We start from the raw sequence: 144,179 nt of genomic DNA, 5'->3' as shown, positions 1-144,179 counted from the left end.
TAACATTTACCTTTCCCTTGGACAGGAATTGTAAAAGCCTCTTCAAAAATGTGGATTCCCACTGCCTGTCAAATACTGGTGTGTTCAAAGGTGGGAAAGCAGCTGTGTTTTTGCAGAATTAAAAGGATGATCAGTTTGAAAGGCTGCCTATCATTTTAAAAGACCAAATCAAACTAGGTATTGGCATATTGTTTCTGATGACAAATCACTTTCTAGTTTTAAATATAGGTTGTAATTCTAAAAGTGGAAACAGTAAGTTTGGATTTTTTCATAAATGCCAGATGCAGAGTGTCTGTGTTAGTAACTTAAGATAATATAATGACATGGAGTAGTTTAATTTCTAAGTCGGGCTGTGGCTTGGCAAGCAGGTCCAAGGGATCTTTGTTTTAGACCAAGAGATCTCCAATGAGCTTTGGGCTCTCTCTTTGCAAATGAACTTGCAAAAGTTGAGTAAAATATTATATGAGAACTTTGTGCTGGAGATTTATATTATGAAAAACATTTGTAAGTTTGGTTATTCAGCTGAACATAGCTGAAATGCATTGTCATGGGACTTAGTATTATTTAATATTGTTTGGTATATTCTCCTGTCATCCCCTTTGGAAAATTCAAATACTAAATGGGGGGGGAAAAAAAAAAAAGAGAAACAAACAAACAACCCAAGCCTGGCTGAAAATATAAGAAAACAGGCAATGTTGTGTGATATAAGTGTATTTCATCTTTTCAGACAGGTTAGGCCTGCTTTGACATGCAAAAAAACAAGTAAGGTCTTAATAAATTAGGCCAAAGATGGGGATGCGAGATGACCATGAAACTTGAACATCTTCAGAAGCTCAGAAGAAATGTTCCATTCATGAGTTCAGACTGAGGTTTGAAGGTAAGAGATGCAAGTGAGATCTGACACACAGAAATGCATCTCGTCTGTGCTAGTTTCATTTAAGCTTTCAGGCAGCTCTGTCTTGTCCCAGAATAATGATGATTGCATAATAAGCATTTCAAACAGCAGATATGGACCTTGTTACATGAGCATGAAGGGACTTGCTAGGATCTCCCATCTCAGCATATCAAAGAAGATGTCCACAAACATGGGTTTTGCATAGAAACACAGAACATAGAAAGGACCATTTCAGTCATCAAGTACAGACAAGCATGGAAGAGATTTTAAAATCACATAGATCCATAAGATCTCTACTTCAGCTGTCCCTGCATACCACATGCCAAAGAGAAATTTCTATCACCATAAAATAAATGGATGCCCTTCAGTATAACAGATAAAAAATGAGGTTGACCTGCAGGAAGGCAGCATGAGAGCTCAACAATGTTGCCACTATAGGCTGCTGCAGAACCAATAAAACCACATTTGCTCAGCAACCCATGTGTTTAGGAAGGTTCAAGAAAAGTCATCTTGGAAGACACAGGTTCTGTCCCTAACTCCAGAATAAATGTTGAAGAATTCTTAAATACAGAAAACTGTTAAGGCAGGAAGCTTCAGCATCTCTTCTGATGAAAACTCCTCAAATACACATGTCCTTGTATGTCTACCCATAGTATGCGAGGGAACGTGCTAAAAATATCATAGCCAAAGGCAATTGATTGCAAATCTTCTGAAATTACTAGCAGCAATTATGTAATTGTTTTTTTGCCAATAACTATGTGCATGCATTACATCTTAAGAAGACCTAAAAAACAGAAACTACTCATGTTCACCTACCTGCTTCAAACTAATGCCCTTGGAAGACTCTCCTTAAACAACTTTGAAGTTACTTCTGAATCATTCCGGGAAGTGCATATAGAATGCGAGGTATTGGGTGAAATTATTCATCCCTTAACTATTTGGAAGTTCCCCTTTGCCACAGCGTGCTCATACTTTCTAAATTGTTAGTTGTGGTCATTGTGAGATGAGTCCGCCAAACATCACTGATGCATGTGAAGAGAGATACGCATTTTTCACACTAATCTCATGATATTCAGGAGTAATGAGTGACATAGAGAGCTGGTTCAGAAAGTTCAGTTTCAGTTTAAACTGGCCTCTGAAGTTGAGTGTTCCTTAATGTGTAAGTTCCTCCCTTTTAAGTTTTCAAAATATGCATGTAGCATAAAAATAAAATTACTAATATGATACACAACATTTAGTGTGAGAAAACCATTAACAAATACTTTAATAATGCACATCTGTATCCAAATCTCAGTAAGAAGACCTTATTATAACAGTAATCCACTCTGTAATACATTCCCCTAGTGCTAAAAGCAAGCTGGATGGAAATCATCTCAGAGGTGTGTCTGAGAGTAACTTGCTTTGAGCATGAGATACTAAGTTTTATGACAGACTGAGCTTCATTTATATCTAGTCCATAGAAGTTCTCCACAATTATGGCATTACTACCCTTACTGCCCCGAAAACAGATGCGAGATTCCAAAGCTTCACTTCTTAGATATTCCCTGTAGTCTTCCTTCTCCTTCAGATCTAATGACAATATGAAACAATCTATTTCTCTTTGAAAAAAGAATAAATAAAAAATAGTCTGCAAGTGACACTGTTGGCTGCAGGCACTAAGGAAATTCTGTGCATTTGCCCAAGACCCTCCTACTATCCTAGTCAGATTAGGGTTCTGCTGTGTAAACCTCTACTGTACGAAATGCCTCCTGTCTCACAGGCCATAAGCCAGAAACCAGAAAAGCCTTTAGTGATCTAAGATAGGCTTTAGCTGCGTAAATACAAATTGCAGTTCTCAGAAATGTCACTCAGCTGTTGCCTAAATCTGGAAAGTGTTCAAGTTTTCATCATTACACTGACTTAAACCTCATCTTATGGTCATTCCCAAAATGACTGGGAAGCTCTGACAGTACCACACAGGATTTTCTGTCTCTTGTGCGAGCCCCACTGAGTCTCACAGTCCAGATCTTTTGTCTTCTGATTGGCTCAATGCAATCTGCATTGTGAGAGCACATCTTCCAGATGGGGTCCTGCAGAAGGCTTGGCCATCGCATTGTGCCCAAATTTCTCAGATGATGGACAGGTACACCACTGCTCCTGCTGCTTATGGAAGATCTATTTTCATTCTCTTCCCTAGTGGAGAGGATTCCAAACTATCTACCCTTCCTTTCCTGCCACCTGCCACAGTAAGAGAGGGACTCCTCTATCGACTTTTTTTTCCTGTTGTTGATCCACTTGCTATTGAATTGTCAAAGTAAACTGGGGACAGATAGTGACTGCGAGTGTGTCCATCTGTCATACTAAGACTCTAGTCCCTTCTGTACTGACATCAGATATACTATCAAGTGACCATTTAATGTAAAATACAACTAAGTAGAAAGAGTAAGGCAGACGGTCTGCTCTAAATTCCTGCTGGCACATTTGCAAGGTATGAATAACTTAAAGGAATTTGATTACAGTGACCTATATTCAGAGTGTTCATTCAGTTACATTGGTCCAAAATTGCACTGCAGGATGTCTGATTGGTGCCATACATTGCCTTCCAGCACACCAGTCAATGAGGCAGTCAGTGAGGTATAGCACTTCCAAGCTGCTCCTTCTTGGGATTTTTCCAAGTAAGAGAGAATGAGGGAAAGAGAGACAGAGAGAAAGAAAAAGGGAGGGAGGGAGGGAGGGAGGGAGGGAGGGAGGGAGGAAGGAAGGAAGGAAGGAAGGAAGGAAGGAAGGAAGGAAGGAAGGAAGGAAGGAAGGAAGGAAGGAAGGAAGGAAGGAAGGAATCTTTTTTCCATATTTTGCAATGCCACTCATCACTAGTTTGTGAAAATATCAGTTAGATCTCAGTTACACCCTCAGAATATTACTGTGATATTGGACAGGCTACCAGACTTAGTACTGTGCTTGTAGCACAGGTATGTTGTATCCTTGGACTGTCTTCCCTAATGACTTTCACTTTTTAATAGAGCTGATTATATGTTTAGTTAAAAACTAGTCCTAGTTTAATGGCCAATGATTCCTGTCTTTCATTAGGAGTCCATGCATTGTGAGGGGGTGGGAATGTGCTTGGTTTTGCTGAACTCAGTTCACTCTCTCCTTTTCTCAAAAGTGAGCTTTTGTTGCAGGATTCCCTGCTTTGGTTACTTTTTTCTTTTGCTTTCTTTAAGGGCCCTGTTTTTTCTTACTTCAGCCAAAACAAAGAGAAAAATATTGCAAAAGATAAAAATCTTTAGTGGAGTTACAGTTCCAGAAATTTACAGACCTGTTTCTCATCCAAGATGTTTAGGCAAGTTTGATTAAGCTTTGAAATGAAACATAAAGCTCTACTAGACTCCTATGCCAAGCCATTACCATTGTCAATATTATCCGTATTGCACTAACACACCAGAGAAGTTCACTCTGACTTTACACCAGCTAATCATCCCTGTGCTTCTGCTGGCCTGCCTTCGTTAAGGCTTTCACACCACATGGCTTGCCCACCTGCAGAAAATGGTCACCAAACACTCTCCAAGATCTGTATAGATCCCCAATAACATGTACATTTGCCTAGAGGTCTCCCAGCCACTTGTGCTCCCATTCCATCATTCCTTGGAGTGTACCTCTGGAATTATTCCTTTATTCCCAGAATATATCAAAGTAATATAAGCCTAGGATGTACTATACTTTTTGAGGAATTGCTGCAGTCCAAGAAAAATCTAGAAATAAATGCTGTCATTCCTATTCGTTGCCTTGTCCTGTCTAGTTATTTCACTCCTCTCTTGTAGAGAGACCTCTGACAGATTTGGTGGGGGAAGGCAGGGAGAGGTGATTAAGATCTCCCTTCACTAAGGTTAAAAAAAAACCACCACCAAAAAACACATCCACATGAAAAGTCGCTTCATTACAGGTTTCTCTGGGGAACAATCCAGACCCTCATTCTAAATGAATTATAGTTTCTAAGATACCTCAGTGTTTTCAATGGCGATTCCAAGTAATTAGAAGAAATATACGGCATGTAAGTAAAGCTAATAATTTTATCAGGTGCTTTGTTGAAAAATGAGGCTGTGTGATTTTTCCCTCTAGGCTTTAGTAAAAGGAAAAATACAAGAAAAATTAAGGATCTTTTTCCTGTTTGAATCCCGTTCAACTTTATTTTCACTGAACATGACTGAAGAGGGAAGAGAGCCATGGGGGCTCTAGAAAACCCAGTCTTATCAGCTCAACTAGTACACTGAAATACTTGGCTTTTGAGTGAAAAATTATTATGCTAAAAATGGTTGTTAAAGAAAGGAAATCTCATATGTCTATCAATTTCCACCATTTTTAGCTAAGACAGCGATTACGCTAAAATTTGTTATCTTCATTGTTCAGTTGTCAGCAGCCTTTGTTGGATCTTACGCTTTTCACAAATTTTTGTTTCTGTTTGTAGGAATATATAGGAAATCAAAATTCTAGGCATTGTATATATTATATTATGTTATGTTATGTTATGTTATGTTATGTTATCTTATGTTATGTTACGTTACGTTATGTTATGTATTAATATAATAATATATAATATAGTAATATTTTTAAATCATATGGAAAGGTAGACAAGTCAAATAATTTTCTAGAACTTATTTCTTTCTAGATCTTAATGATACTACATAATTCAGCTGAGGAAGTCATTATAAATAAGCCCTAAACACAGTATACTTACTAAGTTTAATTTTTTATAAATTCATATTTTCTCTCAAAATGAAATCGAATGATCTCTCTTCTTTCAACTCAGCAGATGAAAATAATCTCTTTAGGGTCCTACTGAGAAAGAACTTCACAAATACTTCATTAAGTATATTTATATAAAGCTTCACTACCAGCACCTCTGCATCTACAAAGTGGCATCTTTCCACAGCTCAGTTTAGGGATTTTATTTTCCCTTTATCCAACAGTGGTATCCTCAAAACTAATGAATGTTTCAGTCAGAACTCCCACAGTTCCTTAAGAATACCACAAGGATTTTATTGCTAATTGTAGAAATAGATAACATGTGTCTTCACTTCAGCAGCCTTTATTTATTTTTATGGACATTTTTCATCAACTTTCAGACATTTTCTGTTTGAAACTCTACATAATTTAATGTTCTCCATCTGGAATGTTAATACTCAGCATGAAGAAAAGGAAGTCAAAGGGGGACAAAAAAAAAAAGAGTAACAACATTTCTTTGACTCCCGTGTCAGTAGCACCAATTAGCTACATGACTTTTCCATCTGCTTTCAATAAAGAATAGGTGAACAGCTGCATCCTACAGGAAGACATCCTCATGCAGCCAACAGAAACTGTCAAGCACCTGGTCATTTCCTGTCACTAGCCCCACTAGTGCTGTAGGTATCAAATCACACAGGTTTTGTCTGCTAACTTTGAACAAACTCTGCTAAAAGAATTGCTGCTATTCCACTTTGTCGTAGTGAAATCTCTTTGCCTACTAATTTAAGTGTTTTGGGTTTATATTTTAGTTTATGTGTATTGGATTGAATAGCAAAATGCCATATGTGTGGAAATTTGTAGGCCTCACAGTCTCCTAAACAATAAGTACACCAGAGTAATGCTGCAAGTTAAAGAGAAATCAATTATTTTCTTTGGCACAGTCTAACTCTGCTGTTAATTGCTAATGTATATCGTGTTGGGTGGTTGCATCTAATCTATTTATTTGCTTAAAGGAATACATACCACTTCATCCTTACTGTTCACAGTATGTAATGCAAACTTTCTCATTCTTCAAATTTAAAAGGAGATCATATTTTCTACCCTTCTCCTCACCACCACCTCACCCCCGAAACAAGGAAAAAAAAAAGTATAGATATTATGGGGATAGATTACCTCTAAATGTCTGGCTAGCTGACTTATACAACTGGAATTACTGATGTTTTCAGATATATTTCATGAAGCACAAAGTTTTTTCAAGATATCTGGACCTTTTGCTGCTGTCTCCTGCTGAAAATGTTAAGAGAATACCTTTCTTCTTGTTCATTGTTGAAGCAATCTGCTTACTCACACAGTATTGTTCAGGTCTCTGGCTGAATAAATGGAAGGCTTATAAAGAGGTAAGACCATCTGTAGTGTTAGGCAGAGTGTGCAAATGCTTTCTGGAACTGTTAGGGGAATTAGGAGATTTCTAATCTTTTTAGAATCAAGGATTATGAACCCTGTAATTTTGACCTTGCTTGTGAAATAACCAATTTTAAAAGAAATAGATCATTTTGAAAATAACAATAGGTGTCAGAACTTAAACTTACATTCAACATCTTCACAAACAGCAATTGAAAGTCACACATTTGTATATAGTTTGGGGCATGACACATGTGTATTTATATCCTTTCAGCGCTCATCTCTTGTCAGGAGTTTTGTCTGACTGTAAAAACTGCCTTATGGACTGCCTGCCTTGCTAAATTTGCCGATACCATGGCTGTGGTCTATAGAGCTGTGAATGCGAGACCGTCCTCTTCATATTACTCTGCTTTTTAAGACCTACATTCCTTCTAATTCCAAATGGTCCAATAAATTGTCTTTCTCCTCAGTTTCCACAGCAATCAACTTTAAAAGCAACTGTTGCAACAGAGGTTTTGTATTGTACATGCATGCATGCACTTCAAGAATGCCTAGAAATAGGGAGGATGCTTGAGCAAGCCTGCCCCTGTGCTCTGTGAAGGCTTCCATTGCAAAGACTTGTTCTGTGTTGTCTTGCCTGGTCCTCAGCACACACATGCTCAAGAGAACAGCTAACAGGGAAGCAAACATCCATATGGGGGCCTGGGCAGACTCTGGGGGACAGTTTCATATGAGTTATGCTGGCATAGCTACATCTCTGCAACCTAATATTTCTGTCAGGTCAGCTCACACTGGGATGTTTGGCACAGCAACAGCAGCCTCTTTGTATTATTTGACTGGGAAAGACAGGTTTTCTGCCACAAATGCATCGTTGTACCTCATTTCCACACAAACATTTGTGAATTTCCTGCATTTTTAGCAGAGGGAACTGAAATACAGGAGTTAGAGCTATAACCACCAAGTGTCTTAGCTAACTGCAGGTGTTCATCCCATGAAACCCACAGTGTAAGTTTACAGCATTTCATGACACTTCGTAAGTTCTGGGTGAGCTGTTTCGTCTCTCTCCTGTGTTCACACCTGTCCCCACAGTGCCTGTCCCTCATTTCTTCCTTTCACAGTTGACAGCCAAGCCGTTTCTTTGTATTAGACGAAGGAGGGATAAAAAAAGTCATTTGGACTCTTTGATTTATGAGGTTGTAAGTAAAACTGAATAAGAAACTTGGAATGGAAAATGTGTGTGATTGTTATTCAGCAAACCAAGGTTGTGATGGTGATTATTAAAATTCAGAGCTCACAAGACCCCTCAGAGATAAAAGAGAGTTAATTTATGAGTTCTTTTATGGTATGCTTTTCTAGTCCTCAGAATAACTAAACATCTATATCTATGAAAAAGCAGTGACTTTTTAATATCAGTTAATATCTCTACCTTTTAAAGATATCTGAAGCTCAAACTGGTTTTCTTAAGATATATTTAGATCCTTTAGATTATGCTTGTTCATGAAGAAGATAATATAAATAACTGATTTTTGGATCCTGAATCATTAGGTTATTATGTTGTGAGGGATTTTTTTAAGCACAATGTAGAAGTATATGGTTTATGAGTATCTTCTGTCTTCATAATCCATTCTGTAGAGGATGTTTCTCCATTCTGTTTTTCTCTTCCAAGCAATTGCCCCTGACAATAAGTCTATCCTAACGAAATAACACTTTAGATCTGAGAACTGAAGATCATAATAGGAGATTCTGTAATTAATTTTCAAAGATAAGATAAAATGCCCATAAATAAAAGATTAAGCTGCAGCAGATATTCTTCTTAATTATTAGAGCTATTTGTGGAGGTTTATTCTTGACTCCTATTCAACATCTTCTACGTTTGCTTTAGCTGTATATAGGCTCCTTTTCAAAAGATTTATAATAGGTGTGCTGTTGTCTATAAAACCAGCTTCAGATATTCAGCTTTTGAAAATCTTCACCTGTTCAGTAAATTCCCAGCTCTGGCTTACCCTCCATAAACACTTCCCAAGCACCTAGACATTATTAATCTCCCATAACAGTGTACCTCTCTTTTTAAGACTCTTTCATGGTGACAAAATCTCTGATGAGGGCTCCTAGTACATCAAGCTTTATCCTTATCACCACTGCTATAACAGTACTGTTCTACAACACACAAACACATTGGCTTTTGAGAATTGTTTTAGATTGCACAAAGTATCCATTAGACAGTCACATAGAGTATGTCATATATCTACATTGGATAGCAAGAAAGGATTGGCCATCATGGCAGAAGTAGCACATTTTTTTGGATGCGGGTCTGTCCCACTGAATCATTTGTGGTTTTTTTACTCACTGGATGAACCAAATGCTGCAAAGCAGAGAATATGTCAGATAAAAATGGTGAAAAATTATTCAGTTCAAAACTTAAACAGATACAGCTGTATTATCCTGTATTGCTTTATTCAGAAAGCAGAAGGATTGTGAACCTGTTGAGGTAAATCTATTTTTATTTCTTTTGATTTACAAGTCTACCCATTTTGCAGCCCTTAAGCTTGGCACATTTTGTCATGTAATAAAGGGTCATAAGCTGAAGAATCAATCAGTGTATGAAACCAAATAGAAGACAATGATCTTTTAATTCCATAATAGCCACTATATATAAATATATACACAAACGTATAGCATCCATCACAAATTGCTTTGGGGTTTCCCATCAAGTGTAGGGTTCTGCTGAGCTAGGTGCTGTACTAATAGGGAAATATTTAATGCCTTTCATATTAAACAGAATGCCTTTCATTTAATCCCCACAGTTACTGCCAGGCTAAGGCTAGAAGCAGCGATAACAGACCATCAGAGAAAGGTAGATAAGAGGTGCTGCAATGGAAGATTGTGTATTTGCACAGCCAGAGATGTACCATACACTACCTGCTGGTATAGCTATGCAACGTTTTTCCTGTTTGGTCACCATGAGGCACGAAAGAGAGAGAGAGAGAGAGAGAGAGAGAGAGAAAAGGTGAGCACAAGGAGGAGAGGGCAAAGAAGTGAGAATAAGAGGGAAAGGAGGGAGAAAAGGAGGAGGCAATGGTTGTTCGAAGTGCAGGACAAGCAGTGGTGAGCAGGGGAAAGCAACTTATTAGCAGCAGTAAGCTATGAAGACCTCCACTGGGGAGAGAGAAAGAGCAGCTTGAAGGCATTGGTGTGAAAACCATTGGCTGTGGTGTCACTTTTGATGTGGTTCTGTCTCTAGCTGCTACTGTCTCTAGCAGCTAGCACTGCTCACATCTATCACTCCCACAAGCCTGAAAGAGAAGGCAGGCTTTTCAGTACCATCAGGTAAAAATATAGTCAGAGAGCCAGGGGACTGAGGAGAGGGAAGGAAATTCTTGCTTGTGATGACCTGTCAAGCCTGTCCCACTAGCAACCGCGTCGTTTAAATCACCAGAGCAACAGCTTGAGCTCCTCCAATCACCCCAGCAGTTCTGTGCTGTGCTGTGCTGTGTAGAGTGTTATGGTCTCTCAGGTACACAAGTTTGTGACAGAAATTGTCAACATCAGTGAAAGTGCATGATGTTGAATGGGAACATTTGTGCTAGTTCTGTGAGTAAAGATACTGTAAAAGATACTGGAGTATCTGTAAAGATACTGGAGTATTTTTACTCCAGTAAAAATACTGGAGACTTCACAGCTTTATCCCAAAGATTTCTTAAGGAAGAAGCTGAAAAGATGGTGCTCAGTGACTAATTTCAGACAGCGTAAACAAAGAGAAAGGGAAAAGATATTCAGTGGATGTCAAACACATTCATGTCAGTCAACCAGCAATACTTTTCTGTTTATTCTAGATTATTTTCCTTGCTGTTTAAGTCTTCATAGATTTTTTTCCAGTTTCAGTGATACAATTATTGTACATGCAGTATCACTGCAATAAGTGAATTCCTTATCTATTGTCAAAGTAAGGTATACCTTGCTCACTATGTGTAAATGACAAAGACTAAAAAGAAGTCAAGTTAATTAAAAAGAGATGAGAATATGAATTGATTGTTTCCCATAGTTGCAATTTTTTCTTATAACCCGTTATGCTCTTTCTTGATGCACTCATGAAAAATAATGCTCCTACTTGAATCAGTCTTCCAAACTCTTTTCAAGTCTACTGTGCACTCCAGCCTTTAACGACATGCACTTAAACAAAATGCACTGGTCCAGTGGATTTACTGCGAGCCCCTTAAGAGATTCTGGTCAGCAAACTCACTTGAAAGCCTGACAATCTAGCTTTTTTTTTTTTAAGTTGAAGAGAGGCTAATTTAAAATCACTGGAGAAATCAAATGTAGGAAATTAAAGCAGCAAATCAACAAGGAAAGGTGAACAGAATTAAATGGCCAGTAATTTAACTGGTATCATTTCCTCTGATCATGGATACGTTGTGTGAACTCCACCCCCCTTTCTGCCAATACTTCTTTAGGATCGCTAGGGGTGCAATAGCTACTTAATACACATATTATGAGTAAAAATAATCTTAAAATATTTTTCCATAAATGCCTCCGTTTAAATTCATACCCCTGTAGTGAAATAACTAAGTAAAAGCTCTATGTCTAAACTGGATTCCATGTAGCATGATTTCTAATGGGATCACTTAACAGGAATTAGGCAATAATGGAACTATATCTGGATATATTTTTCCTTTTGAAACCAGTTACAAGCCCATTTATTTAAGCCATAACCCTGGCTTAGTGGTTCTGAAACTAGTTACAAATTTGCTAAATCATTTTGACTTTAAAAAAAAAAAAAGAAAGCAATCTTCAAAGTAGGCTTCAGAAAATCAAGGAAGAGATATTGATATCGATGCTAGCTATGCCCGTTTTCATCTCCTGGGCTAGTGATATGTGTGCACACCCAAGATCAGCTCCCTCAATCCCCTGATGGGGATTTCAGCTACATCTCTTGCAGCACATTGCCTCTATCAACATGCCAAAGTTTATTCGAGGATGATCAATCTCCTCATTCAAATCTTTGTCAGCATCACTGCTGTCTCAGTGTGATGGCTTTTCAGATCAGTCACATGAAGTGGAATAGTGTCATAAACAAGGTTGGGAGTAATTCCGCCTTGCACGCCTGGTAGCACGGCAAGAGCAGCACTCCCTTGGCACCTCTGAGCTCCAAGTTTTCTCAGACAGAGGAAAGCATTGAACCCAAGCCTTGGCCAAGCCATTGAACCGACCAGTCCCCAGACTACCAGACAGATGAAGCTGCCACTGCAACTACATCGATGCTGATGTATCACTACTAAAAACGCTCCCAATGAAAGGAGACTCTGCTCGACTTGAAGCAGAACATGTGAAGTTTTCCTCTCTTCACCCCTCAGCCTCCTGGCCTGCTTACCCAGGCTGTAACCTGCACTGTGTTAACCTTTGGATACACAGTCATGTATGAGTGTGGTTAATCACTTGGTCTTTCAAAAACTCCATCACCCAGTGCCCACCCCGCTTCTCTGAGGTCAGTTTTCTGCAGCTCACCTGGATTATCACCCTCTTTGATCTGCCAGAGGAGCTGTTTGTGTGATTCTCTCTTTAACACATTTCAATCTGGATGTGTCAGGCTAGCAAAACCCTACCACTTGAATTGTTTAAGTCAGGTAAAACACTGTTTAAAGCAGCACATGAGGGCCTTTCACACCTATTCTCCCTGAAAATATTTCACAGCCAAAACAGACCTTGAAGTAAGCAGGAGAAATGTAGAACTGTGGTGATTTTGTGAGTGACTAAAAATAGTACCACATGGGAACTTATTTTTTTCCCCCATGTCTAGTAAAATGAGAGAAAAGTAATCATAAATATTCTGTCCTGTTTTACACAGGACTAGATCTTAGCCCTGAGCTATAGTCATAAACTGTAAAACCACATACAGAGGTTTTCATAAGATGCAAAACAAAACCCCTCAAACGTATTTTAGGTCTTTGCTTTTGCTTGTAGGTTATTTTTTTTCTGCCTCTGTGCTCTCTACTGAATCCCATGGAAAAAATAACCTTACATTTTATCTTCTTTGCAGAAAACAGTGATCTCTTAATTTTCAAATTTTACAGGAAAACAGGCTTTCATACACTTTTTGAACTCTGCTTTTTCAACATCTCAGCCCTGAGATATGCACATGAAATGATCTTCAAGATGCTATCTCATTCTGCTCCCAGCCTCAGTGAAATCCTGCCCCACTGAACTCAAAGGTATTTTAAGCTAGGTTGCTGTAGCATTGGACTCCTTACCTAATTCCATGGACAGCCTAGAGAAATCTAGCAACATATGCTTTGCTTTGAATCTAATGGATGAAAAGTGATTGCAGGCAGACTCACATCTCTGGCTTCCCAAGGCTGCTGCAGCTCTATTTATTAATTCTGCAGTGGGTATTTTATAGGCGCCATGCAATGATGCTGAAGGTTACAACAGTAAAGCAGCAAAAAAGATGAGGACTACAAAGTCATTGGCAGTTTATTTTAATTCAGCTCGAACGAGCAACTTCTGCTTTTATCATGCTTTGTATTTGGCAAAGGTTAGAGTTTATCTGAGTTTCACAAGCTGCCAAAATGCTGAGTAGATCCTGCCATTGTCTCAGTGAGCACTGAATTGCATATTAATTGAAGATCTAAGGCTCTATGTTAAACAATAGAAGTGTAACCAAACATTGCAGACCTGGGACATGAATGTCTCTGGAGGTAGATGGGACTGTTTGATTTAACAAGAACCTTTAAATGTTTCCTACATAAATGTTGGTAAATCATTTGAAACTTTGGCAGTGTTTTGCTACTAGCTGCAGTTAAAGATTATTTTCTGGAGGTCAGTCCAGCCTGTCCAGCCTGCTTAACTTGTGGTCATATCCAAATGACCTGTGTTAGGAACAGCCCCATCATCCCAGCTCCTAGGGCTGCTTGAGACAACACACAAAACGGAGATTAAACACTTCACCTCTTGCAAGGCCTATTGATCATGCACACAGGCATGTTCTTACCCTACTGCTTCCAAATAAAAGGAGAAATGAGATGAGGAACATGAGAGGAGTTGCCTACCTCATCCTTCCAGGAGGTGTATGAGTGTTGCAAGGGCAGAAAACTGCAGCCAAGAGAGGAGACCTAAACCAGAAGTGTGACATTTGTGCGCTGCTTGAATAAACAGGTGAATTCAGTCACACTGTAATGCATTAAGGATTTCTATCAGTCACAGATAAGAAGCCATCTCTCAGATGTCATTTAACATATGCATATACATAAACTAGAAGGAGGCAGAGAGAACTGAGCATTTATCCAATATGAGATACTACTAATATAATATATATTACTAAAGGTGGAAATCAGGAATAATGCCAAGGAATTTAATGGATTCAAATCCATATAAAAACAGATCTGCTAATGACTACAATGTATTTGAGTTGCAGAAATTGTTCTAAGTTGTTTATCTGAATATGTTTATTCTTTTATAGAAATTTGCATTGGATCTGTGTCCAGCTTTGCTGCTCAGTCCTTCTTTTGGAGTGGTCATGATCTAAAACACAGAATTCCAGCATGTAGCAGTTTAAATATTTAGGTATGGTCCCCCTCTTGCATGATTTGTTTGTGCAGGTAAACACTGTGAAATAAATCCCAGCTTCTATAATGTAGAAGTAACTGGCAATAGTCAGTATCATTGTGGCTAGTTAAGTCCCTTGCTTTAGAAGTAGAGTAACAAATACAGTTAACAGTATGGTATGTTAATTGCATACTAGATATCTACATCCCTTTCTGGATCTGACTCTACCTGACTGCCCCATGTATATCATGTGCCATTCACATAGGATATTTTGCCAAGCAAATTCTTACACATAATTTTTCTCATTATATTTGTAATGCAAAAGGTAAATAGTGTGAAGATGTAGAAGACCTGCAAATATGTGATTAATGATAACATATGTAGTTTCAATACACCTTCTTTTAATGGTGAATTGAGTATAATCTTCAGCATGCAATGGTATAATTTTACATGTAGTCCAAAATCTAGGAATCAGACATTCAAGCAAGGAGTAGCTTAAAGTACTAAGTATTTGCCATAATTTTAGACTCTCAATGCTGTAAACTGCAGCCAGGAAAAATTGCATCCCTGGGCTGGATATCATCCAGAGAAGATCTTGAGGGTCCTACAACTTCTTACAGACTCACCATAGCAACTTCCATCTCTGCTTTGTTCATACAGCTGACCGCTTTCCTTCTGCTCCATAGTTTAGGAATGCACTCATAGATACTTCCAGTAAATACAGAGGGCAACTGACTTTTAAGATTGCAAAGAAAGGATTGTGAACTAAAAGATGATACGGCTCTATTTCCATATTCAGTACACACACTTTAAGTAACAGAGGTTTCTTGAGTTTCTTTTATTTCTTTTCTCATGGGCATATAACTGATGCATTATAAAAACTTTGTCCTACAGCTACTGGAGCCAGAACAAAGAGGTCATGGTTTTGGAAAGTCATTTATTACCAAGTGCCTCCTCTGTATAGTTAAACACACATAAAACCTGTGATTCTAAGAGGTAGCAATAAAAAAAAACAGCAGCAAGATAAGGGAGGTAGGTTCAGTGAGATAAGATCTGATCTATATAAAAAACTCTACATCTTTCTCCTATCAGTGTAGCAAAATTATTTTGACTGTTGTCTATATTTCACTTAATTCTTCCAAATGTTGTTTTACTTCATATTTACTATTTACACACACTAGCATTTGACATGATATATGTTATAAATAAATAATATTTAATGCTGTTGTCAGAATGTTAAGTTCTATAAACAAGAAAGTGTGTGCAAGAACATCATCTCTCAAGGAAGAAGTTATAATATAAAACTAAGTTTCTAAGGTAAATGATACTATTTGTGATTTACCCACATGCTCAGTGGTGACTAACAATCCCCACCCTGCTTCAAGGTCTAACAATAAAAGAATGCTTCCTAGGTTGTTCTTCCAAGACGAATTGCATCTTCAAAGGAAAGCGTAGCTCCACTCACAAAATGGGTCATGACCACGGGCTGTCAGTTGGAAGGAAACGTAGCAAGCAAGAAGCATGGAAAAATAGAAAGTAAATTTACTGAATCACCTTCATGACATACAAAGAAGAACCTCCACCTGTTCTCATTACCTCTGAAGAATTTGATAGCCTTGCTTTTCTAACACTGGATACAGAAGCTTCAGTAACAAAAATTAAAACAAACAAACAAACGAAGAGAAATAGCCATGCAAAGATTACAGAAAGTTTTTTCAGAGGGTGTTATGCACAGTGCAAAGTCAACTGGAACATATAATAAAATCTCTTACAAAGCTTCACCTATATATTGCCACATACAATACAAATAAGGAATAGACTGTATTTAATCTTCATTGTTTTTTTAATTTCCTCATTCACCACTGAATTAATTCAGTCCTGATCTTCCAGTCAGATAACTTATGGGCAATTAGTTTTGTACCAGAGCCCTGTCTTCAACTCATCTGTCATGGTTTAACCCCAGCCAGCAACTAAGCCCTACCCAGCTGCTCACTCACTTTTCCCCAGTGGGATGGGGGAAAGAACTGTAAAGGTAAAAGTAAAGCAAATCCTGGGTTGAGATAAAGACAGTTTCATACATGAAGCAAAAGCCGTGTGCACAAGCAAAGTAAAACAAGGAATTCATTCACTCCTTCCCACGGGCAGGCAGGTGTTCAGCATCTCCAGGAAAGCAGGGCTCCATCAAGCCCAACGGTGACTTGGGAAGAGAAACACTGTAACTCAGAACATCACCCCCTTCCTTCTTCTTCCCCCAGTGTTATATGCTGAGCATGACATCATATGGTGTGGGATATTCCTCTGGCCAGTTGGGGTCAGCTGTCCCAGCCATGTCCCCTCTCAACTTCTTGCCCACCCCCAGCCCACTTGCTGGTGGGATGGGGTGAAGAGCAGAAAAGGCTTCACTCTGTGCGTGCACTGCTCAGCAGTAATTAAAACATTCCTGTATTGTCGACACTATTTCCCGTAAAAATCCAAACCAGAGCCCTATACAAGCTACTATGAAGAAAATTATCTCTATCCCAGCCAAAACCAGCACATCATCCAAAACAAGTGAATTGTTTAGCCAGTTCAGAGACAATGGTTACACAGGAGCCCCACTCATACAAAGCTGCATCCAATATGTCACTTGTTCTTCAGAAACCGTCATCTTCTTTCTTTTTGTTTGCATGCAAACACACTAAAAGCACCTCCCACTCTTGTGTACAGCCAGTGTTGCTGGGGCTTTTCAAAGAGGTGGCCACCCTTACTTAATTACCTGTGCAGTTATAGAAGTTGAGCTAATAAGGCTAATTGAGTCTCCCATGTCACACTGTAAAATCATCTGTAGCAGGGATCAGTCCGCTGCTCTAAATAACTGATGCATGTTGCCTGTCTTCTAACAACTGCTGGGCAGAGAAAATGCAGCAGTCACAGAGCTTTAAAATTCCTCATTTATTGCCAGTTGCCACACAGTACTGTTTTCAGTGCTTCCCTGCCCAACTTATACCCATGGGCACAGGGCATTCACTATAGAGTGTGATAATAATATTGTATTTTAGGTTTGTAACACCCATCATTGGTCTGGCAGCACAGTGCAGTTTTCTCATCCTAAATCTAGAAGGCTGAGAAGTTAGTGCAAAATTAAATATGGATCTACAGGACTCCCCCAGGTTTTTTTTGCAGCCACATATGCAGTACTGGAATATCCAGCTTGCTTGTTCCATTGTATTACCTCCCAAAGAAGCTCTGTAAAGGGACATTTCTTTTACTGCTGAATGCCCTGTATTTTCTCTCTTCACTAATCATGCATACTGTGCGATGTAGAGTTTGAACTGCTAAGCATAGTGTGATTCACTTTCTTATGTGAAAAAAAGGCAGGACTGTTGCACTTCACATCAAAATCAGTGAGTTTGTAACTGCTGGGACTTTTAATGATTGATGAGAGCTTTGGCATAGTTTCTGTTTGGAAAAGAGGGCTTTGAACTGGTGGATGAAATACGAAGAGGAGAGACTTACATAATGGGCCCATCTCTCCTAATCTCCTCACCAAAGAATACACAAGTAAGAAAAACAAGGAGTCCCTTGTAACCCTTGCAGTGACGAGCACCTCATTTAATGTATTCAGTTACTTATTAGTAGGCCAATATAAATCTAGCACAACAGTGTGCAAAGTCAGCAGGGGGTCTGAATCCTGATGTTATTTTTCCCACCGCTGAATAAATGATCCCGACTTCAGAAGCTCATCCTCATTAGTATGTATGAAATGAGTGGAATAAGCACTGGGAGATTTATATTGTTCTGTATTCAATTAATAAGAGATGGTGCCGATTTCTGGAGGAAAGAGGCAGAGTCCATATATTCCTGTGCACCTTTCATTGTTATTAGTGATATAAATCTATCACAGCATGGAGACCTTAAAAAGTGCCCTCATCATTTTCTAATCCTACTGACATTCATTAACTAGACATTTTAGTGACCTGCATATTATAATCTGCCACCATCATTAAGGTCACTGTAGAGTTTTCATTATAAGCCCTCTACTTAAAAGGTTTTATAACTCTGCTGGAAAAATTAAGGATAACCAGGGAGTACTTTTTGCAGTAGTCTTGTCTATTTTTAAATTCTGGACAGGCCAAATGAAAAAAGAACATAAACTCCATTTAAAAACAAACAAACAAACAAACAAAAAATCTGTCTGCTGGTGTCAGACACTGCTTTGAAAGCAACAAGTTCAGGTAAAGTCAGTGTGAAACCAGATCCAAAGAGGAAGGACTGGGATACTAATTTCATTAGCATGAAGCAGACTCTGGGAAAAGGTGGCTTGTATATATCTTATCTGACAAAGATCATGCCAAAATCTGGATTTGGACTTGAAGATCAGTGTCTAACCACATGGAGGTCAGCTACAGTTTTGCCATGGCCTCCAGTTACACCAAGAATTGAACCAGACTTTCCAGTTGAATGCCTGTTTTATTTTATTTTATTTATTTTACAGTTTTGGTCTTCTGAATTTTCTGTTTTCACAGAGTTGAGAGGCATGGTTATGAACTGGTTAATGTTGCAGATCTTGCATCTCGGGTGATGTTCTGGTCCCATGAAAGTCATTGAAAAAACTCCCAAAGAATTCTGTAAGTCCACTTCTTTACACCAAGTACTTTAGCCCACAGGGGCTTTGTTGACAGTTGGCTGAACACGAGCCAGCAGTGCCCAGGTGGCCAAGAAGGCCAACAGCATCCTGGCTTGTATCAGGAATAGTGTGGCCAGCAGGAGCAGGGAGGTGATCGTGCCCCTGTACTCAGCACTGGCGAGGCCACACCTTGAATACTATGTACAGGTTTGGGCCCCTCAGGACAAGAAGGACATCGAGGTGCTGGAGCGTGTCCAGAGAAGGGCAACAAAGCTGGTGAAGAGTCTAGAGAACAAGTCTTATGAGAAGAGGTTGAGGGAACTAGAGTTGTTTAATCTGGAGGAGGCTCTACAACTACCTGAAAGGAGGTTGTAGCGAGGTGGGGGTCAGGCTTTTCTCCCTAGTAACAAGCGATAGGACGAGAGGAAACGGCCTCAAGCTGCGCCAGGGGAGGTTTAGGTAGGACATTAGAAAAAAATTCTTCACCGAAAGGGTTGTCAGGCATGGGAACAGGCTGCCCAGGGAGTCTCCATCCCTGGAGGTGTTTAAAAGAAGGGTAGGCGTGGTGCTTGAGGATATGGTTTAGTGGTGGACTTGGCAGTGATAGGTTAGCAGTTGGACTCGATGATCTTAAGGGTCTTTTCCAACTTTAACGATTCTGTGATCCTATGATTAAACATAGCTCATTTATAAACCTACTTTGGTTTTTCTTCAACTGAACACCCAAATTAAAGATTTCAATAGAATACAGGCCCAATCAAAAACTGAATGCTCTTAAATCAAGTTTTACTTGTCTTTGACATAGGATGTAAGTAGATATTAAAATGCACATATGCTTTCTGCTGATTTTCTGTGAACACTGATGCATATTACATACAGAGCTGAATGTATAATCCAAGAAACATCCAGAGGAAGTCCCTGCCAAAAGTGAGGAATAATGTTGTCTTCAGGACAGCCCAAATAAACAGCTAGTCACCAAGAATACTGCTATAAATTATACCCTTGGCAATAATAAGTGAATTTATTTTTCAGCTAGTGAGAGTTTCATCACTGATGGCACATAAATGAGGGCGCCTGTGGTTTATTTCATGCAAGCTGATGTTTTCCTCCACATTTCTTCTTCTTTATACATAGTCTTGCCACTTCTGCACCTATGAAATATCCTTCTTTATCTACTAATCTTCCACACATGTAATGGTAAGTATACGCTAATCCACTGCACTTGGTATGATGGTTTAAGGAAAGGACAATGGTTTGACTCAGAAATCAAATATGTGTCTCCAAGCAATGAAAACCTTTCTTTCACGGTGAGTCAAACAGGTTTCTCATAGCAGTTTCTGCGTGGTCTCTTGCCCTTTCTGTTGGATCAGTGGCAAAGCTTTCCAATGGCTTTCATTGACTTCCTCTCAATTTTGCTGCACTAGTATCAGGCACAGCAAAGTGACTGAAACGCACTTAGTCAGGACTGGAATGTCTAGGCTGTAACTTACCTGGGACAGTCACACCCAGGAGCATGGGCTAGCTAATGATTACCAGGAATGAGCAAACACAGGAAGTCTCCACTCCCCTTCCCTCATTCCCAGGTAATAGTGCAGGCTTCATTAGCAAATGCTTTTCAGCTCTAATAATCACCAGGAAACTCCAGACTGCAACCAGCCTGGAGGGAGGGACGGGTTATACGAAACAGTAATGCTGTTGCCATCATCATTCTCAGATGGGCCTGAGGCAATCACCTTTGCATACATTAAGAAACATCTAAGTCCATAGCTACCTGTGCTAGCTTCAGTGGAACTTCTTGTGGAGTAAACCCCTTTCAAATACAGGTCACATTGGCACAGTACAGGTAGTCATCTGGAAAAATCTAGACTACTGAAATTGCTCCACAGCATTCTTATTACTTTTCCTGGCCTAATGCAATACAGGGAAAACTGAAAGAGAGCCCTTTCTGTGCCAGTTAATAGAACTAGTGCTAGAAACACCAGCTTTCCTCTTAGGAAAATGGTTATGTACAGGCAGACAAAGGAAAATATCCATTTCAGCTCTCTTTCCTGAATAACACCTTTGCTAGATAAAGTGTACTCAGAAATCACTGAAAAGACCCCATCAGCTCCCCACTTCCAATCCCCAACCATATCCTGTAAAAGCCACACTGTGCTACAAACTGACAACCCACGTCCTCCCTTGGAGAGGAACCATTTTCTGCAATTCCCCATGAGACAGCAGGGATAGTAACTTCCCCTTGGTGAGTGCATGGAAAGCACGAAGAGAGATGTGTTTCCACCTGCCTCCTCTTTTTGCCTTGCTCACAGGTGTGAGCCAAGAGGAGCCAAACTCCAGCCAGCCCACCTGGGGATGAAAGCCACCAGTTCCAGACTGATCCACCATCCAACCCATATCCCGGAGCACTGTTATTTCCTGGTTATCCTGTGTCACTTTTCCCACACAGAATTAAGTCCAAATAGCCCATCAGGCTGTGTGGGGAGGTGACTGACACTGAAGAAAACTGCTTTGCCAAAAGCAGGACATGCTTTTTTCTTCCTAAATACTTTTTTTTTGTCTTTCAACACATTTTCAGTCACTTTTCTGTATCTTAGCAGGCCATAATGTGTTTGACATTATCCTTTAGTACGTAAAAACATTCATATTGTTTAAAAGCAAGTATAAACCTAGAGCAACTCAGCCTCTCATTTCTTGTTTTTTTTTTTAATCCAGTAATCTTGCAAGATCGCAGGATAAAACCTGACAAAAAGATCATTTTCCATCAGCTGCTCATTTGCCAAGATTTAACCAATCCCATTTTTCCTATATTGCCTTACCATATCTCACTAATAATTTGCTTCACATAGGGACTGACTATTTGCTCTCCTCTCTCTTTAGTCCTCTTTCTTCCTTTCTGCTTCCCCCATCACTTCTCTCTCGTCCCTCCCTCCTCTCCCCCACTGCACACTCTGCTTCACAAATTTTCTCAGCTGGAGCCTTCTCCTCATCTATTCCATTTTGTCCTGGCTGCTCTTTTCCCTTCTGTTCTTCTCCCTTTTTTTTTGTTTTTGTTTGTTTTGGTTTTATATTTTGTCTGTCAGTAGCAGACCCTTTTTTTCTTCCTACTGCCATCAATTTCAGGGTTTAAAAAAAAAAGTCAGCTGGGTGAGATTTAATGTTCTGAATTAAAGTGTGTGTGTGTTGGGGAGGAGGATGGAATAAAGCCTCTTTCTTTCAGACACTGAAACCATTAAAGGTTTCTCTTTGGTAATATTGTATTGCCTGGCAATTCCACTTACTGAGTGTTCCTAAGGGCTCAGTTCAGCTGAAGGGACACTGAAAGCAATGATTTTGACTTATTAAACTAACCACTTCTTATTATTTAAAATTGGATTTCCTCTCAGATTGATGCTGTAATTGTATTTAAAACACTTCTATTATAATATTGACTTCGTTCAGTGCTGTCTTTTCAATTATGATAATTTTACACTTAGTTCCCCCATCTAGATCTGAAATGTTCATTGCTTTTTGGGATCCACTGCAATGGTTCACTTTGGACCATATTTATCCACTGCAAGAACACAGGCAAAGCCACTATAAATTTCTTTTCTCACTGTTTTCCTTAAGCTCTTGATCAAGCCCCTGATTTTACAGGGTCCTGATGAGAACAGAGGATTTAACTGAAGAAAACTGTATGAATTTGACTTAACTTTCCAATCAAAATATATTTTTACATGTTTTCAGAGAGTCCCTCTACACTTCTTCACTTGCTGTCCAAACAACTCAGTAGTTAGTGTCAAACCTTAATCATATAAAGAGAAATAGCATCTGAGAGACATATTTTACTCTGTTCATTTCCTCACTGTACTCAACAAGGATGCAACATCTAAGCTCAATGCTGGAAAAGCTACGGGGGGAATTTCTGAAATAGTGAACTAAAAATGTAGAGCACAATACCTGTAACCACCATGAAGTAACTGAGGAGCAAGGGAAAGAAACCCTGAAAACTCTCCTCAGATGCTCTCTCTACAGTTCCTGATAAACGTTCCTCTCAGAAACTCTAACTAGAAGAGATTAATGTGAGATCATCAACATCCAATGTACAAAGAAAGTAAGCTTCCCTTTATGGAAAATCCAATAGAATTCAATAGCAAATAATTTTTCTAGTGACTTAAATAACTGCCTATGGAATACAACAGATCAGTTATATTTCTGTTGTGGAGCTCTATAGGCTAGTTAAAAATTACCATACACTCTCTTCCTGGTGATACTTTACAAAACAGATCATCAGCAGGTGAAATCAGTATGGATGCACTAACATCAATACAATTATGTTAACTTACACCAGAGAAGGATCTGGCCCATGTGTGTTTCGAGTAATTTGACAATGAATCTCTGCATATTTATGTTGGTTTAACACACTTTCCCATATTCATCCATGCTCTGTTGTTCTGTTTTTTTAACAGGGAACCACTCCCTTCACCATATGGCCCAGCCACTATCCACAGTATTCTCTGCTTATTTCACCATCATGTAACACTCTCCTCTTCTGGGAACTCGATGACACAGTGACATGTGAATGTTGCTCACAGCACAACATGAATTTCTGCTGATTTTTCTGGCACAGTACAGCAGGGGCTGACCGGGGCAGCCTCCTGCATAAAACATCTGCTCCGCAGCCTTGTTTGCCTTCCAAAATCCTCCATAGTTATAAAGACCAACCTGCACAGAATTGGCACAGAAAGACTCCCTTTGGGTTCCCAGGCAGAGGCAAATCCTTCAGTGGAGTCCACGGTATTTCTAGTGAATATTTCAAACTACTTTCCTGAAATTTTGAATATTTTGGGTGCCCCTGCTTAGCACACCCCACATCAGCCTATGGTCATCTGGGTATCCATTAGGAAGATGTGTGAACAAAGTGATTAATAAAAGCAAAAACAAACTAAAAACACCTGAGGAGTAACAACGCCATGCACTAGTACAGGTTTGGGGTTGACCTGCTAGAAAGCAGCTCTGCTGAGAAGGACGCGGCCGTGCTGGTGGACAGCAAGCTGACCACGAGCCAGCACTGTGCCCATGTGGCAAGAAGGACAATGGTATCCTGAGCTGCATTAAAAGGAGTGTGGCCAGCAGGTCGAGAGAGGTTATCCTCCCCCTCTGTTCTGCCCTAGTGAGGCCACATTTGGAGTGCTGTGTCCAGTTTTGGCCCCCCAGGTTTAAGCAGGATGCAGAACTGCTTGAGGAAGTCCAGCGGAGAGCTACCAAGATGGTCAGGGGACAGGAGCATCTCCCTTATGAGGAAAGGCTGAGACATTTTGGTTTGTTCAGCCTGGAGAAGACAAGACTGAGGGGGCATTTCATCAATACTTATAAATAATTAATAAATTAATTAAATAACTTAATAAATAATAACTTAACATCATAAACAATAATGTCAAGAGGATGGGGCCAGACTCTTTTCAGTGATGCCCAATGACAGGACAAGGGACAATGGGCACAAGTTGAAACACAGGAAGTTCCACCTCAACATGAGAAAAAACTCCTTTCCTGTGGGGGTGCCAGAGCAGGGGCACAGGCTGCCCAGAGAGGCTGTGGAGTCTCCTTCCCTGCAGACATTCAAAACCCGCCTGGAGGCGTTCCTGTGCCCCCTGCTCTGGGTGTGCCTGCTCAAGCAGGGGGGTTGGACGAGATGATCTCTAGAGGTCCCTTCCAACCCCTGCCATTCTGTGTTTCTGTGATTCTGTGAAACCTATGTATGCCATCCAGTAACCTAAAAGTGCCGCATTTCTAGTAAGTTCCTTAGTTACAGAAGGAATTTTGCAGGGATTCACCAACCATTAAAATCACATCCATGGAGGAAAGTCATGGCCTACCTGTTCTTAATCTAGTCCCATTTTACATGTTTACAGTGGTCTGTAAAATGTCTAGTGCTCATAATTTTAAAGTATGAGCCTGACTGCAGGAGTTAACTGGGCAAAAGACCTGTTGCCATTTTATGTTAAAAGACTGAGAATTGGGTCTGTGTTGGTTTTTATGAGTCTTCTTTTCTTTAGCTGCAGCATGCCCAGGAACAGCTATGTGCTGATTAAAAACCTGCCTACTTTCAACTACATTTTTGGAATACAGCTGAGTTTGGTAATTCCTCTGAAGCGATTAAAAGAAAGATCTTATTTTTCTCTGTGTAGGAGTAATTACTTTGCCAGACATTCAGTAATGCTGTCTTGACAAAAATCATATTTACAGTTTGATGAGCCTTCACTGTTGCTGTAAGATTAAAGAAATCAACACTTCTTTACATTAAGATGTCCCTGCACTCAACATTGTTTTTATTTGTGGTGAGATATATTCCCATAGGTAAAAGGTGTCTCCTCTGATGCCAGAGTGGGAGAGGGGTAAAAAGGAGTTACAACCCCTCCTAAAGATTACCAGCTTCGAGTGCCTCCTGGACATCAAAACCATCTTGTACCTTCCTTGGGGCAAAACCCCTAGTGTTTCTCAGACAGCTGTCAAAATCCTCAGCTCCACCACTCTTGTGTATTGTTTCAATGTAAAACTCTGCTGCCTTTTGAACCTTTGAAACTGGGGCAAGAATGAACTGAACTGAAACTAACAATAACAACTGATACAGAAATCGGGGAACGTTGCACAGGTTATTCTGACGTGGGAAGATGAGTAGGGATGTGCTCAATGACAAGGTGCCATTGCACCCCTGAAGTATCCCAGCTCCTCAGAACCGTATCTAATGGGATGCTGCTCCTACAATCACATGGCTCTGGAAAGCCAGTAGAGTAGAAAATATTTACGTATACAGTGTAGGGTTCAGCATGCCAAGTGGCATTGCACTTCACACAACCCAATTGGAAAGTGTCAGCTGCTGCCAGTAAAGGAGGCCCAAGTGCCCTTCTCCCCCCACACGGGCAAAGTGTCCCATGAACTTCAAGTCAACATATTTTGTATGCCATTAGGAAGGAGTGGTAGAGGTAACATTTTCATACAAACTGAAGTAAAAGATTTGGTAAAGACCTACTGGGTCTGGAGTGAGTTGGAGAACTTCTCTGTAGCTTGTGTGAATTGTTCAGGTAAGGCTTTTAAAATGCACATGGAGAACTCACCAAGAATTCCTGACTGGAAAGCCCACTGCACTCTACCTCTGCAGCTGTCAAAAAGCAGCCAGTGAAAAAACACATCTTTTCCTGTCACTAAGGGTAATAATTCCCTTCCCCAAGCCAGTGTGAGTAGCCCACAGTTGTTAACTAGTCTAGGCAAAACAAATATGGTTGTGTCTCTGTTTTCAGAAAATCTGACAGCACGGAAAATTGAGATTGATATTAAAGTTCCACGAAAACAGTCTAAAAAACTCGGTGGGAGAGAAAAGGAGAATAGTTTACTGGATTGGGTACAGAGAGAGAAAGGGAATAGGGAGTCAGGTAGAAGAGAGTGTTTTTTTAAGCCATGAAGACACGTCTGATTTTATAGATCGATTCTAGTAAGTTAAGAGCAGAAGAAACAGTAAGGGAATGAAGGACAAAAGAGCTGACTTTCGCTCTGGGAGAAGGCTAAACGAAAAAGGGCTACAATGAGTGATTTAAGTGAAGGAATTAGGCAGTGCAGGCTTGGAAATTAAAGATAGGGTAAGTGGATGAATGGAAAACACTTTTCTAAAAGAACCTCAATATAAAGCTTCCAGCAACTGATGCCTTAGCTAGTACCAGTGTGTGGAAAATAGGATTTTTTTCAGTGCTTTCTGCTTCTTGCAGAACTTTCATAATATGAAAATCTGGCCTGTACTTTTCAAACCCCTAAATGTTAGGGGGAAAAATGTTCTCTGTCAGAGATCTTTTGATTAATGAAGAAGTGCAAGTGTAAAATAAACCATTCAGTATTGCGGAAGTATTTGTGAAATATCTGAGGCACGGAACAAAGGCCCAATCTAGATCTGCTTACAGTTCAAACCCACAACAAAGTCAGTGGAAGTTTCGAACACCTCAGAATGTATGCAGTGATTGAGCATAATGTAACGACTGAATGTCAGCCTTTGGTACTGTTAAATGGGTATTTCCCACAAATCCTGACTGCGTTCAGTTTCTGTGCTCATTTCCTGACAGAGGAAGAAGTGCCATGAGACGATCGGGGGCCTCTGTGGAAATGGAGCTAGAGATCTTGGCAAAGCAAGGTACATTCATCTGGTTTACCCCCCTGACACACACTTGGGTACCCAGAAATTATTTGTACCAGTTCAGTTTCTCTAATTGCTTTCAGATCTAGGGTAAGTTTGTTTCACTAAAATTTATCTGTCCCCAGCAATTATTCTGTTTGGTGCAGAACTTGCTTCTGGTTTAGATTTTCAGGGAAAGAAAGAAAATATATATTAAGTCTCAGTTCCTTTGGTTAGAAAATTATCCTAAGTATACATTCAGTTTAAACTGTCTGAAAGGAAAGAAGAAACTTTTCCTTGATACAGATGAATGTTTTCCCTTGTAGTTTAACAACTAGAAATTGAATGAATGTGTAATTTTAGATCCCAAATCAAATACCGAACCAAAACCAATTTCTCTGAATCCTTTCATTACCTGAAAATAAAAGGCAGCAAAACAGCTGTCATAAACAAGTAATTATTTTAATTTTAATGCCACACTTCATGGCCTGACAGCAAATCCCCTGGTTGCAGTCTGCCCCTTCACTTATTTGGTTTGGGAGGAAAAAAAAAAAAAGTATAAATCATGTTAAAGCAATTGCACATGTAAATGAATCCTCTGGAAACTAGATACCTTCACACTGAAATAACTAGAGGCTCTCCTTGCAGCGTTACTCCGGCGAGATCTAGAGGATGGGAATAACTGCTAAAACTCTTGCGGAATTGCATGCTGCCGCCAAAGCAACGTGCATGGGGATTTCCAGCTCCCCGGCCTTCGGCTGTTTTGTCGGGTTTATACCGTGCTCCGCTCCCGCGGCTTGTCCGGCCGAACCCCCGGCGCTCCGAGAGGTCAGCGGGCGCGGGGGGCGCCCCACTGGCGATCGGGTGGGACCCCAGGGCGGCCGCGCCCGCCGGCAGGGGCTGAGCTCCGGGGTCCCGTGAGCCCGGCGCCCCCGCAGCAACCCCCGCTCCCGGGGCCGCGGCGGCAGCGGGGCTGGGGTGGGGCGCGGGAGCCGGGTCGGGCGGCTCAGCCCCCGTGGGCAGCGGATGCGGAGCGGCCCCCGGCGCGGCCCCCGCATCGCCCCGCCGCGCCGGGGCCGGGGTATTACCGGCCACGGGGCCGGGTAGAGGGGGATTAATATATTAGCGCCGGTTGCTCCTTCCCTGCCTGGGCCCGCTCCGAGAGAGGGATTAGGGCAGCAAGCAACCACCGAATCGGGATTTGGGCGGAGGGAAGGGGGAAAGGAAGACAACCGGATGGCCGAGAGCTGCGCCAGCCGCCCGCCACAGCCCCAGTCCCCGCTGCCCCCGGGGACGCCCCCGGGGATGTGCCCGGTCTGTACGGCCCAAGCCCTGCCGCGCGCCTTCTGCCAGGCGGCGGTGTGCGGGGCCCCCCCCGCCTCGGGCTCCGCAGCGGTCCCTGCTGCCGCGCCCGCAGCCTCCGGGGAGGCGCGCATCCCCCCGGGGCCGACGGCGGCTGCTCGGCACCGGCGGCTGCCCCGGCTCCTCAGTCCGCTCTGGGGCTTTGCGACTCCCCGCCGCCTCCCCCGCGCCCCCAGGGCGCGGACCGGCTGTGACGGCTGGAGGCGGCCGTGGCGGCAGCAGCTCCGGGGGGCCGGGGCGGCGCATCCCCTCCGCTTGCACCTGCTCGGCATTAAGCCCGGTAAAGCTCAGCACCGGGCAGGCGCCGTCAGCAGGGAGCACCGGAACGAGAAGCTGCGCCCCCTCCCGCAAGGACGCGCGGCGCCCCGAGACCCCACCCCTCCCCGCCAGCACCGCCCCCCCCGGAGGCACCGCCCGGCGGGGCGGGGCAGGGCAGGGCAGGGCGGGGCAAGGGGCGGTGCCCGAGGCGCGGCTGCCCGCCCGCCCGCCGCCGTCCAGTCCGGGCTTTGTCTCCGCCTTCCTCCGCCGGCGGAGCCGCGTCCCAGGGGCAGGGAGGCTGGCGGCGGGCGCCCAGGGGAGGCAGGCAGCGGCAGGCAGCGGCAGGCAGCGGCTCCCCAGTCCTCGCCGCGCACAGTCCAATGCCCGGCAGCTCGGGGCGAGGAGCGACTGCGGTTTCCTGCTGTGGCACGGCGAGTGCCTCCAGCCTAGGAGTTTTCCTGAAGCAGCCGTCACACCGGGAGCACTTTTGGTAGAGAGGGAGCAGGAGGAGACCCCGAAATGACTTACCTCCCGAGGCGCGACTGAAGGGGACTTAACTGGAGTGGAACCGTAGTGGAATTTGAGTCTGGAGAGGAGTTGCTTACGCTTTTTTTATTATTATTATTATTATTATTATTATTATTATTTTTCCTTCTTCGCCCTGTTCCCTCCCCTCTTTTCGCCCATCATTGGAAATGAACAAATTGCATTTGCGATTCAGAAAGTAGAAATATTAAATATTCCATCCCCCGGGAAGCACACATGTAGTAATGACAAAGGATTGCAAAGGAGAGAGTGGCTCCAGTTTCCCAGAGAGATCCCCTTAAATGGATTACTAAATGGGACACTACATCAGCTAGTTCTGTCCTCTAGCTGCCTAGATACATGCACCGAAAAGGTACAGTACTCCCCCGTCCGTATCCCTATCTGATGTTTTGGGGTCGTTCGGAAAGGAAGGCTCCCGGGTCGCCCCGGCAGGCTCGGGAGGAGCGAGGATGGTGTGTCGTTTAAGGCTGGCTGCTGCTTTCTGTCTCGACAGCGTTTGCAGCGCCTCGGAAGAGGAGGAGAGCCGCCTGCAAGTGCACACGCAGGGCTTGCTGTTGCCACTTTCCAGGCATCTCGTGGCTTCGCCTTTCTTTTCTTTTTTCTTCTTTTTCTTCCCCGCACCCGCCTCAACTGCCTAACGTGTTAGCCTTCCTCCCGAGCCCCTTGGCACGGCTTGCATGCGCGGCGCTCGGGCTCACCTACCCCTCCGCACCCCCGAGCCCTGTTCGCAGCGGGCCGGCGGCAGGGGGTCGCGCCCGCCGCGGCGCCGGGGGCCGCCGCCCGCTCACCCCGGGGCCGCTGGGCATCGTGTGGGGCTGGGTCGCGGGGGTGTCTTTGTTACAGGGACAATGTGGGCGCTCCGTGCAGAGGCGTAACCCTGCGGTCTCCGCTCTTCCATGCAGGGTAGTTGCGATGCGGTTGTTTTTTTTTTTTATTTATTTTTTTCCAAGGCTGGGGTTGCGTTTTGGGGGAAGGGGCCAGGAACCCAGGAAACTTCTTCCGCCTCACAGCCGCTGCCTCGGGCTTTGTTCGCGATGGTGGGCTGGGGCCGCCGGTTCCCCTCCCCGCGGGCAGCAGCGGCTTTCCCTCCGCCTCCCCTGCTCGGCGGAGCGGGGTCCCGCTGCCGTCCCGCAGCCCCCTGGGAGAAGGGCGGCTCTCGGGCAGGGCAGCTCCCCGCCCCCTTCTGCCGGGCGCCGTCAGCCTGTGCCCTGCGGGCTGGTGGCTCCAGCAGCCGCTTCGCCGCGGCCGGTGAGCGCAGGCAGGCGGGCCGGCCCCGCCGCCGAGCCTGGGGGAGACCGGACCCCTCAGGGCGGCCCGGCGGGCGGGAGGGGAGGCGGGGGGCATGTCGGCGCAGCCCAGCTCCTCTCCTTCCTCCCGCGCCCTCGCCCTGCCGCTCCTTCAGCCCCTCTCCTCCCCCCGGCCCAGGGGGGGAAAAAGGAAAGTTTTTCTAAGGGGCAATAACAGGGCCGGCCGGCACAAAGGAGTTCTTGTTCGGGCAGCCTTCCCAGAGTGGCTGCGGGGAGCGCCGGGGCCGGGAAGGGGGTGCTTTCCCGCCGCTGATGCCGAGTTGTGGAGGGATGCCGCGTAGGGGACAGGATGCTGAGGAGGGGAGGGATTTCCCCCTGAAGACGTACGCACCCGTCCCTGCGGGCAGGGAAGGCTCCCAGCTGAGGGCGAGGTGCTTTAGGAGCCGCGGCCGCCGCTCCGCACGAGCGGAATCCCGGACGCCCCCGGGCTGAGCTCCTCCGGCGGGGCCGAGGGGCGGCGGGGCTCGGGCAGACCCCGGGGCCGGCTGGGGGCCAGCGCCGCCCCGCGCTTCGAAAAGTTTGGGTCTCCTTCATCTATCACGCGTGGATAAAGTACCTGCTTCTTGCTAGGGCTCGGTTGTCCCACCGCCCCTTCCTTCCTTTTCTCCTTCCTTCCTTCCTTCCTCCTTCCTTCCTGCCCGCCCGAGGGAGGCGTTTCCCGGGGGTGGCTCCGGCCGGCGGGCGGGGGACGCGGGGCTGGAGTCCGGTCAGTCGCAGCGGAGATGCCCTTCTGCCCGCCGCCGCTGTCCTGCCCGGCTCTTCCCAGGGTGAGTCGCAAGATGGTAATTGCTGGGGTTTTCCTTGGGCAGTCGGCTCTTTCTCCATCCTTGACCGCTTGTTCAGCGGGAAATTTGTTCTACCGTGCCTCTCCGGAGCTAATTGCTGCTTTTAGAAGTTTGCAAACATGCGCGTTTGTGCGGCGCGGATATCCAGCTGCTGTAGGCAGAAAATTATTTCACTAATAGAACGGCAGAAATAAAGGCTTTAGTTAGCTCTGTGATAAATTGTAAAAGGCGCCGATTCCTGACTCTGCAAGGTGGATGCTTGATCTTCCAAAGGGGCACACACGGCTTGCAGGTGTTGTAAATAATGAAGAGCTAAATCCCCACAACCATTTTCTCTCACGGGGCTGCATGCGGTTGCTTGTTATTTCACATAGATTCTGCTAACTTTTGTGTAGTGTCGTCCAGCAACGATATTAATTATTACGCTGACCTCAAAGACAGTAGCTAGAGGCGTGATTTTCCCACATTCTTTGCAAAAATTTGTTCAGCGACTGCTTTTGGTTTGCATTCGTTTAATCTAAGTGTCATCCAGCGAGCCATTCTCATGCAAGTAATCTTTACTTGGCGGGTAAATCCTTTGGCCTCAACGTGAGAAAGTCCGGCAGAGACAGACTCTTAATCACAGAACTCGTGGATATTTTGAGGAGGCTGTGCCATTTATCTCAGAGAAGTTTATGCAGCTGTTATCATGTTCCGTTGCGATTTGTTGTCATCTTGCTCTGGTTAACTTCTGGGTGTTTTGTGTTTTGGTGTTTTTTTTTTTTTTTTTTTTCTGTAATGAGATGAATCTATTGTATTGTGAGGAAATTTGGGTCTGCTCCAGCAAACCCCTTTCTTCATGGAATTGCCTCATACGTGGTTGAAAGCAAATACTAGCTTCAGTAAGATTGGGAAGGTTTGTCACTCTTAAGAAAAAGAAAAAAGTACAGTTGCCAAGGTGTTTTACTGTCTAGGGTGTAATTTTATCCGAAAGGAACCCATTTTTAATATGGTATATTCTCATGAGGTATAAGACAAAGAGAATATATACTAACACTCTTTAAAGCCAAACAATTTCCTATGCATAGAAATGTTGATCTCTGTTCTCCACTGCTCTCTGCTGCAGAAAACCTCTGGCTTTCATGGAAGTTTTGTTCAGGAGCAGAACGCCCAGATGAAGTTTCTGTCTGAATGCTAAATGCATTTTAAAATATTAAGTAATACCATAAAGTATATTTGCAACATTTGCTTTTCATGTAGTAGGAATCAAATAGTCGAAGCATGGGTGAATATTTTCAGAGAAGATGAATCATATGGTCCCAGATGTTCTATGTATTCTCAATTAGTCTACATTGAATCTGTATCTTCTTACCTAATGGCAAAACCGACCTTATCAACTGAACTGATACTACTTGAACCAAAAAATAATTAGGCACAAAATCTGTGAGTTATCACGACTAGCTAACATCTCAAGCTACTTGAAGATAAAAGTGAATATTAGCCATAGTTCCCCCTTAATGTTTGTAAATAGAGGATCAAAGTTATTGGAGTTTAAGACTGAAGAAGGAGGTAGGTCCGGTAAGGATAAGGACTTGCCTTCATTGTATTTTTGAAAAGAAAAAAAAAAAAGGAAAGAGAAAAGGAGAGGGATCAAATTAATGACCTGTGATAAATCCAGACTAGAACTGTTTGCATTAAAAAGGAAGTAGGTGATTGTGAACTTGCTTGTGCATGTTTTGTGAAGGGAAGGGGAAATTTGTCATCTTGTTTTGAAGAGCCATACATAAATACACATGAAAGGAGTTCACATGGTTTACAGCAGGGGAGACATAAAATGTTTTAGGATTAAATTGACCTGAGCTAATACATGCCTCGCATCCAACTTGTTTGCAAGAACACATTGTTATACTACCCAAACAAATGTTTTGTGTATAGTACCTGATGCCCATACACTATAGCGGAGTGCTGAAAACAAACAACTGGGTAAATGCTGAAAAACAACATTTGACTCTATTAGATTTAGCATATGTTAGACAAAAGTTGAACTGTACTAAAACAGAAGTTTTCGCTATTCTAATTTGATCCAGGTGCCGCAGTATTTTACCTCCTACTCTTAATTTACTGAGGAGGTAAATCTTTAGCTCTTCTCCTTCCCAGTCTCTTTCACCCAAGTAAGTTTTGCTCACCCAGCAAAGCCTTGCTTGCCTGAGTACTTTTCTGAGAGTAAAGGCAGTTGTTGAAATATTACTCAAATGGGGACTTTTTTTCATGTTCAGGCCCCGATCTGAAAATACTTTTCTCTGTTGGAAATCAGTACTTGGTGAGGATCTGAAGCTATGGTGCGAGTATATTTGCTCTGGACCAGCTTTCAGCATTAAGTCAGACCTAGGTCTCTGTGTTACGGAGCAAGTCGCAAATTGTGACAAGCTTTTGTCTTGATGGGGCAACAGAAAAATAACAGGAATAAGCAATGCTTTTTTTGCTGGTGACCTTTTGAGCATTTTATGCTCATTAATTCTGTGTATCGGGATTACTCTGAGGTGGGTGAGGCATACACAGAGACCATTTTGGCAATAAGATGCGGATAGTAGTGGCATGGAGGCAGCTGCTGATCAACAGCATACTGCAGCCATGAGCGTGTTCAAAGGCAGAAACAAGCAACTGGGGGAAAGCCTGGGCCTAAGCCTGACACCTCTCTATAGGAATGTTTTTATTTTTGGCCTGTCGCACCAGTCTCTTGAGTGAGGAACAGCTTAGATATGCGTAGGGTCAGTGAAGGCAGAACTTCTTCAGTTCAAGTGCAAACCTGGCAGACCAGAGTTTGCATGTCTTAATTTTCTTTATATGCTGAATTGTGAAACAACTAAACTGTTACCTATGGCCATAGAAATAATGGAATGTTCACGTTTATACAGTGTTAAGGGATCTTTAATTGTCCGTGGTGAACAATGCTTTGGTTTTGGGTCTTGACTGCAACATGGCAAGTATGGCAGCCCAGCTCCAAGGCACTGCTTTAGGATTTAAAGGGAAGAGTGCCACCTACTGTGTTGTAATGATACATATTGCATGTCCCGTGTGTCCTCTGGAGTTCCCGAGCTGCTCGTTTGCTTATCCTATTTTAGCACCTGGAAGGTGTGAAAGGATTCAAAATTAAATGTGGTATGGGAACTGAGAGAGAAAAAAAACTGAAGAGGTATGCACCTACAACGTCAGGGTATTCTGGAAGTCTTAAGAGGGGTTCATTGAAAGGCAGGCATAGAGCCATTTGCAGTTTTTGTTACTTCAGACTTATAAAGGCTTCTAACAGTTAATAATGGGGCCCCTGGAAATAGGGAAGGGGTTGAGAGAGCTATGCCTCTCCCCATAAAATAATCATATTCTCAGCTTTCATGCACCAGATGAACATAAATGGGGCTGCCAAAGTTATACCCTCTAAAATCTAAAGTTTATCTCCAGCTATAGCTTAATAAAAAAAAGGAAGTAAGTATCACTTTTTTTAAAAAAAAAAAAAGCTTTCAAAAACAGAAGAGGAAAACGAGAAGAACCCGACATGAATTATCTCATAATTCACTGCAAAACCTCTTTGAGTCTTTCCCAGTATAGAACTGTAGTTATTTATCAGCCAAAAGGAGGGGTCTACTATGCTCCATATGAGCACAGAGTCATTTTTTGTATGAAAGGAATTTTTCCCCAAGCCCCAAAGTGTTTCTTTAGTGGCTGAAATAGAGATGTAAAATGAAGTAGATAAACCAGCTATTAACAGAGCTGCCAGTTGCTGTATCTCTACAGTGAAGACATATGGTAATTCACTACATTCAGTGATGACCTTTCCTTTAAAAGTATTGTTAATAATAGGCATTTCTATATAAAGTATTTATGCTAGATACTTGAAATTCGCATATCGTGGACTATCCCATGCCATTTTTTGGTGTTTTTTTTTAGCTACTGACAAAACTGCTACCGAGGAACTTTCTGCAAATATATGGTTTTACAACATTCATGCAATGCTGAAATTAAAGCGTTTTGGGGGGCAGTTGCGCCGCATTGCAGCACATTGTGTGACATGGCAGCATGTGTGCTGTCCTTGGTATGGGGAGCCGTTGACTCCTTCTCTCTCACCCTCCCCAGGTAAAGCCGTGCCTTGACTGCACAATAATACCCTTTGGGTGATACAGACAAAAAAATTATACCTATGCTTTTATGATCTTTGTAGCCAGTTGTCTTTAGTGAAAACTTAATATTTGTGAAAGTGAAAAGAAAGAAATAATATTTTTATTATGCCCTTTCATTTTAGTCTGAGACCATCTAGTGGATGAGGATTATAATACTAATATTTTTGGTGGAGATAATAGCAGAAGTTTGATTATGCACTTAAAAAAAAAATATTCCTAACCCTCATCAATTTTGTAATGACCCTGACAGACTCACAGGGCCTTCTAGTAATGAAAACGTATAGAGTATACAACAGATTTGGTCAGGTGTTCCAGTTCATCAGATGGGAAACATCATTCTTATATGAATCCCCAACACAACAGGAAAAACTGTGTCCAAATATATTCCTGACTGCAGCAAACATTATTTTTACTTTCTTACCTCTGCCTGCTCGTCTTCATTCAGATGTTCTATCTATTGAGTATTCCTATGTATAGCTTTGATAGTCAGGTGGGAAATTTGCTATCTTGGTTCCTTCACCATTGTTCATGAACATTTATCCATTACTTGCACTAGATACAGCTGTTGATTGAAATGTTAATGAGAATTTGAACAGTTTATAGTTCTATAGAATATTTAGTTTGAGCAGAAAAAAATGCCTGTTTTGTTGATGCCTTTCAAAATCTACTTTTTATTGGTAGATTGAGATGGATTCTATGCTAATTCCTCCTGCATTCCTGAATTATGGCCTAGCTAGGCACTGTCGCTGGGATCTTCATCTATTAATCATGGAAGCTGCTTTCTTATTCGGTTGCCATAGTTTCAGTGCCTCAGATAGTGTTGGGGTGCCTTGGGAAAGGGTTGAGATATACTTGGACTTGCAAGCCTAGCAGTTATTTTGGCAGTAGTAGAGCTCTGAAGGAACACAGAACAACATCCAACATTATTCAGAGTTGGATTAAAAGAGGAAACTTCTGGATATGTCTCTCTGGACCTTGTTATGTGAACATCCAGCTGATATTTACTCCCAAGATTTGCTTTTTGTTTGTCTTGCTGCTGAAATTGTACACTTCAGAGACTGATGGCTACCTTTACCCATTGCAAGGGCAAGAAAGGCTTTTCATTAGTTCTGCTGATAAATGGTTGGGTAAATTAGGGCATTTAGGGTTTCCTAAGCAATCCAGGTAATTTGCTTTACATTCTCTTTTAACCTAGCAACATAAAACATGACATCATGTTTGAGACTGAGTTAATGTTTATTGTTACCTTAAATTTAATAAAATGACAATAAATACCCTTTTGTTAGCAGCAGAGCAGCTTGAATTATGAAGTAGAAAAGGGGAAGTAAACTTTTTTTCAGACAGCACTAGTCCTCTTTCAGAACTGTGTTGGCATTGGCTATAGTTTTTTAATGTTTCAATATCTGTTCACAAATTCAGGATTAAAACATGCATACTTTCAGAAATGCAGAGCTGAGTAGTCAGAAATAGCTTTTTGACAAAGGAGAAAAATGGTAAAGTAGCAAATAGGTCTAACAGGAAGGTAGCTGGAAAACTGACTTGTCAATGTAGTTATGTGTAATATAAAATAATGCACAAACGTCTTTCACTAAGCAAATCATGGTCTCCTTTTTCCTTTCCCAGTGAGAAAAAAATTTCATCACTTCTGTGAGAGCAGAAGTAAGCCACATGTTTTAGTGGATATTTAAATCCCTTTTCTTTTGCACTTTACATTACAGTGTCTCCAGAATTAAGTGATTTCCCTCCAGTTCTAATAAAGCAATTTGGTTCTTGCACAGATAAGCTTGATACGTATCTTCTGTTCACAGAAAAAAAGGCCTTGAATATTCACATCAAGCAAAGAATCATGTTAAAAGCTGTGCAGTTTAGATTAAAGAATTCAGTATAATTGGAACTAATCTGGAAAATTAGTCACTTTTATACTTTCAGATGGTTACCTTGCATTCAAAGATGAGTTTTAAAGCTTCAGCTTGGGCCTTTACTACCCAATCTTTTCAATTTTTCAAGTGGGATTGACAAGCAGATTGAGAGCATGTGCCTGTTATTTGTAATCCACCCTCGGGAGCCCTACCAACTGAACAAATTAATGTCCAAAAATTTCACATGCATTTTAAAGATGACAAAGCTCTGTTTGCTGGTAGATGCACAGAAAATCTGCACTGTAATTTTATAATCTCACACAGTGTGGAAGTTTCTGGTTTATAGTTTGGCTTTTGCGCACTCAATTCTACGCACATAAATTACATGAAATTAATCCCAGCCTTTTTCCTGTCAAACTCACAGTGTGCATGTGTCTAGAAGATTGACAGTCTGATAGAAAAAAAAAAATAATTTGCCCTGGTCATTTTGTAGTTCCCTTTGGAAGGGAGCTGGCAATTACATGAGAAAATTGTTACAGTGGAAAAGTTTTTTCAGTCAAAAGCTGTAGAGGTACAAATTCAGATGTCTTTTTCTTTTCAGAATTTATTGTACTTCATTTATTTTCAGGTTAGGTATAGAATCGCTCTGTATAGAAACTAATTTAAGCAGTTCTGTAAGGTATGTTTATACTTTCTTTAACAATGATTTTTTACTGCTTATTATTTATTTTTTAAGCTCTAAGACACAGAGAGGTGAGTGATAAATGATTGTATAGTCACTACAGAGGCCGAGTCTTGTTCCTATTTGAGAGTAAAGATGACTTCACTTTCCTAAGTAAAGTAAGTAGGGGAAGTAGAAATCTACTGAACACCTCAGCAAGAAGTCCTTACTCAATTTATAGTTCAATATAATTCTTTCAGTTTATTTATGGTTGGTCACAAGAGTTCTGCACCCCGACGTAGCTGAATTTTAGCATCAAATGTACTAATATCATCAAGGAAAGTAAAGAATAATTTCTGGGAAAATAATTATTATATTTGTGTCCTTATATCAATGTTAGGGATTTTGCTTTGCAAGTCTTGCATATGTTGAGTAGCTTCTTACTGCCTGAGTGTTCCTGGAAGGCTAAAACTTGGCTGGGGCTGCATGCTTGAAAGCTGTCCCCCATTCAGCTGTACAGCTGCCTGGTCCCTACGGCTGGTACCCGCAGGTGGGCAGAGCGCACCCATGCCCGCTGGCCCTTCAGGGCGGGCAGATGGGGGGGTGCGATGGGAGGGCGGCCAGAGCCCTGGCCCCCCTCCACCTGGGTGTGTGTGGGAAATGCTGCAGTTGCAATTGGCACAGGCCAGGAGGATACTACTGCATCCTGTCCCAAAACGTCAGAGTAAGGAAAAAGAGGAGGTGAGATGGCTTTGTGCCGCCTGGAGCTGCTTTTCTGCTGCTTGTCCTGCATGCAGAGTACAGCCTGGTGTCTGTCACCTGATGGCAACGTAGAGGTTGAGTCCCATGGGATTATCTTTGAATAGTACTTAACTCCATGAACATGGCTAAATGCAGCCTGATATTTGATTCAAAATGCCTTTTTTACTATATAGAGAGGATCACAGGCTGCTGAACCTCAGGTCATAGTCTTTATAGTGCTGGCTTCTCATCACAGCTCTCTAATGAAAGAAGGGCATCATGCATTAAAATCAACTTTTGAATTTAGTTTTCTGTATGAACAGAATTTAGTACTATGTGTATAAACTTCTAATAGCATTCAATGCATTCTGCTTCTGAATAATTTGTACTTATTAATTACAAATATTCAGCTTTTGCAATTACAACTTACTGATCCTAACCATGTTAATCAGAAATTACTACAGTTAAATTAATTTTTTAAATTTGCTGTAATCTGTTGTAGGAAGGTGGTTATATAATGTATTTTTTTAAGAACTGTGTCCATGCAGTAAGACTTTCTTTGACAGAAACACAATGTGCAGAACTTTTTTTCATTCTTGGAGAGAAATTAAAGTCTTTTCAGGTTTTGTGAAGAAGATGATGAAATGTTTCTAGTGATTCTTTAGGATGCTTTTTCCTCACCCCTTCTCCCCTTCCACCCCCCACCCCCCCGATAAAATTGTCCTTGATTTTGAATAGGAATTTGTTTTTCTTCTAAAAGAAATTAAGAACTGAATCCTTGAAGAGCTGTTGTGGGAAGAGGAAAGATTTTTGCATGAGCTACTACACTTTTTCATTATTATCTGCAAGGTGTTTCCTTTTAATTCTGTTGTAGGGAAGTTCAGCATGTTCAGATACACTGATTAATTCCGTCACGAGACGCGTATATTGTAGGGTGGTGTTGTCTTTTTGCTTTATCCTGTTCTAAGCATAAGACCTAGAGATACTGCCAGAACACTTCCTTTCCCAAGATAAAAAAAAAAAAGATCCTGTTCTTGTTCAACACTATGTATAGTCCAAAAGGCAACTTTAGCCAACCTGGAGCTAATAGCCTGAAGGTGTGAGATGAAGGCTTGTGACTGGCTGACTGAGAGAATAATGCAGTTCTGATTTGTCAGAACATTTTTCTTAGAGTACTACATGCATGTGTTAAAGTATCAGAGAAAAACTTTGAAAATAAAAGACAAAGTGTGGAATAGAGTAAGTTCTCTGGCACATAAATTACAATTCCTTTTTGGTGCACCCTTTACATTTGTGACCAACTGTGTTCACCTGTGTTTATTGCATAAACTCTCTTGTGTAGCTGAAATCCTGGAGGTACCATCATTGCAAAAAATAAACCTAAGTAGCACCCAACTCAAGTGTTGTTTACGTGAGAGAGTCAGTTCAGCCAGGCCTGTTCTGGTAATGTGTTGTTTCAGCTAAATGCTGATGATGTACTGCAGAAGGGTGGAAAATGTAGACTGTATAATGACTGCTAATGTCAGAGGAGGGGTCTCTAAGAACGCTTGCATTGATTTACCTTGAATAGCAAATCAGTACTTTAGACTTTTTTTTTGGCCATAAATGGTCAGTAATCTGTTTCAGTCTGAAACAGATGAAAGAATTCATTGTTGTCACAGTCAAAGAACTAAAAGAACTTCTCAAAACCTGGAGCACCTGCATGGATGCTTGTACCACTGTTTTTGAAGGACTAATCCTGAGCTCCTCCTTTGTGCCAGGCTCCCAAGATCCAAATATCTGCATTCCCAGGTGTAAATTTTATTCAAACAAATCACCTTACCTTACATGAATATGTCATCAGAACCAATTATATTGCTTACATAGATAACTGCAGAGGAGCTGGGCTGAGGCACAAAAATATTGGTTAGCAGGATCTAACTTTTGATCTGTTAACATCAAACAGAAAAATGAGGGCACAGTTTTGCTTCAAACTGCATGTCTATATTTATTTCACCAGGCATGGGATTTGTCTAGAAAAGCTAACCTTGGACTCATGTCACCAATATGAATAAATCTTGCTGACTTCAGTAGGTGTTGTTAATTACTAAAATACAAAATTCTTGGAGGAGATTAACTCATGAGTAAATGAATACCAAAACCATCAAGAAGGCATTGTACTGGAATAGCATCTGTACACTGAATTGATATTTTAGCCCCAAAGAGTCTAGTACTGGAAATTTTTCAACAGTAAACCAGCAGAGAACATGTTAGTAGGGGGGCTGGAGTGCTACTTCGCAGCTGCGCTGCCTACTTCTAGACAACCATCGTATGACAGCCTGCTGTAACAACTACCCGCACTTAAAAACAGGGTTGCATAAGAATGAACACAACACATTTACCAAAATACATTTCTGGGGGGAGGGCCTTAAAGTTTTACATGGATGGAACTTACTGAGAGAATCCATCGCATTTTCATTACATTGCTTGTCAAAGCCTGGAAGAGGGCAAGTAACTTTTCTTACCATTACGTAGCCGCCTTAGAAACTGCTACAGATATCAAGAGAGAAAGTCTTTTCACCTTTTGGCATAGTCTCTAAATGCTGGGTACAGATATAACTAATTTTATACTGTCTAGAGGCACAGAAGAGGAGCTTGGTCACATTTTTGTGCTGAAAGTGCGAAATGCACGTTTTTCAAACTTTTCCAACAGCCTGTTCAACTGGGCTGTTTACACTGAGAAACCTAATAGGAAATGTTCTGTGCTTTTTCCTTTGCATGTAGCCTGCCCTCTTGTGTTTCCAAATCTCAGTGCAGACGTTTCAGGCGTCCAGATGATAACTACCGTAGTGGAAAATATGGAAGAAAAACAGGAAATGATGGACACAAGCCATGCTCTGATTTTGTGCGTGGTGTGTTGTCTTGCTGTTTGCAGTATAAGAAGCAATATAGTTTTCAGCTTTCTTACACAGAGACAGAGGCATTAGAAAGTGGGTTAGCCAAACTGATGTGCAGGAAAGATCTAGGAGTGGATTCGCAGCAACGGGTAAAGGCCATAATGCATATGATTAAAGTGAGACATGCTGCCTACACAAGGAATCGCGAACAAGATTCTTTCACAGTTTTTATGTCTCAGCCATGCTTTTACAGAAAATAAATTCATGTTTAGTTTCAGTGGTTGCACAATTTTGCTCAGCCCTACAGGATAGATAAGACAATTAAACTATACAAGTGCAACTGGCTGAACACAAAATAATGCAATTTGCACTGAGCAGAAACTGTGGCTGTGCATATTAGCAAAATGGTGTCGCAGGTTAACATTCGCTTGGTCTCTCTTGAGCTCCAGTACTCTTACTGCTTAGTTCTTTAATAGTCACAGTGAAGGGAGGCTAAAAGCACAGATTAAGTTAAGGCAAATTAGTTGGGTATTTTAGAGGGAAGAGAAGATAGAAAGAGATTCCATGGCCTTTAAACAATATTTTTTTTTCTCCTGTTCAAACAAGAGAGTAGAAATTGCTTCAAGCAATTAAATAGTTTCTGGCAGTAGTCCTAGCACTTCCTCTTGCTTGTGTGAAGTATGTTTTCTGTAGCTCAAAAGAGTATTTAAATACTGTCTTATGTTTAAAGAACATCCAGAATTCAGAATTCTGTAAAGTTTTTGTAAGATGCAGAAAAATAGACCTCAGCAGCTGTATGTTGTCACAGTGTTTAAAAGAATAAAGAGTAATTCAAGTCATTCTTTATTTTAAAAGTGACTTAAAAATCAGCTAGAAATTGCTTTGACCCACAAATCTAAGGCCATTTTAATTTTCAATTTTTCATTCAATTTTTTTAACTTCTTGAGAAATAGTGCGCATTGGGATTTGGATTTTGCCTCAGATCAGTCCCATGTGAACTCAGTGCTTATTTTAAACCGTTTCGTTTGTGTCTTGCTTGAGACACTGCATCTGTCAGCCTTCATTTTCTTAACAATAGTCATGTTATGGATCTGGAACAGGTAAAATGCAGATTCTGGAATTGGTTCTGTTAGCCATTCAAGACAGACTCAGGCCCAAGTGCTCAAGTCTTAACAAAAAGAATTTGCCAGGGTTACAATGTTTCGGGTTTTTTTCTTTGTGGTTTCTTTTTCAGTTTGGTTTTTTTTGGTTTTGTCTTCTGTTTCTTGGGGTTTTTGGTTTTTTTAACTTCAAAGCAAGATACCCACAGAGAGTTTTACCTGTTTTGGTGCAATTTGGCCCCCACTCCTGCTGATCTCTGGAGATCCACACATGTTGAGAAATCATCAGAAGGGCACAGCTGGCTGATCAAGATGCCTATGCTCACATGCTGACCTTGGGCTTCTTGACTTCTCCTGTGTCTTTAAATTTGTGCCTCCCCCAGATCCCTTTTACCAGGGTACAGTGGACCCCCGTCTGGGGAAGACCTTTCTGAAAGGTGGTGTGTTTGTATTTGCATTTGCATCCTCTGACTGCGGTATGGACAGATTCCTGTTTCTGACCCCAGTTCACACCTTTGCCCTCTGCTCAGTCCACACCTCAGCTCAGATCTGCAAGCCTGCAGGTGGTTTTAGGCAAAGCTTTGGGTAGAAAGGTGCTGTCAAGCAGCTGTCATTGTGTGTAGAAGAAAGGTGGTGTGTTCACAAAGCAAGGACCCAGTTCTTCAGTCTCGTGATCAGGACTCACTTTTTTAAAAAAAGTGAGTTGTGTGTGTTTAAAATGTGTCTTGGCTAAAATATAGAGAGACTTAGAACAGAAATAACACAAATGCATACTTAAATAAATCAGGCATGCCAAAATAATTATGGAAGACTCCAAGCTTTCTCTTTCCAGGTACATCATGAAGGTGATGCACTGGAAATGTATTGGTGACACATAGAAATTAATCTGCAAATAAAGATGTTGCCCAATTGCTTCACTCACACGTGTCAGCTGCTGGTAAACCAGACTTTTCAGACCAGGCATTTGTTTATTTAGAATTCTACTCTGTGCAAGCTAGTTAACTTCAGGTTTGGAGAAGTTAAGACTGGAAGCCTCCAGTCCTTAGTACAAACCACAGACTCTGTAGGTATCTGTCTCGAGCCCATCTCAATACTCACTGAATAGCTTGGAAAACAGGGAGGTTGTACATTGGAGAGCGTTGGATTTTCAGTGTGACCTACACATGGTGTGAAGAGATGAAGACTGTGTTGTAGCACCAAGTCATCTTGTTGAGAGTGGTGTCTCAGCAGCCCTAGTGCTGTAGACACACTGCCAGCTCCAGCTCAAGTATTGCTGATTCAGACAAGGAAAGGTGTTTTCTGCAACTCTGTGGTGAAATCAGTTAAGAAGAAACAGAGGTGCCACTGAGTGACAAAGCAGCTCATACTAACCACACAGATTATCTTTTAAGAAATAGGTGGGATAATCCATAAAATATTATGTAATGCTCTCGTGGTGGAACCTGTGATCTCCTAGGAACATATGCGGTATTTCCATTGACATCAACAGGAGTGAAACAAGGACACTGACTTTGGCCACGGGCTTGGCTTGGAAAACACTAAGACATCCTAAAGTCACTGCTGTCATTTTCTGCTTTCAACTCCACTGCAACCTTACAGTGTGAGACATAAAAAGATTAAACATTTTTCTGGAACCTGCAAGACTAAATGGAAAATTAAGATGTCTGCCATAACTGCAGGAAAAAATCCTTACTTTTTATCAGTTTAAATAAAACCCTCTTCTTGAACTGAGTACTTCATACCTAATGCATACTTTTAATGTTAACTCAGCAAAGATTGGAAGCTGTGTTGTCCTGCTGAAGGTTTCATTGGAGGAGAATAAGTAATAGACAATTTATCTACTTCAATATTTGTGGTGTCTTTGAAGCGTTAATAATATTTGGAAAAGTTTGTATGTCGGGTTAATGCCTGCTCTGTGAGCTTGTGAGAGAGATTGCAAGAAAGCTATGAATAATTTACAGGTTGTTGGGTTTGGTTTTTTGGTTGGTTTTTTTTTCCCCCCATAGCAAAACCACAAAGATGGTCCAGGTTGAGGTATCACTTTATCTTGACCACATTTTTTTTGACCGAAGCTTCTCTCAAAATATTTTAATGAAGATGTTTCTGATAGGTGTTCCCCAGTTAGTTAAGTCGAAGTTAAAATTATGGAGGCATATTAGTGCTTTTGGTATGTGTAATCTATCAAAAACATTATCTTTGGAAAGATAACATCAAGACTGAGTGTGTCAATAAGAAACCTATAAACCTTGAAATCATGAGTGGATGCAGCTGTGGTATCATACTGCTCTTGCTGGACCACCACTGCCCCCACAAGTGGTGGGACAAACGCAGATCTGCAGAGTAACTTTTGAGGAGAAAATGGTTATAGGGAGCAAGACAAATAGCTGTATGGTTGATACTGAGGGGTGGATGGTTTCTAGAAACAGAGGGATTAGGAGAATAGTAGGTATATATATCCATACTGGTACAGAGGGAAAGCCAAAGCACTGAGGTATAGGAGGGGAGGGCAGGGTGGAAGTGCTGTATTTCATTGCTCTCTCTACCTTATGAACTGGCAGTATGTTATGGGACAATTCCTTTGTGATGAGCTGTCACCATCTAAAGTATATAGGAAGCTTGGAGTGGAAAAAACAGATGGCACAGAGGAGATGCAAGTGACTTCGTTTGTGTCTCTGCCTGATTTCTTTACTGTTCTTACAGAATTTGGTAGGTGGGGGAGGAAAGAAGCCCAGTTGGGATTCTCCTCCTTACCCCTGGGAAACTTCACAAGATTCCTTTGACTTCTCTCACAGGCTATTGGTAGAGAAAAAGGTTTTCCATCACTGCCGAGTGTCTCGAGTGATTGACATGGAAAGGCATTTTTTTTTTCTGTGGGGAGGAGAGATGGACACATAGCAGTGCAGAGAAAAGAGGCACAGAAAAGAAGTACAGTAAGCAATTTTGCTGTAATAAATCTTGGGCCAAGAGGTGGAAGGAGGCTTTACAGCCTGTGTATTTTGTGGGTAGCTGCTCATGGGCTATATGATCATCTTGCCAGGCCAACGGTGAGTTGATGTATTTGCAGCCATGAGGGATGGGCATTGGCATTACCCCGTGCAGCTGGCTGGTCAGCTGTCTGAAACAAGTTCATGCCTCTTGGCCATTTTCCACTGAACTAGCAAAATTTCCTTTAAAGAAAAATCCCTGTACTGGGCACTGTTTAGGAAAATTGTTGGTAGCCTCAGTGGGGAAGCAAAAGCCTAGCTCAACACAGAAGTTAAAATCCCTAAAAGTTAGATTTTGATATATTATATCTTTTTAAAAAAAATGGCAGCCTGTGTTTTTGAAGATGGGGGTTTTGTGGGTGGGAAAGGGAAAGGGAGAAGCTGGTGGCTCTGGAGGCAGGAGGCCCCCATGTCTCTGCTGGACCCAAAACTCTTGGTGAGATGAGCAGGACTTGTCTTTGTGCAGGCAACAAGTATAGAGCTGGTCTTTGTAGTAGAGGAAGAATAACATCGGCACAAGAATCATAATTTTAAGGTGTGATTGTCACACTGTGGTTGTAATTACTGATGTGCCAGGAAGCGTGTGAAGTTCAAAGCTTCTTTTCCAGCTCCAGACCTGGATGTTGCAGAGGGAAAACCTGCCGAGCCGACTGCTCTGGACTGAGCCAGGAGTATGGCGTGCCAGGCCAATGGGTAGTACGAGGAGGCAGGGCAGCATGTGCGGCGGCTCTGCTTGCGTCGTGATGAACGTGAGCAATCTGGTGTTTGTCACAGGTCTTAAAACTAAAACCAAGTGTAAATAAAGAACTCTGCTGCAAGCAAGCAGGATTTTTATAGTGGTTTCCAGGAATGAAATCAAACCTAAACTGCTAGGGAAATATTCTCTGCCATAGTCAAAATTTGTGTACAGAACTTTTCAAATAAATGCTATGTAAAAATGATTTAATTCTGCTGTGATTATGAACTTTTTGCAAACATGCTGTTTCACGTTAGTCTCTTAAATAAATTTGATTAGTAACAGCTGTGGCTCCTCAAGCCCCCCCCCCAAGAAATCATCAAATTGTTGTGAATGGATTTTGTTTGTACTTTAAGCTAAAATGTGCTTGACAACAACCCAGCAATAATTAGGTGGACACGCTCCTGCTTGGAGAGGCTGCCATGAACTGCCTTTAGTTCAAACAGCCTTTTTAGTTCCTGGAACACTTCGTGACTATTAGTTGCTGCGTGCTGAACAAATATTAAAATCTAAGTAAGTATAAATGGTGCTGCTCAGTGGCAGCCTGTTTGAACCCAGAAGCAGGCTGCTGTGACTGCATTGTGAATTACCACCCCCCACTCTGCGCAGACTAGACACAGATGCTAACCCCCTCCCACACACACATATTGTATATGTTTGCTGATGGTAGTGTTTGTTTACCACCCATGTCTGTGTTGGTTTGTTTACAGTGCAGTGCTCTGGGGGACAAGACAGCGTTCAGATGCTGAGGACATGGGCTGTGTTTCCCACCCGCTCCTCCCTCATGCAGAAAATATACCAGCTTAACTGAGCAAGGATGTGCTTTGCTGGTCGCCTCTGTGCTGTTGAATCCATTGTTTGGCTTCCCCCCAAATATGCCAAATTTCAGTTTATGGCACAGTGTGCTGCGGAGTTTCACCTTCATTAGGAGGACAGACTTCCCCGTCCCTAGTTCTGCTATACACTGCTCTTGCTGCCAGGGCTGGCGGCTTTCTGCATGTGTGACTGCAACCTACTTCTTCACAGTCCTTGATGTGAGCAAGGGCTGCAGGCATACTCTTTTATACAGCTCCGCTAATGAGCTTGTCTGCTAATTAAATAGAAAGACGAAGTTGGCAATGTCTTTGATATTTATTCTCAGCGTGGCCCTTTTGACTTGTTTAGAGTTTCAGGGTGGTCTTGAGGGAAGAGATTTGGTAAGCAATTGCTGAGTTTGTATTATGCTTTATCAACATTGAAATAAAGTTTGTAAAATATCGTTTTGTTCCATCTAAGCCAGATAATGCGATATAATTAAAAAAAGGTAAAGCTTAACCCAGGTCAAACTTACAATTTAGAAGCAAAAAACGCCATGTCGGAAAGTCCTTTTGAAATTTATTAACGTTTTTTGTATATGCCACACATGTTCAGTGACATCCATGATGAATGACAGTCAGAGGTTAAATAGAATTTATTACACACTTTTGACCACCTTACTTGCACTGTGCTTCCTAATTCTGGCTCAAGATTACTTTAACCATTTCAGCCTTCTTGAACAGATTCAGGCAGCTGCCATTTTCTTAAAGGGCAAAAAAAGACCAAACCTGAAACCCAGCCCAGGATAGGAAGGTTGCCTTTTTACCCAGAAAATGAAGAGTGTCCTATCTAGAAGTACATTTGGCAAGGGTAAAACACATTTTTTCGGCTGAGGTAGGAAATATATTTAAAGCTGAGATGCTCTGATCTGGTAGGGTGAGAGGCAGATGGCTGGACCCCCAGGTGATTTTTATCTGCTCACTCACTGCTCCCTATGAAGCATCAGTGCTCTGCAGAATGGAGAGCAGGAGATTTCCATACCTCCAAGGAAAAACACGCTACTTGCCTCCTAGTTGTGTGACTTACATAGGTATCAGAGTGTAAAGCATTAATGTGCCTAAAAAACCACAGACCGGGTCATTCAGAGGTTTATAATTTTTAATTAGTTACTGTTTTTTCTTTCCTTCCCCTCTCTATCCACCTCTGCAGATAGATGCTAGGCAGCTAAAGCACTGAAGTTGGATATTCACAAAAACATGCGAAAATGGTACAAATCCATAAGACAGTTTAAATATGTGCAATGCTACAAGCATTCAGTAATGCTTCTTCTGCTCATGGCTCTTCTCTGGAGGTTTGTTCATGATTGATGCTAAAGATGGGATGCCAGAGTAGATCTACTTCTGGTCATAATGGCCGGTGTGTCCGTTCCGATATTCTGATGGTGTGGAAAGTTTCAGACACATGCCTTGCTCTGCTGTTCACCAAAGGAGTTACTGGTGGACATTTGTATGCAGATTGAAAAAAATTAGTGTTACGACTCCAGCTCTTTGCTGGGGTTAGGTCAACAAAATAATAAAGGAAAGGTTGAGGTAACTATATGCCACCTTCATGACATGGTAATTTTTACAAACTTTCCATACAGCAGAATGATTTGTGACTTCCCACAGTCCCTTCATAGTGCTAATTTCAAGCCCAAGAATTAAAGGAATGCGGGTCTACTGGTATCAAGTAATAGCTGAGAAAATAGATTTCTTCATAACCTTTTGGCAATCTTAGTAAGTGTTGTTGAATGTGTGGCAACCATCAGGCTAGATGCTAATTTCAGCTGCACTCATTAAATGGGAAGAAGTGCTGCTTAAGTTTGTCTTCTGTATAAGAAAATTGCAGGTTCAGAAATTGCATTAGGAACAGATTGTATGAAAAGATTATGAAAACCTGCAGACATTAAAATTTGTGTTCAGGTGAAAGGTGTTGAAGGATAGATGTATGTTACACAGGATGATCTTTCCAATTGGTTCTTGGTAGTTCATTAATATTCAGTATGTATGAGAACTGATACAGATATTGTAAAGTAAAATGGAAATATGGGTAAATAATTTTTCTTTGTACAATTATGTAGAAGAGGAATGTGAGTTAATTATCAGAGACCTATTTACAGACCATACATGGGAGTGCTGGACTGGCAGGGAAAGCACTGTAGGTAGAGTTATTTTCATTATGATCCCTTCAGTGATCATGACTTGGTGCTAACCACTAAATATGTTGTCTAGTTTTTTCAAAATAGAAAAAAATATATTTTTTATATAGGGACATGAAGACGTGTAATATTAATTGCCTGCTGTATTTTTAGTGGAAATTCTAAGGAATGCTCAGTTTTATTATTTTGTTTATTAATAAAGGGTAATGCTTAAGGGAATGTTCTACTGAAGATGCATTTGATAATTTTTCCTCTTTTACAAATAAAGAGATTTTAATGTTTTATTTTCTCCAGGGGTTTGCTCTTAAAGTTTAGCATTGCATTTGTGGAGGCTTAAGGGAGATGTCACAACTTTCAGAACTGCTGAATATTCAAGGCTTCCTGGTGCAGTCGGTGGCACTGGAAGGTCCAGCGTACTTTCAAAGGGCAGGCCACAGATCTGTACTTTTTGCTTACAAGAATAGGCAGCACAGGTCTTTTTTTAACCAGATCTGGCAGCTTCTCTTGATGCAAAATCCCTGTGGACCGCTGGCATTAGGTAGAATCAGCCCATCTGGTGCAGCCATCCTAGCCTGCTCTGCCCCTAGCCTGGGTCTGCTGGGGCGGGCTGAGCTCTGCCTGAGGGCCAGAACAAGCTCACCTCTGTCTGCAAGAAGCGGTACTCAAAAAGCTCATTTTTATTGGTGGTTTGAACTCCTTAACCTGGGTCTGACAAGTGGCAATAAAATACATCTTTGAGTCTTCTGTAACACTCATAGGAGAGGGCTGTTTTTCTAGAGTCTCTGCAAATCTGAAGAGACACAATGTTGCCAAGCTCCACTAATCAGGCCTTCAGAAGGATGAAATAGGGAAGCTTGCAACACATACTGAGGGACCAAAGAGTTCTCTTACTCCTGGAAATATGTTTAATGTCGTGATTCCAGAAGCCAGAGCATCAAAGAAAATACCCAATGTTATATGGCCTTGTGATAAAAATTGTAGGAGTTAGCAACACTGGCACATAGGAAAACTTCTCTTCAGAGGTGTAAACGTGCATTACATTAGCTGGCAAGTGGTCTTCTGGTGATTCTTAAGCTATCTTCAAAAAGGTGTATGTTTTTGTCAGCTGCCACTTAAAACAAAAGATGACTTGATGAATAAAGAAACAAAGAGTTTATAAACTTTAATGTTACTGTTCATTCATTGTCAGGTATGTCAGAGTAAACAAGGAGACATTCCCTGTGAGCAGACATCATGTGAAACTAACTGTGTGCTTTCAGACTACAGGCCTGTTTAGTGATGGGTTTCTTGCAAATCAGTCATTGGATTTAAGTCCTGTTTTAGACAGCATTATTCATAGACTATGGGACTGGAAAGCAAAGTAAGAGTAGAGTCCTCCTGTAGTTATTAAAGCAGATGGTTGAAAAATGCACAGACATCTGCATCTGCTTTGCATATTTAAATGCAAAATAAAAAAAGTATCTCAAGTTCTGTGGGTCTTTTAGTCAGCAAGTGTGTATTTCTGAGCGGAACATCAGAATAACTTTAAAAATTCAGGAGTGCTAGAGCAGCATGAGAAGGAAATTGGGAAGAGCATGACCTATGGGAAATAGTTTTTTACAGCTTATGAAGAACATGGACAGCAGTGACATTGCAGTTTGGTTCTTGAACCACATTCATATGTTCTTTCATACAAGAAATTTAGGCTGTCATCAGCAATCAGACTGTCACTGGGAAAAGAATATCGTCTGCAGTGAACCCTTTTTTTTTAAAAAAAAGAACAGATTTCAGAACTTGTATATGATTGTCAGTCCTATTGTACTTGAAGGTAGGAACCAAAGCTATTGAATCAGGGCTGACGGAGAAAAAAAAAAGTGAAGGTCTCTCTGAATAGGCTGAGGGTAGTTCCGTAGTCACCAGCACATCTAGCGATGACCCTATTAAGAAAAAATCTGCTAAAGAGCTGGGAATGGGTCCAGTAAATTTGCTGCAAGTACATTCACTGTCTGGTGAATGGGTTTGCGGCAGCTCTGTGCCCATACCAGCTAGGTGCTCTTTGAGAACGAACTGACAAGGAACAGCATTTTTAACCCCCTGTATGTAGGCAATGGAGTGTAGAACAGGCAGAACATCACCATGGCTCAACATGCAGAGGTTTACCAGTTGGCACTTGGTGATTTTGTGCAGGAGCCCTGTAGCTTTGTCAGCACAGGGCTCTGCCAGGGTGAATAAACTCTGCTTTTCACGGTCTTGTAATAAACTCACTCCCTTGTTTGATGTAGGCATACTGTTCTTTTACCTTATCAATATCTATGAAGCTCACACAAAGTAATACTTACTGTTCCTATGAAATATTTTGGGAAAGGAACTCATTTACTTGAGTATTTCTGTACAGGAAGCAAAAAGGAGTATAAAAACTGTAAACAGGTATATTTTCTGATGATGTTCACAGATCAGATGTTAAGGATATTAAGATTTTGCACCCACTTTCAAAAACAGGATATAGGCTCCAGGTAAAGTAGGTACATTAAATTGATGCTTAGTGGTACCTCTTTTCCTTACAGGAAGACCAGATATTTGATAATTACGTGTCATGAAACAAAACGTACTTCTTTACTTCATGTAGAAACCGTATTTGCATCCAGCCATTGTAGCGTATGAACACTTTTGAAATAAAGTCAGTTAGTGGGAATAAATTTCCTACTGGAATTCACAGTAGTTAGAAGGTATTATTCAACCCAGTCTCTCATAGCTAATTTGCAGCTCATTGAAACTCATTGCTTTAGAGAAGTAACAGTACTGTAATTTTCAGGGTTTGAAAGGAGAGTGGGGAAGCTGTAGACCCTCACTGCAGACTCTGTAGAAGAAAGTTCCCATTGCCTTTAATAGCTTCTAAGATCCCCGAGAGTGGCAGAAACCTGCAGGAATCGTGCACGTGGCACGATGAGCCCTTAGAACAGCCCTGTTATGAAAGCCTGATTTCGGGATGTGCTGGGGAGAGATGTGTGAAAACCGTGTCACAGCCAGGGGCCGGCTGTGCTATTCCTGGAGATCGGTGGGACACAAAGACACGTTGTTCACAGCTTCTTTCCCTTCTTTATGTCCTACACAGTGGTGGTTTGAGAAGCAATAGTTAAGGACATAAGCTGCCAGCTCTGTGCCAACATCAGAGAACCCCCTTTCTGAAAAAGTCTTGTTGCAGCTTAGCTGTAGAGGTCTGTGTCCAGTTTACCCTCAGAGCCAGGATGGCAGCATGGATGGTCTGAACCAAAAAAACTTCTCCTATGAGCTGGCCAAAAAAGTGCTGTTCATGCTTGCAGTTCAAAAGCAGAAATAGTTCTTTATCGTGAAACAAGAAAGGATAAGGAAGTATTTCTTAGCTTTGTTTTCTTTTCAACCCCCTTTAATTTTAGAACGCATCTTTTCTTTTTGTTACTCATCGCACATAAAACATACTAAACTGCCAGGCTTAATCTGCAGACTAATTACAGTAGACCTCAGCATTTCTGCGTGCCTTATGGAGTACAACACCTGGACTCCACAGGTCTGAATTCTCTGCTGACAGGGCCGAAGCCATCTTCTACTGGGGTGAACAGAGCTACTCCACCTGAGGCAGTTGTTTGTACTAGCTTTATCCTTAACAGAGAATTCAACAACAGTTTCTTGAGAAAAGGTACTTTCATTTTATTTGTTCAGTGAGCTCTTGTAGTTTATAGTAAAAAAGGATCTCAGAAAACTTCTGTCTAAAAGAAGCAAGGGAAACAAACACCTTGTGTGTGCAGATGTCATATGGGTAGCTGGAAAGGAATAAGGGGAACTTGCAGACCACTGCTGGCAGGATTGAGGTGGGAAGTGAGTTCATGTGTGAAGGAACAGTCTGATGTATGTCAAAGTCCTGCAGTCTTACTGCCTCAGCTAAATTTTTAAATAACAGGAACAAGGGAGGTGAAATACCCTGTGCTCTTACTTGAAATGCCTTTGCTGCTTTCATTATTTCCTGTAGTAATGCACAGGATATCCAGCTGATTAGCCACAGCAGGCTATGTGATGTTCACAACATCTACAGGAACCTTCTAGGATGTAATCTCTTGCTGAACCTGTAGGATAAACTTTTACAACTTACCAGCAATGCCAAATATTACTCCTACATGTAACGGTTTTGGAGAACCTGAGTACAGATGAGGATGTCAAGGATCTGGTCAGCTAGGGTAAAGTTTTACCATTTTTTTGCCAAGCAAACTTTTTCACGTCTCTTCTTTTCTCTGTGTCTTTTAATCTTTTTATATCTTCTTTTTTGTATGTCACCATGTCCTTAGTCTCCAGGACATAGATAGGTAAGACTCATTATTTACAACTATGCTTTAATTAAAGGGCATTGATTCCTGTATGATTGATCTTATTCTGAGGTGGCCTTAGCTCAGCTTAACTCTGCATGCTTTGGAAGGTTAGTATGTTTTAAGAATTAACTTCGAATTCCCATCTTTCTTCAACTGTCTTGACTTTCCTCAGGATCCCAGTATTGACAAGCTCCTAATCTTGACTGCAATTCAACCAAATCTTGCGTCCTCTGAAGGATTCATATTTCAAGCCTTTCTCCTTTCTTCTTTGCAGCTGCCTTTCTCTCTACATCTTGAGTGCAGTGGTGCCTGCTCCTCCATATTCTTCTTTCTTTTGCTTCATTTCTGACTCTTTACCTCTTTTTTGTTTGCCTTTGTCTTCCAGTATGTGACAACATCTCAGGAGGTCTGATCTTCAGGCTCTTTGATGCGTTAGACCATCAGTCTTTGAGGAAGACCTGAATCATCTGAGATATAGGAGATCCCTGAGAAGCAGATAACTTTGTATTTGCTGATCCCCATGTTATTTTTATAAACATACTTTCTCTATAAAGAGTGAGCTTGTCATAGAGATGAAGCATTATTTACGCAAATGTGAATAAATGTGGGTGGGGTTCAGGATTTGAGCTGGAGTTCCAGTTGCAGCTGGTTCTTAATTTTTCCCTGGACAGAAACAACTACAGCTAACTCAACCAAAAATTTAATGCTGTATTGAAGGAAAAGACTTGTGTTCATTTTTCGGTATCATTGAAAATACTTTGACCAATAGCAACTTGCTAATATGAACAGAATCATCACTAGCAAAGCTGTTTTGGTAGTTAAATAATTTTTAATAGTGCATATTCTTGCACCAACAGAAAGTGTTAGCTATAGTGGGTGCTTGGGAATGAGCATCAGAGGAACCAGTCATCTGCAGGTCCATCTACATGATTAGCTGCAAAACTTGTACCTTTTTAAGCTTTTGTTTAGGTTATTAGGCAAAATAGGCAGAAATATCCACCAACATATCCCCATCTTAAAAGGATGGGTGCTTTCCTTTTCTTCATCTTCGTAATAAAAAATGTGTGCTTTCCTGTTGGCGTTAGAGTGAGTGTGAGCCTCACAGTGAGAGACGAATACTTGCTCTTGCGAGGTCAGTGGAAAAAATTCTCACAAACTGTCATTTTGTTCCAGGTTCTTGCCAGACTGCTCTGAACATGTGTGGATTTATCCAGGGATGAAACAGCTGGGGTGCCCTTCATTACTCGTTGTCAGAGTGGTCTGCGCTGTCAGCCCTCTGAACTGGTAGCAGTCAGAGCTGCCTCTGGTGTAGGTCTACCTCTTCTTGCTCGCATCTGGATCAAGGCTGCTTTCTCTCTTCTTCTGAAAGCTGGAATTCAGAAGAAGTACTAGTACACACATGGGGTGTGTCTGTCTAAGAGTTGTATATACTGCTTCCTGGTTTGGAAAGTCTGTAGTAGTTTAAGCATCTTTATATTAACCCTGGTGCGTACATAGCTTGCAGTTTGTTCTATTGATTCTAATAATGGATATAGGTGAAAGTAGAGATGGAGGTAACCCTTCGATTGAAAATAGATTCTTGAAAGGGAAAGAGGAATGGAGGATGAGAAAAATGGGAAGTCAGATCACCTTTCATGCTCCCAATTCAGCTTGCAAGTGGATCCCAGACACAGTCCATCTGGAATCCCTAGTGATGGGGGTTGTTTCAGTACATTAACAAGGAGTGTATCCAAGATACAGTTGCACAGGTCTGGCCAGAAAAAAATAACGAGCACACCCTCTGGTACTCTTTAAAGTTGAGCCAGTTGCAGCTGGCACTTATTCAAATCTGTCATCACTTTCACTGCCTTTGAAAGAATGTTTTGTTAAAAGGTGAAGGCATATGCTTTTCCCCTTGTTTCATCTGCACAACTTTTTATAATCTTCAAGTAAATAGAAATGCCACTTAGGCGCAAACAGGTCTCTAGTCACAATGCTGGGATTTATGGAAACTCAGATTTATTAGCTTGTTTTAATATGTTGATTATGCATCACAAGCAGAGTCAACAAATGGGAGTGCATAAAGTCTTGAGGGAGCCTTGTAACTGGATAACTGAAGTTTTTAAGAAGCAAAGAATGGAGTTCAAAACCTTTCAGAAAAAAAAGTGAAATTAGACTATTCTTAAAGTTCCTCGACGTGGGAAATGCCATGACCTTCATGTGTGCAATTCTTGAAAAAATAATTCTTTATACTTGAACTTATGTATTCTTCTTAGTCATTTGTAAACCAGGCTTTCCAGTTCATTAGGCAAAGAGAAAAAAAGCAAATGAATTGGAGTGTGAGGGCGATAGACAATGCGCATTGTATTATTTATTATTTCATGGGTAAAGGCCCCCAAAGCCGGCTTAGCAAAACACCATGTTATTAAGCACAGCAAAGCCTAAAAATATACGCTTTCTAATGAGAACCATGGAGGTTAGCTGTCCATTGAATTCTAGTAAAAAGCATGTTGTACCTCATTTCACTCTCACAGCAGAGGAAGTCGGGAATTATACCACTGAAGCCAATACCATTGTTGAGTATGAATCAACCTGGTGGCAGTTAGGTAAGAATCTTTTATTTCAGTGGGAACCTAACGTGGAATTTTCCTGCAGAGCAGAATTTAAACAGCAAGAATTCCTGTGTAGTTTTCACTACTGCTAGCATGGCATTCTTTGCAAGGACTAGGAGGATGCATATTTTTCGGTAAATTGAAGCTTAAAGTACTCTGTTTTGTTCTGCTGAAAGAAGCACGGTGCTGGTGAGCAAATGTCCTTGAGGGCTGAGGTTGTCCTCAGAGTCTCTGAGCATTAAGAAGTGCTGTCTGTAGTCCTCCAGCATAGGGTCTGCTGTGCATTTTTGAATGCTCTTTTTGTGATTAAAGGGATTTTATGAAATCTGGCAGAGTGAAATAACTCACTGAAGTAAGGGAGCACTAATTTAGTAATGGGGGTCACAGAAAGCAAAAAACATGTGAACAAGGGCATGATACAGCTATGCAGGAGAATTCCCGTGTGGATAAATCAATCTTCTTTAAGGCTTACAGAACTTAGAGAACTTTTTCCTGTCCTAGATACCCAGCCACGTGTAAGATAGTAGCAAGTGTGCTACAATTACTACAGTGTTTGAACCTGTAATGACAATAACATGTTAAGTACTGGCAGACAAAAGTTATATGGGTGGACTATATTTGTCAGTATATAATAATTAACCCATTCCTTGTCCATGGCAATCCCGTTTTTGGCAGTTACTTCAACTATATTTTTAGTGCGCCGTCTTGTATGATTTATTCATTCAGAACATCATGACTTTCAAATGAAATCTCTCTGCAGTTGTTCTTTGTCTTCTCAAAATGGACACCTTGTTTTTATAAGACTGATAAATGGAAGGACTCCACTGCCTGGTTTCACTTCGAACAAGTTCAGGATCTTTAGACTACACTAATTCCAGTTAAGTAGTAATTTGCTTCAGCAAGGCCAGCATGTAATTCAAGCTTTCCTTTACTGCTGGGCTTTTTCTCACTGCACCCTGCACCTGTCCCCCACCCCCAAATCAGTGCAAGCGTTCACAGGGATATTCAGCCTTCAGCCCATATGGCACAAAACCAACTGTTGACCTTCAAATGCTGTCATCTTTTAGAGAGCTCTATGAAGAGCTTTTGCAGCAGAGATGAGAGAACTGAATTTTTATGTTACTGACGGTGTAGCTTATTTTAATTCACGTAGTTTACGCTAAAAACTCTGACACTGACTCAACTTTGCTGGTGGAAATTTATTTGCAAAGAGTTTTTGGCCTCAATTTAGAGATGGAGCAATAAACTGTTGCCCAAGGGCTAAGAGAGATTAAAATTAAGCAGGGAAAAGGGAGAATTGTGCCAGCTAGGAAAAGGGAGAATTTCCAGGGAACAATAACATTACCGTACACTTGCCTGGCATCCTTTATTTGATTATCTCGAAGGGCATTACAAGAATTAATGGAGCCTCATAACTTCCTTGTGAGGCAGGCACCGCTTTACAATACTGATTTGCAGATGAATAGACAAAGGTCTTGTGCAATCCTGGGACTCTCAGTGAACTCATAAATATTCTCAAGAGAAGACTGGGAAAGGGTGGTAAAGATGAGCTAACGTACCATGGACTGGTATCTACCAGTGAACCACCCATACAGTGCTCAAGCTTAATTTGGCATGGCTGCCTGGCATCCCTCTCCTGGAGAAAACTGGCTTTGAATGTTAAGAGGAGGATGTTAAAGAGCCCCCTCCTCCAACAAGAACAAGTTTGGAGACCTGGTATTTCAGCTGGCTACTAACTTGCCAGTTCGAACAGCCACTCTAGTCCTGCTCTGCCTTTCTCTCCTCATAATTAATTTTGTTTCTCTTCTTGTTTCTCCAGTGCAATTCAAATGAGTTCGAAGTGGCTTAACTGTCTCTGCTAACACGGGGTTTGACTTAGCAGTCTAAAACGAATTTCCCACCTCTCATTTATTTGGCTATAATTAATTCTTTGGGGAGAAAAGATTGGGAACTGTGAAAAATCATACACTTCCCAACCTTTATAAAGTAAGCTGCAAGACCACCAATAGGTGACAGCTTTATATCTCCTGTGTGTGCCCCTACTGGGGAGCACAACTAGTGAGACGAAAATGCACCACTTACACCTCATCATGAAGAGCAGGCTTGAGTCGCACTGTGACTAGGTGCTTGATCCCTGCATGCCAAAATACATACCTTCTAATTGACATGAAAGCAGCTTCTGGCTTGGTATTTAGGATGTAACACAGCTCCTAGCACAGGCTTCATTTCCAGAATAAAGCATGTTCTTTTCTACCGTGCATGTTAATGCATTGTCCTTCTTCCTTCTCCTAATAGCCCGTGAGATTTGAACTTGGAGTCAGCAAAGTAGAGGCTTTGTGAAGCACAAAAGAACACCAGGTTTTTATCACACCATGCCTGTATAAAGAGCTGTTGAACCATTCAGTTGCTGCTTGTATTGTGCAGCTGTTATTCTCTGCTGAGAACATCTTGCTGTCGACACTGAAGTAGTACCTGCAGGAAACATTGGCATACTGAGCTTTTCAGGAGGAACCCAGCTTGGGGATTTGCCAGATCCCTGCATGGGGAGCCAACGTATTTTCTCCCTCTGTGCCTTTCCTGCTCCAAAATCCTTGTGAATAAGTAACAAATTTTTGTCCACCTGCCAGCGTCTGTTCCAGGATTTTTGCATGATGATAGCTTCCTGATGTGATGAAGGTCCATGATTTTGTCTTCCAAACCCACCTCTCCAGAGCTGACAGTGGGGCTGTGATGGGCAATGGCAGCACTGTGCTGCCTGGGTCCCTGGTAGGGGGGATGCAGCTTTCGCGCACAACAGCCCTTTCTTTGCTGGACTGATGGTCAGTATCTGGTCAGCCTCATCTATTTAAAGTCAGCCAAGCAGGGATCCCAGTGCTGGTGGAGAGGGTGCTTTGTTTGCTTATGAGTTAACAGGAAATTCAACAGTTTCCAATTAAGCACAAACAACTGTTTGAGGACAGGGTGAAGGAAGTGTCTGAAATCCACAGAAGGAGGGGGTGTCAGAGATAAGCTCAGCCTCATTCAGCTTGCAGGGCTAAATTTGGCTCTGTGCAACTGGGGGTACAATTTCCACTGTAGTTCAGGGCTGAAATTCTTCTGAGCCATTAATGCAAATGGCTATATTTTTAGCTTGGCATCCTATAGAAACAAGACTTGTGTAATTGTATTGTCTGTGTATACGCAGTTGTCAGCTCCCAGTAACTTGTGAGGTTTTGGGTTTACTTAGCCCATGCTGCAAGATAGAGTTTTCCGAAGTCCCTCCTAAAACCAGGCAAGCAGGTGAAAGAATATGGCTTTAGAGAGACAGAGGGCATTCAGGGAGCTCTGTCCTTTTAAAGGCGACAGCGTCAGGACACAAATTCCTAACAACCAGGCTTCACTGGTTCCAGTGCTTGTTTAGTAGTAACGTTTCCATATAAATAAACAGAACGTTCCTGCTGTAGGGTTGTGTGAGCCTGAATTTGGTATGTTGCATTTCACAGTGCCTGACACATCCTATAACATAAACTAGCAGACTAGCTAGTACAGAATATTAATTTTGTAAGGTCTGACTTGCTGGCTACACTCCCATTGACTTCATTAAATTAAATGGCAGTTTTGTCTGCCTACGTTTTCCAGGATCCAGACCCATAGTTCGCATATTTTTAACAGTTTTAAAGTATAACAGTGCACAGCTCCTGATCTTTGCCATATGGGATACTAACCTTGTGTGCCTTGTGCAGGAGATGTAACCCCATTAAAATGAGACAGTATTAGAAAAAAAATGCATGGAAAAATGCATGGAAATCAATGAATGACTGTATGCAAGCAGCAGCAATGTGTTGGATAACAGGATGGCAGGCCGCGAAGTGATATACCAATGTCAAACATCTATTGTATGTGCTCCGGACTTAAATGTTCTAATCTTAAATATTTGTGCTTTGTTTGTTGCTTTTTCATTTTTTGGTTGTTTTTGAGAGGAAGAATGCTGAAGGCACATCATCTGTATTTCTGACTGGATCCTTTAAATCCAGGGGGAATCTTTCTTCTGACTCTACTGAGAGCTAAACTGACTCCTCATTTTAAAAATTAACTCAGTCTTTCTTTCACTTTGGAGTAGTGTAGAAAACACTTCAAACCCTTGAAAGTACAATTTCAGGCTGTAAAACGGAGCACTGTAGATCGCCGTCTCATGTGGAATTGATTTGATGTCTGGAACTGCCAAATTCCAGTCTGATACAAATTGCAACAGCTGAATTACAATTTTTAAATCAACCCTGAAGATGAAGGATTTATAATGGTTTCATGGGAAGGATGTTTATCTTTGCAGCTGTATGAAAACAGAGGTCTGTTCCATTTCGATTTATCTACCCAGGTCCCATAAGGCAAGTTAGGTGCATGTAGTGTTGGGCTTTCTGTAGATATCCTTGCTCCCTCTTATTTTTTGCAGGTTCCCTTCCTACTGACTGTGCTTCTTGTGCTTCTCCCCCAGCTCTGACCTTCCCATCTTGCTCTTCTTCCGTTCTACCTTGAGGCTTAGAATTCTTTTCCTTTCCTTGTGGGCCATTTGTCAGTCCTCTTTGATGCAGCTGCTGACTGAGGTGTATGATAGTGCTCTGCAGGAAGACATTTTCCTGTGCTTTTCTAAGAAGTCCCTGTGCTGTAGGCAACAGACAATTACTATATAAATCGAGCCACACATGGATACACACAGGGAGCTGGGCCCAGAGTCCAAATCCTTCATCTCTGAAATGTAAGGACAGTTCTCATGCACAGGCAAAACTCCCTTGGCTCAGTAAGTCTCCAGGTTTTTTCAGTTTGGATCTCACAAGAGTGGTATTGTTTGGAGGACCACCTGCCTTCCCACCCATGATCTAAAGCTGCTTTCCCTTTCTTTAAGATTGAAATGCATCTCTGAGACAACTACAGTGACTGCTGACATGGAAGAGTGCATTTAAGAAAGTATTTAGTGTATTTTAACATATTTAGATGGCGCGTGACCAGAGAGGTGCTGACAGAAGTGATGGGGAATTGTATTTTCATCCAGTAGTGAACCATGAGACAGAAACTGTGAACCTGTGTTCAGATGTAGTCATAGTATTGGGACCTGCAGTCTTACTGTAAGGGAGCTGCTGGGAGGACAGCATCATTGCCTCCTTTAATACATGGCATCAGTTGATATGCACAAGACTTCCTTGCGTCCTTCCCTCTCCTTGAATTATTTCTGTAAGATTAAAAAGTTGATGAGGTAGTAAAGGAAGAAAATAACACACCCCCATGAGACCCAATTTCAAAGCACACACTCCAAATGAAAATGAGTGTGATACACAACGGTAACTTTAACAATGTGTTTTCTTACTCTTTCAGTTCCTTCCATCCAGCTGATGTCCTTCTCTTAGTTCCATTTTCTTATGAATCTCCTCTGAATCTTTTCCCTTTCTTCTTTTGCTTGTAATTGCCTTCCTTCACTTCTGAAGATTCCTTTATACATATCTGCATCTGTCCTTCTGCCTCACAGTCTTTTTGCAGCTGTATTAATTTTGAAATGTCCTTCTCATCTTTGTATTTTTTGCTCCATCTCCCACTCGCTGATCATTTCTCTTGCTCCATGCCCAGATGCCACAACAGCTCTCTCTCACTTGCTGGCTTCATCTGTTTGAACCTCCATTACCCCGTTTTTACAGTCTTTGTTCTCTGCTTCGTTGTGCCTGTACTCAGGTCTGCTCCCTTTTGCCCCACTTTAACCTTGCTTTTCCACATTTCTATTCCAGGTTCTTCCATCCACTGTGTGTAAATATAACTACCTTCAGCCACTTCTGTTCTTTAGTGTGGGAAATTTTTGTAGGAATCTGAGAGTAGGATTTCATCTCAAGTATAAAATACATTTTGGAGGTTGTGGTGGTGATTCATGCCTCTTTCTCTCGTTGGGCCCACTCCTTGTGTTCACCTAGGAGTCCTAACAAATCCCTGGCACTGCAGGACATTGGACATTGGTTCTTCCGTTGATGGATGTTACTGGATCAGTATTGCCTGGAGAGCATCATAGTATGAGAACAGATTAAGGCAGCAGCCACACAGCAGTGGTGTGTGGAGAGATGCAGCCAGCGTCAGCAAAAGGGTTGTTGGAACTTGTAACACTGCGTCATCTTTCTGCATCGTTACATATGCTCTGGTATATTCATACCTCTTCTGTGTCAGTCTTCACAGTAGTTTCCACAAGGCCTAAAACACAGTCCATGTAGGAGCACTGCTTGAATTGCATCTTTCGCTGTACCTACCACTTGATGCTATAGTGGCTTGTACAAATGCCTTAATACCTGCTTCTGCAACTGCTCCACATAGTGAAGTAAATGGGATTTCTACATGAAGAATGAATGCCAAACTCCACTACGTTAGAGTATAAAAGCTTCCCAGGAGTAGGGGGCGCATCACTCTGTCTGTACAGTGCCGAGCACACAGCTGGTGCTCAATAAATAATATATGTATAGGCTTGGTAAGGATTGACTGTTCATCTAGTGCAGCTGAGGTGAAACATCTTCTTGTAATAAGAGGCAATGTATTATCACTTTTACTGGTCTATTTTATAGTTTAGGCTATAAATGATGAAAGTATATTAGCCAGCTAGTTTAGGGGAGACTCATTTACACCGCCTTCACACAACATGTCCCATGTTTCAGATGACAGGAAGGATAGCTAGTTCTCTACCACCGAATGCATACTGATTAAACTGTCTGGGCACCAGCAGTAGGCAGCCATCGAACAGATCGTTATTAAGATGGCTATAATTACAGAGTCAAAGCAGCCCCTTGCAGGGCACTGATAATCTGCTTTGACAACTGGGGGCATAAAGGCATCTCTCCTTTATATGTTGAGTCCCAAGCTGTGCGAAGGAGCTGCAGATTTTTATGTTATGTCAGTTGTGTCTTAGGCTGTTAACTGCTTCTGTCTGCTGTTTGGAAGCTGGCCTGTTTTCCTGGCCAGGGGGATCTGAGATGGAAATAAGTGCTGAGCAAAGGACTGTTTAAAAATAAAAGTATAGCTATGACACCTCCACAAAAGCTCTCATGGTATTGCTTTAGTCATTAGCTGAGTGGATACTTGAGCTTAATCAGTATCAAAGCAACATACACAAAGTCATCTATTTCATTAAGCTAATTTGCATGACTCAGCTTACCAAGAATCAAATTTTCATGTATTGTCCATCTTGCTGTCAGCAAAATAAGGGGAGGGGGAGGATTAAATGGTAAGCAATGCAAGACTGAGATGTGGTGGTGTTTATTCTTTTTTTCAGAGATACCTGCTAGTCTCTCAGGAGCCTTCATTGCTTTTGGATACCAAAGATACAGACTAGTAAGGTTTATAAAGTTTATTTTTTAGTAACATCTGCTTAAAAATCAAACTTACAGGGCTTTATTCAGTGCCAGATCTTCAAAGCAGTGCGTAGTTAGGCTTTTAGCGGCCGCTGTGGTTGAAGAGGAAGGTAAGTTTTGGTTTGGGAGAAGGCGATGAGAGGATTAGAAGAGTTAGTGAAAATAGACCTTCAGCCTTCACTGGTCCCCAAGCGACATCGATGAAAGAGTTTTGTGTGTCGCTTCACACAACACTGCAGTCCCAAGGGAATTGCTGCTGCTGTTCATATCATACCAGATCTGGCTGTGGGTTTAAGAGAAAGCTGTAATGTGCTGACATGGCTCTTCTTGTTCTTCTGTTTTGCCCCTGGTGCTCATGACACTGTCCTCCTTCAATACTGAATTTTTGTCTTTCTTTCCTTCTTTCTTTAAAAAAGAAAGATATTTAACATGCTTCCTTTTCATTGCTGCTAGAATTGAAACTTAACGACTTGAGTGAAACCATATTCTTTTCATTCTATCATCTGGTAACTGTTTACATGTTAAACCTTCAATTTGTCCAAGACATTGTGACTGAGGTTTGCTTTTAAGTGTGAATTTGTTGTGATGATTAGATTACTTTGGTTAAGCCCAGCTGTTGGCGTCTAATAATTAAACATAATTTAACTTGATTGATTAGACAGAATGAAGGAAAACTTTCATAAGACAACTGAAAAAATGTGGAGCATATTTTCTCTCATTATTGAACCAAGACTGAGTGGTGAATTCTGCAGTCTGTTCCCAGATCCTGCCGAGGGTTTTTTGAACGTCAGTGTTCCTAAAGTCTCCTGTTTAGGAAAAAGGTTTTATAAGAATTCTTTTGTTATTTGGGTAACTTGTTAGGTATAGCTAGAAGAAAATGTAGCTCTGACTGACCAGTTGGTAACAATGGAAAAACTAAACAAATGTATGAGTTGAATATTCCTAGTGAGACAAATCATCATGCTTGTGCTCCTTAAATTGCGAAACTGTGCTCCAAAGCCATGTCCCTGCTAAAACAGAACTGCAAGCAATAGCTCATCTGTCTTGAGGAATGCACCCCGTGTGTGTGTGTGCGAGCGGTTCAATTTTTAAGGTCTTGGTGCTGGACTGGAGGGCAGCAATGGAGTGTATTTGTTCTAGCCCAAAACATTGATCTGAGTAGTTTGGGATGTTGGAAGTCAGTTATTACAGAGGCTGCTATGCTATAGAAATGCTGTCAACATTTTTACAGCTTGGTAAATGAAATGTTCGCTTAAGGAAAGAAAAGGGCCAAAGAAGACTTGTGTGTTTGAATTGAGAACTGCAGGTGGGAACAGTTTTTCTTGTACCTGTAAAAACTGAAAAAAAAGCCTTTATCCACATATGTATGTGTTGTCTATGTGGACTCTAAACTTTTCAGGACAAGGCCTTTTTTTAAAAAAAAATTGCACAACACCTAGTGTTCTTGGGATAAAATACAAGTTTAGGAAAAAATAACCAAAAGGAGCTCCAGTGCAGTAGTATCTTCTGCTGGTGAAGGTCCCGGGTTTTTTTTCTTTATGTTGGCAGTGCTACTTTAATCCCCAGCAGGATTTTGCTGTAGGAGTTGTAGCCCAAACTTTATAATTGTGCCAGTGACAGACAGAAACAAAGTTATAGTCTTCTAGTTCATAGTTGGGTCCAGCCAGCAATAGAAGTAATAGTGTGGACAGGACTGCTTAGTGCACTACTTTGTTCAGCTGATGCAGGACATTGATTGACTGTAGATAATGTGCAGCTGCTTTGTGACAAAGCAGTAATCAGTAATCAAATTGCTATTGTAGGAAACCATCAATTAATCTATTGTATAGCTTCGCAAAGTCAAAAAGAAAAGGCTATAAGAGGGAGGGAAAGGTTGAAGACTGCTTGCTGCTGAACAAGTTCAAAGGAGAGGTTTCTTAACCTTGTATTAAAACTGCTACCTCTGAAGTTGTATCTGGTTTTGCTAATTAGAGCTGCTTTATTTCAGGCCTGTCATAAGAAGGAGCGTACCTTTTTCTGTGTTTACATTAGAAATACCTTGAAAGTAGCATATTGGAAATTAAAGGTTTTTATATATTTTGTCTGTGTTGATTCATGCAGTACAATTAATCCTACCTGAGAGAGACGTAGGCAGGAGGACCATATGGAGGATATGTGGCTTAGTACTTTTGTCCTAATGTGTTTGGTCTTGTGCATTGCTAAGAATACACAGCAAGAGAAGAGGCTGAAGTGGAAGTTGTTATGAAAAGATTTCTGTCCCTATTTGCATTTCCAGTCAGGCAAAATTCTTCTGGATGATGGTGTCCTGCTCCTGGGGGACACACAGCAGGGGTGACCTGCTTCATCCTTGGCAGAGGAAAATGGTTATCTTGGCTTGGTGAGTCAAGGAAAAAGAGGGTGTCTAGCTCTATCAACTGAGATGGAGCACGGCATTTGATCTATCTCTATGATAGAAAAAGAAGGAACATGCCTGGTGAGCTCCAGGAGGAAGCAGTTCCACTCCATCTTCTTCATTGTCCAACCCCTGTGAGAAAGCTACCACATCTCTGTCCTGGTTTCTCTGCATAACACCTGCCTTCAGCACTTACCAGCATTCAGCTAAGAGAAGTAATGTCACAAGGCAGCTTTACTAAAATGTACATTAAGAGGTATATGCCAAGTTTACTCATCCTTTGATCATCAAGAGCTGGTTTTTTTATTTATGTGAAGCACTAGTGATCTTCTTAAAGCTGTCCAAAAAAGGAGGGAAGATACCATCTGTCCCCACGAGCTTGCAGCAGAAATAACGTTCTCAGCTTCTGGGGAACGTAAGGGTGTGTGTGAGTAAAGGGAGTAATCTGTTCTGGTGTAAGGAAAGCCAAATCTGTTCTTGTGTGAGGAAAGCCAAGTCCTTTTACGAGAGAGAGTCCCTGTATGTAAGCACCGAGAAGGGAGGAGATTGTGGGGAGGTCCTTAGGATTCAGAAAGGAATTGTACAAGCATTTCTCACAGCCTGTACCAAGGAGGCATCAGAGTTTTCAGTCTCACAAACCAATTCTGTTCTTTATAAAAACACTTTATTGTAGCGCATTGCCAGTTTGCAACTTCGCCTTGCTAGTCATAGGTTTGTGTTGCATGTTGGCTGCGTGATCCTCCATGCAGACCCTAGACAGGTTGTTCATACTGTCCCAGGCAGTAAGTAATTCTTTTGGGACAGCAGGGAAAGAAAATACAGTAATTTGCTGAGGGGAAAGAAGTTGGTTTCTAGCTGTAAATTAAGGAGGGGAGTTGTGGTAGGCACAGGTATTCAATGAGTTAATCGTAAATTATCAAAGAATTTCCACTTTTTTCCCTGTTTTTTAAATATGTAAGAATATACTCAATATTCAATTTATATTTTTTTTAATAAAAATGTTCTTCAGCATGTTCCAAGAGTGCCATTTGTTCTGTGACTGGACATGTTTCTGACTCCACGTGCAATAAGCATAGCTTGCTGGTAGGTGAACTAAATAAAGGTCTTTCTCCTTTCTGGAAGTTTTGTGAGAGTGTGGAGAAGCTCTGGGCTGCTTGTCCCACTGAGGTACCTCTATGGCTGGTGTCTAGGAAAAGCTATTGCTGACAACCGTGAGGTAAAGCATATGCCAGGTAACAGGGTCCCTCAGAGCTTCCAGAAAAGATTTTGTAGGTTAAGTGCTTTCTTTCAGAGTTATATCTTTCCATCAGAAGAGGGGAAGTCCCTGAAGGGATGTCCTTTGGATCTCCTTTTTGCTGCAAGTCATTGAGAGAGATCTTCCAGAAAGCTTTTTCACTGAGCCAGGTGTTCATCCTGTTGTTCAGGGTAGCAGAAATTGCCAATGTATATAGTCATTGCAAAATTGACATTTTCACGAGCACAGGTTGAATATTGCGTCATGCATATGCAAAGAATAGTCTCTTACTTAAAGCCAATGCAATGACATTTATCACAGAAGAATAAAACCCATAAGATTATGCTTTGAATTGCTCACAGGCAAATTTTAACAAGAAGAAATACAGTGTGGAAAATGACCAAAAACATCTAATTTGCTTATTCTAAGAAAACAAGAATTCAAACCAAAAGAAAAATTTTTTCTTTTAAAAGATTAAGTATAACCTCAAATTTCACAGGAAATTTGTATGTGGTATTTCCATTTTCTCACATTAGATGAGAGACTTTCCCGAAAAGCCATATAAAGTTAGAATTTAACTGAGTCTTTACGTAAGGATGTGTACTTTTATGAGGATGAAAGTATTAATAATATACAGTTCTTTATAAGTGGAAGGTTTATAAACAGGTAAAGCTACATCACCCATTAGCCAATGCAGATGGTATGAGCTGCAGAGCAGCCACAGTTTTTTCTGAAGTCAGGTGGGAATCAATACTCCACAATCTAGCAGATGTCAGTGTCAGCATTTCCACTGGCATAAATGAAAGCAAGCCAATGCCCTTTAGTTGTAACTGCTAACTGTGTGACTGTGCTTCAGGCTGGAGAGTCACTGCTCTGTGGTGCAAGGAAGCATGATCTGTGAGCCATCATTCATACATGTAGGCAAGGCTTGACAAGGGGTTGCCAGACTGGAGTCCACTTGAGAAGTCACACCTTGATGCCAACCCGGACCTCTTCAAGCTTTTCTAGTGAGTTCAGCATGGTCTGTGCATACAGCCTTCAATTGCATTAAAAAGTAATTTGATTTTCTGGTCTAATGTCTTTTGTGCTTTTTTTCTCTTCTATCTGCTGGCACGAATTTGGGTCTTGGCTGTAGATCAGCTCCTGGCAGCTGATCAGCTGAATGTCCACGTTATTGAGGGCAACCCAAAGTTAGAGGAAACTCTCTTTGCAGCATTTGATATAAATCACATAAGCAGCAGAGCTGCAGAGCAAGAAATAACAACAGTAGTTTGCCAGCTATGCTGTTTCCTTCTCTTTCCTGCACAGGAATTTTTCTTCTTTCAGGCAGGCTAGGAAAGATTCATTTGGGTTCAAACACACCTGGCAGACTTGTTATAAACCCGTAACTGTGTGTGCCTACTCATCAAGCAATCTTGCTGAATTCACATACATGCACTCAGCTAATGAACCATTACTTTTCCTGCATCCCCCGCCTTTAAGGAATTAAATTGCAGTGGGTGGGGAAGAAGAGGAGGTTTGGAAATAGGTCTTTGGTTGTCTGAGAAAGCCTTAGTGTTTTGGTTAGAGCCAAACTTTCTTCAGTGAACCCCAGGGCGAGAGTCTTACCATCCTGGTGATGGTGGATGTTATTTCATTGCTGGGATGATGCCTGCGTTCTGTCTCTTGCATGCTGTGTGGTTTTTTTCAGCTCTGCAAAATTAGCTGGAATTTTAGTAATGATGTTTTTGGCATCAGTCATTAGCTGTGTGCTGATGCCGTGAAAACGACTTTTCTTCCCGTGTATTTCATTATTTGCAGTTGGAACCTGAATGCAGCCAATCATTCCTAAAATAGCAGTAGGAAGCGCAAGCAATATAGAAACGTCTTTGTCTTGCTGCGGGGTTTTGGGCTGCATAACTGAGCCTGCCCTAGCACAAGACCTGGAAACAGGCTGCTCTCTCATCTGGGTGACAGTCTGGATTGTCCTTTGCAAAAACCCTGTGCGTGGTATCGAGAAGGCAGAGGATATATCCTGCAGAAGAAGAGAGCAACTTTGCCTTGCTCTACCAATGAGCCGGAGAACAGATTAGAGGCTTTTCCTATCCGCAAGGAAGCTCATCCATCATGCCCCATTCAGGCAGTCATACTCAGTGGGCTTGTTCTCTCTTGCTACACTGAACCTTTTTCTCCACAGCTTTTCCAAAGAAGTAGAGCACATAATAACAGAGCTATTGCTTTTGTAACTTGTACTACAGGCATTTGTCAATGCTGCTTTGACTTCCTTTTCTATGCTGCTCTAATTCCCTCATGCTGTGCAAAGAAGCAGGTGTGAACAGATGTGTAAGGATGCTTGTATTCTTCAGTATGTGGGTGAATGTGTGTCAGGGGAAGAGAGTACTGTATTTATGTGGTGCAGGGCCCCATCTCTCCTAACTGTAATCTTTTTTTTTACTTTTTCTGACCCATGCCACCTCGATTTTAAGTTTGCCCTTGAAATCACATCAGATAGTTCGTGTTTCCTCTCAGTAACAGACCCCCAGTAATTAGAATGATCTTGCACTGTTCTATTAATCACAGGAACTGTGATTTTTATATTCAGATGTTAATTGATGATATCTGCATATAGCATTTTCCCTTAAAATAAATTGAATTACAGTAATTAACCTTATGTCCAGGTTAAAAGAGAGGATCATTTATCTCAGCAGTATCCTGGAAGTAGGTTTTTTCTTAAGTATCTGTTGGCTGCTTGCTTTGCTTTCTGTTTTCTTCATAACCCTGAAGTGGTGGAATGAAAAGAGTGAAAAATGTGTCTTGTTGGCACATTGAGGTGATCCCTTTACTCAAAGGCATTCCTGAGGATAGGGTACTTTCTTGTATTAACTTGTCCATAAAGCTGTTTGGATTATATATGATGTAAAATTTGGGAATTTGTGGGGCATGAATCTAAGCAGAGCAAAGCTCAGAGTCTGCCACTTGCAGCTAGCAATTACTAGCAGACTGCAGGAACTGGATTATTGCAAGCATCATGCTCATCTCAGAGGAAAAGCAAACTACATAGATTTTCTGTCTCAGAGTCAGATTTATGCTACTCCTTTAAGGTTTCAAAAAATATTAGCAAAAAATATTGAGCAACAAAGAGGAATCATGAAAGACAGACGTCTATGAAATTTCTCTGAAGTTTTAATAAAAAACCTTTCCTTTTAAATCTGGGTGAATGCCCATGACTATATGGGCACATGTGAATGGATGGATGTCTGAGGGAGAGAGATGTCAGAGGTAGTGCTGAGAGGCAACGTTCCCAGTTAATTTGATTGTTTTCTTAGCACACAGAGTCTTCTGGCTTTTTTGCCCTACCTGCTGGTACTCATCCACCAGCATTTTTAAAACTTCCTTCAGCAATTATATTTGGTTTGCGGACGTTTTTCATTTTTGCAGTAATCTGTTCTGTACTCTTCTGCAAGGTGAAGAGAAACCTGAGAAACTGATTTCATAAACAAATTAAGGGATAAAACTACAAAATACATATTAAGTACTCTTTGCTTACCTACATTTTTTTAACTGACAGGGACAAACATAACTTACCCTGATGAGTTTTCCTGATTTCCAGAGGGAAAAGCCTTGCCCTTTTTTCCGCCTGTAGGAGTCAGTTTGCCTGACCACAATGTGTCTGCATGTCATTGTGCTGAGCAGCCTTCCCCAGAATACGATGCTGAGGTTTGCCCTGAATTTTCCTGCTGCCATGACTAGATCATTGCAGAATGGAACAAGTGGTGAGCTCTCCAGAGGTGGCTGTCAGGGTAAAGGATTTTCAAGTAGTATGGCACCCACAGCTGGAGTAATTAATAATGTAAATGGTAATGTCTGTTCTTAGCATTTGCAGTGTTACAGAAGATTTCATTCACGTTTTGAGGGTAGGGCTTGATATCGTATCAAGCCACTTCGTGCCAAAGTTGATTGGTGCCTTTTGAAAAAAATACTCTGACAAAACTTGCTGTTTCACTCAAAGCAGATGAAACCCAGTTAATGAGTCAGTTTTTGCTTAAATGGATTTAGGGCCAGAACTGGCCAAATTACGTGAAAGCTAAGCAGTGTGCTCTGATTACTTATCAGCTGACTTAACTGTGAGGATTTGCATTTCTCTACTGTTTTATTATCTTAAAAAATGGACACTTATATTACAAATAACTGGGACAGGTTTCCCAGAGAATATAGCAGGGATTCATGCATTAAATGCACAAACGTTTCTTGCATTAACAAAAAGCAAAGGGGAATTGTGATTATATTGAGCTTTAAACACAGTGGTATGTTCTATGGGATCCTAACTTTTACTTCCGAGTTAACCTATGCCCTCATATATCGATCTGATCTGTTACACAGACATAAGAGCACTGGAAATGAAGTTTTTCTTCCTGGTTAGAGGGTGAAGAAGGACTGCAATCCATTTAAGTATGTACCAGCAGTGAAAGGAAGCAAATGCTAAGTATCTGAGGGAATCTGACCTGAAGAGTTGCCTGAATTATAGAGATTGTTTTAGGATTACTGCCTGATCCTAATGTTATGTTTACAACAGGCATGTGGCAGCTGAGACAATGTCTGCAGGGCTGTGTCAAACTTCTAATCAGTGACAATTGTCAATATTATTGTGAAAACATATCAGGCTTCAGGTTTCACCTTTGTTATCTAAAATGAGAGAAAAACAAAGGGAGGCCACATTTCTTTCCTGTTATAGCTTTGGGTCACCTGCAGCTACGTAATTTTTATTCCATCCATCAGATAAGAGAATGGAAGGTCAGTTGACTGGCACTGATATTTTCCAGGCAAAGTAAGGGATGGGGAGAGTAATGGTGTTGCTGGTAGTGTATCTGTTTTTTATTAGGCATGCTGAGATGAAACAGCAAAGTATATATTAGAGATGGCGTTCTTTCTTGTCAAAAGACAGTGATTGCTACATTTAGCTCTTAAATCAATTCAGAATCTTGACAGAGGTTTGCTGAAGTCCCACAAATAATCAATAGAGCTATTTTTATCTCTCAAATGAGTAAGGCTTTTAAAAATAATAAAGGCATCTTTGTAATGACCAACAAAGCTGTTCCAGAGTTAGGTCTGTTGCTCTGTGTGGTTGGGGGTGGTGAGTGAAAGGCATTACTTAGGCATCGTCTTTGTTCCATTCTGCAGGTTTATAACCCCAAAATAAAATTGCAAATGTTTCTGGCAGTCATCCTCCAGGCACAGATGGCTTTCCTCCCAGTTTTGGCAAGCCTGATTTCAGTATAAAACTGAGCAATTATTAGAAAGTGAAATATTGCATGATATAATACCACTACCACCACCATCAACATGGTGACAAATGGAGCATTCATTGTTTCTGGTGCTATGTGAGAGAGTTAGTGCCACTGCATTACCCCTTCCTTTAAAACCTGTACCTTTGCTGCTGTTGGTGATGCATAGACTGAGGGATGGAACAGAGCAGATGCTGCAGCAAGGAACTGTGGCCATTTTCTCATTTGCGTTGGCTCTATATTTCAATGCAAATATCACTGAACAGGTGGCTGATGAGGCCCCCGTGGACTGTTTACAGTAAAGGTTACAACCAAAATCGATAGGCCTGAGATGCTTCTAATTCCATCTGGGAGATGTTCATCTTCCATCTGACTGTTCCCTCTCTGAACAACAGCATCTTATTAACGCTGCAGTCATCAGGGATGTCTCACTCAGGTCAGCAGAAGGTTTCTCCTATTTAGGCCTCCATTTGTTCTTTAGATTTTCTTTTTGCACTACATCGGATCGAGCAGTAATGTTGATCTTGACAAGACAGGTTGCCAGCATTAAGCATGCTGAGTTTTGCCTACTGACTTGACACCTGCTACTACCATTCGGCAGGCCGAGGCTCATCAGTGCTGCCTGGGGTTGTCCAGATCTTTTCAGCTTATGGCTTACTGAAGCAGGAGGTAGTGATGTTACATATCATAGCTGACATTATTGTACATGATACATGGCCTTATAAAGTTGCAAACAAGAAGAGAGAAAAGCTGGTAAGGACTCACGTTTGCACAAACCTCAACAAAATAAGCAAGTACCCCTGAAACTTCCTTGAAAAGTACTTTGTATTTTGGCTGAAGTTTTATTTTAGACATGCATTTTTGCAGGTCTTAGTGGGAAGATCTGCGTGGTCCATGTATCTGTGTTTCATCAAACTAGTAATGAAGTTTGTATTATTCTTTTTAATGAAGGTAGATGCTGTTGCTTACTACATGAGGCAAAATCACTCTCACTGGTGTCTTTCCCTTGGGCCTAATCATCATGTCTAGTGTGTGGCCCACAGCAGCTGGGTAATGAGTAAGCACTACTGAATCCAATTAAAATGGTAGTAAAGTGTGCATAGCAGAGGGCATCCATGCATTCCTCTTACGGCCAGGGAGAACTTTTTGTTACACATGAAAGATGAGAGGGAGTATGCTTCCTACACATAATTTAGGGTCAACGGGGGTGCCAGAGAGGTGGGGGCTTCCCTGGGGCACTGCCTCCCCCCCACCAGCGTTCAGGAGCGACACCTTGCCCTTGTTACCGCATGATTTGAAGGCGTTCAGGTGATAACCCCAATGCATTCATGCACCACCCTCTCTGGCACAAGGGCCAGCTACCTGGAGTGCTATAGTGCTTTTTTGGCCACGGGAAATAAATGGCCAGCTGTAGAGACAACAGGAGCAGGACGGGAGGGTGAAGACAAATGATGGCTGCACCACCAATCACAAAAGGATGTTGGAGATTGGTGGTGACGATGGGCAGAGCTGGCATTAAGTGTCTGTGGCCACCTGCAATACCATTCAGGTGACTGAGCAGCAATCATTAGAGAAAGGACAACACAAGCAAAAGAGCTGGCCATCCTGGGCACCCTCCTGCCATGTGCCAATTCAGTTGTTATGTCTGGCACTCCGTGCTGCGTCTTGCTGATAGCCACTTGTGTCTCTTCTCTCTTGAGCTCCCCAAGCACCCGCTGAGCTTTTGTTCAATCACATCTGTCTGATCCCCTTGGCACCATTCAGCCTGAGCATTTTGCACGATCCCTTCTGCTGCCAGGTGCAGCCACCCGAGGTGGCTGAGCAGCAGCTAGCCCACCACCCAAAAGGAGTAGACAAAGGATGCTCTCCTGAACAGCATTGCTGTGCTGGCCTAACTTTCCTCCTTTTCTGGAAGCTGCAGCCTGCAGGTTGTATTCCTCTCTTTTTGTTGTTGTTGTTGTTGTTGCATTATTCCTAATTCCTTTTTCTGACTTGCACAGAACTCTTGTCTTTCACTTTCTAGGAACTGTGAATTTAAAGGGGTAAATAGCAGTAACAGCATCTTCCACTCAGAGATTTCCAAAGGCTTAGCCAAAGCAGATGAAGGATGCTTGCCAGCATCACATGGCAAATCTGTACCATAGTAGGGAACAGCAGTCAGGTTGGCCGACTGGTTTCTGTGCTCTGCCGTCAGCGAGGCAAAGCATGTGCTGTGTAGATCAATACACGCTTTTTTATGTATGAGTAGATAGATCTTGCTCTCTAAGCCTCTTTCAGTGAGACACTGAAGTAGGACTTGGGTTTCTGATTCACTTGCTTGCCTTCTCTTACCTCAGCAGAATCTCAAATCTTTTTGTTACTTCTGTTACGCAACTCAAATCAGTTTCTTCCCTGCTTTCTTATGGTCCTTTTGTTTTCCCCAGGGTAAGAAATGCTGACTGTGATGAGAAAGGCTATTTGCTGCGTATTTCCAGGGTCAGTTCACAGATGCTGCTACTTTTTCTCGTCATGCATTTTTCCTTATGCAGTAGTTCAGATTTTTGGTTTCTTCACTGTGCGGTTAAATGCTGTTCCTTCTTACGAGACTTACTGTCTTATTGAAGAATAAGTTATTTCTACATGTTTGTAGAAGCAAAAGAATTTGTTTAAGACAGTCATGATTTTTTATGGCCTTTAGGTTTTCTGATCTTGCTTCATGCATAAGACAGACCATTGAATTTTGTCTGGTAATTCTCACATTAAGCTTAATAATTTGTGGATCGAAGGGCAGCTGTCGTGTATGAACACAGTCCATGATGGTATAAAGAACGTTTGTAATAAATGAATGTAACAAGATCTGTCCATTACTGGGCAGGCTTACTGTGCCATGGGAAAATTCTGACATGGTTACATACTTCGATATTTTACTTGGAGTTAACACTGGGGTTAGCTGAACATGCAGTGAGGCCAAAGCAATAAGATGGGAGGTTTTCTAACATGGAAGAGCATCCCTTTCAGTAGTTATTTACAGATGTGTCTCCACAGTCATTGCAGTTGCTGTTGAATTTGTGCTCAAGATCAAATCTGGCCTTACAGTTTTATGGAATTTACACGAAGTTAGCTCTTCTGTTCAGGATTTTTAATGTGATTTGTGTAACCTTTCTGGAGCTTACAAGCTTTAGAGACAATAACCTGCTTACTAGGGTATTATGGCAGCAGCCATGTAATCATTTCCTTAGCCAAGCAGCTAGTCTATATGCGTTTCCACTCAGACTGTCATTCCCTAAATGACTAAAATATCAGACAGCAAAAAGCAGAGCTCATCATGGTGGCTTCTTGTTGTTCACATAGCCAAGGATAGCCATAGTGGAGGGCTCTCGGCTCAGGAAAATCAGACTTTTCTCCTTGATTTGGAATGATCATTAATTTCTTAGCTTCAGAATCTCCATCATGCCAGCAGCATGATTTTTACAAAATTAAATGCCCAAATGTCAAGCATCTGAGGGGTGCCTGTGTATATGAATATGTATACTTATATGTACACACAGGCTTTGAGTGAGTAAATATAATAGTCATAGTGACTATTGCACTAGTATCCAAATGCCCTACTTAGGTGTGGTTCACCTTTGAGCTGCAGTGTACAAACAGAAAAACTTACTCCATCTAGGAAGACAAAACTCTGATTCCTATATACATTAAGAGATCATATGGTTTATTTATAATTAATCATAATATTTCAAAAAGGAAGGAACAGAGAAGTAACCAGAACAAGTTATCTTACATAGGTATTTGAAAACATCAACTTCAGAAAGATGAAACAGCACCAAAGGATCTTGCATAAAGTTATATTTGCATTGGTCTTAGGCATGCACGAAGCAGACTAGTTGGGATTTTTTGAAGCTTGAAAGAAATCTGACATACTCCACCAACTCAATGGCTACAAGTCATTGCATGAGACAGAGATTATAATACATGCTCTTAAATATTTGCAGGGCTGTATTTTATTAGTATGTGTACTAATAAAAGAATACCATCAAAACTCACTCTTCTTGCCATCACTAGCTTCCTTCAACAGGATCAGTAATCATGTTTTGAACAGGGAGAACTGGCGTTCTCAGAACCAGTTCGCTCTCAGCGGTATGGCTTAATGCAGGCCAGACTGAACTGCAGTGGTCTGCATTGGCTGAAGAGCTCTCCACTGATGTTTGCAAAACTTTTATTTGGAGGCAGTGCCTGTACTTGCTCGGCATCACCGTCTAGCTGCTCATGCTTCATCGGACACTGCGTTCACAAGCACTTTTGATTAGAAAGTAGTTTCTGCACAGTTGCAAGTGAGAACATTTGCATCACTCCCAGGAGCCCAACCAGAGCTGAGTATTTGCTGAAAAGGAAATTTGTACTAAAAATAAGTTGACCTTCTCAAATCAGCACTTTTCTGAAATTCCACTGAAACAGTACAGCTCTTTTCACCATTGTAAAAACAGCAAAAGTAATGTTATGTTTGAATAATTACCTCCTAGTAAAATGCTGCCTTTAGATGCAACTTGAGGCCTACTTGATGTCACTTTATTGGCACAGGCATTGATACAGATGTGTAGTCCACTCGAATCTTTGACAGATCAAATTAGACCTTTTGCATTTACTTCCTATGAATTTGAACAACTATTTTAGCACTAAAACAACAGAGGATTATGCTTTTTTTCTCTCTCTTCTTCCTCTTTTCTTCTCCAGAAGCTACCCTTAAGAATGGCATGCATATGAATGAATTTCATATACTTAAAAACCTACTAATCCAGTCTTTGTTAGAAGGCAGTATGTCAGTTCATTTGTCAGTTAATTCTTTTCAGGTAAAAGAAAAAAGATCTGGCCCGATAACACGTACATAAAATGACAAAGCAAGCATGCTGGGTGTTGTTCGTTTTCCTGGAAGCTGTCTCCTGTATATATTTACATGGAGCAGTACACATGTCTGAATGAGAAGTATGGAATGACAGTGCAGAATCACCCATGGGAAAAGTTTTTCAGGCTCTAAAGTGGAGTGGCAGCAATATGTCTGCAGTACCGTAATGCTTTCCTCATAGCGTGCCCACATTGTTAGATAGTGGGTGATGTGCTGATAGGGAGTATAGAAAGCAGCTATTCTTATGCTCCAGAGAGTCTCACTGTGAGCCAGGTGGTTTGAATTGTCAGTCTGCAGACTGATACCATGGATGAATAAAGTTTAAGTAGAAGAATTGGATTGCTTGATAAGTTTCTTCCCATTAAACGGTTGCTCCTTGATTGTGTTTCAGAAAAGACTTCTGCATTGGACTGCAACAATTTTAAGAAGGAAAGAATGTAATTCTATTTGTGTATTAAGATAAGGCACTTTGTTTTGTCACTTTGCATTGTAGTTACAGGGTCAAAATTTTTAAAGCAGCAAAATTACATTTTGAAAAATTGTGTAGAGAGAAAGGAATTAATCCCTTTAATGTGTATGTTTTACTTTTAATTCATACCTTTTGAGGGAAGCTGCATTTCCAAGTATTGTATTTACTTCTGCTGCTTATTTCTACTTTGGGCATTCCTAAGGGCCCCAAATGATGTTTAGCTGGGCATGGAAACAAATAAAAAGAAACAGTTCCTGCCCCAGAGAGCTAACATTCAAGTGAAAACGTAAGAGGTGATTAAAGAGACAAATGGAGGAAACAGGTAAAGAAAGTGTCTGCAGGCAGACATCGCTGTGTCAGTAATCATACACAGCTATCGGCCTAACCGGTGCTAGATGGAAATGCTTCTCTTGGGGCTTGTATGTACTATCTTCTAGTATGCATTCTCACATAAGGTATAATAGACAGACAGTGTCTGCATTGTGTTGCATTTATTCTTGCTATTTTTATTGTTTGCCATCCGACACTTTATTCAGTTAAGGTGTCAGTCATAGCCTTACATTAAATTTTATTTTTTTCTAGACTCAGTCTAACTTGGTCTATCAGTTATTATGTTTATTGAACTAGAGAATCAGCCAAGTTTCCAATCTGTGCGTTAGAATAATAGGCAAACATAGGGTATAAAGATTGTTAGTCCTTATGGACTGTATCACCCTGCAACACAGACCCTATTCCAATCCAGTTACAAGGGCTAAAATTTTATTTGAAAGTAAATATCTGATAAGGCATATTAATTATTGTGGCATTTTTCAATTGGGTAAAAGATAAGGAATCAGCTGTGTCTGTGAAATTACAAAGGAAAATGAAAGACTCCAGACTTCTTAATGTTTTTTTTTGGCATCAAGAAAGGATACATAGGTATCTAATATTAAATGGTGTTGCAGAAGGGCAAGTTAGCACTTTGCCAAATTAAGTTTCAAAGACTATGTAGGTTATGAAGTTTGACTTTCTGACCATAAATCTTGAATGACTGACAGACTACTGTAAAACAGCTTTGTTCAAAAGGAATCTTTGGCAGGTGGCATCAAAGGTTTGAAACTCTGGAAGGGATGAAAAGAAAACCCCACTTTTACACTGATTTCCCCTGCAGATCAACGTCTGTGTGAAATTTGCCTGGGAATTATGAGCTATTTACTGTGTTATGTGCTGTTTTCTTTCAGTGTATCCAAAGGCCCCTGTGGTTCCTTTTATCTTCAAGATTTAGGGATATTTTTGTACATGAAATGTGAATGCGTGAATGCATCAGTGGAACACAGGGAATAAACACTGGTTTTAGACAGTTCTGTTCTCCTTTATTTTATTACAAGTTGGGGTATTGGTTTTATGGCACCTAAATTTATGGGTACATATTTTCATGCTAAAGCCCAATGACATGTTCTGCATGCTCCATCAAGCTCTCTCTGTGTTTCTTCACTTGATTCACAACTCTGCAGGGTACGAATCAGTGCCATAGTATAACCCTTAATCTCTTTAACCAGAATAATGTAGTGTGGTTTTTTTTATTTATGATGTGTGTCATTGTGTCATCATCTAATTATGTAAACCAAAGGGGAGAACAAAATATTTCCCGAAAAACTCTTTATCAGCTGTTGATCAGTCCAGAAGACAAAGTTTCTTTATTGCCTATAGCAGCTGAGGTAGAAAATTCTTTTTTAACTCACAGATACTTAAGTCTGTCCTCAAGCAATATGTGGCACTGCTGGGGTGTGGGCTAAAGGGAAACTGGCCTGGTAGGGCAGCTTCTGCTTAGAAACACAACATTCCTTCTCAGGTACGGTGAGAGCTTGAGGAAAAGGAGAGCTCCCTCTACTCTCCATTGACTATTTTTAGCCTTCTGTATGCAGTGGTTTAAATTGAATCGACAGAAGGCACTTAAGCCCTTGTTTGTCTTCCACAGGGTGAAGTGAAGAAGTGAAGCCTCCCAGCTTAACTACTATGAGGTCAGAAGCCTTGCTGCTATATTTCACACTGCTACATTTTGCTGGGGCTGGTTTCCCAGAAGATTCTGAGCCGATCAGTATTTCGCATGGCAACTGTAAGTATAAGAAGCCAGAGGACTTCATTTGTTTAATATTTATCAGAGGACTTCGAATCAACAGTATTTTGTTACAGTTGCAATGAATAAAGTTGTTTTTCTTGGTATAACCCAGATCAGCCAATTTATATTCTCACATACTAGTATAGGAATAGGACTTTTTCACATTGACTTAGTGACTGCTGGATGGTAAACTGCTTCATCTTCCAAAACCATAGCCTTTCTCCTTCTCAAACAGAGACACTTCAGTAGCATAATTGAACGAAATATCTTGCTCTAGCCAGCAGTAAAGGAATGAAACCTTCTCCCTGCCCCACCCCAGAATCAAGGTGTCCCTCACCTGACTTGTGAAAATGTTGTTCTGGATAACCAGTGAAGTACCTCAGATATCAAGCGTAGCACACTAAAGTAAATGAGCTCTGAAAACATAATTTGTTGATCTAATGCAAATAGTTGAACTTACTTCTTTAAGCTCTGATGGATTCTACTTTAGCATTACGCATTTTTTTCTAAGCTGGAAAAGTAGCTAAAAACCAAATAGTGACAAAGAATCTTTTGTAACAGGATGTCTCTTACCAGCAGTAACTGGCAAACTCTCCCAAATCTAGGGTAACACAGACAGCTGCAAGTCAGTATTAGGATTTGCTGGCTAAACAGGTGAAGAGCTTTCTGTGTATTTCACCATGCAAGTCAGTCATTAGCATAACTGATTCTTTCACATTTACCTCAACTCAATTAAGATTCCTGCAAAGAAAAGTCTTCTGAGGTCCCAAAGGTTCAGATGTTTAAAAAGAAGCCTTTAGTGCCTGGGTCTGTAGAAGTATGCTCAGGACTAGCAAGCCAGCAATGAGTAGGCTTATGTTTAAGCCTACTTTGGGTCAGGAATTTGAATTCAAAGTTCATCTCTTTTGGGCTGCTTACTGTGCTTTGGGGTGGCCTTGGCACCCGTAAACTTGTCTGTCTTGGGTAAGACCAAGCTGAAAGACAGACTCCAGGGGAGCATTTGATGCGCTCCAAATGCTGGTAGGGATACAAGAACAGGGAAGAACTGCTCTAAAGCAAACCCTGCTGAAACATGTCTAGTGTGAACACTAGATCTTCAGCACAAACATTTTCACCCTCCAGAAGGGTGACACTAATCATCCTTGCTAATGCAGAAATAGCCAGTCGTGATCCTTTTGGAGAAATAGAACATGGGATAACTTCTTCCCCTGTGGCATGGCATGCTGAAATACACATGAATGTACAAGCCCCAAGCTGGTGCTAGATCCGTTAGTTACAGAGGAAACAGTACTGGAGAGAGAACAGCTTGACAGTTAAACTTGGCATTTTGCACGTAGGACTTGGTCAGAAGGATTAAGCTTCTGAACATAAATCCTGCCTGGGCTATCTTAATTTGCTTCTCCAAGAGTTCTCAGCATCTGATTCGCAGGGAAGTTCCTGTTTCTGTACAGTTCTATCACAAGGCTTTTTGATGTGTGGCACTCTCAAGTGCTTTGCTGAAACCATGATGTGAGTCAATACTTCGGCCAAGCTTAATAGGGAAAATATGTTTAGGGGACAGTAGCTGAAAGCACTACAGCAGTAGCTGACTTGCTGAAGAAACAGACTCCCTCAAACAGCTCCAGGTTTCTGGGAATGCATATTGATGGGGAAAAGGCTCGGGCATAGCAAGGTGCTAGTCAGCTCTGTAAAACACGAACAAGCAGCAGTTCTGCCTTCATGATGATGCTCATCAGAGGTTTATCGTCCTTCTGTCTTCTAAGTTAATTTTGTTTACTTAACTACCTCCCTAGTTAGTGCATCTAGATGTCACGATCACGTATATATATGAAGTCTGACAGCAAGGTGGCTCTTGGTGAGAAGTGTTCACTGTTGTTATAGGGAGTACAAACAGATCACCTGGGGAGCAGCAGCACACCCCATGTATGCTGAAGTCTCACCAAAAAAATCATGGGAAGAGTGAAAAAATACTTTTGCTGACTGATAGGGTGAGGGGAACGCTACTTGTTGATAGCATAAACTCAGTAAGGGGCCTCTGGTCAGTATGTTGTCCAGTTGCCAGAAGAACTGGAGTATCAGACTGGTTGCCAAAATAATACGCAGTGACTTTCATTTTATAAAGTTCAAGTGGTGATTTCCCACCATTTCTCAGAAATCCCCACAGCTGTTCTACGATGGCAGTCCAATCCTGTAGAAAACCTGGGGAGCTGGCACTTTGAACCAAGGAGGGCCAAGCCTTTCACTTTAACCACTACCAGTCCAGTCATTGTGGTGATTGATAGGCCACTGTGAAACAGCTTTGTCCTGCTAGACACCCTTTGGCAGCCAGGAATGAACATTTAAGCTCTGCAAGCAGTGGAAGAAAAACTGTGAGAAAGTGCCACGTACCTATGTGCCAAGAACTCCAGAACAGCTTTACGCTCTAAAAAAACTCACAATTTTTGTCTTCTACAAAGGTGATGACTTTCTCCTTTGCAGCTGCAAAGACTGTAACCTTGAAGAACTCTGCAGCACCCTGTGCTCCTGCCTTCCAAGCTGAGGCTGTGGTGCCGGGGCAGAATGGAAACCACTGGTTTTGTCCATAGCTGGGTCCCATAGTGCTCCCTGTTAGCATGGTTTCAGTTTGTGGTTCTCTTTTGACCCTGGGATTTTTTTTTTTCCCTTCCTGCAGATACAAGACAGTATCCGGTGTTTGTGGGTCACAAACCAGGGCGGAACACCACGCAGAGGCATCGGCTGGACATCCAGCTCGTCATGGTCATGAACAGGACCCTCTACGTTGCTGCTAGGTCGGTAGTCCCCTGGTTGGCTGCTCCTTCCTTGCTGCTTTCAGAGGGGGAAGGCGAAGATGAGGGACATTCTGAGTTCTTCTCTGCCAGACACATATTATTTTTAGGATTCTCTCACACTCAGAGCTTTGCAGCCTGTTAATAAGACATATAGGAAACCTTGGTATTCAGTCAAGTAAGGTTCAGTTTTGCAAGATGCTGAGACAGTCCTTTCAGGACTACACACTTCTGCCTTCCTTTGAGTCTGGTAAGAGGGAAGTTGCCAGAGAAATTGTTCAACCCCATGGAGGAGAGAGTCCATCCTCATCCTGTAATTTTATTTGTGTACACAATTAATGGCATGTTACAGAGAATGATTCTGCTGGTGCACAAATGCATGTTCGGATAAGAGTTATTAAAATATAACATTGCTGGTTTAGGCATGTTTTTAATACTTAAGACAAAAAAGAGGCAAACATGTTTGCTGCTGTTCTTTTGATGTACTCAGCAAGGTTAATTGAATTTGGTGTCTCGATTTTTTTGGAGAGCTATACTGTGCAGATACAAGCACATGCCTTTTTATAAAAATTGCATATAGAGCCACCCATTATGTTTGCATAGCTCAGCATGGCACCATCAGCTTCAGTGGAGCTACACAGATTTATACAGCTGCCAACCTGGCACAGATCAGTTATTAACACTTCCTCTCCCTTCCTGTTGTTAGCAAAGGAGATTGATAATCTTAGAGTGGATATTACTTGATGGATGCAGGATAAATGCAAGAAGGGTCCAGATTAGCATGGGTGGGTAGTCCATCTCAGGAGCTCTTTGGCCTAGATCCTGTTTGGGACTTCCCCACAAGCTGCCCCTCTGGTAGCATCTTGTTTCCTGCCAGTTTTCTGGTCCTTCTCCTCCATCAGAGAAATACATGCCCTTCTGCATGTGCCACAGAGAGGCTGTTGCTGCAGATGGGAAAAGTGGTGGGTAGGATGGCAAGGAAGTGAGGGGGAACAGCTGCTGAACAGGCAGCCTCTCGCCACCAGCCCTGTCCTCAAAGCCCCGGGCAGCCTCCGGGAGCTGCCTGGCTTCCTTCTCAAACAGTGATTCCCCATCTTTTGGGTGGTCGGATGTGTCCTGTGGTGGAAATCAGCCTCTTGATCTCCACTCAGCACCAAGTAATTAGTTGTGTCACACTAGCAGAGACACTGAGTGCCATTTTTACAGAGCCAAGTCCTTGGCTGCAGGAGGACCACATTCTACCTGTTGACTTACCCAGGCATTGCCCCTAAAGGCAGCTTCTTTGGGCTTCTCACTTATGCCAGTTTGTACAGGATCTAGGCATCACAGGTCTGGGTTCTTACTTGTGCCAAGCCCTTGCGTCAAGTCTGGGCAAAGAGCATGCATCTTTCCATGGGGAGCTGTGGCAGCGCTGGTTATAGTGCACAAAGAGTGGGCAGCCCCACAGCAAGGCCTCTGTGTTCTTTGCCTGAGGTCAGGGCTTAGGTTTTTTTCTGCATTTAGTGTGATAATGAGCGGGGTGGGGGAGCAGGCTGAAGGGGTTTGAAAGGTGGTGGCAGGATTTCCTGCTTTTCATGGCCGAGTTCCCTTTGCTTTCCTTATTTGTTTTCCTTTAAATTAGGAAATCATTTGCAGTGAGAAGGTGGTAAATCTGCTTTGTGGATTTTGCTCTGCTGTATTCATAGTTTGTTCCCAGACTGAGATTGACGCAATTAGACTGTCGCAGTGCCCAAGCAACTGGTATTACAGCAGGAAAACCCAAAGAAACATTTTAGGATGTGAAACCGCTGTGTGCACGAATAGTATAAAGAATGGTAATATTCAGGGAATAGTATGTGTACTGGTATGTGAATATGCATTCTTACATGTTATGTGGCTATATATTTGTATAAAAGTGTTTACTACAATGAGAGTGCTTATATACCACTAGGATCTAGTGACCTACAAAAAAGAATAAAGACCTGGTCTGTTTTGTACTTACACAAGCCCAAAAAATCTTACACTTTTTTTCCTGTAGTAACTCAAAAACTCTTTGACATATTCTTTTCCCCCTCCACTTGTTACTGAATAAAATCCCTGCTGCGCTGAGAAGCCTATGTGATACAAGTTAAAATTCAAAGGTCATTTTTATCTTTAAGTAATAAATTTCGGAAGATGACTCATCCTTTGATAACTAGTGTGAATGAAAGTTTATAACTGCAGTACCACATCTCCTTTAAAGGTAGTAGTAAATCTAGAGACTGAAGCAAATGTGTACACAATCAAAGGGGTTTCTCAAAGAGTTTTGCGACAACATTTATTGAAAACTGTAGCTAACATAAATCCTGTAGCTACCATGAGATGTTGCTTTCATGCTGGCTTTTTTTAGGCATTGAAATATAGCAATGCTAAGTTTACATTTGTACCAAATTATCTGAAAAGCAATCAAAGCAAATGATTAAACATTGAGAGTTTTTATTTTGAGGTTTTTAGGTTTTGATTAAGCTTTTTGTTTGTTTGCTTGTTTTGGAAAATCCAGCACTTTGCAGGCAGTTTCCTTGCACAGGAGATGACTTACTCAGATGTGACAACCACTAACACTTTATTATTGAGCGACTGGCATAGAACAAAATTTCTGTCTGTCAGTTGCTTATTTGGTCGTATGGGATATGTGACTCTTTCATTACCTATTGCCAAATAAAATTTTGTGTCACTTTGGGAAGGCTTTATTTCATATTATCAGGTAGAGAGATCCAGCCAGTATAAATTAGAATAACTCAGCTGAAGCCCTTGAAGCCGTGCTGTCCAAATATCTGGCTTGCAGTCTGTAAAGGACCAGCTCTGTTTTCTTTTTTCTCGTGGGAAGGGAACTCCCTCGCTGTCTCTCTCACAGTCGCCCACACCCGCGTGCAGGCACCATTTTCTAAGTTTGCCATGTCTCCTCCTCCCATTGTCTTGTGTGGTGGCAGCTTTTGTTCACATTATCTGTCACCCCTCATGCGTACGTACAAAACGGTTTACTGAGCCTGCGAAGCATCGGGATAGCTCCCTCCTCATTTGCAGTTACACATTTCCAGACGGTGCACTGAGTGGCCAAGGGTCATGCACAGCCGGTGGCGTTATTTAAATTCCCTTCCTCCACAAGATTATGCCATGGCAACAAAACGAGGTTCTGCTGACTGGAGGTGGGAAAAACGGAAGCTCTAGGATTAAGTCGATTTGTGTTAGAATAACTTAATTAGCAGCGAGCTGTACACATACCACAGCTAGTAGATCGTAGGAGTTGGGCAGCAGTGGGAAAAGGAGGGCAAGGACAATCACACATTGTCTGTGGTTAGAGAGCCCTCCCCTGAATTTTACGTCTTTCGCTTTCTGCAGACATTGTCAGCGACTACATTTCTCGTACAGCATGAGAAAATGATACGTAATTTGCCTGATACTAACCCTCTTTCAGATGATCCCGTAACTTAGCACATGAGTTTTCTTTGAACTGTTTCTTGAACCAGAATGTAAGTCTCCTGACAGCCGTTTTATTGAGAGCGGAACTAAATAACCCAAGGATCAGTCTGAATACCACCACTGTGTTTTCCAATTGTCTTGTTTAAAAAGAAATAAGCATAACTACTGGAAAGTAAGACTGATGATTAAAATCAAGAGCTGTGCTGGAAGAAGGTGTTCAGAGCTCCAGCCACACCTAATTTACAATTCAAGAGATTTTGTTCCCACTTTTATATAGTAGGAGTGACAGCACCAAAGATTGATGTACATAAAAAGGGAACTGTGCAGTAATCTTTGAAGCTGGTATCATGCTAATAGGTAATTTTAGTCCAGCACCAACCATGACCACTGCTCTGCCAGTAAAGTCAGGCAAATAATAAACTGAAGCATTAAACTAATCTTGGAAGTAAATGACAGCTCTGGTTTTACGGAGTCTGGAGGAGAAGAAAACCCACAGCTCTTCAGTTTGGCATCTTACAAAGCAAACAGCTTTAAGCACCGTAGCAGACAGTGGATTTTTCAAAGCCAGTTCCCCACAACAATGCTACCTCTTTTCTCCACGTGAGAGAAGTGTTGCTTATTCCTTTTATAGCAGTGTTTTGTGTTTGCTTTATTTAAGAGACTAACACTGTTTCCCCAAAACCCAATAAAATGAAGCTAACCTTGAGACCAAGGATTTCTAAAATGGGAACAGTCTGTATCTACTTTCAGCAGAGCCGTCCAGTGCTGTGGATCAGGCTCCAGCTACACAGGTTCCTGCATTTTGAAAAAGCCAATGTTATTTCAAGGATAAATGAGACGGTCAGTCCCAATTTGATGTGGCAGTTACTACAGCATTGTGGGTTGGTGGGTTTTTTTCAAATTTTAGGGGTTCCAGTCAGAGATGTCCTTTTTCTCAGCTTACACAGAGGGAAACATTCAAAAATATCTCTTCACCTGAGTAGCTGAGTCTATTTCATCTTTCCAAGGAGAAAATGACAGCTAACTGTAGAGGGGGACAGGTTCTCAGGAAAACAGGAAAGTAAATCCAAGCAAGAAATGTGAACTTTTTTTCAGAGGAGTATTTTACAGTTTAGTCTGGCCACCAGTGTGTGAAGAGAAGAATGATTTCTGGGAATAGTTTCGTGGCTGTCAGGCTTTTGCCTACCATAATGTCAATCAAATTATTGCAGCTGAGGTTAGACACATAACTTAAAAAAAGAAAGAAGCATTAACCTCTTTTTAACCCTGAATGGCTAAATGTGGCACAGTGACCGCTAGCCCAGAAATCTGGCAAAGTCTGCCTAAGAACGATTGTAGCTGATTTCAGAACACTCAAAAACATCTGCATGCTAGATCATGGCATCTGCTGAAGGATCTGTAGAGCAGAAATGATACAAGGCTCAACTCCTTTCCAAAATATCATTTGTTCAAATAACTGCTTTTGGGAAAGAATCTTGCTTTGGAGTTTTGTAGCATTTTTCTTTTTTTTTTTTCTTAATGGGAAGGAAGATAGTTTATATATGAAAGTGCTTTTCTGGGAGAAGCAGGTGATGCTGTCAGTAACGTTGCCTGGTAAGACCTGTGATTTTTTTTTAATGGATTATGGATTATCTTGTGATAGATAGCTCTCTTCATGGAAAATGAACTGTCTGAGTACTCCATTTGACTTTGCATTTATTTGCCTTTGTTTACAGGGACCATATTTATACTGTTGATATGGACACATCACATACAGAAGAAATTTATTTTAGCAAAGTAAGTAGCTTTTGTCATCATCCAGAAACCAAGGACACTCTAGCAAGCTTCAAATAAATAGGAGGATGACACAGTTTCAAACAACTTGCCAGCGCTGCTGTAAAAACTGTAATAAGCAAGTAAGATGGCATTGGTAATCATATTTGGGGAAAGCTAGAATAATAATCATGTCCTCTGTGAATTTCTGATAGGTGATTTAGCTGGGCCGATAAGCAATCCGTACTGAAATACAGTGAGGTCCCTCATGGAACATCTGTCAAAAACATATTCATTTATATTCAGCAGTTTTCTGTAATAGCTGTACTATCCCAATTAAGTATACCGAAACTTTCATCATAAAAAGCAAGTGATATTTACATATTTTCACACACAAAAATTTTATTCACTCATGCAAGTACTCACTAAACAAAATCTTATTATAACATCACTTTGTAGATGTATTCACATTATCTCCATGGGAAGTTACATTCAAACTAAAAGCTTTGCCTGCATTACCATATTATATGTTAGCATAAACATAGTAGAAATAATCTCCCTTCAGCTCCTTTGCATTGCATACATGTTTTGTAATATGGGCCAAGCACAGCCTTGGTCCAGCAGAAGTTCATACGAATTTGGACATTGGATGAATTCCACTGTAGGAGTGGAAAGTGTTTCATTATAACTATGAATGATGCTGAAGAGGAGCTTATGACCAATTACTCATCAAAAAGTGAGGGCACGGGGTTGTAATGGAAATAAACATTCATGGTTACTCTTTCAACTTGGGGCCCTTCATGAATGCTCAGTGCCTCAGTTTACTGATAGAAAACAGCACTGCCATGGCTATAGAGTCTAAGGTGTTACTATGTTAGGCTATATGTTTTTAATAAAGTTTTATTTTAATTAATCAGCCTACCACATTTCACCACTTCTGAAACTCACAGCAAAAAAGTCCAGGCTGGGATTTACCTGTAAATGTTCTGGAGGAAGAGTATTAGCAGATAAAATCAGCAGTGTGTTGATAGGTGGAAGGCTTTCTGAGACTGTTAGCTAATAAGAATTTGATTTCCTAATCTAAAATGTCATCTTTCAGAATACATATTTCATTTAGAATTCAGTTAGGGTTTATCATCCATAAATGTTTATTCTGATTTGCAGAACAATATCAAATTAAAAGAGGAGATCATCTAGTACTTTTAAGAAAAGTGCATGTTTTTGAAAGCTGGGCTATTACTGAATTCTGTTGGTTTAGGCTTTAAAAAAATGGGATAGGTTTCTAGTCTAATGAATAGATGACAATAAAAAATTAAGTGAATGCTCCACATCACTGATCTTTCATTGTTGTGGTGAATTAATCATGGAGAAAGGGTGCAGAAAGCTTTCAATAAGTACATGTTCAACAGCTAGTCTCCCTGAAGGGACTTGTGAAATCAGATGCAACAACCTCTGGGCTCTAATTGATTTTTTTCTTGATCCTTGCAGAAATTGACATGGAAATCTAGACAAGCTGATGTAGACACATGCAGAATGAAGGGAAAACATAAGGTATGCAATTTTCTTTTCTTCTGCATCTGCCACTTTAGTTTAGCTGCTTCACTATTATCTCAAGCTGCTGTCTGTGATGTGGAATGGATCATGCCATTCACTTCTTGCCAGTAATTGCTTTTTCCATCAACTTACTGAAGGCTTTAATTTGCAAAAATAGTTTACTTTTAATGTGATACAACATTGCGACAGGAGCCACAGCAATATCCTGAAATACTTAAAGCACTGGGGATTTTGGGCATAATGCTTAGTGTACTGATTTTTCTTACCATTGCCTCAAAAGCTAAATGCTGCTGTCCATCCTCCTGCAGGAATTTACTGAGAAGTTTCCGTCATCAGAAAGTATAAATGTGTACAGTTGTAGAAAGACTGTTTCTCACACCAATTTTACCCTACTGTAACCTATAACTAGCACAACTGGTATCAGAATTAGATGCAGACTCTTTGATTGTTTACACCTGCTTCCCCATCTAGTTACAGATGCTTTATGCCAATATATTGTGTTGGTGATGCTACTGTCTTACAGCAACATAGATAAAAAGGTGATCAGATTTTTTACTCTGGAGAAAAGCAGCAGCATTCAAACAAAATCCACCTATGCAAACAATAGCAAAATCTGAGCTATAATATGAATATTGTATCTTCACTTCTTTGTAACCGTTTTTAAACCACTAGAACATAAATCAGTTGCGTCTTGCTCATTGTCAGTTAAACATAGTTGAAGTAAAGCCCAGAATATCACAGTGGCTACCAGCCAATTTCATTTTAGACTTGACAATGAAATATCATGGCATAAAAATAAACCCAGACACCCAAAATGAAGTAGCTGAAATACTTTTTATTATTTTTCTTCAGGATGAATGTCATAATTTTATTAAGGTTCTCCTGAAAAGAAATGAGGATACATTGTTTATCTGTGGAACAAATGCATTCAACCCTTCTTGCAGGAACTACAAGGTATGTGATCTGTTTGTGGGATTTCATTTATGCCTTGTCTTTCTGTTGGATTTATTGTGACTATGCTGGCAACTGCATGAGGTTGTCATTCAGCAGTGCATCATTTAACGCTATTGCATTTATCCTGACTCGTTTCAATGCTACAGAGCTCAACGTTCATCAGATTTCCGAGGATTGCTCGGGTTGATTACCTACTTCTTTGCAACTCCTGCACATCAGAGTTTATTGCCACTTTTCGTTGCCCTCCATAGGTGCAGAGTCCTTCAGATCCCTGCTTGGGGATGTGTCACTCCTCAGAAAGTTCCTCAGCTTGTCCGTGACACCTATATCAAGTCATAGACTAATGCTGAGGGTTACCTCTGGGGCAGCACATTTTAAATGTCTCTGTTGTACTGTTCTCAATCCCAGAGCCAGTTCTCAAGACACTTGAGGGTTTAGCACAGTAAAACCTGGGAAGATCAGTGTTGGGAACCCAGCAGACATGGAAGCTGTGGAGGTCCTATGGCATTGTGTGCTGTAAAAGTGATTGACAGCAGGTCTCCACAGGGAAAGGTACAGGAGGGTGATGTGTTCCTCACTAGCTGGGGATCTGCAAAGCCAAAACAGTATCTAGAGCTGTGTAGAAAATATGTTGGTCCATGGATACTCAACATTAATTCCTTGACCCCATTTTCTTCCTTTCGGATAGTGTGACCCCATCACTTGCATTTTAACAGGGCCCATTCATTCAAATATTTCCCATTTTCTCAGGCTTGCACTAGTATAATCGGATAGGTCCCGCAACAGTGGATGTCTCTGGAGTAGCTCTGAAATTAATTCACTTAGGCCCTTGTTATCCAGACTCTGCTTTTCCAGGCGCTGCTGTGTCCCACAGCTCATTTCTCATCCTTCCTCAGGAAAAAGCAAGGTCAGCTTTGCTAATGCTGCTTTTGATAAAGTAACAGCACAATTCTCATTCATTTCATGGGGTTCAGAGTAACTGTAAAAAACAGAGTAAAAACATTAACATCCAGAAAAACTTCTTCCTTAGTGGTATTTGTTGTGACTCCTGCTCTTCCTTGCTTTTTCTGCAGTGCTGCTTTACCTTGTTTAGCTACTGTGGTGGCTATAGTCTAGGAAACATATGAGAGGAGCTCAGCATAGTCTTTTCTTTCAGTCTGTGGAAGAGGAATCAAAATTGAATGAAAATACAAGCCAGCGTCATGGTAACTGTGGTACAGGTAGCTGCTCTGTTAACAGCCATTTCATCTTTTCTTCCTTTTCTTGCATCCTGCTCCTAGCATGCAACGAAGCTTCTCAGACTCAGCGCTGTACTTGGTCTTCCAGCACAGTTTGTCATTTTTTAGGTCTCAATGCCTTTAACGTTGCTAACAAATCTCAACCAGTGCCCTTGCTGAAAAGCTGTCTTCTAATATAAATACAGATTTCCTTGGCATCCTGATGTGAGGGATACGAATGGCCCTCCTTACCCTTGCTGCAGGTGTTTCACTCCCTGTGATGCATGGCCTCTGCAGACTTTGCCTCACCTGTTGCTGAGCTAGTGGGGCTGGATGGTGATACCTCTGGGAGTCAGCAGAAGGTCTCTCCAACACCTGCCCTGGCTTTTTCTCCAGGGAAAAAGAGAGAGAGAGCACTAAAGATGTGCCAAACAGAAAACAGGTCTGTCCCTCCACACTGCCAAAGGGAGTCTGGATGAAACTGCGTTGTGGGGCTCGTTGCAGGGAAAGTTGCTCAGGACTGTAACTTGCTTCCTCTCACTATCATGTGAAATGCTTTTCAACCCTTGAGTAAACACAACTAATTCCCTTCAGAATGGATTTTGACAGGAAGGATACATGACAGAACACAAATGATGACAAATAGTCCACTGGAGGACTTGGGTGCTATAACATATGAGCTAAAAGTTGATTGGAGTAGTTGATGGTGCCAGGTGGGTTATTTTTCATGCTCTGTGAATCTGTACTTTATGTGATTTGTACAGTACGAGCCGGTCATGTTACTTGAATATGCTAGAAAGGTCCTTATTCCCAAAATACAGTAGTATAAAATCTTAAAGAGGTAGGAGCTGTACCTTTCCCCTGTAGCTCACTAAACCCTCTTGAACTTAGCATAAAGTTGATCTGTATATTTGTATCATTATCAGTGCCTGTGGTGAATTTATTTCCCAGGAGTTACACTTAAGCCTCAGATTTTAAAATTCCTGCAGAGATTAATTCTTGCCTGATGGTAAGAGGATTTCTCCGTGACACAGACTCAACTGATAGAGTAAGACTTGGAGAGCATCCTTCTGAGTATGCAAATCAAGGACTAGAGCACCACTGTTGAGACTAGAGCAGAAGGATCTCCGGACTTTGGGGGGAAAAATGCACACACAGATAATTGTCCTAGTGTTGTTTCTTCTGACTACTGTGGCTTGCGGTCTTTTCTGTGTATAAGAGCGCTTCTGTTGGATCACTGTTGAGGATAAATTTTGAATCCTTGCCAGAACCACAGACCACATAGCCTGCTACAGTTCAGCAGGAAGCTTGTGTGCAGATAAAATATAGACTGAAGACTTTTGTAGAATGTGTCGGGGTAAAAGTGATTAGCTCCAAAAGAATGCCTGACTTATTGGATGCATTTTCTTCAGAATGATTTTATTTAACATCGTGATTTTCGACAGTTTCTTAATTCATAGTCAGAAGCACAGTTAGAGAAAGGACCTTCCTCCCTGCCCAGAAAAGAAGAAACGCTGTCATAAGCCTCATCCTGGGTAAGGAGTTTTGTTTCTCTATCTGAGGAGCTCCCTTTCTTTTTTCAGATGGATACCCTGGAGTTCCTGGGAGATGAATTCAGTGGAATGGCCAGGTGCCCCTACGATGCAAAACATGCCAACGTTGCATTGTTTGCAGGTAAAGCGATGGAGATAAACTTTTTTCTTTCTGTCCTGCAGCCTTGGCTTGCCATAGCACTCTTGAATACCAAAATCTAAAAGATGGCAAAGGGAGTGAATAATGAGTGAAAATAGGGGGCATAAGGAAATCACTAGCATGGAAGCCTTCCCTTCTCTGGGATTAACTTCGCTACCATAAACATTGCCTGAAGCCTGTTTCCTGGTTCAATATTTCAGTATTTCCTGGATTCGTGATAATATGATACCAGCCCAGTGTGAGGGACCGTTTGTGGCTGCATCCACCTTCCATGAAAGTCAAGAAGAGTCAAGGCTCATGTGAACTTTAATGAGGAGCAGGCAGGATGTGCCATTAACAACTCTAAGCCTAAGTTTACCTTCATAATAAAAGGAAGTTAGGGAACATGCTGTTGTGTCCCCTTTTCTAGCTCTAGAAGGAAAGGGAAGGTGATTTTATTTTAAAGCAGAAAACATCTCGATGTGGTGTTACCAACTATTGTAGACACAGGAGGGAAGTGTGCTGGTTAATAATGATTTATGCTCTATACAGCAGAATACAGTTAACTCTGATTTCTACTACAATAGTTTAAAAAAAGTGAGTGCTTATTAACAGGGTTAATTTGGGCTGTTGATTGTGAAATGGTATTTTTGTACCTCTCTTCATGAATTCCTGATTAAATTGTTTCTATATTGAACTTCTCTTAGTGTGAACCCTGCTCATCTTTTCTTAGATTTGGCTGTAAAATAGATGGTAAAAATAATACAGAAGTCACCCGTGATAATGTAAGTCCTCTTCAGCAGGTGTGATGCTAGCAAGCAGAGCCTTGATGCTCATGGGGAAATACTTTAGCTGTTCCTATGAAGATTTAAGAGTGTGCAAATATTCCAGCCACTCTCAGCTGAGTCTGTGATTGAAGGGCTGTATTAAGCACTACTGTGTTTGAGGTGATATCATCTGCCTTGCAAAGGAGAGATTTTATAGCAGGTTGCATTTTTTGTTTACTCTCTATAGTGGAAATAAATGGGTCCTTTTGCTTAAAAAATAATGGTGATGATAATGGTGGTAGTATGTAATTTCTTAATTACTGTCAAAAGAACATAACATAAAAATTCTGTGATTATAGCAAGGAATTCATAAACCATGGAAAGAGAGAGACATGAGACACCTTCAGAGAAAGATTTATCCCGTGTGTCTCAGATTCCCTATCCTTAGGGCAGTCTGAATCACCTTTCAGAAGGGCCCTTCTAACTATACTGGACAAGAAATCATTTTTGACCAACTTCATGTAAATGTTTACCTTATATGCCACTGAGGTTTGGTAAGATGACTCCCACTGTGTCACTGAAGAAGTCCTCATTTTATTTGAAAATAAGAAGCATATTTATAGAAATTTTCGTACTCTTTCATGATGATTCAGAATGAATTTGATACTGTTCACATAAATTCTTGTAGAATATACTCTGTAAATCTGCTACCTTCAGAAAATCATTGTTTGATATGCCATACCTATTGATACCCATAGTAACTTTTCAGAGTGCAGTGAAAAGCAGTTTCAGAGCAGTTTGGGGCACTAATCCAGCTTATCAGAGCCTGTTGGGTGCACTTAGATGAATATGGCTTTTCTTGCAGCCTATAGCTATTATAGCTGATATGTGTAAACTGTAATTGGTCACATGGTCTTCAGGAACTCGGCAGAAAATAAAATAAATGTGTGATCGTATTAACATGAGTTCAGACACCCATATCTAAACAAACCAGCTTTTTATTCTATTTTAAATTTGGTATTAGTATCTGCTTTCTTTGTAATTATTTTTTCTGGTTTTGCCAAGAAAAAAAATCCCATTTTTAAATAGCCAAATAATGATGGGAAATGTAGAGCTCAGAACAAAGAGTACAGTCCTGCTCATAAAAAACAGTCTGATCTTTAAATCTTGAGCTGAAATTAAATGCTGTCTGTAAATGCAGCGAGGAGAGCATGACCAACAGAAGCCTTTTTGCTTTGTCCTGGATACGTCCTCAGTACTGGTGCCTTCAAGGCACAGGACCCAACATAATCTCTGTTAAAGGAGACATAGGTCTTTCTGATTTTTACATAGACATAACAGAGACACAAGTTGCTGTCCTTGTGCTTCAATGCTTTTACTTCTATCAAACGTCAAGTTCACATCATCTGCCTCACACATGGAAACAGCCCTGTACAGTTGCTGTGACCTGCAAACAGATTAGACAACAAATATAATTTAAAAGTGTTGCTGGAGCTCATGCTTTTACCTCCTGATAGTTTTGTATCTTTTGGTTGTCGTTGGGGTGCCATTTTGTAGACCTTTTCTTATTGCTTGTCCTCCAGGCTTTAAAAGAGAGGAATGTATAATTCATGCAGGAAATGCCTAAAACACATTTTAGAAAAGAAACATAGATAGGCAATCCTTCTCCATCTCTTTGCATCCCTGTTTTGCCTGGTCTCCCTGCACACTATTTAATTTTTGCTAGTGATCTTTGGCAGAGGTGAAGTGCTCTCAAAGGGAGAAATTTGCATAAGTGTCAATTAACTGACACTCCCTAAGACCTGTTTGGTTTGCCCTCCCACTTAAAACTAACAGTTCTGCTGTGGGTTCCCCATATTTATTTTGCTCACACATGTAGACAGAATTTATGAGCATTGAACCACAGACATGTTCAGGAAAACTGTATAGGGTAGTTCAGTATGACTTACCTGAACTGGAGAAGAATTACTCCATAAGGTTTCTTTACCCATAGCATTCCTCTGAAATTATCATTTTGAAAACTAGTGACTTTCTTGTTCAGTGCTCAGACTCTTTAACCTAGCTTGTTTTTTTCCTTTCAGTGTTTCTAAGGAGATTGTGATGATTTCATTTGTCCCATCTCACTTGACTGACAGAAGAAAGCAATCACATTATTCCTAATGCTCCTCCCCTCTTGTTTCTTCTTTCCTTCCTCCCCAGAGGGAAAACTGTATTCTGCCACAGTGACCGACTTCCTTGCAATAGATGCAGTCATATACCGGAGCCTTGGAGACAGCCCGACTCTGCGGACAGTTAAACATGACTCAAAGTGGTTGAAAGGTAGATAAACAAAGAAAATGAAAAAAGCAGCATCTCTGATGAGAGTCTTGCGTTCCTGACAGACCTCTCTGTCATTTCATTTCACCAATTCTTTTTGGCAGAAAGAAGGAACTAAATTATATCTCTTTCTTACACTGATCTGTTTACCTCTTTCCCTCTTCTCCTGATCCAAAGTTACTGGACCTGACAGATGCTGTGAGCATGGTAGATCAGAGTGAACTTTCCAAGCTGAAATCCATCAGTTTACAGCTGTTGGATGTAAAGGCTGGAACTTGCAGGCCTTGGTGTGCTTGGGCTGTGTTTGAAAATATTCCTGCCCCAGGACTATGTTAGGTAACAGTCAAGGCTTCATGAGGTATAGAGGGTTTGTCCTGTAACATTAAGATTCATTAATGAAAATAAAATTATGGGAATATTGCACAAAGCCTTTCTCTTACGGTTCTTAGGGACTGTACAGCTGCAAATTGAATTAGGCAATTTCTGTGGTCTAAATGCCCTCATTGTTAAGAACAGTACTGTTTAGCTTCATGTAGGCGTTATGAATAGTTAGCATTTGGAGTGATTTTAACAGGGAGCAAAGCCGTGGTTTGAAGTCTTTTTCTGCATGCAGAAATGTTTTGCCAGGTGTCGACTTTAGCTGTCCCACTTTGCCTGCTGCTACAGACACGTGTGGGCAGAAACAGTTACATGGTTTGTTATTCCCTCCACACACAGCCTGCATGTCATAAAGAGCACTGCTTGGACCCCTCAGGCATACCATTATATATTGCCTCTTGTACAACACACAGGGCAAACGCATTAGTGGCAAACACTTAACTGCCCTGCAGTGATGTTGCGCAGATTTGTCCCTAGCTGTCCTATCCCCAGACAGCAATTCTTCTGCAGTGGTGGTGATGTTAGTTCTGAAAACGGAGCAAGTTTGCCTAATGTGGGCATTTCATCTTTGGATGTTTAGTGTGAATGTATTTGGCTTTTCTTTGCATGCTCTATGCTCTACATGGTGCATAAATAGGATGTCTTGGGTTTTCTTCTAGAACCATACTTTGTCCAGGCAGTGGACTATGGCAATTACATTTACTTCTTCTTCCGGGAAATAGCAGTGGAGTACAACAGCATGGGAAAGGTAAGGGCAAAAGCATTGCCTTGAATGACTTTCTCAGGTTCAGGAGGAGGAAAACCTGTGCTATTCTTGGACCAATGCTGTTACGAGTGACCTTGAAATGAGAACCATAAATCATTATGACAAGGTCATCATTTTGAGAAGATTCCTATCACTCAAGCCAAAAGATTGGTTGGAGTGAAAAAATTCACTGCCTTGAAAGGAAACAGGGTGGGTTCTTGCAGCGATGGTGTATGCTGGAATCTCTTTTCTCAAATCGTAAAAAGCACAAGGCAAATATAATTAGTTCAGCATAGTAACTAATTATTAAAAATGGATTCCAAAGCAGGGAGATGTCTGTCTTTAAGAAATCTGAACTGGAGTGCTGACTAAACGGGCAGGAATTATGTACTCTGCCATTCTGCAAAGAATAATTAAAGACTTTCTGCATTTTTGCTAATTTCACAATAGCTTTCTGACTAAGCAGTCATAAAAGCTGACCAAGGTCACAAAGGTGGAGGGCAGGAATAAAAGCCCAGCAATTTTTGCATAGTTTTTAAGTGCTGAAAACACAAGAGTCAGAGCAGGCAGCATGGTTTGCAGGGATTGTGAATGTAAAATGTGGTTTTGTTTGGGGAAATAGAAAGCTAAGCAGTCTGTATGGAAATCAGTTTTATATGGATTGAGAACAGATCTCTGAAGGATTTGTGGCTGTATAGCGAATGCCACAGTCTTATCTTTTATAGCACACTGTTCCAAAGCGGAGTTTTTCTCTGTTTCTTGTTTGTCACAGATTATGAAAATCTGGGATTAAATTAAGCACCTTGCTGTGTTATTCCAAATGTTTTAAAAGTGGAATCCCAGCACAGTCTTTTAGTTCAAACAAACATTTTAATTTTCTCCATTGTTTCTGCTTTTCTCTTTCCAGGTAGTTTTCCCAAGGGTGGCTCAGGTTTGCAAAAATGACATGGGAGGATCTCAGAGAGTGCTGGAAAAACAGTGGACTTCCTTTCTCAAGGCTCGTTTGAACTGCTCAGTTCCTGGTGATTCACACTTCTACTTCAACATACTGCAGGCAGTTACAGATGTTATCCATTTCAATGGCCGGGATGTTGTTTTAGCAACCTTCTCCACTCCATATAATAGGTAATAGGCACAATAACGTTTTACCTTCTGTTCCCTTTATGTTTTGCTTTTCACTGCAGTTTCTTTTTACTTTATGAAGGTACAAGAAGTGATTGCTCATACAATGTAACTATTATGTACCACATGCTTACTGATAGTTTTTCATTTTAAGATACCCTGGTATTGCTTCCTGCATTTTATATCTGATAATTTAGAGCATCTTTCAGTCATTTACTATCTGGACATGTTTCTTGAATATACTTGTCTCTACATGGGAGTAATTCAGATTGGCCACCAAGAAGTTTTGCAGCATGTAACTTGTAGAAAGCTATTCCAGAGAGAAAATATGATTTTTCTTTTTCTCACAGAGGCAGACTTGGTCTGTCTTATTTACATCTAAACCCCCAAGAACCATGTTAGTACTCCTTCTATTTCATGCATCCCTACTGACTCTTGCATTTTCTCCTGGGAGAGCCAAGGTCCTATGCTGTTCTGCTGGCTGGGGAGGAGGGTCCCGAGAACACCTGTATTTCATTGTTTGTGTGGTTTTCCAAAAGCATCAGTTCATCTGCAAAGAATTTATTACCATTACACATTATAACATGTTTCTCCAGAAGTTATTAGAAGGGTAACTGTGTCTAATTATTGAGGTCTCCCAGAGAAGTTAAAAAAATAGTAGCATTCTAATTAAAAAATACATTGCTGTTTCACAGCAATGTCTGAGCTGAAAGGGGAACTTTATTGCGGAAATTCATCTGGTTTTGCTGTACAGTCGCACCTCTTGTCAAAACCTGACCTCAGTCTGATCATGCACAGAAGTACTTCAGATGAGAGTTAGCCGAGGCATATAATGTGTAATATCTGCTTTTGACATCAAAACAATAGGAACTGCAATAGAATAATTATACCACCTATAGGGAATACAAGCTTAAATTAAGATGAACTCTTTTTAAACTCACCTAGTAAGAACAAGTAAACAAACAGAGATTCAGCATCAGAAAATAGGTTGTATCTTGAGACTATCATGAAATTGAGATTGTCCTCCTGCTTTGCTAGTATTTCCTGTGGTGTGTCATGAATAATACTTTTTCTTAAACCCTGCATTTTAAAATCTAGGTACTTGGTGTTAAAATTAGGGTACTATTTTATAGGCCACATTTTTTGCCAGACATTGAAGATGATAGGAGGGTATGTAGGCTCGGAGACACCTCATTAACAGACCTACCTCTGACATAGACACATCTTTTTCGTTCCTCCCCCACTGAAGAAAAGATGCAACAAATACCTTTGATCTCTGGAACAAAGCTTCCCTCTAGAGTGAGCTGGAAGAGATTCCCCAGTCTAACCTGAGGTCGCCCAGGGAAGGAGCTGGTGATGGGTTGTAGTTCAGTGGTTGGGGAGATGGCTTGGCTGTGGGCCACAGTACTCCATCTGTGTGGCTTTATCACACTGCAGATGCACAAATTGCCATCTTCAAGAGTAAAAGCTATTGTAGTCTTCTCATTGCAGCAACCCCTCCATCACTGTGGAGTTCTGTGTTGAGCACAGTCCTCAGCACTTTTAGTTCTGTATAGTACACCTCAAGATTTTAGGGCTGTTTTTTCTTTAGGCTTAATTCAGCAAAGTGCAAAATCTTCTAGCTAGAGTGGTTCCTGAGGTGTCTTTTAGGGTGAGGTCCTGTATGTGGCCAGATACACCCTTGACCAACTCTTATATTGACATAGGTCTGGCTGCCTCCATTTAAAACTCTTGCTTTGTTGTGTCACATTAATATAGAGCTTTGAAGTTTCCTTCCATACAGAAACACAATCTGTGGAGATGAAAGTAAGAGTAATGTCTTACCTGCAGTAAGGCAACTGTCTCCCTACTTGTTTTTTCCTTCAGTAACAAGCACTGTGAAACCTTTTAATATTCAAACAATTTTTTTCCTATCAATTTCTATACCTTTAAGAGTTTAGTTTTAGTCTCTGTAACAGTATTATAGTTCCTACATTTTTTCTTCAGTGTATAATAACCTACCAGCTAAAAGCAGAACTGAAAGCCTCAGACAGCTGGATTGATGCTATTTACTTGATAAAATCAAGCAGTGAAAGTCAGACATGAATACAGTAGTTAGTGTGTAAAAAAAGGAAATGTGGATAAATGAATAATTCGTGCTTCCAAGTGACTGACCATGGGAAACCCCTAAGCCTTTCAGAAAGTATGTAGGTAAGGCTATAATTACGTTTAGACAATGCTATCCTGCAGTTGCATGCAGATAATCAAAAATTGAAATTTACAACTTTATAATCTAAAAATAAAATTGAATTTGCTTCTACAAGCTCTTTACACCTGATTGAGTTAAGCAAATTCCTGAGCGTAGTTAAATCCTTTCCGTTGAGAAAAATTGGTGGAGATCAGTCTGTGGGAAGAGGGAATAATAATGTGTAAATGCCAGGTCAGTGGCACATTGCAGCATGCTTCCAGTTTGATCAGCACCAACTTCTGAACTGTCTGCAGTGTATTTCTGAGGCATGACAGTGACTGTGAGATGCTGTGACTTACAAGAACTTAGATTTCCAAATAATGGGCTCTAAATGAGACTGGCTATTACTCCTTATGCATCGCAGTTGTACACAAGAGTTTCCCAGATTCTTTCCCTATTGAAGATTATTGCAATTACTTCTTTCTATAGAGGCTTTGAAACAAATTGTGCTGGCAGGAGCGTCTGCTGATTGGTATATTTCAGGCTTTTCCATGGGGCTGGCTTTTCCTGTCAATACTCAGAGGTTACAAAGTTCAGGATTGAGTAGCCTGTGACAGGAAGACTTCTATACAGCATGTTTTTCACACAAGATTTTATGCATAACTGTAGAATGAGTAACAATTTCTGGAAAATGTCACTTTGCAGCATCCCTGGCTCTGCAGTCTGTGCCTATGACATGCTTGACATTGCCAATGTATTTACTGGGAGATTCAAAGAACAAAAGTCTCCAGATTCCACATGGACACCAGTTCCTGATGAACGAGTGCCCAAGCCCAGGTACGTTTTATGTATAGAGTTATAGTTCTGTTCCTGCATGAAGCACAGAGGTTTTGACAATTTGAACAGCCTTGTAAGGTGCAGATACAATTGAAGATACATGTTATAACAGTAAAATAGAAACTGAGTTGCATTTGGAACTAAGGTATACAAATGAGAATTTTTCCACTTACACAAGATTTGTGTAACATATTTCAGGCCAGCGTCAGATCTACTTGGTCTGAATAACCTATCACTTAAGAGTGGTGTGAGTTACACACCTGTTGCAAATTGGTTCAGTAATGGATATATCTCATTACAAAGCTTGCACCAGTTCTGCAGTTTGCTGTACTGCAGTTAACATGCAATTTATGTGACACAGGGGATGCATCATGGGGAGGAAAAAAAGCATTCCATCAAAATGGAGGTTCAGTTTACTTTATTCTTCCTATGAGTTGTTTTCCCTGCTTCCGCTTCCCTCTTGTTCGCATGTGGCTCCTCTATTACACTCTCTTCATTTTTCCTTTCGTTTCCTTTTCATTTCATACAAGTTGCTGTTGACAGCCACTTGTTAACTCATTTATGCCGGTGGTGTTTTGCTCTGAGAATATGATATGAATGTAGATAAAGCAAATACATTTATCTCAGTCAAGCTCTACGACTTTAAAGTATGTTTTACTTTGCCTGTGATATCTTGCATAACTTCAAAAGAAAAACACATCCATAGCTCTGTGGTGGCAACTGAGCTTCTACCTCAGTCCAAAGACGGACCATCATGTTTTAGAGTTGCCAAGTATACTATTCCTGTGCTGCTTTGTTCTGAGATTGCTACTCAAGAGAAAAGCCTGGAGGTGACTGGAGAATCTGATAAATTCTGTGTCTTTTTTCGGCCTGAGCCTTAGGAAGGCCCCTGCTGGCACTGGTACTTGATTTTCTTCTCCTTTTTGCAGTGTTTCAACAACTTGTTGACATGATGGGCTACCTTGGTAGTGCAAGGCTGCATGAGGGCTCCAAGGTCGTTTGTTTGGAACTTACTCAGATAAAGAGTGCTGGCAGGGAAGGGGGAAAAGAGAAAGAGAAATCTTCTCTTTCAGTAGGAAGGAAGAAGAGAAAATTGCATTGTAAGTTTGTGGGATGAGCCAATAGCAGGCTAACAGTTATGATGAAGGCAATACTGCTCTTTCTAAGCTAGTAGGAGATAATATGAACTGAATTGGTGAACACTGTTTCATGTAACATTTGGCCATCAATCTGCTTAATAGAAATAATTGTTACTTCTAACTCATGTTGAAATGCGTGAGAGGTACAAGATGCCTTTCAAATAATGCCATTTTTGTTTGGATATCTCAGTATGGTGCAGAAACATTAGTGTTCCTATTGATCCTAACATTTCCCAGAAACATACTGGAGCCGTTCAGGGGCCTCGCTTCCCTTTTTGGCTGAGATGCACAGCAGGGTTTACTAGGTTTTATGTTTACTTGATTAAATCAGTTTTGAGATTAAAACAGGATTAATCCAATCATGTGATTAGGGTTTAGGAAGAAATAGGCCTCCAGATTAGATATACAGAAACCTTAGGCAAAATGGTGCAGAAGTCTGCTCCCTAGAGTTCTCTGGGGATGCCACCTCATGAATCAGTGCCCTTGCAAAGGCCTGGGAGACTGGTAATGCCCTTGGTTTCTCCTTCCCTCCCTCTACTGCTAATTCTATATGCAGTTACAAGACAACCAAAATATTTTGGATACAAAGAGGCAGAGTCTCTGCATATATTGTTCATTGTGCAGCTGTGTGGGACCAGACTCATTGACCCAGCTAGTCGCCTCCAGGCCTGTGCTACCCTCCCACATAGCATTTAGTTAACTAGGGTTTGAATATTAATCTAAATCTGAGGAACAGATATGATAGGACCAGCACTATATTTTGTTCAAGTTGGCATTAGTCCATTGATGTCAGTGGCTCTACCCACATCTGAGCAGATGAAAATTGGACACTGCAACATGTTTATGAGCAGGTGGTCCATCTGTCATCTTCCCATCTCACAGTGGCTCAAAGGCTTGAGGAATCATAGTGCTTTAGGAAGTGGATCAAATGGACCTTTTGTTGGAGAAAATAACACACAAGACATTAATAACAGGCAAAGTCTTTTGCTGCTTCCTGTGTAGAGATGACCTGTCCAGGCAGGAAGGTTAAATTACTCTGAGGAGCAAGGTAGATTTTAGGAATAGGGTGAGCAGATTTGCATTTAAGTTGTTGAAGAATGATTAGATAACATTTTGGTGGAAGTCCTCAATGTGCTACCATACTTAAATAGTCTCATCCAATTTGAAAAAAGGGTAAAACCAATGCTTATATGGATGCTTGCTGGGTTGTCTTCTCCAATAGTCCACTTTCTAGGAGACAGGACTGAAAGCATTGTTCTTTCACATATGCTAAAAAAATCTGCTTCCTTCTGTATGTTAGGGCATGCTTTTATTCCTGGAAAGAGCAGCCAACTAGGCAAGTAAAGATCAGAAAGCACCTCTGCCCAGTGGGCGGCATCAAGCCAAATGCACACATGGAGTGATTAGGTTCCGTGTGAGTGGATGAACTACAAACTGCACGTGTCACACTCCTGCTGAAGAAATGTCTTTGTGCTTTTAGGTGACATGTTAAGTCCATTTGCGTGCAGGATAGAGCAGGATTTTAGGCTTCCCCCGAGGCGCTGAACAAGTCCACCAGACTTCTCAGTCCTCCATTTAAGCCCTTGTAATGCACATCAGATTTCACTAAGGGCCTCATTGCAAAAGGAGATTTGCACTAGGCATCAAGTATGTGTTCTGGCTTTACCTTCTTGGTTTTTTTAGGCCTGGTTGCTGTGCTGGCTCTACGTCATTAGAAAAATATGTAACCTCTAACGACTTCCCGGATGATACTCTGAACTTCATCAAAACACACCCACTGATGGACGAGGCTGTGCCTTCCATTGTCAATCGACCCTGGTTCCTGAGAACAATGGTCAGGTACGTACCTCCAGGTGGACTTTTGTCCTCTTCGTAGCTGTCAGGTTGTGCTAATAGTCTTGCTCAGAATACTCTAAAACTCTGTAAACATCCTCAGTGTGCTGGGCATGAATCCAGCTAGGGATGATGGCAGCACTGAGCAAATGCTGCAAAACTCCCTGAGCAGCTTTCAAGATAGGAAAAAACCTCAGTCCTTTCCAACCACGCTGTGCTGAAGGGGGATCTTGGAGGAAATGCTGTTCAGGGAAGGTTGACCCTCCTGTTGGCTTACGGGTCTGTGTTTGAGACAGCTCTGTAGAAGACTTTAGGCAAGGATCACAGGCAGCCCAGGGATATGTACACAGGATACAAACATGCCTGCCAGGATATGTCCACAGGATATGAAGATGTCTGTTGGGATATGTACTGGTATGTTTTAAAGTTTACAGAAGTGTACAAGCAGAAGTAATCATCTGTATCCTTTCTATGGGAACAAGAGAAAAACAATAATGAAGAGATTTGAACAAAGACTCATAAATCAGCAAGCCTCAGATACGCCATCCTCTTCATATGAAAATGTGTTCCCACTCTCTGCTGTTGCCACTGTACTACTTATCTGCCCTCCAGTTGTGAACAGAATAATGTGACTAATTTTTGCTGTATTTTCTGCTCTTCCTCCATACAAGGGTAGAGTTTTGTGCTGGACAATGTTTAGCTCTGGAAAGGTTTGACTTAGTTGTAGTAAATGTATCTTTTGTCACGTTTTTATGTCAGGTTCTGTACCTCCAACCAAGACAAGAGCAGCAAACTCTGCAGAGCACTTTCCTTTGATCTCCAGTAACAGATAATTGGTAGCAAATCACCAATACTCATTTTCAATAAATTGTGTCATCCCAAGATTCAGTATCATCTCACCACTGAACTCACTGAGTGGCGGTTGTGTGATTATTTTTAGTGAGGTAAAATGGTGTTTAGCATCTCGCTATTGCACTTACACAGCTTTTCCTGCCCAAATGTTGAATGTAGATCAGTTATCATTATTGCTGCTTTCAATGTGATGGAGCTTGAAATTAATAAAAAATTTTACTGTGCTGATTTTCTGTCCCTGCCTGAAGTCACCAGGCTCGTACTTTGCTTTTGGTTGGAAGGATAATTCCTAAATGGCCTCAGACTCTTAGTACCCCTTCAGGTTTCTACAAACACTTCTGCTAGCTATTGGACATGTGGACATGCAGACAAACACGAAAATTCCCCACTGTTTGGGGAGGCAAACTGGTACAGTCTGTGTTGATTTATAGGATTATTCAGCTAGGAAAAGTGCTTAACCATATGTTATATCGTTGCTAGAAGGCTACCACACAGTTATCTGAAGTGGAAAAAGTGATAAAATAAATGGCAATCTAATCCCAAGTGATGCAACATGCTGCATTGTTTTTCTAGATACCGCCTGACCAAAATTGCTGTGGACTCTGCGGCTGGGCCATATCAGAACTACACTGTGGTTTTCTTGGGATCAGAGAAGGGAATCATCCTGAAGTTCTTGGCACGGACAGGAAACAGTGGTTTCCTAAATGATAGCCTTTTCCTGGAGGAGATGAACATTTACAATCCTGAAAAGTGTGTATCTGATTCTTTGTACTCATGTATGGGCAACTTTGAACTTCCGATTTCCCAGAGAGAAGGTTGTTCCATGAAAAGGGAAGTGGTTATAGAAGCCAAGTCTTTTGAGTAATTTTAAATTGCTTGGGGAAGGGATGTCTGCTTATCAGTCTCTACATTGCAAAAAGATATTTTTTATTCAGTATGTGTAGAAAATAGCCCATCCTATGCAGCATTTGATGACTAATTAAAAGTAAAATTCTGCAAAGGAAGATTAATTTTCTAATCCTATAAAAAACCTGTTCCTCTCCAAATAACTCAACAACCAGCAAGCCGCTCTCCAAAGCGAATTTCCCACATTTCAGCCTTCCTCAAATATGCCTAAGGGGGCTTTGAAGTAGGCCATAATCATGCAGAAATTTCAGCTACTTTGAGTGCTGGAGAAGAATAAACACAAAAAGTGAAGGGCCCTCAGAAAGCTTGCCTGGTGTGCTGTCTCTCTCCACTTCTTATTCCCCTTTCCTATGCATTTTTAATACTCACATGTCTATCTGTGTTTTTAGTGGCTTTTGTGTGTTTTTTCCTTGGCTTGTTCAATTCTACCTTTCTCAGGGGTTATTTTGTGGGAGTTTTTTGGTTAGGTTTTTTTTTTTCAGCTTGAGAAATGAAGTTTCCGTCTGGTTTCCCAGCAGAGCTCATTTGTAATCTCATGACACTTTTTTTCAAATCAGGTGCAGCTATGATGGTGTGGAGGACAAGCGGATAGTGGGCATGCTGCTTGACAAGTCCAGCAGCGCCTTGTATGTCGCCTTCTCCACCTGTGTCATCAAGGTTCCCCTGGGACGTTGTGAGCGTCATGGCAAATGCAAAAAGTATGTATTTTCTGGTGGCTGTCAGAAGCCCGCACTGGGCATGGGGAAGGCAGAAGCACTCACAAATGCAACCTTGTGCTCTTCTTTCTCAAGGGCCTGCATAGCATCCAGAGACCCCTACTGTGGATGGGTGAAGGAGAGTGGGGTGTGCATGCAGCTGGTCCTTGGCTCCAAGTGAGTAAAAGCTATGTCTGGATGGGCTGTGAAGCTCTGGGGGTGGCGCCGGGCAGTCTTGCGCAGAGCTGTTTGAAACATGGGGCTCTTAGGGAAGGAAAAATGTGGGAAGTGTTTGTTTCTGCCTTATTTGCATTCACCTCTGAAATGTCTCACAAGTTTTTTTGATGTGAACTCAGCTGATTGGTAACTGCTGAAAGAGGAGGAAGAAGAAAATGAAAGAACTGTACTAAGGTCCGCGTGTTGTTGAAAGGAGGGAACTGGATGGGTATGTCTGGACCAGCCCACACTGGAGCCATCACAGCTGATTAAAGAGGCAATAGAATCCAAATTAAATTACTGAAGCCATTTGTCCACTGAAAACAAAACCAGTCCTTCTAATTTACTGTGCATTACTAAGAGAAATCACAGAGCACAGTAAGAGCTTAAAGTAGATTCAGAGAAGTGCTGGATCTCCCCTTGCCTAACAGTAGAATTTAATTATTTTATAATAATGAAGGTCTGTGAAAGTTTGTTTAAATGTGGTTACTAAAACCTCCTTGCAGGAAGCAGACCCACTTCAGACCTCTCATTTCTTAGCCACATCTGACACACCCTGCACTTGCCCACTCTGAGGTACAGCTGTGCTTCCTCAAGGTAGTGGTGTAAGTGTAGCACAAACATCACACAACCTCAATAACCCCGCAGCCGTCCCTGATAACCCTGCTTCTGTATAGGTCTTCAATATATAATGGATAAATTACCATCCCTGTGCTTGTGTCATGTTCTTAATTTGCTATTTCAATTCGAATTGTTTGTCCACTGAAGATGCTATAACTATATCTGTCTGTATATTCTTTGCTACAAGACTGTAGACTATTCCTGACTGGATATTTGGTAGAATAATGTTAAAACATTAAGATGTTAGGTGCCCTCCTGGAGTAGGTGACAGCTGAGCAGGAGTCTTGAGAACATAGAGTTAGGAACAAGATGCCCGCAAGGGTAGTTATGCCTCAAGGGCAGGAACCTAACTAATATAGAAAAGGGCTTGTGCTGGTGTATTTCCAAGGCTCATCGTTCACCTTTGACCATACAGGAGCTTGGAGGAACAGCTTCACTAGTTACCCAAAATCACAGGCAGGGGTTAGGGACATAATAGACACATGTCAGCTAGAAAAGCCTCTTGAGTGTTTTTCAGTAGAGCCCCTTGAGTTCAGTGGAATGCCTTCTGTGGACTGGACCTTACTCTTTGCAGCCTCAGTGGTGGAGCACATAAATGATTACTGAAATGCAGGTTATCTTTCCCCAGCATACTATCTACCCAATGGGTTAGCTTCCTTCTCACATCAAAGTGTCAATGCACCTTGTCTACTGTATGGACAAGTTAAGGTAGGATCGTAATTGCTCCTGATAATGTCGTATATTTTGAGTTAATAGTTTAAAAAATGTTCATCTATTTGCCTCCCTTGACAATGAGGCATGAGTGGATTTTTAAAAAGTAATAACAAAAACGCAAAGCATCATCAGAAGCCAAGAAATCATTAAGCAATGATGAATAACTTGAATGTCTATGTTGCAGTTTTTCAGCCTTTGTGTGGAAGTTCCAAAGAAATGGTCAGTTTCTTGGTGGGACTTTATTTCAGTTGCACATCTGATAATTCCTTTCTGGTAGTACCTGTGACTGTTGTTATTCATACTGTTTTGTTTCTTTCTATTATTTAGACTGGCATTTGAACAGGACATAGAACATGGCAATACAGATGGCCTGGGTGACTGCCAAAGTAAGCAAAGCTTTTACCCTCTATTTACCACGTGTCACAGCATCCTTCTGAATGCCTCGAATCACCATTACCTGTTGGGCGTTCTTTTGTAGCAATGTAAGCCACAACAGGGGCAGCAACTGCGGCTAGCAATGCAGGTTCAGAAGAGCAATGGTTGTTTAAATGTATTTAAGGAAAATAGCCTAGCTGGTGTGACTTATACAAACACCAGACTTCAAAGCAGTTATGTAGTGAGAAAACCTCAGTTCCAGAGGATATTGATTATAGCAATGACGTAATGCATTGGGTGTTCGTTGACTTTATTAGCCATGGTGGTTGAGCTGTTTACGTAGATGTACAGAAGTGGCTTGGTTTCTTGGTGAAGACTGTGACTTGGACTACATTCCCATGCAGGACAGGGAGACAGTGAAATGTATCTTCAGCTTTGGGTCCGAATCAAGAAGTGAGAACTACTTAGTCTGTGAATCTTAGTGGATTTTATACACAGGCTGGACAGTATAGTGGTATTAAGGGTCAGGCACTAGTGACCCTGCCTAAGAAATTTTAATGATAAACCTTAGGTACTGACAGCATGAGTTGGGTGCTTAAACTTCTATGTTTTGCACTGAGGTGCTTAAAAGTGCACAGCTTGCACTACATGCAAAGAAACCTTGCATGCCGATTTCTGAGTCTTCAGGAATACCAACATCTGTGTGCAGGACAGGTCTTGTTCCGAACGTTCTTGCCAAGGTTGGTTTCATTCTGAACCCCAAATATTGTTTATAAACCTTAAGAAATCAAGAATCACATTCTTTTTGGTGCAATTTGCACTGGTGCCTGTAGATTCAATAAAACTGCTGAAGCTGAGGAAGTGATGTACAGTGAGAAAGTCATTACTTCTGGAATACAGAACAAACTAACAGTGTGCTGTGGGGTACAGTGCAGGCCAGCTGCTCTGGAGAAAGCCAGAGCCTTCCTCTGCCTTGTGCACCCTTGTTCAAGAGCCATTTATTATTGTGATCACTGTGCTTGAGGGACTACAAAGATTTTACCCTCTGCATGCCCTCCATCTCAGCTACACCTCCCTCTGCCTCTGCCCTAAGATAGGGTTACGTAGGCTGTCTCAAAGTTTTTTGAAGGAGGTGTACACATAGACCCTCCTGTGCTCCCCATAAAATGGGTTAGCAACAAAATCAGGTCAGTTCCCAGTTGGTGCAACTTTGCCCTTTTCAGCCAGTTCTGCTCTCCTTGAGCAAGTATGTTAGACAGGAATGGACTGTACTTGATATCAGTCAAATATAAAAGAAGGGTAGAAATTATTCAGAAACAGCACATTGTGCTCATGGGGAGAGATCAGCTCCTGTGCAGAGAGCAGCAAAGTCCATACCCTGCTTAAATCCCTCTTTAGCCCTGAATGATGCATCAAACATTGACATTGCACAGGGGTAGATTTCACCCCCTGCTAACCCAGCTGGTCGTACTACTTCACGTGGTATTGGGTCATGTGAGTTTTGTCCTCATTGACTCACATTGCTGGCTGTATCACTTGTAGTGCCTTGCGTTAGATTAGGACTTGATCTTGCAAAGAAAGCCATGGCAGGGAGGACACTGGCCTTCCCACTTTGTATCCCTTGCACTGGGCTGGTCATTAACACTTTCAAAGCCAGACATTGTTTTGGGGTATGTCTGAATATTTGTGTTGCCTGGGTCCTTAGGGCTTTAATCACGTACTTTCAAATATCAGCTGAAGCATAGAACCTTGCTAGCAGCAGACTATTAAAAAGAAAAAATGAGAGAGAAATAATGATTTTTCCCCTGTTATTTGTCTTTCAGATTCCTTCGTAGCCCTGAATGGTAAGGAAGTTCTTAGTTTCATTATTTACTGACAGCAAATCCATTTGGAGGAATCACTTTTTGCTAAACTCTTAAGTATTTTCGTACGTTGTTTTATTTAATGTTTCTTCCTAATTTATTTTGTTCATAGACATTTCAACTGCCTCACCTGATCATGAAATGTCTTACGACACAGTGTATGGTCAGTTCATGGGTGTTTTTAAAAATTCTCCCCAAATCCTTGTGTTAGCTAGTAGTTCCTGTACTCAGTAGTCATTACCCTTTTTTACTTGTTTTGTCTGTTTTTGAGGGCCTGATTCACTAATCACAACTAAGATTAAGTCATACCTCTTGATTTTCAATGCCTCTTTTCTAGTCGTCCCTCAAAATTGTCTCCATTGAATTAAAGTCAGATATGGCCTATTTTAATGGCATGCTAGCAGACATGATTAAGAGCGTCCTTCATCTGAACACTCAGACAAAGGAACACTTGGGTATAGTGATGCATCTTATCTGTTTGCCAGGAAAAACAAGATAGCAGCTCACATCCCACTCATGAGTTGTCCAGGCTCGTGTCATGAGTGCTACAGCAGCCAGTCAGAGATATCTTCGGAAAAGGAGCAGAACTGTCCCTGGGTTACAGAAAGATCTCTCATAAGGAAAATTAACCTGTTACCCATGTCAGCTGAGTCTGGCTTATGCCTTGAGTCCTGAAAGTCCTCATCACTTCTAGGGTGACTTCTAGGGCTAGCAGTATTTTAATGCCTAAATGGTGACTGGTCTGTAAAGAACAGGGATTCACATAGTGCATTAAGTAACCTGAGCTGAAGAGGACCATTTCTGCAAGCCTAGAATAGCGGTTTCCCATGAGGCAGCTGTTAGTCTCTGCTTACAGTACTTTCCACCACTTTGTTCTGTATATGGGGAAGTGGATTACGCTGATACTTGGAGTGCAGAATAAATGCCTTTGTGAGAAATTACTGCAGAATAAATGATCACTTCAAATTCAAACCTAGACTTAAGATTGGAATAGTTTCTCCGTACAGATATCCTGAACAAAGGCAAGTACTCACAAGCTAAAAGGATGTGTAGTACTGTTCTCAGTGAAGTCAATGGCGAATTTCCATATGGGATGGGAGCTTGCTTGTGAAGTTGCTTTCAGGCTGTACAAGACTAGCAGTTCATCAGAGCTAGGGCAAATTCACTGTATGTTTAGCTGAATGTAGCAAGAGGTAGGTTAGTGTGCAGTTGTGGTGAACATTTAATTGATCCCTTCATCTTGTGCCTGCAAAATATGTAGGTACAAAGCAGAACCAATGACAGCTCAGTAGAGCAGAATATAAATAACTGGAGGTGCAGTAATACTGTTCAACATTTGTAAAAATAAAATCAAATTCCCCATGTTGTTTATTACTAGGAAATGGAAAATGTGCAGGTGAAACTGGAAGTATGATAATGAAAACCAGTGAAGGGAATATACAAAACCGAAGACAAGTTGAGGCTTTGTAATGTATAGAAGACTCATGGTTTCATCTGCATATACAGCTTGTACTTTCTTTCTTTTGAAAATTACTATATTTCCAAGGCACAGAGTAGTAATTAAAGAACAATAATAGTAAAATCTGTACTGCTGAATGTGGAGAAAAAGAAAATGGCCTCGGGCATAGTGCTGATGCACCAGAGATGTCCTAGGTTTCTTGTTTCTAAGTGCATTTGTAGGCTGAACAGTTATAGCTGTGAGGCTGGTTCTCAATCCCATCAGCTACCATATTAGTAGGGACATTATCCAAAGCTGGTATTTTAAGCTGACCAAGAAAGCATAAAAATCATTCACGTGAGCAGCAGAGTGAAAAAACCTGCAGTCCCAGGGAGTACAAGTTGCAAAAGGGGTCCATTCTACTGTCCCAGCATGTCAAGCCCGAAGACAGACTCCATGAATTAACCCAGCTCCTCAAATAGGATCCTACTGCCTAATGTTGACCAAGCCAACATTAACATTGGTTCCCATTCATGCCCTGGTTTCTGCAGATTATTTCATAGACCCTCCTCAGGTACATCCTGATAACATGGTCTCTAGGCAAGCCAGCTCTTCCTTTCATGGTTTAGTTAAAACACCCATTCTGATATACCCAGTGTTTCTTTTCACCTATCATAGCAAAATAAAAAAGGAAATTAACTAGTCACGTCTACTGATTTTCCACATGAGGAATGTAAAGACTTCCAGCACGAGGTAGTAAACCATTCTCAGTAAACAAGCTTATGTTTGTTAACTGTAGCGACTGTTTCCTTAAGAAAACTAAAATTTTATAAATGGTGCATTTTATTGTTATTGAGTACAGTTAAATGCAGAACTAAATGGTATTTAATAATAAATTAAATCTCAGAACACTGGGATATACCAAAATGTCAACCAAGTGAATGCTCAGGGTGCTTTTGGATTCAGTGGGCTGAAATTCCAGCTGCAGAAGAGGTCTTAAGGCCTGATTTCCTTGATTTACTCCACTGTAAATCAGCTCACTGCAATGAACTTACTGCCAATCTGTAGCAGCGTGAATGAGAAGAGAACCAAGCCCTTAATCTTCATATTCTTGGTATCAGCCTCCTTTTCAATTTGGCAGGTGGACTTCCTTTTCTGAGGCAGTCTCACATGATCAGCTGTAAACAAGTAAAGTGCAATGTCCACACAGGTTCAGATGCATCCCTTTGACACCCAAGAAGATAGCAGGCTGAAGCTCTGGCTGCAGGTCAGAGAGAAGTGATGCAAGAGCCACATATTTAAACGTGGAGATTAGGCTAGATTCCTCTGCAAAATTGTAAGCAGCTTCAATTACCTTTAGAAACATCAATTCTTAGTGAATTGGGCCCTTATTTTACCCCCTAGCCATAGTCCTTTCTCCCTTTGTAGTATTGATTTAGCTTTTCCCTCTAATTGTCTAATTAGGTTGCTATAGCTGTTAATAGGATAGTGGGCAGACATCTTAACCTCTGAGATCCTAATGACTTGGGCATATTAGAGCAACTATCAAATACGTATTGAATCCCTGTCTTTGTTTTAAACCTGAAAAAAACTTCCTTATATTTTACAAGTGCACTTCAGAACAAGCTGTAGTTACAGAATTGCAGCCCTTCTGAATCATTACCCATGCCCGTAGACAGCAAGTGCTTTTACTCTCCTTCTGTCGCTTGATTATAGCACTCCAAATGAAAAGTTTTTGCAAATAATGGAAACATCTAAGACAGATTTTTTAAAAGTGTGCGTATTTTGGTATTTACATGTTTGCTTTAAACAAAGGAGTTTGAAAAGCACTGTGTCTGCAGTTTTTCAACTGGCTTGTTTTAAAACAAAGGCAGTATTGTCTTTTTAGCTGTTTAGGTATTAACCAATATTAACATAGATGTAGTGGCCACATCTCAGATACGCTAAAGTCTCTTTAAATTGCAGTGAAGCCTATTTACACAGTCAGAGAGCTAAAAATGCTGTAATGGGAAAAAAAGGCCCACTACGTGTTGCAAACTACACAGCACATTGTAAAAGTTTAATAATGGCTGCGTGTGACAGGGCCAGGACTGGATTGCCTGCCACTTCAGTCTTTTCTCTGTTTATGAGAGAAATTTAACTAGCTCATACATTTGTGGTGCCACTCTGCTCAGAGGTGAAATTCGCCCAGCGGGACTGGCTATTTAGGCACTTACAGGACACAGTGGCTGCTGTGCTTACAGGAGCAGCCGCTGCCCGGCAGTAAGTGTTTGCAGAACAGAGCTCTAACACAAGTGGGACAGCCTATTAAGGTCTAATCTGCTCCTGCCCTGCTTCCTGAAAATTAAATGGAAGAAAGTTTATCTCACTTATGTGTGGAAGGTTGTTTCTCAGTATGTACTAGACTAACACATTAGTAACAGAGCGAATAGACTGATTTCTTGCATTTGTGTGAAACCCTTCTCTACCTAACGACCATCTGGTACACATTAATATCTTCACAAAGCCCTAGCTTTCCATTACGAAGAAGTTCTCTATGTATTTGCAGCATATGGTTCAGGAAATCTTTTTTCAGAAAATGTGTCCCTTAGGCACATATTTCCTCTAGATTACTGTATTAAGAAATGTTTTTCTTTAACCATACTTATGGCTTTTCCGTAGAATTCCCCCTTTAAGCACACCTAAAGTGCAAGTGTCTGGACAGAGATATGGGCATATAAATGCATATCATACACAGGCATAAAATATGATTGCTACTTGGCAAGATGTTCTTCTCTTTTACCTCCTTATCAAGCTATGACTAATTGCTTTCTTATGTTGAGTGCAGCACTATTTGTAGGCTGACCAAATATTGTACACATTACTGCGGTTGCTGAATGGGGTATTAGCTTGGAGACTGGAACCCCATGAATGCTGGCACTGTGGTTTAGTCCTTAGGGAAAATAAGACGTGGAAATCTCATAATTTCAATTTTCTGGCCTGTTCTCAGTCCTGTTGTTTCTCTTATTTCTTGGGGATGAGCACACGAGTTGACAAATGTAAAATGGTATAAGGGTGAAAGTTTTCATGTTCCAGCATATTCTTGTTTCAGGACGGCATGTATTTTCAGTCACTGGACCTCTACCTGTCGTTTTGGAAACACACAGTCCTGCTGGAAGACTGCTGCAGAGCAGGCAGCATATTTGGATCGGAGTCCATCATCCATATAACTGTGTGTTACCAATGCCCCTAGCCATTCTGTGGCTTATGGAAACTTTTTAGAAGTGGATAATATTTGGCTTTTCTTTTCTATTTGAGTGACGTTAAAAGCTCTGTCTTCAACAAAATACAGCCTCTAATTCACTGTGTTAAAGAAAGATGGCTGGGGGAAACCACACTTCCTATCATGAGAAGTAAAAAATAATACAGTGCCCTTGTCAGTGTAAGCCTTCAGCATGAGGTCCGGAGCTAAACTGTGTTAATGATTAGCTGTAGTAGCTGAAGGATGGCTGCATGGTGAGAATGCTGTGAACCTGAACAATTTTCCCTGCTAAGCATAGCAGTCACAGGAGTTAGTTGTGTCCATGTCCTATGCAAAACACTGTCCAAAGTGCTGCTATATATAACCCTGTGCAGTAAATCAAAAAGGCTCCTCAAAAATATACAGAGGAGCACAGACATTTTCTTCCTCTATAAGGTGATTAACATTGAGCAGGACTTCTTTAAATCATAGCAGCATCTTAAAGCTGCAGCTTTTTTGCTGAGTTCATCGGTAGTTCACCCCCATGAAGCTGGTGAAAGGGCTGGATAAAATGTAACACAGGGGTGCATCGAAAACCTTGGGAGCATTGGTGGCCAGTATTTAGATTTTTGATTGCTAGAGTGAAATTGGGGACCTAGGTTCATCAGCTCTCTGTGCGCTTCTGAGAGCTGGGGCTGGATGGCTTTAGAAGCCACCTAACGCAGTCTTTTTGAGATAAAGCTTCCAAAAGCTTTATGCTTATCCAGTCACTGTTTAAAATAACATACAGAAGCACAGTCTCTACCTGCCCAGACCTGTGCCTTTGCTGTGAGGCTCTAAATTTGGGCTCCCTGTGTTGCTCTATCTCTGCTCCAGTAAGTCTCAAATTATTTTTCTGAGCAGTGAAACAACATCAAGGGAAGGAGCGAACAGAGGGTCCCTGCTAGGGCAGCCTGTAGCCTGGTGGCTGGTCTCCCCTCCAAGGGAGACTCACATCTAAGGAAGGAGAATTAATTTGCAGGGATGTTAAAAAGGAAAAAGCAGAAAGGAGGGCTGCTGTCACTCTGTCCGGCGGTATCTGAAGAGAAAGCATTATCTGCCATTCTGTCTGTGAATAATCTGATTCTGTTAGTTTGTGTTTGAGCATGTTTCAAAAACCCCTCTTTGGATGAGCTCTTTCAAGAAAGTAGGTAAATAGAATTACTCCACATCAAATTACCCAGGCCCAGAGCTGCCTAAGCCCTGCTGAAAATAACTCAGTTTTGGTTCATATGCCAAAAGGGAACTTTCAGAGACGTGTGCATTTTTAAGGTCAAAATGTTGTGGTGTGGATGGAGTTGCAGTGCCCCCTCCCCAGCAGCAACAGAACAGCCTGAGCCACTAGGAAGTCCATGTTGGAGCCATCCTCCAGAGACCATAGACTCCAAGAATTTTCGGTGCTGCTGTACTTCTCAGGATCTAGCTGAAAAGGATGTATGAACCTACAAATACATCTCTGTCACAGCCAAACTGCTGTTAAAATTGTGCGGTGTTTTCAGCAGGACATGTCTTGTGAACATGCTGTTTGTTGGGGTGTATTTGATCGGTGAGGAGTGCGTCAGCCTTATTCAGAACAGCAGTAACCCTATCCAGACCAGTTGTAATGGAAAAAGGGCATACAAGACCTCCGTCCTAAGAGGAGGCTGCGGCAGCAGTCATGGATTCTTGGGCAGATCCATGTAGTAAGGCGTTGTCTTCACTGTCACTCTGAGCAGAAATGATGTTCAGTTTCATGCTTGTCTCAGATCCATTTTGGACCATCAGCTCAGACAGGACTGATGGCGGGGGTGCAAGTGGGTGTGAGCAGCTGACAGGCCCAGCATGTTTCCCATCTAGAGGGCAATGCCGTGGTGTGAGCAAGCCAGTGCTGGGCAGTCCTTCGTTCCGCCAAGGGCATGGGGCAGAGGGCCACTAACATAGCCATTTTGTAGCTCTGTTGGAGTTCCCCTTCAGTTTCGGTCATATTAGAAGTTGTTCCATTTTAAATTGTTTTTAAAATTGCTTTTTAAATAAGCCAGTACCAGATAGCATGGGCTGACGCTTTAGTGTCTGTCAGGTATGTGTACTGAATCCAGCCAAAGGACGCTTGGCTCACATGAAGTGTGCTCACACTCTTCCACATGCATTTAACTCTGTTGAGTAAAAGCATGTAAACGCGAGCTCAGTGGCAGCCCGAGGTGTGTGCACACCTCTTAACACCCTCTGCCTGACTGATCTGGAAGTTTCAAAATCCCTGTTTCCTTGGGGTAATGCTTTGAAGGACTTTTGAAACATTGCTCAGCCTAAGAAAAGATGTTTGCCCATCACAGAAGGAAAGCAGTGCGTGCATTCCTGAGCGTGGTGAGGTAGCATGGTAAGTGACTAATGAGACTTGTCTTCCCTACCTGTATTTATAATGTAAACAGGACACTCCAGTTCCCTAGTCCCAAGCACCACCACTTCTGACTCTCGCGCTCGACAGGGTTATGATGCTAGGGGACGCATGCTGGATTGGAAGGATCCGCTTGGTTCATCTGAAAATACAGATCCATATGTGGCAGTTTCATCCCATAATCATCAAGACAAGAAGGGTAAGGCCTTGGAAATGATGTCCTGTCGTGGGGGAGGGGGAGGAGAACTAAAGTGTAACTGCTTCCAGCTGGTTCGGAGTAACATGTAATAAAACTCCTGTGCTTTAATTAAAAGCTTATCGTAAAGCCTGAAACTAAACAGCCAATCTCAGACTCAGTCCTAGATAATTCACTGCCTGAGGAAACCACACAAAACAAACAGAAGTGTGTGCCTTTGCAGTGTGTGTTATGCATATGTATGGGAAGGAGGGAAACAGTGGGGATATAGCTCCCTTTAAACTTGATCTCCCTCATTGTCTGGCAGAGGAAGATCCATTGTTCTTATGGGTGCACTTGTATATTGCCTTGTTGTCTGAATTCCCAGGGCAGCACAGCAGATCTCGGATGATTTCACATTATTTCTGTCTCTCAATGACAGGCAGAGGTACTGAAGGTCTGCTTTAGTTTAACCATTAAAGTAAAACTGACAGTAGTCCTAGCCACTAGGCCTAAGTTCCACTGTCTTCAGTGAGACCTGAGCATCAAATACCTTTTGAGAGTCAGGGCTGAGGAGGTCATTAGTGTATTTTAAAAGACACGAAGGTGACTGTTGGTGGAGCAAGATCCATGTTGCATTTTTAAAGCACCAAAAGGTTAGTTAGGATTTAGGTGTTGCTTCACAGTGTTCAGCCCTGTGCTGAAGCATACTTGGGTCTAATACAAGCGACAGCTCTGTAATTTGGCCTCCAGGCCTTGTTGCTGTACATACAGAGGATTAGGCAGAGAATTACCTAAACTTGCCACTTGAATGTGCTTAGAGAAGGAGAGGCTTTTCTCCACTGTAAAGATGGCAGTGCCTTCTCATTCCATTTTGGCCCTCCATCATTCTTCCAGCTCCTTTTAATCTGTGTCTCAAAGAGGTTAAAATGGTTCCTTTGTAAATGGGGGACTTAGGTTCACATAGCTCCACTGCCTAGAGAGATCTGAGTCCTTGTTATTCTTCTCCAGGGTGTTCTTAGATCACTTCTTTCAATCTCTTCTCTATTGAAGATGTTTCGCTCTCTGTATGGACTAATTAAGTACCCAGTGGACCAGGAGGAGGATGGGTATGAGCAAAACCCACTTGCTGAGTGGTTAGGGCACTCACCAGGGGCAAGAACACACATGAGCTTCAGTCCTTTCTGCTATGAATACTTGATATAAAACACTTAAAATATTAATTGAAATGTGGATCCAATCTCTATTGTTCATGCATTTTACATTAAAAACTCATTAGATAAAAGCATCAGCTGTTCTGGAGAAGCTACTGACATGCCAGACCTGCTGCTTTGCATTGTCTGCCCAAACTAGTAGGTTACTAAATCATATTCCATCCCCTCTGTCTGACCTAGTGAATCTTGAATTCTCTGCATTGGCTGTGGAGACTGCAAGCAGCGGGTAATGAACATGTTAACATTGCAGAACAGTCTTCAGCAGGGCTGCGTGAACAGCTGGTGGCGGTCTGGACCCAGACTGTGAATTCAATGCCTGTTATTCACAAAAGCCCCAGACACAGTGCCTCCCACAGTCCTGGGATATCCTGGATTTCTCACTGAACTCCCCAGGATTGACCTCAAAGAGCCTTCATGGTTCATAGTCATGAAAGCAATGGGCATCACCTGGCTGGCCCAGCACAGAGAAAGCCTAAAGTGCTTTTGCAGCTGAGGAGGCTGGTCAAATTAGGCAGGAGATGCAGTAAAATTTCCTGAGATGCCGTGGCAAACGTTAATCTAGTAGCCTTGGCTTTTAGACTTGGTGGCAGGAAATGCAATATGAAAGTCTGAATCCCCTCAGGCAGAGGATGCAAACTTGTCTCCCACCTCCCAGCAATGAGCAGGGAAAACCTGCCATTTGCTCTTCTTCCTTCAACTGGCTTCTAGAAGCATCCCCTGTTTGAACAGTTTTTTTCAAAGCTTGGTCCTATAGACATTCTGGAAGAATAACTGCAAGTCTAAAGCAAAAAAGTTAATTTCTAGAACCTGATCAGGCCTACATGTGAGTTAAGCACAGAGCTCCTCTGCACCCTGCAGACCGGTGGGCTGCTGAGCCTCGGCAGAGGAAGAATTTCAGGCAGCTGCAATGCTCAAACTCAAAACCGTAACTTAAGATGCAGGGGACTGGGGGTGCTGAAGACAGAAACTCAGATTCCTAACTCCTGCTTAAGCTCAGTTGGAGTTATCGACCTCATTTTTTTAATTCCTCAGTCCTTGCTCTTCAGCTGTAGAAGGGCAATTCAGAGGAAGTGATTTCTGGGTATCACGTATGTAGAGGAGGGAGGCAGATAAGCCTGCATGCTCTTCTAAAGATTGCATGTGATTTACCTAGCACTTGTCTTTGCTCTCAGGAATAAATCGGTGATAATGCTGACAGCCAAATAATACGGCTTTTCTCTTTTTTTTGTCCAGCCTGTTAGTAACATCTGGTATTCAAAATGCTTGAGGTGAGGGGATATTTCTTAGAAAATTCAGTGTTCCCTCTTCTGAAAGCAAGTGGTGTCTTTCTCTCCTCCACCCTGAGAGGAGAGGATATCATTAACCAGATTTGATGAGGAAGGAAGGAAGAGATCCTTGAACCAGTCTCTTCTGCTGGCATCAGACAGGGGAGCGGTGTCAGAAACCACAGATAGTGGAAGATCTGGCCTTTTATGTACCCAGAGGAATGCAGAGACATGTATGCATTTTAATGGCACTATTTGTTATGTGTGGGTCCCTACTTCACAAATCTTTTGAGAAGCAATGCTTAATAGATGGAAATCTAGCTCTTAAAAGCATCTTGTATGCCAGTAGCAGCTTCCAGAAGAGCATGCAGTGAAAATATTAATAAATGTGTAGCTGTTGGATTCTAATCATTTTCGCTTCAATTCACTGACTGATGAGGTGGCTTACATTCAATAGTTTCCTCCCCAGGGAGTGATGGTTACCAGAGAGCCTTATTAGCACTTGACAGGGTCATTTAAATATCATGCATTCTTTGGTGCCTAATTATGAATATTGACAAAGCTGGAAGCAGTCTACATGCAATCAAAACAATGGCGGCAGAGGTGACCGCATGGTTGTTTACCATTACCATCTACTTGTGTGTTGTTACTCCTTGCCTTGCCCAGTCAGAGCTGGTTGGCTCCAAAATTGATTTGTTGTTTTAAAAGGGCAAAGGAAAGAGTTCTTACACAAAATTAAATCAGAAAATGTTACGCTTACTATCCTTTTATCAAGATTTTGTTTTCACTTTTGCTGTAATTTCTTTTATTTTCACACATTCACAGAGAAAATTTTTTTTTTTTAACATTTTCTCTTTGTTTTGCAAGGTGCTTTGTGGTGTTCTTCATCAGTTGTGTCTAATCCTTTGGACAGTTTTCTTTCTTTTCCTGTGCTCACAAATGACTTCTTACTGATTGTACTAATTGTACAGAATCCACTTGCTGCTTTCTCTTCTGTAACACGGGTGCTTTGATGATGTCACATCCATCCATATGCTTCACTTTTAATTCGGTGCAGGCATCTTGGGGAATATCTGTGGGGGCGTGAAGAGGGGGGTTCTTTAAAAGGGTTGACTCATGGGAATGTGACATTTGTGTGCCACAGCTTTAGTAGCTAAATATACTCTGGGATTGTTGTTTCTGAGCTACACCACATTTCTTGCCAAGATGAAAATGTGTAGTGCAACCCATAGAGTGGGAACTATGTGTTGCCATCTCACTGGCATTTTCAATTTGGCCGTTAAGGAATCTGCCCTTCCTATTGCAGATCAAAAAAGAAAAAAATTCAGCTCTGATTGGGCAAACTGCACCCCTCTTTCCTCCATCTCCTACCCAGGGGGAAAAAAAAAATAACCCCATTCTGGGGTATGTTTATGTTTTGTTTCATTTCTTGCTTGTTTTAATGTTAGTTTAATCGTGTGTTTCTCACCTTTGTCAAAACAGTTTCCCTAACCTTGCGGTCTAACCTTCCCCCCTGCTGCCATTGTACTTGGTCTCCCTCCCTCCACAGCGATGAAGCTCCTCCTGTGGAGTACTCCAAGGCTTTACCCTCTACACCCCAGTAGTGCTGTAGCACTGTGTCTCTCTGCAGTCATTCCACTAACGAAGGGGGGAGTAGACACATACCGCTCATAGAGAGGCCTTCGTGAAGAAAACAAAGTGATTTTCTTCAGGAGTAGCTGGCCTTGCCCCTCATTACCCTGCTGCCCTTCTCTGCTGCCTCCTGTCCTTCCTGCCTCTCTTCAGAAATGCCTCATGCTTTTCAAGTCCTGGGTTCATTAGCACAAATGCAGCCAGTTTTCTCACTGCTCAGTTTTCTCACTTGCCTCCTAAATGCCTGAAGCTTGCCTTTTAATCGTGGTGTTGATAAATTGGTTGCAGACTCAGCTGATGATTTTGTGGGCCTGCAACAGCTTCTTCTCTGCAGCATTCAGGTAGACATGGCTGAGCTGGGCACTGAATGATGAAAGCGTAATGTTGCTGTTAGTAGGCTTAATGTTTGTATTCTTACTTGTCTCAATGCTCATTAAGTGAAGAGTATGAGGTGGTATCTGCTTTCCTTACAAGCCTGTTGTCACTATCCAAGTAACAATGGGAAAAAGCTGATCAGAAGTGGGATGTGGTGGACACAGTTTACAGAGTTAAGAGTTGCTGGTGTATTTGGATCTCAAGAATGCTCCTGCAGATATAGTATCTGGTAGAACCTATTATGGTATAGATTGTAGAATCTAAATTGTTATTATTAATAACTGCAGCCCTTTCTTTGGTACAGAAATCATTAGCAACAGTCAACTCCTCCATTTGGAGAGGGCTGAGCTCTTGGGAAACCCAAGGGCTGTTCATTTCAAAACCTGACTCCAGAAGATATTTCATATTGTATACAAGTGGCAGCGTTACTAAATTTTACTGTGATTATCGCTACTTGAAAGATTTGCCAAGTGCTGACAATGCGTGTCTCTGGAGAGTCTGCAAATGTTCAGGCAAATTCTGCTGCAGTGAGACAGAATTATATGAAACTTCAGGTACAGCAATGATAAAGAACATAAAGTGCTGATTTAACAACATAGTTTACAAGGAGACATGAAACGAGAGGAAAAAAACAAACTGTGGCAAAGCAAAGGTTTGGACTCTTTTTTGCATAAATTAAACAACTGGTGTTCATCATGGGGGGGCTGAGTTTTGTACCAGGAATTATGTTTGCAGAGTATGTTTTTACACAAAAATGATGTTTTATGGTAATATGTGCAAGGATCTAAAAGATTCAAAGTGTGTTTTATCAGAGGCTGCAGGGGGAAGCTGTTGTTATCTTGCTGGCACTTTGTAATAATTCCGAAGAGGATTTAAAGTGGCACAAAATTTGTCAAAACTTATTCTTTGAGTCAGTGTTGCATATCTGGCGGGGGCGGGGGGAGGCTTGGATTTTCAAGGTGAAGCAAATACTATGTATTTGATCCATGTTGTCCTGAAGAAACATCTGTCAGAAGGAACTGACTGACTGTAAAAAAAGTGTTAGGCTAATGGGAGAAGGAGTTGGACTGTAGTCAGTGCTGCCTGGACAGGGCTTGGGAAGACTATAAACTCAAAGCATGTGGGCTGGAGGAAAGTACACAAACATGGCTATTCTTTCCTGTGTCTCAAACCATTGTGTGCACAAACATAAAAGCAGATTGAAGTGCTTTGCAGTTCACTAACAGTTTCAAGTGCTGAGGAAACAATGAAGATTGAACGGGACTGGATCCTTTGCTTACTATACTTTTAAGTCTTTAAGCCTTTTGCTCACAGTCTAGTAAGAGTGCTGTGAGAAAGGGGGCAGGGAATTTGCCCTTATTCTGTCTATGGTTCTGTAGCATTTGGCTGAGATTTGAAGTGAGAGGTGTAGTTACTTGAAGCTGTAGTGCTTCACAAAGGGATTTTACCTACCCAAGACAAGATGACAAGGGACTTAGTCCATTTAAACTTTTATAGATCCACATCTAGATTAAAACCTGCTTACTTTTCCCATTAGGATTTAAAGAGAGGTTGGCTGGATGAATCTGTGCTAAACAAAGCCCTATAGATTTTTTTTTTCTAAAACGTTCTTAGGTAAATTAGCATCAGCTTACTGTAAACATCCTGTTTCTAGAGGTGGGACTTATTTATATTTGTCACATATACTAGCTGCTTGGGTGAAATACTAAAAAAAATATTTTTAAAACAAACAAACAACCTTATATGCGTCTAGAATGGCTCTAATGAGTAGCTCATCCAGGAACTGAATGTCTCAGAGACTTAGCATGGCATACGTGCTGTGGAGTGCCATTTTAGCACTGTACCAGATAAATATCAGAAAGCCACTGTTAGCAGCTAAATGGGACCAAATTTCTCAGCAGAGTTTTTAATGGCTAGATACCTGTGTCACCAGACCAGGCTAATAACTAGCAAACATGCCAGAAGACTGACGACCTCACCGTGCTAGAGTCACTGCTATCCTGTGACATGCACCAGAGGGCTGTGCAGTCAGGATTAAGGGAACACACCAGACTCATCCAGAGGAATGACACTGATCCTTCCTCTGTTCTGTCTTGCATGTCTAAACTGTCTGCTCCCAGGGCTAGAGACAGCTAATCATCTCAGATTGCATCCTCAAGTTCAAACAGTGGCAGTAGAAAACTAGATGCTAATTAATAAAATGGAAATGTTGTATAAAATTGATGAAAGAAGAATGCTGGGAGAGTGTTTCTAACAACACACTTTCTTCAAACTTGTTTTCATTGTATTTTTGTACATTTCTATAAGAACAAGAGTGAAGAGACCGAGAAGAGAAAAGGCATGCAGAAAATATGATAGAAACTAAGTCCCTGGGCAGGGCCACATCCTTAAGCCTATTTTAATAAAAAATGGGGGTTGTAATAGAATACAGGGCAGTGATTTAGTGTGTCTTCCCTGTGACTAAATCTTCCTTTCAAACCTTACATAAAAAACCCAGCTCATTTAGTCACAGATTTTCTATAGTAACCTTCTGAAAATGTAAGGAGAGGAACAGTTTTCACTGAAAAAGATAGGCAAGGATAAGGAAATCAAAATAATTGAGAGGGTATACTCCAACACACACCAACTTCCTGTGCCACACCTAAAGAAAGTCTATATTTCAGCACTGGCACTAACTTAAAATTTGCAGAAATCAAAATGTTTCTACGTTTCACTAACACTACGGATATGAGATTTAACTAGAAGAAGTGGAAAAGTGAGTGGCAAGATTAGAACCAAGAGACGTTTTTTATTTAGAAGGCAAAAAAAAGACATCATTGTTAGTAGAAGAGGTTGGGCCAATGTGCAACTCCTGGTTATGAAAACTATCAACAGCGCTTCTTTCTAAATGTCCCCAAATTACTGCATCCTACAAATAAAAGAAGGGTGAAGTTTAAAATAGGGCTTATCAAATGTCAAATGTGGCTGCAGGAAACAGCAGGTGTCCTTGACCTGTAATTGTCTGTTTGCATAGATTTAAAGTCAGGCTATCCATTTCCAGGCTGCAATGAGCAGTAGAAGCCTGTCTTACTAAAGCAGGGGAAAACTGTCATTGCCCCAGGACCTTGATCTGCTTTTTCAATAAAAGAGGCCACGTCTAATTTGTCAAGGCAGCTGCTCAGGGTTCAGGGCATTAGAGCTATTGTGTGATGGGCTAGATCCCCAGCTGCATTCATCTACAGTCACCCGGTGAGGACAGCTCGGTGGAGGAACACAGACTGCGCGTGCTCTTGTTTGACCCTTGTAGCACTGGCATATTTATCAAGAGCTGGGAATTTGCTGTAGGGTATGCTGGCCACACAGGGCCACTACTCTATCTGGAAATAGCAAAGCATAATTGATGGACAGGATGTTAAGTAACCCCAAGTTTCGTTTCTGTGATGTTTATATTGAATGCAGGGAGACGTTGTGCCATACAACTGTGCTGAACTGGGAGGACAACCTAGCCGTTTAAATAAGAGATTTCTAAAACTGCTTTGAAATTTGAAGGGAATTAAGAGCAGAAAAGCAGGTAGCTGAAAGACCCTTAAAGTGCCTTTTGGTGTTAATGCCAGTGTACAATTAAAATGTCAAAATGCTATTAAAGATATTTGAACAATTAATTTTTCTCATATAGAATGTGCCTAGTTTCAATAATTGTATTAATTAATAGGTAAGATGTCTTGTAGTAATTTTACATTGACCTAAACATCGACAGTCCTGGTTCAGAGCACTTCTAATGCAATCTGTGGACTGCAAACTGTTTAATTACATGTCTCTGTACAAAACACCACCTACATTCTTCTCATCTAGATAACCTTTTAGTGAATGGTATCAACATCTCTTTTCAGTATGTAAGAAGGATCTTGACTGACTCTCTTCCTTTTTTGTTTAGTTTTCTTTAAGACTGTAAAAAAGGTGAGCTCAATTCTTTGTCAGGATGGACTGGTGCTTACTGATTAACAGCATGCTGTTAATTAAAAAAAAAAACCTGGAGAGGGCATAATTTAGATTTGCCATGTTAATTTTTTTTGAACATTAAGTACAGATAATAAATGTCAATGTGTTTGGAAAGGAGTCATTCCTAAGAATATCCCTAATTTAGTCAGGTGTTACTTCGAGCTCTTTGATAGTCATTTAGTGAGACAGTATAGTCTCCGGTATATGATTACTGTAGCTATGACTTTTGCTAGATATTAATCCTGTGTTCTAAGATTTTCTGTTCTGGTAGCTGAGAAAGAGGATAGGGAAAAATATGGTGTTATTCTCATGCTACAAAAAAGAGTCTTAAGGGCATTTTATTGAGAGGTTTTGAAGCAGATAGTGCAAATTTACCATTATATCAAAAACGTGCATCCTGACATCCCCATGAGGGGAAAAAAGAGCTTCATTGGCCAAGCTGTAAGTCTGTGAAAAATCTCAGTCCCTCATACCCAGAAGACACTTGTCACAGTTAGGCAACTAAATACACAGACAACTCTGTGTACGTTGAGCATTAGTGCTGTGACTGATATGCACTTTAACCATCAGCAGATAGTCTGACAGCTCTCCCTGCCCCAGTGGATCAGAATAAGCCAGAGTCCCTGCTGAAGTAGATTTCAAGAGCTCCATTGGCATTAGAATTGCTTAGGGCAGTTTATAGAGAAGTTGCTCAAGAAGCATTAAGAGGCATTTCTGGCACAGCTGTACAATGCAACAAACATTTGGTAATGGCTAACGGCATATTCATCACCAACTTTGTGTTGGCCGGGAAGAATACCTGTAATGTCTGAAATAGTGAGTCCCAGTGGATAAGCCTCCAGATCACTTCCAGCCTCCCACGTCTACCAAAGTGGTTAGCCCTGGATACTAAACTGTAGTTCTCCCACCAGCAACCAAAGATTGCTATCTTCTGTGAAATAAAATCTCAGATGAAGTTGCAGCTTAATAGCATTGTCACAACTGGGCATAAACTAGACAGTTCTTTTATATGCCCAACAAGAGTTTTTTTAATTGGAAAATAACACCAGCTGCATGCTGTCAATAATATGCCATCTTGTTCATGCTCCATCCCATCTTACCCACAATTGTGACAGAAAATAAAAGAACAGCTGTTAAAAAAAAAGGGGGGGGAAGACAGCACATTTTTAAAGCCCTACAAAGCTACTGACATTCACTATCATGTTCTTGTAGAAAGAAACAGAGGGGGTTTTTTGGAGGGCCTGAAAGGTCTGCAGTTACTAAACACAAACAGAATCAGCACAGACAGGGAATTTAAGGATGCACAGAAACACCTCCTGAACAGCAGCATACTGAAGTCTTCATTAAAATCATTCCAAAAGTCTTCTGAGAAGCACATATTTTCCAGGTGTTTCCTTATTCATTAAATCAGAAAACTATACTGAACTCCTGTTTGGAAGAAAGCAGGGTGAGTGAGACAGAAGCCATAATGCTGGGTAATCACTGAGTACCGCTTGTTTTTAAAGAAGCTAACAGAAATGTTCTTGTCGTGTCGTGCAGAAAAGGGCGTTGGTAGTTTCTTTGAATCTGTGGTCAGCACTGGACAAATTCAATTCCTGCCACCAGCTTATAGCTCCCATCAAACAGTTCAACAATTCTCCAAGTGTATTCATCACTGAATGAGTCCCAATCAGTGGCTCTCAAAGGAGAGCACAGAGCAGGAGTGCCCTCTGTCCCTTCTTCTGCCTGCTCTCCCCACTGAACCTCTTGCATTCACCACAGAGCCTGCCCAGAGGTTTGGGCAATCACAGCTCATAATAAAGAACATAAAGAGCACTGCTCTTTTTTTGCAGATAGCGTTCATCTTTATCTCTACAAAACACTAGTCTCTATTCAATGTCTTAAAGAGGTCTCACAGTCCTGCAGCACTTTATATGTTTTTTGTCTAAATATGACCAAGCTACAGGAATGCCCTGAGGCACTCATCCAGTAAGACCAATTAATTTTCCATACCCAGGGGGATTTGTATATCTCAGTGCACAGTTCTCACTTATTGAACTAAGTTACTAATAACAAATCGGTGAGTACTTTCATATACCCAGCATCAAGACCCGGAAAGAAAATACAGTTTACCTCTTCTTAATCATGGCAAGACATCTTGATAACGCCAGCTGTACTTCCACAAAAGGTTTGGTCTCACCTACACTGTGTTTAGAAATGAGGGAAGAGAATAAATATATATTACTGAGAGAAAAGAGATTGTGATAAAATTTGTTAGGGTCCCAACACTAGGAAAAAATGAGGCTTTAACCTCTCACATGGAAACTTGTATATCTGTAGATCAGTAAATATATTTTGAGAACTAGCCTACAGATACAAAAAAAAGCCAGTTATGTTCCTTGCTATAGCATCTACCTTCATGTTGATTAACTAGCAGTGCAAGCTGCCTAGTTTGTCTGCAGCAGTGGAAAATACTGGCTTAAAGAAAGAGCATGAGCAGAAACTGAACAGACAGTACAGTAAATCCAGAAAATGGAGATTTGATCCAGTACCAGAACTGAGTGGAAGGCTGGGGACTTTGTATTGCATAAAGACTTCTGCTTGTGAGATGTGTGATAAAGCAAATATACAGGTACATCTGCCTGGCCTGCTGCTGGACAGTCGAGGGTGTCTGGATGGGCTTTGAATGTATATCAGAGAAGACAGTAATTTGCACACACTACTGTGGCTAGATTGCTGCTAGCCCCAGAGCAGCTTTCTTGGAGCTGGCCAGGTACCTGCTTGCTAAAGTATGTCCTCTGAGATGAAGCTACAGGTTCACTTCATCCAGGGAAGCAGACTGGCCAGAGTAATCACTGAGGACGTTAAAAAAAAATGCACAGACGGGAAAGATCAATGAAGTTATGGCATCAAAGTGTAAATATATATGCAGTGCCTGCAAGGTGGGGAGGTGATAAAAGGAATTAGGTCAAAAGTTGCAGAGAACTATAAATTTGACAGAAAATGCATGAAGGAAGCCACCACCACTGGCGACAGAAAATTAAGTAGGTGAGATAGAGATGATAGCCGCACCAGGACAGGAAGTCCATCAGGGAAATGCTGTCTTTTACCTCAGGATGTGGCTGGAGTAACCCTGCTTGCTTTACGGGAGATACTGTGGATTTGAGTGAATCTGAGAGGAAAGAAGGCTTCTGATATTTTTATTGGAAGACTAGTGAGATAGAGAAAAAGATCTAGCAGTAAAATTAGTCTTGCTGACTGTTATGGCCAGTGTTTCAAACTCATCGCAATTCCTCAGTCACTTAGTGTGTTCAAAGGCAGATGAGTTTATGGGACTGCAGTGTGGAGGGAAATGACAAAACTAACATCAGAATTGTATAAGCTATTTTTCGCCTATAGCACCAGCCCTGCAAATATTTCTAGAACAAGCAGTCTTGTCTTTTACTGATCACTGGGGCATGTTTTAATTCTTAAGTCCAGGTCTTTTGACTACACTTGCAGTGTTCATAAATGTAGGAGAAATGAAGAGTTAATCCACAGTGTTTGCTTTCTGTCACAAAATATACAGTTTAATGACAGAAGGGGTTTCATCCTCCCTCTGTGTAAGACCAGACATAACATGGGGTCCAGGCATGATCCTAACATGCACCATCAACCCAGCTGTGAGCAGATGGACTATCCCTAAGAAATACAGTGTGTGTGCATGAGTAAACATTGTTGGCCTGGTCACATAGTTGTTCAACAGTTTAATAGTCATTCCCAGGGACCTCATGGAATAGGAGATACAGGGTACAGTCTTATTATTTAAATGTCTTAGATGTTTAATAGATGCCTCCTTTGTTAGTTTAGCTGTAATATGTTTAGTCACACTAGCAGCTCAAAACTAACATTCCCATTTTTGTGTCCTTAAAAAAGATCAGAGCTGATGAGGAAACAATTTTTGCTTTTAGGTCATATGCAGTGTTTGAAATTTAGCCCCAATTCTTCCATAAGGCTGCTTTGAGCTTCAGCTGTCTAAGCAGAGCTGCTTATGTTGTCATTCAGCAAACTTCACTTTTCCATGTTTGCAGAAAGGCCATAGTTCAAAACAGGCTGTAAAAAAGACGAGGAAAAGCCACAGAATTTCTCAGTGACAGCTTCTCTTTCCTTGACACTGTTCATAAAAACTGCTTCCAGAAAGGCGCTGGGCTGCCCAGAATACGTAATGCCCACAGCAGAGGGAAAAAAAAATAAATACAGTATTTGTACTGTGCCATCAGAGGAGCTTCATGCAGTGAAATGGGAGCTGTGAAGAAGAGAGATTCGCTTTGTAGGCTACGACAACTTCTCTGGAGCCCTGAAATCATGCTGGGTGGAGAATGGACTGAGAGCAGCCCTGAGGAGAAGGACTTGTGGGTGTGGGTTGATGAGCAGCTCAACATGACCCCTGCAATGTGCACTGGCAGCCCAGAAAGCCAACCATATCCTGGGCTGCATGAAAAGAAGCATGGCCAGCAGGTTAAGGGAGGCGATTCTGCCCCTCTACTTCACTCTCATGGGACCTGACCCGGAGTACTGCATTCAGCTCTGGGGCCCCCAACATAAGGACATGGATCTGTCAGAGGGAGTCCAGAGAAGGGCCACAAAAATTGTCAGAGGGCTGGAGAGGGATTTTTTACAAGGGCATGTAGCAACAAGGACAAGGGACAGCAGTTTTAAACTGGAAGAGGGTAGATTTAGATTGGATGTAAGGAAGAAATTCTTCCCTGTGAGGGTGGTGAGGCACTGGAACAGGATGCCCAGAGAAGCTGTGGATGCCCTGACCCTGGAAGTGTTCAAGGCCAGATTGAATGGGGCTTTGAACAACCTGATCTAGTGGAAGGTGTTCCTGTGCATGGCAGGGGAGTTGGAACTAGATCTTTAAGGTTCCATCTGACCCAAACCGTTCTATAATTCTATGATTCTACAATTCATATTCAGCCAAACATACATAAATCTGTTTTAACCCAGCTATGAAAGATCCCCTGAAGTAAATTAATAAAGAGCAGCTGGATATGTTTAAGCTCATCCCAGGCAGAGTAGAAAGGTCCCAGAATGTGCACTGAGCTTTTTTTTTTAATGCCATTAGAGGAAATGCAGAGGACTTTAAAGGAAACTTGTGTTTTAAGATGCACAGTAGCATAAAGTTTGCCTCTGCCGAGACAAGCTACAAAAGAATTAATTTTCTTTGACATTTCAATTTTGTACAGCTTGTTTTAACTACTGTGAATGCCTGTGTTTTACTTTTTAAAGGACCTGCTATGTCTGCTTATTCTCTATCACACAGAAGCATCTAGAATTATCATTGCTCACTGGGAAAGAGTGAGAGGTGAAGGCAAGTACTGAAACCAGGGAAGTTCAAAATGATCAGCCACTGCATACCACCTGCCAGTGGGAGAAAGGTTGTCAAGCGCTTTCTAGTGCAAGAACTGGCCTTGAGCCTAGCCACTGGGACAAATAAAATTGGTCTGGCTTCAGAACTATAATGACTTTCATCATTACATTAGAGATCCAGGAGGCTGTGTATCTCAGACCTTCTCCCATACCTGCAAACCTAATAAACTGGTTTATTTACAGAGATACTGCTTAGAAGTAACACAATTAAAAAAGCTTTAAGGGCTTGCTATTCCAGTCCTTTTCAGGTCTGCTTCCCCTTTGTTTCAGTGGGGGTGGGAATTGTCTGAGCATGGATTTGCTGGTTCAGATGTTGTAATTTCCATCTATAACAATCCCTTTCAAAACAGAATGGCTTGTTTCTACTTTCTGAAAATTCACAAGTGTAGCCATGGTGTAGGTTTTGTATGGCTACTGTGGCATGCAGAAAAATTGGACTGCAGACACATAATTAAACTAAAAACAGATAATTGAAATCCATTCTGAAAATGTAGCTTCAAGACTTACAGGTTGTCTCGTGTGGACATGGTGGAGTCATTTCTCTCACCTTTCTTGCTTAATTTATCCAGCTTTAAAAACATGCAAGATTGAAAATTCTCCGTCTTCCCATTGAGAGCAAAGCCACCTGTTGATCTCCCCTCTTTTAGTAAGTTACAACCATCTTTCTTCTACAGACAGTCATGTCGACAGTCATTCATCAAAAGTAGAGAGAAGTGATATAATTTGGACCATGCGAAAGGAAAAATAAAACCACCCTTAGAGATCAATAGATGAACCTATCCTGGAGGGATTCCTGCTGAAATAGGTCTGATTAAAGGGCCAAAAAAACCTTACAGAGGCCACTGTGGCTGATCTGATTGTTTAGAACCTTTTCAAGGCTGTGTTATGTGTTACTTCAGGCATGTTATATATTGATTTTCTTTTCATAGTTCTGAAGTACGGTTTCTCCTCATACTTCTAATGATCTCCAGGTCTCTTGCAACTGAAGTTTTTTTCTTTAGCAGAATCAGTCTTTTCTTCAAGTGCATGCATCCTCTTTCTGTTTGCAGGATATCTCAGACTGCTAGCTTGGGCAACTGGCTTTGAGAGCTGTAGGACAGAATCTGGGGGGAGATGGATCGCTCTTCTCAGCACAGTCATGCAAAACTTAAGAGTTGCAGACTGTTACAAATCAACAATACAGCTTTACTGTGAGGGAAGGGGGGGAAAAAGCATTCTCCAGCAGCCTTAACTATGAATGTTTGAGCTGTTTTTTTTCTAGCTGCTGACACGGAGGGGCCAGAAAAACGAATACTGGGTAGAATGGCACTGAGTCAGCAGAACAAGTCCTTGCAGCCAGGAAGAAGATAAAGGAAAAAGCTTACTGTTTTCAACAAAGCAGTTCCAATAAAATGGCAAACATCAAATCATTGAGATTATAGTGTGGTTGGTTTATGTCAAACTTTGAAATTATTCCTTCAAGAAAAACAATGAGATAAGATCACAGAAATGCATGGTAGACTCTGGTCATTCCTGAATGTGTTATCACACTAAATCTGGGTGTCCAGTCTGAATTCATCTGAATTTTTTTATTCCTGTTGCTGGTTAAAAAGGAGGAAGAAAGCTTGTTAATACCTGCAGGGATTTTCCAGGCTGAAAGAGTCTTTTAGCAGCATGAGACTGCCTGTAAACACAGTTCTAACACCTGGAGACACATGTTGAAAACCTATTCAGTGGTATTTAAAAAAGATATTCTGAAGCCCATAAAAACGTCCATTCATAGTGAGTCTATACCAGTGTTTCTTACAAGTGTAAGCAAAGGGAGATGTGCATTAGACAGAGAAGTTTGCACTGAAGAGTGAAATTAACGGCAAGGTTTCCCCCTTAAATAACAACAGTAAAGAAATCGCTGTGCCTTTCTGGAACAGTGGCTTGTTCTGTGCAAAGTCTCAACTGACTTTGTAGGTGTTGCAGATGGAAGTGGTCTCATTCCCATTTCGCTACAAAGGTGAAGTTTAAGATGGCAATGACACTCGCTTTCTTATGGCTGTTATGTGTGGTATAGACATGAATATTACCTTATTCCTTGATAGTTATTCCCTCACTTTCCTGCCAAAACATTATTCTTCATTTCCCACCTCTGTGTTTCAGTTTTGTGTGTGCCACCATTTTCGGTTATTGCTTTACCATCTGTTGCAAGCGACTTTGGAAAGCTAGACAATGACAGCTCCCTGCGGAGGTGATCACAGAGCGTTCTTGGTGCACATGTCATATGGTCGTGGTACACCTCTCATGGCCATACACCATTTCTGTGGCAGAGGTGTCTTTGTGTCCACTACAGCTAACTGTAGTGCTCGAACTGAAAGGCATTGGTTTTGGTGACAGGTAACTAGGTTATTCACACACAGGAACTTGTAGTTACAGAAGCGAGTATTGCTCTGCCCTGTTCTTGTTATTCTTACTGACTTCTGCTTGGCTGTGAATGAAGGCAGCATCCAGGCTATTGTATCACTAAAACAGCCTCACATTAAGCCATTCAAACTGGGAAGTAGTTTGTTGTTTGTACGTGCTAAAAGGACACAGCTCTTTTGCTGTGCCTCTGGACTTGAGGTCTCCTTTCTGCAGATGCCTGGTAATTGCTGTTCTCCTGAGACAGACACCTTGCTTCAGATCTCTTTCCAGGTAGACCTTTGATCAATACTTTTCAACTGCAACTTTTCAGCAGGTTTTAGCTCACTTTCATTTGCTTCTGAGAAAATAAGTCAAAAGACTTTTCAGAAGCCAAAAGGTATCATACTTAATGTTTCCCCATAAAAAGTAAGCCATTTATCCTGCCAAAAAAAGAAGTTTGTCCAGTTTAATGTAACTTATTCTTGGCAAAATTGCTTTGTCTGGTTTTTTTTTTTGTTTGGGTTTTGTTGTTGTTGTTTTTTATAATTACTTCATCATCCTTTGCATGCTTATAAAATAGATTGTTTAATCACTTGTAGTGTCATTCCCATTCTAAAAATTAGGCTGGCAGTTCTGTCGTTTGTTAGGTCCTCCATTTCGCTCATCTCAAAGGCACCCAGAGCTTTTTGCTTTTCCAGAGCTCTTGATGCCCATATTTTCTCCAGCATTCTCCAAGATACTGCACAGTTCTTATGCAGTCAAGGACAAATCCCTTTAGGCAACTTGAAAACACCTACCTTATCAAAATATTTTTACATCTTTTCTCTCTTCTGGTCTGCATTTATTCCCTGACTTGGTTACATTTCTGATCACAGATCAGAGTGGGGATTTTTCCTGAAAAGTGAAGCAGGAAAAGGAGTAAATTCTTCAGTCTCCATGTCTTTCCTTATCTGTCTTCTTTTACTGAAGTTTGTTGTACTGATAGTCATTATTCCTATTAAATTATGCTCATGCCATGTATTCTTTAGAATTATGAACTCTATTCCTTTGTGATTATTTCATCCTAATTATACTTCTGCCCTTAGTAGTTCTTTCCTGTTAGAATTACAAGGAGCAGAACTTCATCAGCATTTTTGTACAATAATACTCTCAGCATGGTGCGCACCTTGCTTTTTAACTTGTTTTTTAGCATATATAGAGGTACAGTCGTAACCCTTGAATACTTTTGTTAATGGGTGAAAAGAAGAAGCCTCATGCCCTTCCTGCTTACATTGATGTAGTATACTGTAGATGTGTACTATGGTATCGCCTCTGATCTTTTCTCTCTTTCACTCGAAGACATTCAACAAGTCTGCTTCTCACCTTTTCCAGAACTTCAGAAAAAGTATATGTATTATTGACATAAAATTTAACATCTCCTTGCCTTTTTACCCAACTACCTTTAGTGAACAAGCTAGATCAATACTCTACTCATGTGATTTATCCAAGCACTAGCTCATTTCAGAATTAAAACTCTTCAAAGGTTTGGAAACATTTTTCTCAATGTCCTCTTAACCAACCAGCCAGCCAACACTGTGTACCTTACCTACAAGCTTTGCTGGAAGAAAGAATGAATTATGTATAGCAGAATAATACAGTACCATATCAGGTCTTGCCTCTCATTAGATGAGTAAGAAGAGGTGATTTTGCATGTTCCAGACTGTTACAGTACAGGGCATACTGACTGAGAAAATGAATGGGGATGTTAGGAGATGCAGACAAAAGGACATGGGATGAAATTACAGAAAGTTAGTGGGGGAGGAAGGATCAGGTTGTCTACAGGAATCAGAATGGCCATGAAAAGTGGAGGATATCAGGTGACTAGCCTGGCTCTTTCAGTAGCCAGAAATAATAGCACATCATGTGGGAAGACCCTGAAGTCATAAGTCTGGTTGTGATTTGCAAGGGACAGAGCTTGACTTAACTTGAAGACTTCAGGGAGATAGATAAGTGTCAGCACGTTTGTGGCATTAGCAACATTTAAGGTCTGGTCCTTGAAGAAGCAAATATTTAACTTTGTCTATGTCTTTGAAGCTTTTTGAGTTTTACTACTACTTTTACAACCATGCCTCTCCCAAGTATAAATTAATACAGGTAATTCTGTCAACAATATGTGATTATGTGATCCTGTGACTCTGTGAATATCCCTTTGCAAAAAATAGCTGGTTATTAACCATGGTAATATGTCTCCACGTACTACAGAAAACAGTCAAGAATATGGACCACATAAAATGAAATAAGCAATGTATTTTCACATTTGAAAAGATCATATTGTAAACAAACAGGGAAGTGCTAGCCATAATATTTTAAAAGTAAGATTTTATTTAGAATAAGTGTTTTATTATTAAAAATAATATAAAAATAATACAGGGATATTTTATCAATCATATTTTACAGTCTGCTTCCATAGCATTTTATGCAGCCACCCCAGTCATAACGTCTTAGTGCATAATGTCTTAGAAGGATGTTAGATAATACATAAGACTTTTCTATAGCAGATATTTTCTCAAAGCTGGGAGCCTGAATACTTTACTTGACTTTAAAAATGTAAGCCCTACATTTTTCTGATTATTTTGTCTATTTATTTTAATTCATTGAATAATGAGTGCTAGTGAATGATGCTGGACTGAGCCTTGGGGAACATGTTCTGTAAGAACAACAGGATAGGTAAAAGCACACACAATGCAGTCTGTAAAATGGCACAAACACTGTCCTATCTGTTTGGTTCAAACTGGCTTGTTTTGGGGACACAGTTGGGATCACACACATGCTTATTCCTCCCATTCTGTGGGTGCAGTTACTACTGATGCTAGGGGCTTGAGATGTTGATTGACAATGACTGCAATCATCAGCCTATTTCATATTAGATTTTTCTCCCCTGTGGTCATGACAGTAGAATGCTGAACATTCCTTGTACTTTTTCATTACTTGATTGTATCTATTCCATAAACATTAATGCAGTGTCAAATCTTGCCCATCTTATTTCATTTAAGTTAAAGTTGTTGGGATTGCTTGCATAACTAAAGACACATGGATGTGATCCATGATAAAAAATAAATTATGTCATTAATCTGACATTGTGTCTAGAGAAGATCCACCTCCCTAGAGCAAAGCCACAAATGTTAAATGTCTTTTAACTCTAATATAGAAAACATAATAAACATCAGGAAGGTTTGAGCTCAAGAGGAACTAGCTGGAATCAGACTGGTCTGAGACCCTCATAAATTTCTGCTGATAAAACACCTGCAGCATGAGTGACATCATTTCAGCTACCCCTTTCTTGAACACACATGATCATTCAGTCTGAACTGTGTGGTAATTCTGTAACATGACTTGTAATGATTCAAGATCCATTGGTAATGTAAAATTGAACATTTCATGTTGCTTTTGTATGCAGTGATGCAGGTTTGTGCTTAAGGCTATCATTTGCAGAGTAGGACTCTGCAGAAGACTAAGGGTGGAGAACAACCTCACTTAGCCAGTAGAAAATGTCAGGCATGGATGTGAGCTATAAGCCATTCCCTCACAACCTGTCACCGGACACGTGAGAGAGATCAGCACTTCCCTCTCCACTATCCATCATAATGAAGTTTTAGGTAGCAAAGAGGTCTCGTGTTCTCTAACCTGAACAAACCGAGTCTCTTCAGCCCCTCCTCATCAGTCATGCCCTTTATTCTTCTCACTGTCTTTGTTGCCCTCCTTTAGACACATTCTAATATTTTTATATAGTTGGCCCTTTTGGCCACCAGGGCATGTTGTTGACCCATATTGAGATTTACCTCAACCAAAACTGCCAGATCCCTTTCCGCAAGGTTGCACTCCAGCATTGTCCCCTGCTCTGTACATAAAATGATATTAACATTAAGGTAATAAAGCATGACTTTCCCTTCATGAACCAGTGCTGGCTTCGCCATTAGGTGCTTACACCTTCAGGCAGGGAACTGAGCAGGGATTTTGAGCATTTTTCATGCAATAAACATTGGACTTAAGTGCTCAAAGGGGCATATCTCTGAGAAGTTTGTGTGTGAAAGGTGTCCATGAAATTAGGCTTTTTAGGTTGAAGCTTTCCTTAACTTCACACCCAGCAATGCATTTCTGGATAAGACCTAGCACTTCCCTGACCATCCTTCCCACCCATTTAAGGCTCTCTATTTCTGATTCTCCAGTTAATGACCACAGACAGTTTTACAAGTGTCTCAAAATGCTGCAGAGTCTAGCTTGTAAATATCACCAGGTGTAAGGTCCACAGCAGACCAACACATTTGCAGTGAAATGTAGTTAACTGCTGACTGTGCCATAACCACTAGCCTGTGCTTCTGGTCTATATACTGCAATTTTGTATGTGGATTTAAATTACAGAGGTAGGTTCTACCGCCTCTTGTTAAGTACTGATGACAAAGAATAGAAAAAACTGCCTCTTAAAAAGCTGCTGGGCTTGAAAAGAGGGTTCTTTTAGAAACACTTAATTTGAAGATTGTTTCTAATTATATATTGTTTTCTGAGATTTACTTTCCTCCCCTTACTCTTTTTACTATTAAGACATTTATATGAATGCAGGATCTTGTTTTCTTAAGCAATCATCCACTCTCGCTATTTATTCTCCTCATGAAATCATAATCCTCTGTTTATTATAGCACAATAACTTTTGTGGCAGCCAGCTGTGATGTCACACACAGGTGCTTATGATTTCAAGAGCTGTTTTGATTTTAAATATAAAGTTCCTATGTTGTAAGCAAATATCCCTTGTCCATGTAAATGCTGTGATTAAATGGGAACAGAAAAATACATGCTATGGAAGCAATACTATACCTAGCCAGAATACTTGTTAAAGGTTTCTGTGACAGAGCAGCAACTTTTCAGTGCTCTTTTAACATAGTTTGCTGAGGAGTATTTTGCATTTGGTTCTAATTCTGGGTCACTAATACCTTGTCTGCCAAATACAAGAACAGGCATTATTGTAGAAGGAGTTGATTTATGGCATGAAAGTTTTTATCTTAACAAAGTCTCAGGGGAGCTGTGGAGGTGCATTTTGTGTCTTGCTGCCTCTCCTGTAATAAGGACAAAGATTACATTTTGTTAGAGATTGTGGAGCTTTTAATGCCCTGGCACTTGGACCCTCTCTGGAGAAAGAGGTGGGAGAGATGTTCCTTCAGCTCCTTGTCAGGCTGTGGCTGCTCCTTGTTAAGCACTAAGAACAAAACCAGAAATGAAAAAAAAAGGCAAACTAGAGGCTCTGTGCTTGTGTTTCATTAGTGTTGCTGGCTTGGTGCCCAACTATGTCAGAAAAAACATGCTTTCTTCAGAAATTCAGGGTATTGATTAATGCTGTATTAGGGACTTCAGATGGAGGAGGTGAACTCTGCCACAGATGCCTTCTCTGACAGCGGGCACTTGGAGGGCCAAGTAAGATTTGACAGTGATTTCTGACCACAGCACAGGACCGAAAGATGAGGCCCTCAGAGTCAGGGCTTTCAGCTGAGAAAGCATAGGCTTCAGCGCAGACGTAGACCTGTTCATGTGTTCAGAACAAGAGAGCTTTTAAAATTAAAATAGCAAGGACAGTCATCTCTCAGGCTCAATAGATTTCAACACTCTGGTCTATCTTTCATAGTTATTTAAGCATCCTTCTGTAGCTCAGGCATGTGACACTGACTTTTAAAATACATGACAAAGATAACAGAATTACGAGCAGAGAAAGAAGCATTAAACAGTGTGGGATGCACTTCTCTGATATTTGCAGAGCTTCTGTCTCCTCTCTTCCTTTTAAAGGTTTTTCAATGTGAATGGTTTACTGTAGTAAAAATGAGATAGTATTAGCTGAGGAGAGATCAGATGGAGGGACAGGAGGAATGAGCACTGTGTCAGAGGAGGAGAAATAATAGCTCTGACCTGCTGAAGTCAGTGTGAGTTGCCCAGGGCCAGGATTTCAAACCACTTGCACTTGCTGTGCGAGTAAATTCTCTCTCCCCTCCTGAACTTTGTAGTCTTCAACTCAAGATCTTAAAGCTGTACTGACAGCCTAAGGCTGCACATGCAATATGTGGCTGGCAGGTACAGTATGTCTCCAAATTTAGGCAAGCTGACCAAAAACCACCTTGCAAAACACAAACAAACCTACCAGGTTTGTCTGCCTTTGAACAAAGTAGTTAATGATAAGTAGCTTTTCCCCATTCTTAGTTTGTTTAACCACTGTATGCTGTTTATTGCAGGAGTGATTCGTGAGAGTTACCTGAAGGGTCATGATCAGCTGGTGCCGGTCACCCTGTTGGCCATTGCTGTTATTCTGGCTTTTGTCATGGGGGCCGTCTTTTCAGGAATCGTAGTGTACTGCATCTGCGACCACCGCCGCAGAGACGTAGCTGTTGTGCAGAGGAAGGAGAAGGAACTGACCCACTCCCGCCGTGGCTCCATGAGCAGTGTTACCAAGCTCAGTGGCCTCTTTGGGGACGCTCAGTCCAAGGAGCCAAAGCCTGAAGCTATTCTCACGCCTCTGATGCACAATGGCAAGCTGGCTACCCCAGGCAGCACTGCCAAGATGCTAATCAAAGCTGACCAGCACCATCTGGACCTGGCCGCTCTGCCAACCCCTGAGTCCACCCCAACCCTGCAACAGAAGAGAAAGCCCAGCCGTGGCAGCAGGGAATGGGAGAGAAACCAGAACCTCATCAATGCCTGCACAAAAGATATCCCCCCGATGGCCTCGCCTGTGATCCCAACTGATCTGCCACTCAGGGCTTCTCCTAGCCACATTCCCAGTGTTGTGGTCCTGCCCATAGCCCAACAAGGCTACCAGCATGAGTATGTTGACCAGCCAAAAATGAGCGATGGGGCTCAGATGTCTGTGGAGGACCAGAATGCCACCCTTGAGTACAAAACTATCAAGGACCATCTCAGTAGCAAAAGCCCCAGCCACGGGGTTAACCTGGTGGAAAATCTTGACAGCATGCCACCAAAAGTACCCCAGCGGGAAGCTTCCCTTGGCCCTCCGAGCACCTCGCTGTCGCAGAGTGGCTTGAGCAAGCGGCTAGAGATGCACTCTTCAGCTTACAATGTGGACTACAAAAGAAGCTACCCTACAAACTCGCTCACAAGAAGTCACCAGACGTCAACCCTCAAAAGAAACAACACTAACTCCTCTAACTCATCCCACCTTTCCCGCAATCAGAGCTTCAGCCGGGGCGACAACCCGCCACCGGCCCCACAGCGAGTGGACTCAATACAAGTCCATGCTGCTCAGGCACAGGCTGTGACTGTATCTCGGCAGCCAAGTCTCACCACCTACAACTCACTGACGAGGTCAGGGTTGAAACGCACGCCCTCGCTAAAGCCAGATGTACCTCCCAAACCTTCCTTTGCTCCACTCTCCACGTCCATGAAGCCCAATGATGCATGTACATAATCAGAGTGGTGTGGGGGGGGAGGACAGTAGGCAAAGGTTGCCCTTGAAAGCCAGTGTTCTGCAACTGTTATCAGTCGCTCCTCTGAGAAGATGGTTGTTGCAAGCTGAAGATGTGTTGGATTTCTGCTCTCTGGGAAAAGTGGAATATTTTTTTAAACCCGAGCCATATGACCCATGGTTGAAGGTTTGCAATTGCAGGACTCGCCCCCACAACCTGCCAGTTCTTTGCTCAAAAGTCTAACCCTCCATCATAAATGTTGAGCCAAAAGCACACAGGTGAAAGATGACTGTGACATTTCACCCTGCCCCACAGCTGCACAGCGCATTCCTGAACTGGGAAGGAGTGCTCTGAAAAGCAAAACAAATAATTACAAAAACAAACAAATTTCAAAAAGAAAAAAAAAAAGAAAAAAGAATCCATTGATAAAGCTAACTCTGACTTAACAATGGCAGAAGTTTACTACGTGCAGGTACTGTGAAATGATGCCCATCAGTGTTACAGCCATTTGGTTACAGCAGTTAAATGCCATGTTGGGCAAACTATGTCATAGATTTCTGCTACCCTTCTCTTTTAATGAATAACACGTGACTGTTAACGCAAATAACTCCTCTTATTTATTGTTCAACTTTTGTTTTTCCTAAGGAAATGACTTCTGCATATCATCCTGTGAGCAGCTCTTCAGAAGTACCTTGAAAGTTATACCTATTTAACGTGAAACCCATTAACTGGAGTAGTTAAAACTCTTTTATTTTTCCAATGAATTCACTGAGTTAGATAAGTTGGAGCTGGAATTCTGAACTTTGTGCCTGGGCTGCCTGGTTAGCTGAAAAAAAAAGGGGATATCTATTTAAGTCTCTCAGCTAATTAGCTGGCTGGGCCTCTGACCTAAGACAGCAACAAATACCACAAGTTCGTAACTTCTAACGCAACTGCAAGAAAAACTCTTAAAAGATGCACATTTGTGCACCATTGCTATCAACATGGCTTTGTCAGTAGCTAATACTTTCTGTGAAGGCACCAGCTTGTGATGTGCCATCTCATTTCACCTTGCATGTGAGACGGCAAACAAAATCCTCAAACAGTGTGAACTAGTTAATATGCCGGCTGTTACCATGCATAAATTATGGTCTTATCACACGGGTTTTTCGTGGGAATATATCTGTGAATAGCCTGTTTTCTTCCACATGTAAATTTGTGCCTTACACCCTCAGTTGTGTATACTTGTGAGCTGTAGTATGTAAAACCTTTTTCTTTTTCCCCTTCGAGTAATGCAAATATTTATTGATCCTTCCTCCTTCAAGCCCCTTCAAGAACTGGAGTAAAAACATTCAAGGAAGAACACAGTGGTTATTGTCATAACCCCGTGTTCCTCAGGAAATCAGGCTAGCACCATAGCCTTCATTTCAATTTTACTTTCTAGCTGTGCCAAGTCCTCTCTCAAAACCACCGACAAGCGGCAATGCTCCCAACACACCATGCCAGGGATTCTGCCTTCCCCTGCCCTCCGCTTCCCCTTTACCACACATCAGCATAGGGATCATTCTCACCGGGCAGCAGGGAAATGACCAGCACCCTTGTCCACAGGGTTGGTGTGTCCTCTGGCTGGGGATGAGCGGGGGTGAAAGGGGCCAAGCCCCGCAGAAAGCCCGGCTGCACATCCCACAGCACACAGGGCACACGGAGCTAGGACAGGCAGGCAGGCTCCTGCTGTAGCTACCTGCTGCTCCAGAAGGATGCTGCATATACTTCTTTGGGGAAAAATTTTTTTTTTTCCTTTGTTTCCTTTGTGTGACTGTGCATGTAGCTAGCGTGGGAGTGTGCGTGCGCACAGGTGTGTGCGTGTGTGTGTGCGCGCGCAGGTGTGTAAGTTCCTTTCCAGTCTTTCATTTTATGCAAAAACATAGATGTGTTTTTAATCTGTTACAATAACTGTGTCAACATACTGTAGAAAAACGATGGGGATCGCTTCTAAGCTTTTTATATATATATATATATCTACTGAACAGTATGTTTGAGTAAGGTGGTTGTTTCTGTTTCAGTTTTGTTTTTTAAAATTTTATACTTCCATTTGTTTTTCAGGGTTTTGGTTTTGTTTCTGAATGACTGAAAAGACAAATTTTAAGTCCATTAGCTTA

The 144,179-nt window shown here is 41.4% G+C and overlaps 1 protein-coding gene across 6 annotated transcripts; it reads left to right on the top strand.

The window, feature by feature from the left end:
* Nucleotides 1-28,082: 28,082 nt before the first annotated feature.
* On the top strand, nucleotides 28,083-142,472 carry SEMA6A (semaphorin 6A). 6 transcript variants are annotated; one of them, XM_075079786.1, is made up of 20 exons: nucleotides 29,666-29,791; nucleotides 80,080-80,217; nucleotides 82,892-83,009; nucleotides 88,160-88,220; nucleotides 89,685-89,747; nucleotides 90,603-90,704; nucleotides 93,505-93,595; nucleotides 96,559-96,678; nucleotides 97,713-97,801; nucleotides 98,706-98,923; nucleotides 101,793-101,924; nucleotides 104,747-104,902; nucleotides 106,322-106,498; nucleotides 107,212-107,352; nucleotides 107,446-107,526; nucleotides 109,228-109,286; nucleotides 111,099-111,119; nucleotides 111,250-111,300; nucleotides 118,240-118,404; nucleotides 140,854-142,394. In XM_075079786.1, exons 2-20 carry the CDS (start codon nucleotides 80,118-80,120, stop codon nucleotides 142,041-142,043), a joined length of 3,135 nt encoding a protein of 1,044 aa, XP_074935887.1. In that variant the 5' UTR covers nucleotides 29,666-29,791; nucleotides 80,080-80,117; the 3' UTR covers nucleotides 142,044-142,394. The 6 variants fall into 6 exon arrangements, with proteins under 6 accessions (XP_074935884.1, XP_074935887.1, XP_074935882.1 ...); XM_075079783.1 differs by lacking the exons at nucleotides 29,666-29,791; nucleotides 111,250-111,300 and adding an exon at nucleotides 28,083-28,101 and having other exon boundaries at nucleotides 140,854-142,472; XM_075079781.1 differs by lacking the exon at nucleotides 111,250-111,300 and having other exon boundaries at nucleotides 140,854-142,472.
* The last annotated feature ends 1,707 nt before the right edge of the window (nucleotides 142,473-144,179 follow it).

Source organism: Phalacrocorax aristotelis, chromosome Z (genome assembly GCF_949628215.1).
Source record: "Phalacrocorax aristotelis chromosome Z, bGulAri2.1, whole genome shotgun sequence".
In the NCBI taxonomy this organism is placed as follows: Eukaryota; Metazoa; Chordata; class Aves; order Suliformes; family Phalacrocoracidae; genus Phalacrocorax; species Phalacrocorax aristotelis.
Note: the sequence above shows the minus strand (reverse complement) of the source record. Positions and strands in the feature narration are given on the sequence as shown.

Excerpts from the sequence above, each read along its gene's own strand:
- SEMA6A (XM_075079786.1), top strand. The coding sequence starts at position 80,118 with ATGAGGTCAGAAGCCTTGCTGCTATATTTCACACTGCTACATTTTGCT. Across the intron at positions 96,679-97,712 it reads TGACTCAAAGTGGTTGAAAG|AACCATACTTTGTCCAGGCA; the intron begins GTAGATAAACAA and ends GTTTTCTTCTAG. Across the intron at positions 104,903-106,321 it reads TTCCTGAGAACAATGGTCAG|ATACCGCCTGACCAAAATTG; the intron begins GTACGTACCTCC and ends TTGTTTTTCTAG.